General features: G+C 40.1%; 3 protein-coding genes and 1 long non-coding RNA gene across 8 annotated transcripts; 3 read left to right on the forward strand and 1 right to left on the reverse strand.

Moving 5' to 3' along the window:
- Positions 1-4,055: 4,055 nt before the first annotated feature.
- On the forward strand, positions 4,056-64,735 carry flt4 (fms related receptor tyrosine kinase 4). 2 transcript variants are annotated; one of them, XM_081611395.1, is made up of 30 exons: positions 4,056-4,505; positions 25,628-25,724; positions 27,333-27,607; positions 32,528-32,661; positions 32,770-32,932; positions 34,662-34,801; positions 34,883-35,054; positions 36,752-36,869; positions 37,034-37,218; positions 38,566-38,731; positions 49,083-49,218; positions 49,809-49,917; positions 50,473-50,832; positions 51,367-51,513; positions 52,357-52,488; positions 52,963-53,069; positions 54,916-55,051; positions 55,486-55,590; positions 56,277-56,390; positions 57,823-57,911; positions 58,173-58,332; positions 58,421-58,515; positions 59,969-60,091; positions 60,236-60,347; positions 60,492-60,591; positions 60,811-60,916; positions 61,010-61,134; positions 62,637-62,745; positions 62,907-62,992; positions 63,150-63,470. In XM_081611395.1, exons 1-30 carry the CDS (start codon positions 4,448-4,450, stop codon positions 63,328-63,330), a joined length of 4,140 nt encoding a protein of 1,379 aa, XP_081467521.1. In that variant the 5' UTR covers positions 4,056-4,447; the 3' UTR covers positions 63,331-63,470. The 2 variants fall into 2 exon arrangements, with proteins under 2 accessions (XP_081467521.1, XP_008418141.2); XM_008419919.3 differs by lacking the exon at positions 63,150-63,470 and adding an exon at positions 64,232-64,735 and having other exon boundaries at positions 4,057-4,505.
- Positions 64,736-66,412: 1,677 nt separating this feature from the next.
- ergic1 (endoplasmic reticulum-golgi intermediate compartment 1) lies at positions 66,413-90,309 on the reverse strand. 4 transcript variants are annotated; one of them, XM_008419917.3, is made up of 11 exons: positions 90,152-90,309; positions 82,571-82,632; positions 76,652-76,724; positions 76,209-76,303; positions 72,969-73,093; positions 70,797-70,901; positions 70,641-70,701; positions 70,294-70,394; positions 69,333-69,455; positions 67,308-67,440; positions 66,413-67,234 (listed from the first exon to the last, which is right to left on the reverse strand). In XM_008419917.3, exons 1-10 carry the CDS (start codon positions 90,169-90,171, stop codon positions 67,333-67,335), a joined length of 873 nt encoding a protein of 290 aa, XP_008418139.1. In that variant the 5' UTR covers positions 90,172-90,309; the 3' UTR covers positions 66,413-67,234; positions 67,308-67,332. The 4 variants fall into 4 exon arrangements, with proteins under 4 accessions (XP_008418139.1, XP_008418138.1, XP_008418140.1 ...); XM_008419916.3 differs by having other exon boundaries at positions 66,413-67,440; XM_008419918.3 differs by lacking the exon at positions 82,571-82,632 and having other exon boundaries at positions 66,413-67,440.
- Positions 90,310-99,254: 8,945 nt separating this feature from the next.
- On the forward strand, positions 99,255-101,744 carry dusp1 (dual specificity phosphatase 1). Its single transcript, XM_008419915.3, has 4 exons — positions 99,255-99,921; positions 100,121-100,266; positions 100,377-100,596; positions 101,240-101,744. The coding sequence occupies exons 1-4, from the start codon at positions 99,513-99,515 to the stop codon at positions 101,593-101,595; spliced, it is 1,131 nt and encodes a 376-aa protein (XP_008418137.1). The 5' UTR covers positions 99,255-99,512; the 3' UTR covers positions 101,596-101,744.
- A 26,158-nt stretch (positions 101,745-127,902) lies between these two features.
- LOC145553141 (uncharacterized) lies at positions 127,903-128,388 on the forward strand. The gene is made up of 2 exons (XR_014089378.1): positions 127,903-128,235; positions 128,308-128,388. It is a non-coding gene; the product is annotated as an uncharacterized LOC145553141 (long non-coding RNA).
- Positions 128,389-134,930: the final 6,542 nt, after the last annotated feature.

Here is a 134,930-nt window from a genome sequence, read left to right on the forward strand (position 1 = left end):
AAAATTTGAACTTTTATTCTGTGGATCCTGTGAGGCTGAGATGTTTGTGCATGTACGCTTCTTTTGAACAAAAGTAGCACTCTAGAGTCTTCAAACAGAATTACTGATCAAATACAGATAAAAAAAAATGCATTTAAGATTAGAATTGGTTACAATACAGTATTAAAAATGAAATGACATCACCCGAAACTTGAGTTTTTTTAGGTGCTTGTGGGTGGGTTATTTTCCAACTTTTTATGATATGAGCAAAAACATTTTACATCCTGTTTAGCTTTACCTGTCACTGACATGCATAATTAATCAGATTGCCACTGTTATTAATAAATGGTACAAAATATGAAGTCACTTCAGCAACTCTGACTACTTGGGAGGGGGAAGAGAGATTTTTCAATGAAAAACTACAGATCAAATCATGCCCGGAGTTTACACAGAGACTGCATCAAGAAAAGACCAGGCGCTTTTAATATTGCTTATTCCTTACAAAAATAAGACTAACAAGACAAACCTTTTTTTTCCCTCTACAAAAACTTTAAAAATGTAATGATTTGTTATGCTGTGGGATTAATTTGCTGCTTCTTGTACTGCGTGGATTCTAGTTCAGAATTAAAGTAATCAGTAATCATCTGCATAGTTAAAGCCAAAGTATAACTGAGACCTCTAGCACTACTCTGACAAACTGAAAATGTGACCCATTGTTGATTTAAAAAAAGAAATGTCTATTTTAGAGTTTAACACCTGATTATTACCAATTTATAGCACCTTATAGAAATGATAAAATTTATGCCCACCCAGTTCAAATATTTAGCCTCATTTCCCTTTATCATCTTCTAACATGTGTGTTTTGCTTATTTATGACCCAGATTTTCACATAACAAATTAATTAGTGTGAAACTTAGCAGCAGTCTGAAATTAAAATAGTGAAAGCCATCTGTTCAAATGCGACAACAGACAGTAGATCTTCAAAACCTCCCATTAATAAATAGGCTGTGTGCCTGCTGCTGGAATTGGTATAGTTTGATGCTAATTTGCTGCCTTTTGTACAACTATATAGACTTCAGTTAATATTTGTTCAAATAGTGCAAATATTATATTTGCTTGGTAATATTTTGAATTGGGACACTTTGCATGAAAAAGTTTCGAACCTACTTCTCAAGTCGCGGTTATGTCTTTAAATCTTGTCAGTAGTTGGGAGGGGATTTAAAACATGCAGTGAGGGACTCAAAACATGTTAGGCGACATAAGTCAATTTATGCTATAAATATGCACGATTTACTCTCATGAGTGATTTTATGGCTACTGAGCTTGTGAATGAAAAACTGAGCATTACAAACACGAACTACTATGTGGCTGCCGTGAAATTTTGGCTGACGTTCTCAAAGCAAAACAAAACAAAGCAAAACATTTACTGAGCGCCGTAAATGTACCTCTTCAAAGTAGCTCAGCGAAGTGGAGTTTGGCCCAAACGTCCGTGGATGTGAACTTCGCTGAGCTAGAGAGAGCTCTTGCTCCACATCCTTCCTATGGTGGTTGCTGTGCGGAGCTGTGGTCTGTTTCCTGACCCGAGGATGGGCCGGATGGAGTGCTGGCACTTCAAGGACGGGTCCTTGAGTTCTTGGATGTCTCTCTGGAGCTGGCGAGATTATTTAACTCCAACCTTTTCATCTGACACAGCAGAGACATCCGAGCCGTCCTTCATGAGGGGCTTTGTTGCCGTTGTCTGGATGTAAGCGGTGTCTTATTAATGAGACCGTTCTTACGTGAGCATTATCTGTTTTAAATCCATAATGAGATTTGGCAAGTCCCTGGCCTGAGCTTTGCTCCACTATCAGCACAATTCGGGGTGTTTATTTTCCTCTGAAGCCGACGGCGCTCCGGGGCTGAAACCAGGGAAAACATTTTAATTACAACCATTCAATCACAACATTGTGTTTTATGAACAGAGGTGGATTGCCTTAAGGGGTCTAGAGGGAAACACATGCCCACAATAACATACCGTGATCCTCTGGCTCTGTGTTATTCCACACGCTTCGTGTTCGTCATAACTGAGAATGACAACATATTCACATCTCTGAAAATATTTTGTTCTCTTTTGTCTCATTGTCAGCAGCAGTTTGACAGGGACTCCCTCGGCTCTGAGGGCAGAGTTAGCAAAGAATCTGGGGTCAGTGGTGGTTTTATTTTTGTTGTAACAGTCTCCAGTCTTTAAGTGGAGATAGAGCACCTTGTTGATTTGCAGCATGTACCCCTGGCACTGGACGGTAAAGATGTGTGGGATGGATTACACCGGCCTGAACCTGCATTCTGTTTCTTCTCCACCAGAGGTTTGATCGTCCCTCGAAGCTTATGCAAGATCTGGCTGTTAATGAACAAGCTGCACCTCACCTAACACTCCATCTCCAAAGTGCACAACCCTGCTACCCTGTTTTGTACTCTTGAGCGTACACTGGTTTTCAATTTGCAAAGATCCCTGCCCGTGAAATAAAACAGAGCTGACAGCAGCTCACTGTGGGGCCCCGTCTGCTGCACTCTCGGTTGAAGATATTCCTTTACACTCTGAAGACTCCCCTGAGGTGATGGATGTGTGGGTGGAGTGGGGTTAACGGGATCTGGACGAGCCTGGAAGATCTCCACACAGTTCATTGGAGACGCCTTTGTATCTCACTCTCTGAATGAATAACTGCAGGTTCTTCATAAAATAAGACACTCCCAAAACTCAGGGAGAATTTGTGTTCATCTTGTCTGAACAGATTAAGTAATCGCTGAAATTTGATCTGAACTGATAAGTGCTTTTTTTTTTAGAAATATAACTCACAAAATAGCAGGTAGCTATGGAAGAACAGATTATCATTTTGTACAATACAAGGAAATCTGTGTTTTGCATGTAATTAGTCTCCTCTATAGTGATGCACCTAAATAAAACCCAGTGCAGAAACTGTTTAGTACACAGAGTCTACATATGAGTAGTTTGATGTCTGAATAAAAAGATCTGAACTGTGGAGGTCTCAGGTTGGTTAGCAAACACTTTAGTAACAAAACCAGCATAATTAGAACCAAGGAACACAAAAGACAGGCCAAAGGGGAAGTTATTTAAAGCAGTTTTTAATCCTTAAAAAAAACATCAAAATATTTCGGCATCTGGCAAAGCACTGCTTAATCCACGGCTCTAAACTGGAAAAGTATGACATAGCTACAAACCAAGACATGACTACTAAAGTCACAGGTTAGTCAATGACAGCATTAATCAAAGAAGCTCATGTCAGCTCTGAAAGACTCTTGAAAGGAGACTTGAAACGATCATCGTTTTACTCAAACAAATCTGGTCTTTATGGATGGGAGACTGGCAAGGAGAAGGTTATTGCTTGAATAAAAGCCATAAAACACGTGGAAGAAGGGGATTTATTCAGATGGGACCAAAACATTGTGTGTGAAGGAAACCTAACACCGCACATCACACTGAACACAGCGTCCCAAACTTTGAAACGTGGTAGTGGCAGCATCATGTAGTGAGGATTATGTTGTTTATCAAAGACAGGGGGGCTGGTTGAAGGTGATTAGAAGATAGATGAACCTAAAGACAAAAAAAACATGCTGTTTTGGTTTTTAGCAAAAGCATGCTTTAATTTAGGTCAAACCTGTATAAGAAAGAAGTTTATACTACACTTGCCTATGTGCAGAGTTTACTCTGCCTGACACTTGAAGTGGTGTGTTTTGCTTCCATCTATATTGGGGCATTTGTTGGCACTTCCTGTGGTGACTTTGACTGCAGTTCCCACAGCATCAGGATAACCTACTGAGCTATTCAGGTGCCAGGACTCCTCCACATACCTTAAACCTGAAAATAAAACCAATACCAGCGGTTCAATACAGCTCTCAATGTGCTTTAATGAGACCTTTACTTTCTTCAGTACGTGTAACCGCTGCAGGTCTTTCACACACAGAGGATGAGACGGATGGGATTTTGCAGGAAGGAAATTTGTCATGGATGTTAGTGTGAACTCCCCTCCGTCTCCTACCCCCAGTCTCTCTTTACACACCTCCTCTCTCCCACACTCCTCCAAATCAGCTTGTTTTATGAACTGAGTGGGTGGGTGCGCTCCAGTCACGAGCAAAGGAAAGGGAAATCATTGTAAATCTCATTCAGTACCTTGTGCATCCTTTTGACAAAAGAGGAAAAGGCTTTTTTCTTTCCCTTTTTTAAAAAAAAAAAAGTTTTTTCCATGTCCTTTCTTTCTCTGAGCACTTCGGGTTTTCCGACACAGAAGCAGTCCTCTTCTTACACGCATTAGACTGACCGAGGTTCACCTGAGCGCACCACGCCTCCCTCCTCTCACTATTACGGATTTGTAATTTGTCATCCATTAAAATCACTTCCAAACACTTTCTAGCTGCATTAACAACAACAACAAAATCCTACCAAGCTTTGCAATTCTGGACCGGAGATCTGGAGATGAAGACAGATTTCACGCTTTTCTGCCGGACTTGGATTGGAATAGCATACGCCTCAGGTGAGCGACTCCACCAGAAAGACACAAAGTTTGGGATATTTTGAGCAAGTAGTTTAACTTTTCTTTATTTAGTCAGACTGCACATTAAATAAGAATTTTGGGAGGTATTATTAGTCATTAAAGTTATGTATTTGATTAAAGGGTACTGTTTTGTAAATGTAATGTTCGTGAATTATAAAATTAAATCTTTCCTAAACATAAACTGGAAAAGGTAATCCAGACAACCCTCATGAATATATTTTTGTGCGGACTAGAAAAGTACAGCAAGGCTCACTTATTACTTTTTTCTTTTTTTTCCTAATTGAGAATAATTATCAACCAAGCTGTCAAAAACTGAATTTAGGAAGCTTTTATGTTAGAACAAGAATTCAAGTTTGCACTCAACTTTAACTAGTTTAGCAACAGGGCTAATGCTATACTCGAGCTCTGCTAGCAAGTTTTAGCTAAACCGAGTTTCCAGTAGATAATGTATTTTCTTTTCAGGGAAACAGTTTACAGTTTTCTTAAAGTAAGTTTAAAAAGTTTAATGCTATCTCGGTAAAAATAAGTGACAGTGTTCAAAGTCAAATGGAGTTTGTTCAGCCTACGGCAGTCGTCTCTAAAAAGCAGGACATTTACAATTTACGTCACCTCAGTATTAAGTAAGATTAAAAAATGTTTCTTTGTAATATGGATGGATAAACCAGCTAAGAATAAAAGGGCTTGATAATTAGTTGCATATGAAATTAACTTAGTAGGTATGTTTTAAAGTGTGGCTAAAAGTGAGCTTTCTAACTTATGGAATTTCTGCTCAGAAATATTAACTAGATTTCAAGTTTGATTGTTACAATGATTTGTCATTAATTAAGCTTGTTTTATCAGTGTAAATTTCAAGCTAGTGAAATTATTGAAACAAAATTATTTGCAATAACAATGAACAATAATCTTTTTCGGGAACCACTAACACAGCCTTTATAAATTATGCATGGAGTTCCTCACAGAATGAAACTCAATTATAAGCAAATGTCACAAGTCTGCATGCAGATAGGCACTAGGGGGAGGTATGCTGTTGTTCTGTTTATTAGAAACGAAGCTGATACTGACTGATGTTGCAAAAAAGTCAGGGGGGTAAATTATAGCGGGGTTTGTTGTGGGACTTTTAAGAGATCGTACGTTTCGCATAGGCCCAGTTTTTGGAGGCACATTTAGTGGGAGGGGAGCCCACTGATCTGGACCAGACCCATTTGGGGGAATGGGAGGTGGGTTGAGGGTTCAGATCTGTTCATATCCTCCAGAAGTAGGAGTTTGATTTGCATTCATGTGGGCATTGTTGTGCTCCAGTGGAAAAGGCATGCAAGGCTACATAATGTAAAACACATTCCTTCTCTTTACCCCTTTGACTTGCTCCCCTGCTTTACATTACGGGTGTCTGCAGTTTTGCTGAATGTCTTTGTTGACTTGTACGTGTGTGATTGCTGTTTAGCAGCTGTTCATAAGGAACAGGAGAGGGCTCTGTGAGGGGGGCAGTCAACATATGGCTGTTCAGATCATAACTCCAGCTCCTTTCTAATATCTCGGAGCTGCCATGCTGACAGGGATTTATGCAGTCAGAACATAAATAAATGAGCTGAGGCCTTAGTTACAGTAGACGTTATGACTCTGATCGTTTTATGATGCAGATTGGTTTTTCAGTATGAGAAACAAAATAAAGATTCATAACATATTCTACTAATAATCCCAGCTGACAAGACTATAATTTAGGAATAAAAACATCTAGAAGGAAAGAACATAATGTCAGTTACAGTGTGGCACAAAAGTACTAAAGCATCACTCTGCCACCACCATGCTTCACTGTGGGAATGTGTTCACGGTGAGGTGAAGTGTTAATTTTTCACCACACAGAAGTTTGTATAAAATTCAGAAGTTTCAGTTCTGGTCTCTTTTGACTAGAACATGTCGTACCACATGTTGACTTCATGACCCACAGAGCACAGATACAACTTCTTGTGATTTGTTTCTTATTTTTATTATCCTCGTCACCATTTCATTATTCCCAGATTTTTGCAGGACATGATAAATAGTTGTCCAGTTTCTCCCTCCTCATCTGTGAATCTCTGCAGCTCCTCCCGAGTTACAATCGGCATCTTTGCTGCTTCTCTGATGAATATTCTACCTGCACATCCTGTCATTTTAGGCAGGCAGCCACGTCTTGATGGTTTAGTTGCTGTTAAATACTCCTTCCATTTTTGGATGAAACAAAGCTCTGCGAACCTCTTAAAGCTTGGTTGTTGTTCACTCTTCATGAGCCTGTTTTTGTTTTTTAATCTTCTCTGAAGCCTTCCCAGAACAGCTCTATTTATACTGAGTTTAAATTACACACAGGTGGGCTCTATTTACTACTTAGAAGACATGTGAAAACAATTATTTGCTCTGGTTTTTACTCAGCGCTAACAATGCAAAGAGGACTAACAGCAGATACAAAACACTCTTTTCAGATTATTAAATCCTTCCAGTTCTAGCAGAAATATTACTGCGCTTTGAGTTGGTTTATCAAATGAAATCCCAATGAATTTCATTGAAGTTTGTGGTTTTAATGCAGCAAAATGTGGAAGTGTATCCTGGAGGCAAAGCACTTTATATAAGAGAGGAACATTTTTCTAATATAGCCTCACAGGAAGACACTGAGGGTGATAAATGGCTCACCAGAGGTTAGAGGAGTAGGGCATGTTGTTATCTAAATCAGAGGGAAGACTGAGAGAAAGTGTATCGCAGACCTGCCAGATCAGACGTCATTGTCACGTAAGGTGTAGAGCCGATATCATTTACACGTCAGCTACCAAGTTTTGGGCTTCAAGATGCATCTAGAAACATTTTCTACCATCTTCATATCAAACTTAGTCTTTGCTTTAAATTATGTGGGTTTTTGAACTGTTATAGAAATTAAGTTTTGAGGAAATGACGATGAGTTGGAGCAAGCTGTTGCTGGAAATTGGTTCATTTATCTTCTTAGTTGTTTTACAGCTAAATTGGCCATTTAGAGGATACACAGCAGAAAAAAAACAAGATGTATCAAGAGGATGAAAATTTCTTACTAAGATGAAGGACCAGATGATGTTGGACTCACGCTTTGCTTCCTACTGCTGATTTTTTTCTCTTAAAGCAGAGTGTTTTCTGTACGCATACCATCGCTTGATCGGATCATCCCAGAAACCTGACTCTCATCTCTCGGTGTTATTAGAGCTGTCAAATCGTGGAGGTTGAGTTTTTACTGGCCAACATTACCCCCTCCCGATATTCTCAGCGCTGTTCTCAGAATTCAACCTCAGGACTCGGAGGAGCAAACTCATGATGTCTGACCTTCAATATTTTCTTCTATCAGCTGGAGAGCAGCTCAGACGGGGCCAGGAATGCTGCTGCTGCACCCTGTGGGAAGGTTTCGGCAGGAAAGCCCAAATAAACAAGGTCTCTGGTGCCTCCATTATCACTGCCAGAGTGTTTTGAGGGCCCTTGGGCCTTTGGGTGCTTGGTCATCATGTTAAACCACCAATAACACCAACTATGACTGGAGAAGAGTGATAAGCTCCCTTAGCACTAGGAATTTGCAGGGGAAAGCCAAGAATGTGTCAAAGTAGGTGTTGGACAGTAGATGAAAACCATCTGTGGTGTTTTTAGCTTCATATTTCTGATTCCTCCTCAATTTCAGTTAAAAATATTTTAAGCCATGTAAATCAGGGCACAGCACAATGAGTGAGTCCAGGTGCTTGTGGATGAAAATATGCAATCAGCTGTGTTTCAGCAAATGGAGCAAGCCCCCTTTTTGCTTATAAATGTTAACACTGTAAAAAAAAAAGTTTCAGGGAGTTTGAATGTTATAAATGGTTGTTTTCAGTGTTAAACATGGCTGAGAAAATTGAGGTGACCAAAAGTATGAAAATGAAGATATTGGGAACCGGGTTTCTCTGAGCAGAACAATCTAAAAGTAAAAGGGAAACAATAAACGAGCCATTTAAAGGACATTAACTTGAGACTGGTTGGCTTGACAACTTAAGCAAAAATATTATTGTACGCGAGGAGAAGGATTCAAGATGTAATTGTTTTGACGTTGAGGGAAAGCAGAAATTAAGAACAAAGTAGATCTGAAAGTCAAAATTCACGACGGAAGAATAGTTACAGAATAAAACATGACAGATCTTTTATACCGAACTCACTATGAATATTAATAAAGAAGTGCTTTTGACATTAATTGTGCTAAAGTGAAACATCTGATACTGGATGAGTTAAGAGCAGGAGAATCATTTTTACTGTTTTCATACATATAACTGACTTTATTTGCATTTTTCTATTTACATTTTTGTATTTTTCTTATTATATTTAATTTATTTTTGATTCTATTTTTGCTTCTTTCTTTGTATTGTATTTGCACCATTACATCAGAACAGTTGTCTAGAGAACTTGTTTACTGGCTGTGGCAGTAAAATTATCATACTGTTTAATAATCATAATGTTTTATACAAGTCTAATTGTACAGAACAATTAGACTTGATTCTCTAAACCATCAATCAACAGTAACAATTCCACAGGTGCTTAAAGGATTTTTAACTATGGCTTTCTCAAACATTTCTCGACCTAAATAATGATGAAACCAAACGCATTTAGTTTGATGCTCCCAGTATGTCATGTTTCAGTCTAGGTCTTTTTGCCCCCCGCACACTTCAACCAGGTAGTAAAAAAAATCGGTAACACTTTATTTGAAGGGGGGGTGAATAGGACTGACATGACACTGTCATAAACATGACATAACTCCTGTCATGAACATGAATAAGCCTTTATGAATATTTATGACTGTTGTCATAAAGTGTCATTTGGTAAATTATGACACTTTTAATACAAAGTTGACATTATTGAAAATGTCTTTGTTATGACAACGTGACATTAACCAAGAAATCATTACTGATATAAATTTGTTCTAAAAGTATTACTGATTGCACTTTAAAAATGAGGTAACTTTATGTTATTAAAGGTAAAGTTTAAACAGTAATGATTTCTTGGTTAATGTCAAGTTGTCATAACAAAGACATTTTCAACAATGTCAACTTTGTATTAAAAGTGTCATAATTTACCGAATGACGCTTTATGACAACAGTCATAAATATTCATGAAGGCTTATTGATGTCCATGACAGGAGTTATGTCATGTTTATGACGGTGTCATGTCAGTCCTATTCACCCCCCTTCAAATAAAGTGTTACCAAAAAATATAGGGGTAAAACTTGACAAACCAGTTGTTTTGAAAAGTAATTTTTTTCAATTTTGTCTGTTGTCTAAAGTAAAGCCAGTCTTTAAATGCACCCAGAAAAGGCAGTCCATGGTTTTGTTATCTCTAGGCCTGATGTCGGTATCAGCCAAAACTCTGCTGCTCACTTATTGACTTAACTCACAAAAACATGAACACATCACTCCTTTTATCTCTGCAGTGGCTCTGGGTTCAGGTTAGGTTAGGATACAGTTTATACTGTTGCTGTTTGTTTTATAGCACTGGGTGACCTTGCACCGCCCTGTGTTTATGAAAACCCACCAGCCCGGCAGAAATAGCTGGTCAATATCTGCTGGAGATGTCTGATAGGAGTGGTCTTTTTCTGCGGCTGGCTGAGTTATGTGCCATCTCTGACCTGGTTCTGTTCAGAGCCAAATTTAAGACCCATTTATTTATGCTGTTTGACTTTTAGTATGTTTATATTTTCTTTATTTATTGTATTTTCTAGCTTCTTAATTAGTGCTCTTTCTGTTTTTTTGTGTTCTGTATTTACTTGTTTCCTTTTGTGAAGCACTTTGGTAAGTTCAAGACACAATTAGGCACAATATAAATAAGGTTTGAGTGAATATGTCAAATTGAGATCCAGCATGTAGCATTGTTATTACCAAACAGGGTCTATATCTTAAATAAATAACTATTTTGCGCTCTGTGGTGGTGCTTTCAAGACCACCTCCCTCTGACAAACAGGAATCCTATAGATAAATAAATAAAAAAAAAATATTAAGTTGTTATATTTAGCACATTAGCAAGGTTTGTTTTTTAATTCATCTCTTACTTGTGCAGAGTAATCTATATTTATCTGCTTATGTGAACAAAACAACCCAAAGAAATAGCCCTTTAGTTCAAGATAATTCTGTAAACCAATTGTTGGAGTGCTGCAAGTTCAAAAGTTATGAATACTTTTTAAATGCAATTAATATAAATCATATTTACTCTCAAAGCTCAGAGAGGTAGAGTTACTGATCGGCACATGAATCTTTTCTCAGAATGTGTTTTTTCAGTTCCCAGAAAGGCAAAGAATTGGCCATCTAGTCTCAGTCATTTTAGTTGCATAAAGTTTTTGGTTTGTTCATGTAGATTGGGGCAGCGTGACTGCAGTCAAGCTGTAGATGGCTTTAAGCTGATTATGACCAGCACATTCCAGTGGTTTTTCTACGTATACGGACTGTTTACCTGTATTCAATCAAGCCGCTTTCAACATGATTTGCCATTACAACTTGAATTAGCAACAGACCTCCTGCGCCAGAGAGAAAGCTTCCAGCAGCAGAATAAGCCAAGTTACAGTGTTGCAAACTCGTTAAAGAAATGCGTTTGCTCTTAGCAATGTGAGAGATGACCTCACATCGCTTCCTGCTGAATGAATTCACTCAAATACATCTCCTGGTTACAAAGACAAGCCTTTTCCTATTAGCCGGGTTCTGGATCAATGTAGAAAAACAAAGTTGTAGAAGTTTGTTTCTGTATGATGGTCCAAAGTACTCAGTGCATGAGGAGGTCCAGAGCTGGCAGACGAAAGGCGAAATAACAGTCAGACTTCCCAGAAGTGGCCTGTACATTCTGCTTAGCCTTATCATGCGGGGAATTGAAATTCAGAAAGCAATCTAACACGGCAGAGGCAGGGTGACAGAAACAGACGACTTCTTACACCTGTACTTCTTGTTGTCCATAAAATAATACAAATCAATTGTACCGCTCGTAGCTTTGCTGTTCTCTCAGAATCAAAACACATTTCTTTCTCTCTAATTACATCTGTCAACGTCTGTAACTTACGACTCAGAGAGATTATTTCAAATTCATTCAGAAACATTTCAGTATTGACATTTCCCTCAGTTGCAATCAAAATGCCCTTTATTAGGTCTCAGTTTTGCTTTCTCTTCTTTACCTTCTATAAAGACACCGCTGTTCTCAGAGCAATTATCATGCAGGAATAGTTTAACCTATTGATTTCTTCCCCTCTTGTGACTCCTGCTCTCTTGGTCCTTTTAAATCCTTCTTTAGTTTCATATTGCAGTGTGCATAAACATATTGTTTTCAAAGTGTTTTTTTATTGCTGGGTTTCTAAAACCTCCCATCAAGGGAAACGACAATGCATTTTATACATAAATCTTTTATTTGCTGAGTCTTAATGAGAAGTACACAAGCTGATTGACTGCACAGACGGTAACTTGAAACTACAAATATGTTGTGTGAATTGATTTTTCTTTATTGCATTCTGTTTTTCACCAATATGAGCCAATAACGGGACATTTATTGCAATTAGTGTAGCCAGACTGTTGAGGAACGTTTCATGGAGGACTGATCTCTCCACTCGTGATCTGAAACTGAATACAGTCAAGCCGACACCCTATAGTGACTTTGTTGCTTGGAAACTGGAGTCATTTAGAGTATTTATTAATAGACCCAACCTCAAAAACCCTTTAAAGTCCAGCTCTTTCTCAGCTGCGTACTTGGTGTATATAATCGCTCTCCAAGTGTTGCTGGGCTGTTGAGCTTGGTTCAAATGCATGGGAAAAAGTTTATTGGCAAAGCCTGAGGAAATTGCCAGCTTTCCTCCCTTTAGGCATTCAGTACTATAATAGTTGTCCCTGCACTCCCTAGTTTGCCTTGTTTTCTTCAGCATCTTAAGCTTCCGCAGTGATTTACCTCATCATGAGATCTGGCATGGCAGCAGAGGCTTATTTTATAGCTTCTGAAACACTGGGAGTTGAGCAACAAACACAATGATTCATCCGCCAAGACAGTAGAGTTAGAAGGGAGGGAGTACCAAGTCTATCTTTCATAGGCTGAGATATAAACAGTATGGTTTATTTAAAAAAATCACAAGTACTGAATTTGAAACAGAATATCCTCTTTTCCTGTTTATTATCTTACACAATGGGCTAGCATTAGCTAACTAATGCTGCTCTGCAGCACAGTTTCCTGGTTCAGGAATCAAGGTGTAAGTTGAATAGCTACCCAGAAACAGGGAATGATGTTGTAAACTCTGAACATTTTGAAGTGGATATGGTTGATATGCATCTTCGATGTTGCATGGAGGACTGGAATAACACCTGTGGAGTAGCGGTCAGGGATGCTAGTCTCAGTTTTTATGGAATAGGACCAGACAGTGATTTCCAGCAATCAAGTGATCATATTTGAGAGAGACCCTAGCTGATATGGAGAGCTCTAATTTAGGAGGAGCTATAAGGACTATGTCGAAACCCTTGCTGACTTGCCGACGGGGTGACAGGAGCTTGGTTTTCTGATCCTCATGAACAAGATCTTAGGGTTTAGTCGTTGAGAGGAGGATGTCTGGTTTGATATCCTCAAAGTGTTAGTTTTTGTTTTGGCGGATGATGCGGCTCTGTTGGCATCGTGACCCTTGGTGTCCACTGGAGTGATTCATTGCCTGTTGCAAAGAGACAGGGAAGAGAGTGAGCTGCATCAAGTCTGAGGCCATATTTCTCAACAGAAACAAAGTGGACGGCTTTTTCAGGGATAGAAGCAGGCATCTTGGTGTCTTGTTTACATATCGATAGACAGACTGGGGATTCGTCTGCTGTAATGCAAGTCCTGCTCAGGTCTATCTTGGTAGAGAAAGAGTTTAGTGAAAAAGCCAAGTTTTGCTTTATTGGTCTGTTTATACTCACCAAGGTCAGCATATTTTATCATGATTCATGTCTCCGGACCATAGGTGAGGGCTTTGTCTAAAGTAGACTTCCTCCGTTTTGTGGCTGGACTATGCGGTAGAGATAGAGTCAGGCATTTACACAAATGAGTTTGTATCTCTTAAAGAAAGTTGGAAACCTTTCAATATGAGTTTTGCAGACATTATTGCTCTTATATTGGATATTTATAGTCTCCAATTTAGGAGATTCTGATGTAATTCAAGTCAAATGAGTTTTTGGAAAGCTGCAGCACTTTCAGATTGTCGAGATCTGCCACAACTTTCTGTGTTGAAGAGAACGAGTTGCCTCCATCTACTGTGAAGAATTTGAAGTATGAACTTTGGAAGAGCATAATCAGTCAGTGAAAGCCTGGAAAGGCACTGTTTTTACACATCTTATATATTTTTTCCAAGTGAAATGTCATTGCCAGTTCAGACAGGGCGAATTGTTTACCAGAATGTTCAAGGGAAGCAATTTCTCAGTTATGAAAATGATGACAAGCCAAAATGTTCCGACACAGAGGAAGTGACTGAGCTGTCCTGTGTGCCTGCGAGGAAGATACAGGAAGTTTTGGTCAGGGACAGAGGTTCTAAAACATAGGAAGCTGGCCCAGATGGCTTGTTGCTGCATCCTTAATTTTACACCCCTCCTCTGGCAGGATGTTGGAGATGCCTGTCCCCGTCACTACTAGTGGAGAGGACGGGGACGTGGTGGGTGTCACTCCCCTCTGTTTTAACAATGAAATCAAAGCTTGGGCTGCCAGTCAGGCCGCCACCCGGCTTTGCGTTGGCCTTGTGTCGAGATGACAGAGGAAGCGGACTACTTTGTTTATTCTTTTTTGAGAAAGCGGGTGTGTTTTAGAGCCTGAGGCAAGACGGCTCCATGTGTAGAGCACTGCATCCCATTTCACTGCAGATGCTCAGAGTTTTTTCAGAAAAGTTGCAGCCTTCATCATTTTCAGATATTCTGTTGCTGAAGTAAGCATGTAGGCATGGCTGCACCCTCCAAGTCTGAATAAGTATTACAATTTTATTCAACCTGTTTTATTTTTAAATTTGATGCAGATACACTTTCATATGTTGAGGATTTATGGCAACAACACAAACTTTTTGTGACTGTTTTGTGTCACTGCTTTATTCACTTGTCACATCTACATACATTTCTGTAAGAAACCTGCTGTTTATTCAAGGTTTCTCTTTTCCTGTCACACGATCCGTCAGAAGCACAAGCTACTGAAGAGTGATAAAAACTCTGATGCCAAATCTTTTTTGCTGTACATAAAAACGGGGAGTGTGGGAGAATCACTGTGATAAAGACCGCAGGAAATTTGCTCGCTGATTTTCTTTTCATACAGGATTTAATGTGCCCCTGTGTCGCAGCCGCGAAGAAAGGAGCTCTCCGCTTGCCGCCTTACCTTCTGCACTCGCAGCGCTCGCCCGCTTTCAAAATGCGTGGCTGTTAGAGAAGCTTTACATTTTTAAATGGCTCAAAGGGCTTCGTTGGCGCTGACGTTTGACTCTTTCCCCCTTCTATGTCCCTGATTTATCATATCAGCAGGTGTTCTCCGCAGGTTAGAGAGGCTCCTTTCAAAGCTGCCTGAATGTGACAGAATGATGAGTGTGAGCCGACACAGGAGAATAATCTGAATGCAAATGCATCAAAATTCAAAAAGGTTTAGATTTCTGATGAAGGTTTTATACTAATCCGGTTCAATAGATGTTATTTAATTTAAGTTTATTTGATAGGGGCAAAAACACGTCGATAGACAAACTGAACAGAACAGCAGTCCCATGATTGCATCATAGTGCTTCTTAAATTGTACATCTAAAAACTTCAAGAAACCTCTTCCTTTTTTATTTCGTGGTAAAGAGTTGAATCCATGTTTATGTGAACTATAGCAAGTATTCCAGCATGAAGTACTTTTTCTGAAATACCGTGTTTGTTTTATACCAGATGTAACTGGATTCACACCTTCCAAAGAATTTCTGCTTCATGTGTCCAAACAATATTTTCCAAAAAGTCTCAGTTCATAAAGTCTTTTTTTCCACAAAAGTGAGGAAGACCTTTGTGTTCAGTTTGGTCAGCAGAAGTTGTCACCCCAGAACTGTGTTTTATAGATCACGTTCTCAGTTTTGTTGTTATTGTTAAATCAATAAAAAAAACTCTTGGCCTGTAGATGGGCCAAGAGCTCTGCATATAGATGCTGTTCTGTTTTTTGTGTCCTCCTGGAGGAGTCGTCAATGTACTCTTGGAATAATTTTGGTGGACTCTCATACCTCCTGCGAAAGTTCACTGCTGCTCCACTTTTTCTCTGTTTGTGTTTTACGGTTTCACTGTGGATCACTGAAGTGCCAAAGCCTCAGTAAGGACTTTGTAACCCTGTTTAGTCAAAGAGATGTCTCTGACTTTGCTTCAAATTTGTTCTTAGATGTGTTTAGATCGTTTTATATTTTTCTTATCTTTCATCCTACTTCATGCTGTCAGACATGCTTAACTGATTTATTTAACAGTAATAAAACCTGGATGTGGATGGTTAAATTTAATTCAGCTTTCCAAAAAAAAAAAACTGTCATCAACCACAGATAATTTAACATTTAACCACAAGAAGAATACATTTCTCCCAAAAAATCTGACTGATTTGGATAGATTTTCCTCTAATTTTTTATTTACTCATAAAATTCATTTGATCTGGAAGATTTAAGTGTGACAAAAAAAACACTAAACTCAATGAAACCTGTAAGAGGCCAAAAACTTTTTTAGCAGCATTGTACCCTAAGGACACATCTACATTATTGCATCTCACAAAACAATGCCTTTTAGTTGTTTTGTGGGTATACTTGTGCTACACATCTGTGTAGATGATTTTAAGTATGAATGCTTGGATGAAATTTGAAAAGTCTAAACATTCGTGGAGCATTCTTATCCATTCCACTTTCATCTTTTGAGCTTTTGCAAAAGGAAAAAAACAAAAAAAAAACATCTGGAATTTAAAGGACTCGGTTGAACTTCTTATCAAATAGTTCTGAGTTGGAAAAAGGTTTGACCAAACATTTACATGTCGGTAGATAAACTCCTTGCAACTCTGCAAGCCCCATGACGTGGTGCACGCTTTGCAGCAGCTGTGGATGCAGCAGTGGGAACGAGGGATTGAAACATGGATTTAGGAATTCCTGCTGCTATTTAGCAGCCACGGAGGAAGTAGATTGGCCAGTCTTCTCTTTCGTAACTTTTGAGGAATTTATGTTTTTGATAGGAGACAGCACGAAGCAGGCAGGAGAGGGGAAGACAGAGACGGATAAAATGTCATGCAGCAAAGATTGGGTTTTACAAGGGATGCTGGTATTCAACCAGGAATGTTAACCACTCTGTGGTTGTTATTTGAACCAGGAGGATGATAGGAAACCGACACCATCCTGCATCTAAGCAGCTGATATATGACATGTTTACACTTTTCGTAATCATTCTTGCAAAACACTTGGATATGACTCTGCTTTCATACTTCTTGGTATTCTGACTTATTGAGCAGAAATCATGGAGCCGCTGAATATGTTCCTCTGGAGAACGTTTTATACTGGTCGTGCATTTTTTCCCCCCCCTCCCTGTCAGCCGGGTATGGGAGGTTTGACACATCAAAGTGCCGCCTGACGCACATGCTGAGCGAACAGGCACAATTGTCCTTATAATACAGGCTTCTGGCTCTCAGCTCACATTTGGCCCTTCCATCAGCACAGAGGCATGCAGCCCGGCAAAGTGTGTCTAATTCAACCATCCCTGCGCGATCCCGGCCATGTCCTCTGCATGTTTGAGAAACACCAAGCAAACTCTTTGCACCGTCTCGTCCTCATCTTTGCATCAAATTGTTTTTTTTCAATCAGAGTATTTAATTTCCTCTTTCCTTGCTAACGCTTCAGGCTAATGCTTTTCATTTCTTCATGTTTTTGCTTGGCGCAGCCAGCTGGACGTGGCGCACGGTCCACACATCCCTCCCCACAGCGAAAGAAGCTTTTCACGACGACAAAGAGAAATCACTTTTCCCGAGAGCTGTGTTAGTTTTTTGTTAGATAAAAAAGATGTGTTCAGTGACCTGTCGCTCTGATGTGAGAAAGGCTGTCATTGAAGAAGTTTTTGATAATTGTTCATGTCAGAATTTAATCATCTGTGACCCTTCCTGCTGTTCAGAGTGTCACATCCTGGGAAAGAAGCTTTTATGAAGTCACTGAAAGTCATTTAGAGCTAATAAATGACATTTTGATACCAGTTACTGTTAATGTAGCATTTCTTCCTCTCAAACCTTAAAAAAAATCAAACTTCTGTAAATAATAATAAGAAAAAGACATGGGAGAAATCAGTGTGGAAGTTCATTGTGTTATCTTTGCTGTGCTGATTGTAGTTAGGGGCTAATCTCTCAAAGCTGGGGCTTATCTCTGCACCAACAGCTGGAATGCATGGGAAATGAGGAAAACCAAGCTCAAATACGTTTCTGGCTCACAGCCATGTGTTCATATTTGTAAGCAATCCAATCACTATTCGTTTGGGAAACAGATATGGCAGAAGACTTCATATTTTACATTTAACCATTCTACAACCACAAACTGCAAAGTTGATTGGGATTTTATGTGAGATAACAAAGAGACAGATACATTGCCTTTTCTTTTTTTTCTTTTTCTTTTTATAAAAACCTGAAAAACATGGAGCACATATATAATCATCCCCCTTTTTATCCAGAAAGAAAAATCAGGTCAGTTTCACTAGATGTTCATACTCATATCTGACCAAAACAGACCCAGACGTTTTTCAGCAATGGCCAAACATTTTCATTTATGATGTGGAACAGAAACGTGTTTAACAACCAGCTGCACAGCATCCATCTGTGTCTCATTGCATTTATAACCAGTGGAAACAGGAGCTATAGTACCTCAAATCAAAAGTTTCTGGGCACTATCATCAAATTAAAAAGTAAAGCTTCAGATTCAGTTTATAGAAATTGATAGGGGTGCTTGTAATAAAGGTACCTAAGATTTCTGAAAAAACAAAAACATTTCATACTTTTTTTTTCAGAAAATGCAGCCCTATATTCATCCTTTTATGTATTAAATATACAATTTAATGTGTATGAAACTTCATATTTTAGATTTTACTTCTGTAATTAAAGACACATTTATCTTAAAGCTCTTTAATCGTTTTTACCAAGGGTAATTAGTAATGATAAAAGTGTGGGAGCACTGTAATTAGAATGGGGGGGGGGGAATCTGAGACAGATATAAAATTAAGATTTGCTCACTATATAGACTGAACTTTAAAAACTTAGTAGAGACTCATTAAATTAAGGAGTCTTAAAGCATAAAAATAACAGACATAAAGTACAACACCTGCTCAACTAAAACTGCTGAAAATGTCACTGAACTTGAAGGTCTTGGATAAAACAGCCCAGCAAACAAGAACTGAACATCTTCAGCCTGTTGGATAAAAAGTAACTTGTTCCGAGCTCTGACTTGGCCGTGCAGGGAGCCATGATTGAAACACCTTTTCTCTTTGTTCTGTTTTTTAAAGCTGATGCTATAAAAAGTGTTATCCCTCAAAGTGCTTCAGTCTGCTGTGTATAAATGTAATGTCTTTTAGGGATCAGGTCAGTTTTGCCTCTTCTTTGAACTACTTGGTTCAGTGTGTCCGGCTGAAACTATAATTTTCAGAAACAAAACCTCCACAATAAATTGGACCTGTGAACCTTTCTGAGGTCTTTAGCATAAGTTAACTCAGCGATAGCAGTTCTAACCATCCGCCCTGCCGGAGAAACGTGTTTATTATCCTAATAAGACACGTTATCAGCAGTGAAACTCTGGACATGGATGTGTTTGGTTTTCCTTGGCATTCCTTTCACATTTCTGTACGTTAAACTGCATATTTTAGTGAGTCTGATAGAATGCCAACAATTACTAATGGGATTGCCATTAATTTTTGTTTTCTCAGACCATTTACAGAGCTGACAGATAGGCAGGCTGCAGTGTCTGGTGCTTCACAGTTTGGAAATATAATGTACACACAGTGCGGCACGCTGAGACGTCTGTCCCTGAAGCAGCACAGGGAGAATGAAGAAGAAGAAGAATGTCCTTCTCTTCTTTCATCAATCTCAAGTGTCCAAACAATAAAAAGGTGGCTGGATTTTTTTCACACCACTCAAGAAGCAATGACTTTACAGAGCTCTCTTCCAGCATTTAAGAGGGAAGCCACTTAAGATGACAAGTAATACAAGCGACACAAAGCCTTGACAAGTGCAGTGGCACATATCATCCTCAGACCAACCCTGGTAGCAGGCCACTTCAGAGGTGCTAAGAGTTCAGAGCCACACATGCCAGGAGGTTATCAGTTTGAATGAGCCATGGAAATTTTTCTTCACTTTCTTCAAGCTTTTAGCTCCACTCTGTAAAGCCCCGTGACGGCCACAGATACCAGACGTCGCAGCGCTTCCAGCGATCTCCCGCTTGTCTTTTCCTGCTTCCTTTTCCCTCTAAACCAGTGTTTTCTCAACCCTGGTCCTCAGCGCCCCCCTGTTTTAGGTACTTTCCTGCTGCCACACACCTGAATTGTATCTCTGGGTGATTAGCAGGCTTCTGCACCACTTGATGGTCATGCAATCATTTGAATCAGCTGTTCTGGAATAGAGGCACATCTAAAACATGCAGAGCAGGGGGCGGTGAGGACCAGGGATGAGAAACACTACTCTAAACGCACCATCAGCATCTTGACGGTGGATCTCTCAGGGCTCGCTACTCAGCACTGACATTTGAAAAGATTTACAATTCAGCGCGTGATCTCTCAACAGATTGTGAGGGAGACATCCGTCACCGGGAGCCAGCTACAATAGGTATTTGGCTTGCAGTCCATCGCTCACTCTGCACACCCCAAAGGCAGATATGATGTCGTTGCACATAATTAGGTCCGTCCGTGGGTTATAAACCTGAATTCATTCTGTGAAAATTATGTTATTAAATGTAATTACAATAATTCAAAAGTCATCTGACAGTGTTTGTTGCAAAACCGAATAAAAATGTCAGGGGACATTATGCTGGATCTGGGCAGATGGGGGTGCGTTTAGTGTTTTTGGCATCATCAAGGCGGCCTTTAGAGGGGATTTGAAGGAAATGGTTGTTGCTGCCAACAGTCATGGCTGATAATTTGGAGTTTGACAAAAATGTTACCTAACAAACTTTACAGCGTGATGTTAGTTTTGTTGGTTTTTATGGCATACTGAAATTCAAAGATTAACCTTAAGCTTTAAACGCTTTAATGGAGAAATATTTCAAATATATGCAAAGTTTCAATAGGTTTGGGAAATTTGGGACCATGGATCCCAAATTTCAGTGTTTTGATCCTCTAGACCTTTGGTCTTTAGAGGATGTTTTGATCTCATTCTTTATCTGAGGGACTCAACCAGTGACCTGGTCTAAGGATGCTTCACTGTCAGCTTGTGAACCCCCCCCCCAAAAAAAAAAATCTGCAGAGGGGAGAAATGGCATTGTGAGAAAAATAACTAGATTCCAATTTTCAGCAGACCAATCCTTATACTTCCTGCAAAACAACATTTTGTCTTCTCCTGAGAAAAATGCCTTCTTGCTGTATTTCCTGACAGTACACCACTGTTCAAAAGTCTCAGTCTCACTGAGCACTGCACTGGTGGTGTCTCTGCAAAAAAATAAATAAATAAAAAATCCTCTTAACGAGACCACTCTATTGCTGGACTTTTTTTTTGGCACCCCAGAACTTTCTTCAAAACAGTTAATAGTCTTTCTATAAAGTTTTTGATGATTTGATAAGCGTTTTGGTGCAACATAGGTTATCTTATGGAAATGTAGTTTCCTTGGTGATTACTGTGAGCGGACAAATAATTATAAGATTTTCTCCCTTATTAAATGTTATTTTATGTGCATCAGAGTGATAACATCCCTGTCCTCCATCACACTTGCCCCTGAGCTAACCATTACAACAGTGTAACTATGCTAGCAGGTCACCACACACACCTGTGATTCTTTCAATTTTCCTTAGTTTTGTAGTTTATTGCATGTCTTCTGATCGGTCTTCATAGGAATAAACCCCTTGATGCCAATTCCCTCATCAAAAAGATTTTGTGAGCTACTTACTGTGTGTTTGTATCAGTTTAATATTTAGTACATGTTTGGTACATGAACTGGTAACAGCTTGAACTTTTGAACATCCATTCTGACCTCTTTTCTGACTTTGGTGCAGCAGCGTTGACTAAAGCTCTTCAGGAACTACATGCACTGACTTTCACCTGCCATTTACAAACCAAATGCAGGTTAGATGCATGTTCCATCTGTAAAAGCTTTTATCACTAAGACGGTGCGTTTGCCTTGACTTTAAAATTGTAGATTGTTTATACACAGCACACCTTCATTTTCAGCTTCTCAGTCCCTGATGCTGAGTCTGGATGCACATTCTGCAGCAAACTCCAGCTATGCAGATTTGTCTCCTAGTCTAGCAAATTGGCAGACTCGCAATGTAAAGCTTCTCATTTTTATTACGTTGTAGTTTGGCATTTTCATTAAATAATGAATTGATTCTTCACTAAGAAAAAAACACCTCTGGTTCAGGCAGACGTGTGCTTTCATATGTGCTTTTATAAATATGAACGCAGGCTGAAATATTTGCAGCAGTTTTCCTTCTGCAACAGATTTCTTCTTCTTAAATTCGCCATAATCACGATGTTGCATCTCAAACCAGTAAACTGCAGTCACCTGCCGAGAGCCTTCAGCTGAGTTTAATGGCCCATTTCGAACACTAATGATCTCATGTTTAGATCTGACTATTCTATGATTGTGGAAAATTATCGGTACAAGAGTCAGAGCAATCCTCCAAATCCACCGAGTTAGGAGGGAGAACTGGCTTTAAGCAGGTATATAACTCAGAATAAAATCAGCATGTTACCTATAGAAAACCACACGAGTTAATAAAGTTGAAAATCTCCAAGAAGCTTAAAGGCCCTGCAAAGTTATATGATTAGTCTCTACTTGAAGCAGGACTAAACATTTATTTTGTGTGGTCTTTTATAATATTAGCTTTTTATCAGCCTTTTTGGCCTGCTGCGTCTCTCTGTGGGTAGCCAAACTAATTTATCCTCCAACTGTGCTTCTAAAGTTCCTTTTATCGATCAGATCGTTGAAAGTTACACAACCACAGACTGAGATATTCACTTTGAATCAAAGTTTGTTGTACCTTGTACGGAAAGAAAGAAAACCACGCAATCTTTAGAAGTGAAGGTGTAGGAGGTCTAGAGCTCACTGGTTTGCTGAAGGACATTTGTTTTTCTGAAAATAGTGAAAAGAAAAAAATGTCTGGATCCTTTTGTGTTTTTGAGATGACTCTGTTTAGGCTTTCTGAGGTGTGAAGGAGGAGGGAGTTGAATGCGGGTGGAGATGGGACTGAGGGTGGCGGCAGGTTCACATCAGATGTGAGACGATGTGTTGGGGAAACTAATTTGTATTCAAACCCAAGTTAAGAATGTTTGAGGCTGCGGGGGAAGGAATTTCCTGCTGGGCACCAAGCAGGGAGCAATCCATGCACTGGCAGCATTTCCTACTTTTACCTTCAAAATGTTTATTTTAGTGAGGAATATGTTCTACCTTGGTGTCTGGTTTTGGTGTGCATAAACACTCAGACTGTGAAATAGCTTTGACTTCAATTGGAGTTATACTTCCTGATGTTTTTGCTCTTAAAACTCAACTGCAAATATATGCATTTCTTATGAAAAGAGAATCAAGGATGATCATGACCACAAAGACATGAATAAATATAAGCTGAAAGGATTCCAGTTTGCTTTCTGGACAAGAAAATAACAATTTTACTTTGTCGTATCCCAACCTTGGCTCATGTACAAGTTAATCAATTATCTGTCAAAGCATCTGACAGGGAAGTTAAACTCATTAAAGAGTGAGAAAGTACTTGATCAATCCTGTTTTGGCTTTTTTTTTCATGCTTAAATGTCTCAGGTTGTTAAAGCAAATTTTAGTATAACAGATGTAGGATTTTCTGTCAGTTTTTAACCCTTTCTTGCATTGCGGTCACTACGGTGGACAGCTGTCTAAAAGCTATTTTTTTGTGCTTCTTGTGGATTTTTATGTTATAAATGCACACAGACCACTGAAGTGGACACTAATGCATCATAAAATACACTATCAGCTACTGGCCATCAGCTGCTAAGGCAAGAAATTATTTTTGTTAAATCCAATATGGCCGACAGACAGAAAAGCATGCCTACCAACCAGGTCCCTCCTACTGTAGACGACTCTGGCAGGTAAAAAACATATTGTGACATCAGATAACCCCTAAAGAACAATACTACTGATGTATTTTTAAAATAACAACTTTGTATTTGGAGCAAAATACAAATGATCACCTAAACAAAATAAAATAATTTTATTTTTATTTTTTTACAAAAGATTTTTTCCCCGACCTTTTTTATGGCTTAAGAAAATAAAAATAAAAAATTGGGGAAAAAAATCCTGACACAAAGGATTATAATTCATGCATAAAAGGGTTAATGGAAAGAAAAAAAAATCTGAACCAATCTTCCACAAAATGTGATTTTTAGACAATTTCTTTCTTACTGTTGAATCATGAACTTCAACCTGAGGTAAGTGAGGCCTGCAGAGCTTTAGATTAAATTCTTTTAGCTTGATTTGTTTCTTCAGATTGCCTGAAAACATTTAAGTGTGACAGAAAGCTAAAAGAGTAGAAATTTGTGATTGGAGGAAAAATTATTTTTTATTGCACTGTAATTAAGAAGACACACCAAAACTAAAACAATTGTCATCTTAGTTCTCTATATAATAAAGACTATATAGTCCAGATACAAATGTGTCTTATTTAGAATAGTTTGACAGTGGCTAAGGATAATGTTATTATAGTTTAGTCACTTATTTAGCTTGGAACAATTCATCTCTGTTTTTAAATGGTGTTGGGAATTGACAGCCAATGCGTGTAATTTCTATTTCATTCACATGTAAGACACATTTTTGCCTAAATTTGCATTGTTGCTGAAGACTTTGTACTCCATTCGGCGGTGACCTCTCCAAGCCGAGGGGTATTTTTGAGATTTTGTTGACTTGGAAGGACCTCAGGCTGATCAGTCTTCTTCCAGTGGGATCAGTCGTCACTGTAAACATGTTTGGGAAAATATTTGCACAAGAATAACTTTGCTCCATTGTGCTCCCTGGCCAGCAGGATGTGTTGGAGGATTTGGGTCTGTGTACAAGATAAGCAGCTATCCAGGTTTTGATTGGCAGCGTGTGATTGCAGAGTGTTGAGAAACCGTCCGTACCTCTTCCTGCTGCCGGTGCCTTGTCCGTCGTCTGTGTTGCAGATTTTTCAAGATGAATAACTAAATTGTGTAAAAATGTGCTGATTCTAGTATTTGACCTACACTTAATACCCCAGGTATTGAGAATTCATTAGATGTTGGCTTTGAGATAATGAGGATTCTGCTTCTAGTGTCCCTTTCTGAAAGTTAAATAAAGCTGGGAAAAGAGCCAATGTGCAGTACATCAGTGTCTGCAACCATTTTCAAATAAACATAGATTCCTTTGTGAGGAGAAATGCCATTACTGTAAAGAAAATCTCCCTGTGCACAACCACAGGGCCTCTCAATCTCTGTTATTGCTCTGTGTTTGTTTTCATCTCTAATGATATCCAGGTGGGGCATAAGTCATGGTGACACATTTATACATAATATGCTGTAGGTGTAGAGTCTTGCTAAATGCTAATACGGCCCTGCAGGGGCTCTGGGATGGCAATGACATTATTGAAAGCCCACATTAACCAAGCACAAGCCAGAGAAGTAGATGCAACAATAATGAATCAAGGCCAGATAGACTTTTGCGGCTGTTTTAGAGGCTATCCACAGAGCTGAGAGCAGCATTGTTTCATCATGAGTGAGTAGGTCATGATTTCTCTGTGAAGCTGAGTGTTATTCAGCACGAGGAGGGACTGAATGGCTTGCTGCAAAATCCTTCGCAGCTTGTAAATGTTGAGAACAGCGTGTCTGATTTCAGATTCCCGATACGTCTCGGAGACTCGGTGGCCCAGCAGCAGCAGCTCTCCGTCAAAAACCTTTCAGTCCGGACCGACCCGTGTAACGTGAATCTAACGCAGCTGCTTTGTTTGTTCCCACAGGTCTGGTGATTGGTTTATCTATGACTCCGCCCACGATTGACAGCTCCAAAGGCGATCGTGTAATTTCTGTCAACGAAACACTTTCTCTTACATGCAGGTACTTTTTGTGAAGGTACACTCTAAACATAGTATGCATAACTTATAAATCTACATTGCTGAGTAGCAATAAAAGTTTATAAACTCATGAATAATTATGGATTTCTTTCAAATTATACCCTACTTTCTCACATATGACAAATGAACTGAACTTGCATAACAGTTTTTCCAATAATTTTAACCACTCAAAGCCCTTTACACTACAGTCACATTCACCCTGTGACACACACATTTACACACCAATATGCAGCCTTGTCCACATCGACATGTGGCAGGAGGAAGTGGGAATCAAACCGACAACCTTCTAATCACAGGACGACTACTCTGCCCACAGAGCCACAGTTGCCCCATGCTGAGATAAAATTTGGTAAAATGCCCTATAGCAGGGTAATTCTGGCTGCATATCTGACCTGCCTAAAATAAATTATTGAACTTATTTAAATTGTTTGGTTTCCTGGACATAAAATTGGCTCTTAAGCATAAACCAGAAATTTTCTTTTGGATTTAGTCGTGAGCCTTTCCAGAAACTCAGTGCTACTCTGATTGATATATTGCATGTTCTCGGGTTTGAAAACCTCACGTAACTCCAAATATTCATCTACAAAGATCTCAGAAGAAAATCTGCATTATGCAAATGACATGTGACACTGCCAGACCATTTAGTCATCATTTAATACTGGTATTAATGTAAGCTGAAGTATTTCTACAATCTTTTCTAAAACACAATTTTGAATAAACAAATAAAAAGTAATGGCTTAAAAGCTCATTTAGTTACTAAATGTTCCTTGAAAGCATCTTGACTTGGTAGTGATTACTGAGGGTGCTCAGTGTTTTTCCAAGCTTGTTTTTGTGAAGCTGATTATATCCTTCTGATGCATGGATTTAAATTGCGTCATGTAAATTTGCTTGTAACAACAATCATTTATCCTCATGAAATCTCGGATTTGCTCTCTGCAGCCAAGCTGTCACTCCATTAACCATTTTATTCGAATGAAGAAGAAAAAAAAACCTGCTGTCTTTGGAAAGCTGGTGATACTTTTGGGCCTTTCCCAAAGCATGCCTTAAATACTTGTTTATATGTAAACCTCTAATGGCACTACCACTGAGAGTCCTCCAAGGCAGGGTATCGATTTCAATTTTGACCATTTATCCTCCGCGGTGTGCAGTTTTCTTGGCTTTAGATAGATGGGCGTTATTCGCACGGGTCTAGAAAATTACCCTGTGGGTATTTTCACAGAGCTCCATCATTTTCAGTGTTTTATCCAGTCATCACATTTTGGCCCTACCCACAGATTTTGGCCATTTGCGTTTGATGTGGGCAGGTGATGAAAGCAGAGCTATCAGTTTTCAGGGAGCCATTATGATCCCATGCAGCCCGGCTCACAATGCCTTCAGGTTAAGATAACAAAATCTATGTGACAGAGAGCAAAGCGAATGGTGGTGTGCAGATGTATGTGAGGATTTATTTTGGAAAAACAAAACAACATGCACTTCACTCACTGTGACTGTTGCAAAAGTTTAATTCTAACCAGTTTGTTCTGATATTAAAGCAATGATTTGTAAATAGCTATATCCTAAAAGTTATGTTTTTGGATGCTCTTTTTCTCAGGGGACAGCGCACTCTGGCCTGGACTTGGCCGGACGAAACGCTGATTGGGCAGGAGCTCACAGATCGCCAGCAACAATTTCAGACCACCGGGTCACTCAGTCAGAGGACGATCTTCATCAGCGAATGTCCCGGGCAGAATGGGCAGCAGTACTGCAAGAGGCTGGTCCTGCACGGCACGCAGGGCAAAGACACTGGCTACTACCGCTGCCATTACAAGGACATTAAAGAGGTCATTGATGGCACCACTGCTGTCAGGATTTACGCTTTTGTTAGAGGTGAGCCACACTAACTCAGCACAGGTACACACCCCAGAGGGACTCCAGAAAGTTGCTAAATGCGTCTCCACCAGGGGTGTAATGAGTCCTGACATGAGGTCTTGCAATATCAAAATGTCCAAATATTTCTCATGAAAGTGAAATCTACCGGTATCTAGTGGTAATTTCAGTATGGCAGGAAGTAATCAAAGAGTCAGAGTAAATATGGCGCTGGCTGTTAACGCTTGAATTATTAAAGACATTCCCAACACCTTTACATCTCTTTGTCAGTCAGGATTGTAGAAAAACTGTTGACAGATGCAAGATACATTTTCTTTATGATCTATATCATCTTTGCACAGAGTTTATGTTTTGGTTTAAAAAAAAATCAGCCAACTTTTTGCAATCTCTTAAGTTTATCTTCCTAAAACCTATGCATATGTGAAAGGGCCAGTAAATTTATAGCGATGGATAAACAACACACATGCTCCAAGCTCCCTCTTTGGTAAAACCTAATGCTGATTCCTGCTAGATGATAATAAAAACAAGAATGTGATTTTTGGGTTCAGTGTTTAATACTCGTGTTTCTTTCTCATGTAATTCAAAGGTAATTGAGCAAAATGCAAGATAATTATGACAATTACATTTTCTGTTTTGACATCTTACGTCAAGCCATTTTTCTTTTCAACTCAGAAACAATAATCCTTTTTTTTTTTCCGAAGGATGTAGTTTTCCCTCCATGACTGAGCAGAACCTCCAGCTATTTGCTCCGGTTATCTTTGGGTGGTCCGCAGGAAAACTGGAGCTTCATTGAAACAGAATATCTGTTTGAATATTACTTATATATTACAATATCAAAGCCACTGCTGTATTATTAAAACTGGAAGTTGTTGAGTTAGGCTCTGTAACATCCTGGATGCTGGCAGTATTAAAGTTTCGGAAATTAGAGATTTGAAGCCTTTGATAAAAACAATAATAATCCGTCTATTCAGTTTTTTTTTTCCCCCCACAATGATTCGTCGTGTCTTATGAATTTCAAAGTAATCAAACTGATAACTGCTCCACATTTTTCTGCCAACAGCTTTTTTTTGTTTTTTTCCTGCTGCTTTCACATCGTGTCACACAGATGATTCACAGCCAAGATTTTAGACTTGAAACCCGGCTTTCGGGGCTTATCTCTTTATTTTGCTTTGCTCTGCGCGCTGTGGCAGAGATGTGCGAGGTCCGTCAGGAAAAAACAAAACAATACAAAAAATAACAGATGATTGTCATGTAGGGATGCCCCGCTGTCCAGACCGCTCATGTGAAGCGCCTGTTTATCCCCACCGACAAGGTGCCAAAACAGCTGCCGCAGATCTAACGAGCGCGTTGATCAGAAACAGATGTAATGGCAGCAATAAATTAAACCCAGCGGGTGGTGGGATGAGAGGCAGCGCACATGGATTCAATTAGACTGGCAGATGTCCACCATACAAGCTGTCTGCACCGTCTGATGTCCACCAAACTCTCACACTCTCAGCTTCTTTCTGAGCAAACTCAGAAAGAAGCTGATTCCTACCTAACACAATCGCTTTTATGCTTTATAACATTAAACTAACATTATAATAAATGATATTTAATAAATAAGCTTGTAAGTCCTACTGTTCAATCTGAACAAACTAACTAAATTCAGTCTTTTGCTTTGAATCGACATGTATGAGTTGATTCAGCAGTAAACCTATCGGGTTTCACCGAGGTGACGTTCTTGGTCAGACCAAAGTTTTAAATTACTCTCCTTGTGAAACTTGTATGTGATTTCAGCTGTGTGCCGTCAAACATTTCTGTGCTGAAATATTCATTGTCTGCCAAGCTCTGGGTCTGGGAGCGATCTTGTTTAGTGGGTGTTTTAGTATTATCTGCAGGCATTTATGGTGCCATCAATAAAACGTAATCTCCCAGTGTGCTTTAACTCATGCGGCTTGCGGAGATGATGGAGTCAGCTTTGACCCGGCCCTCCAGCGCAGGTGCCAAACAAGAGTTTGCTCATAAACAGTGTCTTGTTAGAGTTTTCAGACTCCCTGGACATTTTTTATTTCTCACAAACTTTGATGTATTTTACTGAGATTTGATGTGATAGAGCAAAACATCAGAAAACTATTCCATCCATTTGTAGTCCATAGCCACCAGTCCATCACAGAGATTTGTGTTCACTACTCATTTAATTTAATGCAACTTTACCTAATGAGTAAACAGAGTTCACTGGTGTGCGATTCATTTATTAAGAAGTTTTGGTGCATGGTCACAGTTTGGAAATGTGAAGAGCAAGAAGTGGGACGACAAGCAGCTAAGATCCTGAGGTCAGAAGTTGAAACCCAAAGCTGCACCCAGGACCAAATAGACTCTGTTTATGGGGCTGGTACTCCACACTCTTCCCCAGCTGGTGTATAAGAAGATAATCCGTGAGAATAATAATATGAAATTAATGCTCAAAGATGCTCTCTGTTCAGTTTGACTTCACTGTAATAACAGCAAAAAGGTGGTTCAATGAAGTGTTAACACTTAGGGGTTAAATGAAAATTCTCACCACACTTTCCAGATTATTTGTAAAAATTTCACCTGCAATTTTACTTTCTAATGTGTTTAAAATCCCAATTTTTTTAAATTCAATACAAGTACATCTCTGTGTCTATAACAATAATCGTATCTTAGTTGCTCCCTTCTTTTAGAGAAAATATACAATGTTAATTGATGCCTTTAGGCTTAGGGACTTGTTACTCAGAGAGCCAATACTTTGATGCTTTAACTTTGTGATTTTAAATTATTTTCTGTATGAAAACAAGGAATAATCTCGCCTAATTTTACACTGTCTAACAGCTATGAGTTGTACTATTTATCTTCAATTTGATGTCACCGATCACAGTCATTCAGGGTTTTTTTTTGTTTCTTTTGGACCACATTTCTTCTTCTAAAGATGATTGCTCCCACTATCCAGCTTTAAGTAATGTGTTGGACATCTCTACTAGTAGTTTCTGCAACCTCCTTAGATGTTTTCTCTGCTTGACGTCAATGGTTAGACTAACATGACCTCAGAATGTGTCTCTTCACATAGTTGTTTAATAAGTTAGAGCCACTCATTGCATCAGACAGGGTTAAAAAAAAACTTGCTACCAGATGGAAGAAAGTTGTCCATGCAGTAAGTATCCAACAGGAAGCTCATATATTTTTTCCTCAGTTAAATTCTGGTGACAATTTTTTTTTTGCCCAGGCAGTGTATGAAGTGCTTCTATTGAGAAATAGGTCATTGTAAGGTTCTGATTAATTTTAGGATCACTTGTAGCATACATCCTGATTACATCACCAACTGTGCTGATTGGAGCCTAATTCTGGCTGTTCACTTATCGTCAAGTAGCTTTCTTCTGCTACTGAGAAATCTCACATTTTTCCACTTACGACAGTAATTTTTTTTCCCCCAGCCATTACACAGATGTGATAAGATTATTCAAAGAGATTAAAAAATTAGCCTCTTCTTGGTGTTTCAACTGTTCTCAGATCGTTTCATAAAAGAGGGTGAATAAGGAAACCGCAGGTGTGCTCAGAAATCACTGGCTCTCCAACTCATTTGTTCATAATTTTTTAGAGTTTAGCCTTCGATGTGACAGAAGAAGACACTTGTGGCGCTGACTTCGGTAATCCAAAGAATTACTCAGAGGAAGTGCAAAATCTGATGCCCAGTTTTGTAAAGCTCTGACTTGTACATACAGATTATCTTTCCAGTCTTTGTTTGAAAGCAAATAATATTTTTTGAACTACCACAATGGCATAACATTTACAGCATAATACAATGACGATGTCTTACATCTAGTCCAAATCAATCATATTCCCTCAGCAATATCTGCAAAACTAAACCCTTCTTTGATTTACCAAACAGATTGAAAAACATAACTCTTAACAGCTGAAAAAGAAGATGTGCTGCATGTCACCAGATTTTCCTTTCATCAGGATCATTTCAAATTAAATAACAGCTGCGTCTGACTTCCTGTTTGTGATGAAAAAGCTCTGATTTGCTTTTGTGTCAGATTGTTAAATAATATACTCATTTATTATACTAAAGTGGGAGAAATTACATCATTATGTGTGAAAAATTTCCCCAACATCTCAAAACAAAGACAACCTGATTACAAAGTTTATGTTTTAAATTGACAAAATTTGTGAAGCACTTGCCTGCTGACCTTTCAAAGCACTTTGAACTAGAGTCGTATTTATCAAGATGCACCAATTCATACACCAGCTTTTCTGTCAGTAGGCAATTTAGAGTTACATCAACATATGTGCGGCAGAAAGCTGAAATTGAACCCAAAGTTCACATATTACAAGAGAACCACTGTAACGTTGCATCCAGTATGATGTTTTTTCTCTGTGAATTAATGTTAAAATCTCAAGCCCCATGTATTATGTTTCTGCTTAGAGCTTCCTGTCATTTCAAGTAGATTTTGATTATGTGGTTGGATTTTTTGTTGTTGTTATTTTTGGCCAATCTTCTCTCAGCAGTATGAGTTTTTGTGTGATGTAAGCTGGTAATACGATGCCTGAGATCTCCTCAAACACTTTCAGCTACATTGAGTGAGGTGGTAAAACAAAACAAAAAAGAGCCAAATGGCAGAGCTATTTTCCTGCAATAGACAACTTGGGGTGAAACTGTAGCAGGAGGGATTAAACCCTTTGGCTGCCTGTCTCTCAGCTGGCTTATAATAGCGGTTTTTAGTGCTATGTGCTGGATGGAGACAGACTGAGCTTCTGGTAATCGTAATGACCTCCATATACCGCCAGTCCACCGGGTGGGACATTATCAGGCCCAGGGAGATCTGTGTGTTCGTTCACAAAGTTACCCCAGTAATAGCTGCCATTACCCCGGCTGGTGTCAAGATTACCTCTCAACAGCTCTATGTTTCTGTTTTCCACCAGACCCTGCGCAGCCCTTCCTCATGAGAGGCGGATCCGGCAGCGAACTGGAGACCATTTACGTCACTCGCTCCGCCACGCACGTCATAGTGCCATGTCTGGTCACAATTCCTGATCTGAACGTCACCCTGCAGTCGGTATGCTTCCACCTTTTGTGTCACCCATTAAATCTGTCAAGTGTTTATAACAACAAAAATGTCAAATCTCTCTCTTCTTTTTTTTTTTTTGGATGTTTTCATTCACAGTATCCTCCAGGTCTGGAAACCAGGGGAATGAAGTGGGACAACAAGCTAGGCTGGTCCATTCCCAGATACTTCATTGACAGCACACCACTGATCATTGTAACATGCACCGCCGCACTGGAAGGCAAACTCTACTCTTCTGACAACTACTACATTCATACTACTGGTAAAAATGCACTACAAATTACGCACGGGCTAATATAAAATTCTCCTAATGGCAATTATAGTATAAAAAATTACCATGGTTTCACTGTATCATCGAATATTTATAACTTTATCTATACCACTAATATTCGATGAAGCAAAATAGTTTATTCTATTGAGATTAAGCATTTTTAGTGGTAATTATATGTTTTTCTTCTGAAACAAATCCCTATTTTCCATTGATCGGTCAGGCTATTTGCTCCAGCAGGACCAGCAATCAGCTGCTAAGCACAGTATTAGTTTTAGAACCTTAAAACGTACATTTTATTCAACTCAATAAATCAATTTTAAAATGACTTTCTTTTTTGTAGCATTGTCTCTCCTAAAAAACAGAAAGTGATTGATTGCCATTTATGGATAATCACTTTTCTGAAAACAACTTGGAGACAAAAATAGTTGCTTCAAAGCTATAACCTTTTAAAAACTGAGGAAAAATTAAGACTGGTAACCTGTTCATATGTGACCACTATATATATATATATATATATATATATAATATATAATATATAATATAATATATATATATATAATATATATATATATATATAATACATATAATATAATAGTTAATATGACACTATATATATATAGTGGTCATATAACATTTGCATTGTTGTCTTACAGTTTAGACAACAAATGCAAATTTGTCTAAACTGTAAGACTCTTTTACACTGTTGCCTTTCTTTGCAGTGGTGATGAAATATGTGAATTAAGCTTTGAACAGTTACATCCATATGAACTGGTAACCTGTTCATATGTGACCATATATATATATATATATATATTATATATTTTTTTTTATATATATATATTTATATTATATATATATATACAATGACTCATGTTCAGTCTCAACTTTAAGCTGAGATTTCATTGTCTGTTTTTGCTGAAAGGGAAATTAGAGGGGAAATCAGAGGTGGTGCTAAACTTACTGCTTAGTTGCAGAATAATTGTGTGCCAATGAGTCACTCAATTATGTCATAATTCAGAAAATGTCAAGACTTTTATTGAATCATGCCATTTCCTCAAAAACTACTCCCTTCTCTAAGTGGGACATAAGCAATTACGCCAGCAGAATGTGACAGGAAAAAATAAAGAAGGGAAGTCATGGTCACATTTTAGACATCTGACTTGATGAACTTTTTGCTGAAGTTCCCTCTCAATGTGAGTGGACTTTGAGGACCTTGGCCTGAGGCACTTTTCTCTGCAGTGGGAGATTATTCACCTCTTTCTTCAGAGGAGGAGAGGAAAGTCATACCCCGCTGCTGCCAGCCAAACATAATAGCTGCATCAGTCAGAGGAGAAACCGAGTCTTCACTCTGTGCACTAATGGGGTGTTTCAAACAATCAAGCAATCACAGTGTATTGCACAGACATCAGCGTCATTTCCACCGACTGCCAAAAGAGATGGGTTCTATATCAGCTTCCCTGGCCAGTGTCCAAAGCTTTCTCAGCTTCCCCCCACTAGACTTTACTCTATTCTACTTTGATTTGTCCCAGAAGCAGCTTGTCACATGAATGGAAACAGTGCAAAGTTGTAACGGACCGGCCTTTTATAGTAGCACGGCTTCTTTGGTCCAGAAGAAAGTAATTTCCTCCGGGCCCGTGAGGAGGACAGAAAAAAGCCGCTGACGATGTCACAGTGACCTTTCCCGCTGCCTCGTTCCCAATTTTTCCTTTTTCCCGGACAGGAAGTAAGATTTACGAAGTCAAGCTGTTTCCTGAGGAACCGGTAGAGTTGATGGTGGGGGAGGCTCTCACCCTGAACTGCACGGCGACAGTGGAGTTCGACACCGGGGTGGACATCCAGTGGTCTTATCCCGGTAAACAGGTACCTGGCAGACGCTGCGGTCAGAAGCTGAATATTTCAGCTGGTGCCTAATAATACCCACAATGTGCTTCTCCTCGACAGACAAACAGCTGGGCGGAGACCAAGCCCCAGCGAGAAGCTCTGTCTCATGCCACAGAGGCGGTTCAGGTCCTGACCATCCACTACGTCAACGTCACAGACACCGGACCGTACGTCTGCACTGTTACTAGCATGGAAAGAACAGAAATTCTCCAGACTCAAGTCATTGTTCATGGTGAGCAATGCAGAACACATCACTACAACAAACCGGTTTGTTTTGAAGGCTTCGAGATTCCAAGACGTTTGGCAATCTTTGAAAAATACCTAAAATTAAAACTCGACAAACATGCTAGCAACTCAGTGAAAGAGTTTTAGAAAGATGCTTTATCTACAAATGCAAAATGTTGTCTAAACTGTAAGACTCTTATTACACTGTTGCCTTTCTTTGCAGTGGTGGATGAAAATATGTGAAATTAAGCTTTGACATTGACTTTAGCATGCAAAATTTGAATTTTGCTTGAAGCTGTCATATATGTTTTTGTATATACCCCAAAAATTACTTAATCGTTTCTGAAATGCCATACCAATGATCCAACCATTTTGCTACATTATGCAGATGCTCCATCTGCACTGATTCACTCACCTTGCCATGCTGAGTGCTCGAGGTGACAGCAGCACAACCTGACATGTCTTGAGATTAATTTGGTTAATAATTATCTGTTTATATAAAACTTTTAACATTCATCCTAAGGTGGCCATGGGATACATAAATATAAATGTCACAGTAAGTGTTGCTTACATCTTCTTTGCAAAGCAGCAAATTGTAAATTTTTACAGGCTTTTTTAGAATATACATAAAATTTACAAAGAGGGAATATAAAAAGAGGGATGCATCTTAAGCAACACACATACCCCAAAGACACGGCAGGTCTCAATTCTGGTAAAAACAAACTTCGTTTCATCACATCTGAATCCATGTGAAAGATTTTTTTTTTATCATTATATGCTGTAAGAATATAGTCTGTAAAATTACAAACTTGGCCTGCACAAAATGAGGGGATCATGCAATTCCAATGTTATTTTTGAATGGCATGAGCCGCAATTAGTCCATGTTATTCTCATTCATCAACTCTCCACATGTGTGTATCTTACTGCTGGCCTCTGGAGCAGCATACAGGATAGTGTTTAGTTTTGATATGCCACTTGTATTATAATAAGCTACCAAATGTTACGGTCCAAGAAGTCAATGCAGTATTGAAAGTGGATATTGGCAATGCAACAATAATTTTGATTAATTATACTGTGGATCCCTCTTCCTTTCATCGCCTGAGCTTTCTACACATCTACGGATCACTGCGTTGCTTTTCCATGCATTCTCGTCCTGTTACTTAAAAAACAGAATCATAAATAAGAAAGCAAATATCAATTCTTAAGTTTACTCTTTTATTTAAATTCGTTACTTTTTTATGTAATTGAGGTGAAGCTTCATGCCTAACTCTTACATTTGATTTCATCATAGTATCCCACATATTTACAGTAAATACCATAAAGGGAATAGCAAATGTAAATGTTTTGCATAATTCCACAATTTCTTGTCCACATTACAAACTTGCAATGAAAAATGAGTTTAGTCGAAACTCGTCTTTTGTTGTTTTTGTTGCAAAAACAACAAAAGCAGAGGTCAGTCGTTGATCTCTGGAAATCAAACTGATATCTTTCACACAGATCTTCAGATTTATTCACAAATGCTGATGAAAGACTTTGCTTTCAAACCAAAGACGCGTTGAAGTGTGAAACCACAGCACGATGTGAAAAGACATCAATAAAAAACATTTGAAAATCCGGTCCACCGGGGTGAATGCCAGCCATTCACACGTAAAGTTTTTAAGGCCAGAAGTGCTTTATGTAAAAACTGAATGTCCTCAATTCCAGAAGGGCCATTTATCAACCTGGACTATACAGACGGGCCTGTGGTGGAGGTAACCGCTGGCCAGAAGTCCTTTAAATTGCAACTAAACGTGTCTGCCTTTCCCACACCTGAAACGCAATGGTAAGATAAGCCACTTTGGTGTGTTCACAGTAAAGCAATGGGATATTTTCAGAAGCATAATTAGCCCTGACATGGCTGCAATTTAGAGATTAACTGAGGGGGCAGAGCACCTGAGGAGCAGTGTGTTTTGTGCTGAGGCAGGTGTGTGTGTGTGACTTTTTCAGGTACAAAGATGGCATGCTGATAAACCAACGGGCGGAGTTCAAGAAGAAAAGGATAAGAATGCACTCTAACCACGCTTTGGAGATTAAAGATGTTTGTCAGGAGGATTCTGGTCTGTACACGGCGGTGCTGAAAAACAGTGTCGCTTTGCTAGAGAAGAGGCTAAACATCACTCTTGTTGTCAACGGTATGCACCTGCTGTTTCACTTTCTTCAAACGGATGTGTATCAGAGGCCGATGCTCCTGGCATTAAACTTTGAGTTCAATTTGGTTTGAAGTTTATTAGATACTGCAAGGTCACTGAACGATGAGGAGACTGAAAACGTTACAAAAATAGAAGTTAGGAATTTATAAGACCAGAATCATTGAACATCAATTCATCCCAATGAAATTTTAATAATAATAAAAAAAAAGTATATATATATATATATATATATATATATATATATATATATATATATATATATATATATATATATATATATATATATATTTTTATTTTTTTTTATTTTTTTTTTTTAAGGCCACAGCAACCCGTGTTTTAAATTAAGCTTTAAGATAATGTATGAAACTTCATGCGCAAAATAAAATATACTAGAGAAATATGAAAGCATTAAATCCACCGTTGGGTTTGCGTTCGCCTCCATGGTCGCTGGCCTCAGTGATGCTAGTATTTCTTCAATACAGTATGACGCTCGCATCATGTAATTGGCTGGGAGTTGAAATCTGACAACGATTGCTAATGTCTGTGACCTGAAGTAACCTTGCCATTTTTGTACAGCAAATTTTTAGACGCTGAATTTGAGACAGCAAATTTGAGCAAGTTGAATTTTTAGGACACTGAAAATATTGCATTTGAATTTTTAAAAGTTCAATTTTTTTATTGCTGATTCTTTTGACACTGAATATCTATATATATTGAAAATTTCATCACTTTGAAATAGGAATGTGAATTTTTTTAACAAATGAAAATTGCAAACATGTACAAATAATGACACTGATTTTTTATTTTAATTGAAAAAAAAATCAGTGAATGATACAACATTCAAGTTTCAGATGCATTTTTTATTCAAATTCTGATTGCTCATATTTACTTCCAACATTCTTTTTATTATTATTAGGCCAACTATTCAAAGTAACCTTACTGTAAATAAGCATCAAATGCAAAAGTGATGGTGGTGGAACATGCATAGACAAATCTAGTCCATTAAAATCCAGACAGTCTGTAGTTATACAATTGATTCTTTATTATTTGACTGTTAATTAGACTAAACTTTTCTTGGTTTACATTAAGTTATTTTGTATTTTTATGCACTCATTTTATTTGTTATAGGTCTATAAGAAAAAAAATATTCTAAAAATCAGTCACAGCTGAAATCAACAGGTCCGACCTCAAAGAAAACCGAAAATTGGTATCAGACATGTAGGAAAAGCCTTGGAGAAATTCAGGCTCCCGTTTTCTTGTTTCCTTCCACTGTGATTTTTTCCTGTCGCTGGCCTGTTGGGTTTACAGATCTGCTCTCCTGTTCTTCAGTTCCCCCAGAGATTTATGAGAAAAAAGCAGCTGCTCCATCCAGTCCTTATCGCATTGGCAGCAGCCAGACTCTGAAATGTACTGCCTACGGACTCCCTGCACCCAACATCAGCTGGCAGTGGAGAGCCTGGGGGCCCTGTGTCGTCAACAGCACTGAAAAAAGCCCGTAAGAAACACTTTTGTCTTCATCAAAAGTATATATATATATATAAAGATATATACGCTCTTTAAGCAGTTTGGGAGAAGGGGATGTTGGAATTGTATAAAATAAAATTTTACGGGGCACGGATGCAGATAAAACAGATTAATTTGCGTGTTAGAACAGCACATGAACTACTCTGGTGTGCTTTAGTTTGTCATGGTGATATATAAAACACATATATTCTTAGAGGGAAAAAACCCATAAACACCCCCAGACTTATCACAAAGCATTGCTCCGGGGTTTGTTTTTTTTTTTTTCCTGCCTCTATCTCCACTGAAGGGCACACACAGCATGATATAATAGATTTTCCAGACAGACCATATTTACTTTTGTTCCTATTTCTGTAAGCCGCCGTGTTATGCCTGCTTCCATTTGAAAGTCCTTCAGATAGCTATACACCTCCACCATCTTCCCCTCTAGGCTTAATTTCTGAAGCTTTCGCAGCTCTGACCTTTCTGAGCCACCCAGCGATGATGGCAGTATAGATACAGACGTATGGAAACACACAAGAGTAAGATGTTTTGTTAAAATTAAGTTTAAAATGCCCAGTTCATGTTCTTTGTCATGCATGGTGCATTTAAAGAAACATTCCATTGACAGTGACAGATGTATTTACATTTTGACCTTTTGTAGTGTATCCAAATTGAATTTTATTTTAAGTTGTAATGTAAAAAACGCTAGAGCTTTTGACTACCGCACTACGAACACTACAATGATTTTGAAATTAGCGGCTTCTTCTTTATGTACGAACATAAATCAAAAAGTTTAGACTTTTTAATTAATGTTTTTGGATGCATTAATAGTTTGACCTTTAGTTTCTGAGTAAGACAGAAGACCTTCATCTCTGCGAATGATGAAATTCAAGCTGTGCATTATGCAGATGAATTGCTGAGCGTAGCATCAATATTGGATTTGCCCAGTAGGAATTGATTTGCGACCACAAGCTATGAATAAAAGGTGCCAAGCTATTTCCATGTCATTAAATGTTGCAATTTCAGCTTATTCTACTGCTAAGTTATTGAACTTTTCTGGTATAAAAAAATCAATCAAACAATTAATCTTTTCTATTGACACTGCTAATTATTGCGTAAAAAGGGTTCAGTGTCAATATTGGATTGCTATTATTACAAATATTCCACATTTAATCAAAATAAGATTTTATCTCATGATTGGCATTCGCTGTAGGAAACATTATCACCTCCCACTGTTTTGGAAGTGGGAGGTCTTATCTGGGATTATTGGTACATTTGGCAAAATTGCAGGTCAGAAAACCATTGAAGTTTTCAAATTGTTTTCAGAATAACACACCTGTTACCATTTCATGCCGTTAAACACAAACATGTTCACACATGGAAGCCATACAGGTGACTAAGTGTCACTTTAGTTTAACAGGCAGAACCTGTCAGAATCACAGTATTTTGTTGTACATTACAGCAACGGTGGTTACTGAACTCTGGGCTGGTCAGCGACCTCTGACCTTTGCAGTCAAAATTCCGACTTCAAGGATCTTGTTGTAATTCCATCTGGGAAGTAGAAAAATCCAACTTTAAATTAGAAAGAGCAACCCACAGGTGTCTGTGTAATGATAAAATGTAGGGGTAAATAATTTAACATCTTCAATGAAAGAAAAATAAGGATTTATAAAAATAATTTTAGTTTGATGTAACCATCGTGTTTTTTTTATCAGGAGATGGTGAAACTTGTAAGAAGTTTCACCTCCTTGACTGCATGTTGTATTGCTATTATTGCAAATACTTTATACCCAGGGGTGAAAGTAGTTTTAAATTGTTGGGGGTTCTATGACAAAAAAAAAAAAAAAAAAATATATATATATATATATATATATATATATATATATATATATATATATATATATATATATATATATATATATATATATATATATAAAAATCCCTTCTCACCCTCAGCAAGTGGTTTCTTACATCCTCTGAGCTCGGGTCCTCTACCAGAGGCCTGGGAGCTTGAGGGTTCTGCGCAGTGCATGTGCCTAGAACTGCACATTTCTGGACTGAGATGTCTGATGTTGTTCCTGGGATCTGTTTGAGCCACTGCTCCAGTTTGGGGGTGACTGCCCCGAGGGCCCCGATGACCACAGGCACCACTGTGGTCTTCACCTTCCAGGTCTTTTCCAGTTCCTCCCTGAGGCCCTGGTATTTCTCCAGTTTCTCGTGCTCCTTTTTCCTGATGTTGTAATCACTTGGTATTGCTACATCCACCACAACGGCTTTCCTCTGTTCTTTATCCACCATCACAATGTCCGGTTGGTTCGCTATTACCATCCTGTCTGTCTGGATCTGGAAGTCCCACAGGATCTTAGCTCGGTCATTTTCCACCACCTTTGGGGGTGTTTTCCACTTCGATCTCGGGGCTTCCAGTCCATATTCTGCACAGATGTTCCTGTACACTATGCCCGCCACTTGGTTATGTCGTTCCATGTATGCTTTCCCTGCCAGCATCTTGCACCCTGCTGTTATGTACTGGACTGTCTCAGGGGCCTCCTTGCACAACCTACACCTTGGGTCTTGTCTGGTGTGGTAGATCTGAGCCTCTATTGCTCTGGTGTTTAGGGCCTGTTCCTGGGCGGCCAGGATGAGAGCCTCTGTGCTGTCCTTGAGTCCAGCTTTTTCCAGCCATTGGTAGGATTTTCTGATATCAGCCACTTCAGTTATTTGTCGGTGGTACATCCCATGTAGGGGCTTGTCCTCCCATGACGGTACCTCCAGCACCTCGTCCTCTGTTCCCCATTGCCTGAGACATTCGCTGAGCACATCATACTTTGAGGCTTTGTCCTTGATGTATTTATGAATCTTGGATGTTTCATCGTGGACAGTGGCTCTCAGACTCACTAGTCCTCTGCCTCCTTCCTTACGGCTTGTATACAGTCTCAGGGTGCTGGATTTGAGGTGGAGCCCTCCATGCATGGTTAGTAGCTTCCTAGTCTTAACATCCGTGGCCTTTATCTCTTCCATTGGCCAGCTAATTATTCCGGCAGGGTATCTGATTACTGGTAAGGCATAGCTGTTTATTGCACGGATCTTGTTCTTGCCATTGAGCTGGCTTCTCAGGACTTGCCTTATTCGTTGGAGGTATTTGGCTGTGGCTCCTTTCCTTGTGACCTCATCGAGGTTGCCATTTGCTTGTGGTATTCCCAGGTACTTGTAGCTGTGCTCTATGTCTGCTATTGTTCCTCCTGGGACTGAGACCCCTTCTGTGTGGACGACCTTCCCTCTCTTTGTGACCATCCAACCACACTTGTCTAGTCCGAATGACATCCCAATGTCAGTGCTGTAGATCCTGGTGGTGTGGATCAGTGAGTCGATGTCTCGCTCGCTCTTGGCGTACAGCTTGATGTCATCCATGTAGAGGAGGTGACTGATTGTGGCCCCATTCTTGAGTCGGTATCCGTAGCCAGTCTTGTTGATGATTTGGCTGAGGGGGTTCAGGCATATGCAGAACAGCAGTGGGGACAGAGCATCTCAAATGTGGCATTTGTCCATCAAATGCCACATTTGATGGACACTTGTGCAAGTGGCTTGCAGTTGGCTTCAAGGGTGGTTTTCCACAGCCCCATCGAGTTTGCAATGAAGGTTCTTAGAGTCCTATTGATGTTGTACATCTCTAAGCATTCAATGATCCATGTGTGTGGCATTGAGTCATAGGCTTTCTTGTAATCTATATATATATATATATATATATATATATATATATATATATATATATATATATATATATATATATATATATATATATATATATATATATATATATATATATATATATATATATGTGTGTGTGTGTGTGTGTGTGTATAATTGCTTCTTTGTTTGCTTTGGAGTTTCTGTGCTGATGAAATTTTTGCGAAGCGATAAAGGCTGTGTAGCTCTTGAATTGCTACAGAATAGAGCTGTAGTTCCCTCAGCCCACTGGCTGCAGTGTTGGCACCGCAAGGTGCTGTGAGATCTAAATTCTTCCACATCGGGTTGATGGGGAAACAGGTCCAGAAGGGAACCACAGACATCTCTCCCAGGCCAGACTAGACACATAGACCATCTTCATCAGTTCATTTTAAATCCTGCATCGTATTCAAAAACAATCTAATTATTATTAATAATAATGTCCCCAAAAGCTGCTAATGCTGCTCATCTGATGGAGACATGACAGAGAAGCTAATATTCTTTTAAAAACAGATATAAACATTTGTTTACCAGTTGGTTTAATAGTTAAAATACAAGAGAAGTTAAAGACCAACAGACTCACAACCAGTTTACTGGATAGCATAGAAATTGACTCATTTATCTCCATCCCGACTATCAGCAATGTGGGCTGCTGACGTTGTGCTGCTGTTGGTGTCAAACTCTCAGCTACACAGAAAAATCTGGAAGACATTATGTTCTGTCTATTGTTTACTTTTCCACACAATACAGAACAAATGTGTTCAAGTGGGTTGTTTACAACCCATCAAATATGGAGCGGCAGCACCATTTCTTTGGTATCATTCTTTATTCTATTTTCATGCCAACGTGTAAAATTGTTACATCAAAAAACTTTTTTTGTAGCTCTTCTCCAAGCAGGCATAAATTTCTTGTCGCAATTTACAACAGCAGCAGCAAATGTTTGTAAGTTACATTTAATTTTACTTTTAAGAAATGTTTAAGTCAAGTATGATTCAAAATTTTAAGCCCGATAGAATGATGAAAAATCCTACTTAAATTAATGGTTTTAATATTAGATTGTCAATCTAAACTTCATATTTAACCACTAAAATCCCTGTTTTAATCCCTACCTTCCTGAAATATACCCTTCTGAAGTCCATCATGGCACCTAGAATAATTAAGTGATGCAGTTGCAAAGGGTTAATAGTTAGAGTCATGCAGAACTGATTTGACCGTTTCCATAGCAACGAGCAGAAGCAAGACATTCCCCCAGAGCTACAGTAACTCAATGTAACTATGACCTCATCTATGACATAGATCAAAGAACATCTGAGGTTATGAATGTTTGGATCACAAAACAGGAGGTTATATACAACCAGCTCTTTAACAGACAGCACCGTATTTAACAAAGATGTTGATAATGCAAGGATTCGCAAACCCCGTCAGGTTTTTTTCCCTGGGTTTTGGAGCAGGACTTTTGGTCACCACAGGAGTGAGAATGCTTGTTAACAAGCTATTTCCTAAGGTCACTTTTGACATTAGCAGTCACCGAGACGAGAATGAGTACGATGAATTTGACATGTATCTCTTCAGACCCTAACCGACTGTGGAGTAAGCTGCCCCGGCTGGGGCAGCTTGCTGTGGACCCATGAAGAAATGTGGACACATTTCTTCATGCTGTGGACTCATCAAGAGAAATCAGTCCAAGTGATTAATTTCTCGAATCTTAAAGAACAAACTTCCCCGGCTGGGGAAGTTTGGATTGACAAGGACATCGGTTGAGTCTAAATGCTCAACCTTTGACAAAAGCGGCATGAGAAAACTGGACTCATAAAGAGAAATCTGTCCAAGTGATTAATTTCTCGAATCTTAAAGAACAAACTTCCCCGGCTGGGGAAGTTTGGATTGACAAGGACATCGGTTGAGTCTAAATGCTCAACCTTTGACAAAAGCGGCATGAGAAAACTGGACTCATAAAGAGAAATCTGTCCAAGTGATTAATTTCTCGAATCTTAAAGAACAAACTTCCCCGGCTGGGGAAGTTTGGATTGACAAGGACATCGGTTGAGTCTAAATGCTCAACCTTTGACGAAAGCGGCATGAGAAAACTGGACTCATAAAGAGAAATCTGTCCAAGTGATTAATTTCTCGAATCTTAAAGAACAAACTTCCCCGGCTGGGGAAGTTTGGATTGACAAGGACATCGGTTGAGTCTAAATGCTCAACCTTTGACGAAAGCGGCATGAGAAAACTGGACTCATAAAGAGAAATCTGTCCAAGTGATTAATTTCTCGAATCTTAAAGAACAAACTTCCCCGGCTGGGGAAGTTTGGATTGACAAGGACACTGTTGAGTCTAAAAGGTTGAGACCTTTGACGAAAGCGCCATGAGAAGACTGGACTCATAAAGAGAAATCTGTCCTAGGGAACGATTTCTCGAATCTTAAAGAACAAACTTCCCCGGCTGGGGAAGTTTGGATTGACAAGGACACCGTTGAGTCTAAAAGCTCAACCTCGGACGAAAGCGGCATGAGAAGACTGGAGTCATCAAGAGAAATCTGTCCTAGGGAACGATTTCTCGAATCTTAAAGAACAAACTTCCCCGGCTGGGGAAGTTTGGATTGACAAGGAGACCGTTGAGTCTAAAAGCTCAACCTCTGCTCTGATGAAAGCGGCACGAGAACAAACATGGATACATCGATATGGATATTGATGGATATGTTAATGAACAGTGAAAACTTGTGTAAAGTGTAAGGGAGTTGAAATTTCCACTGTCCATCCATTCCTCTTGGGTCGGGTCGCGGAGGTAGCAGCTTAAGAAGGGAAGTCCAGACTTCCCTCTCCCCAGCCACTTGTTCCATGTCCTCTGGGGGAATCCTAAGGCGTTCCCAGACCAGCCGAGAGACATAGACCCTCCAGCGTGTCCTGGGTCTTCCCCCGGTGGGACGTGCCCAGAACACTTCACCAGGGAGGCGTCCAGGAGGCATCCTGACCAGATGTCCGAGCCACCTCACCTGGCTCCTCTTGACGTGGAGGAGCAGCAGCTCTACTCTGAGTCCCTCCCAGATGACCGAGCTTCTCACCCTATTTCTAAGGGTGAGCCCAGACCAGACACCCTAGGGAGAAAACCCAGTTATTAATTAATTTAATTAGATAATTAAATTAATTAATAATTAAATTATTATTTAATCATGATAAATATTATTTATTGTAATAATATGTATTATGATAATAATATAATAATATTTATAGTATTATTTATATTATATAAATAATAATATATTTATTATTATAAATAATATTATTAGATAAATTATAATATATATTATTTATAAGACTGACATGACACTGTCATAAACATGACATAACATCTGTCATGAACATGAAGGAGTCTTCATGAATGTCTGACTGTTGTCAAGAAGTGTCGTTCGGCAAATAATGACTCTTTTAATGCAAAGTTGCTCTAAAAGTTGCATTAAAAGTCCATTAAAAGTGGCAACTTTGCATGACTTTGTAAATTTTGATCATTTAATGCAAAGTTGGCATTTTTAATGGACTTTCAATGGACTTATTTTAGAGCATCTTTGCATTAAAAGTGTCCTTATTTACCAAATATGGTAAATATATATTAGATTATATATTAATTATATACGTAATATATGTAATTATATATTAGACCAAACATTATGGTAAATATATATTTACCAGGGGCAGATCTAGAAAAACATTTATGGGGTGGCAAGAGGGTGGCAGCAAATATATATATATATATATATATATATATATATATATATATATATATATATATATATATATATATATATATATATATATATATATATATATATATATATATAATATTTCATATTAAAAACAATACGAAATATTGTTTTTAACTTGCATTGTTTCAAAATGAGCTTCATGTAGCACCGAGGCTTAAATACAATTTCTTAATGTAGTACAGTTAATTATTTTCACATCTTTCGTACTCCTGCTAATTGATATGCATTACTGATATGCATATGAATTGACATGCATTGTGTCCAGAAAACCATTTTATCCCAATACAGGACAAGGAGAAATCTGTCACAAATATAATAGTAGCGCCATCACTTGTTATTGGATCTATTAAATATGACTTAAAATAAAGATTAGAAAACTGGTGTTTGATAAATTCTACATGATACAAATCTATAAACACTTTAGTTTCTGTTAGTTCTGTCAAGATACAAGAAGGGGTGAATATCTACTTATATTGGTCAATCGTTTTATTTTAAATATGCTGTAGGAGCCGTAGTTTGACAACTGTTATAAATATCACCACGTTTTTAGAACACAGGGGATTAGCTCAGTTTTTGTCGCTTGTTTTATTAATTGCAGCGGCTGCAGTGCCCTACAATAAAAGTACAATAAAGCTGATAAACAGGTGAAGAACCAAACAGAACCACTTCTGACTGTTCGCAAAGCCAAACATCCAATAAAAGTTCCACCAAGCCACTACTGAGGCACTGGGGTCATGATTCTAGACACAGGCAAAACAAGGTTCAATGTCCAAACTTATTGATTGTTCTTGGTGATTTATTTTCCTCTTTCACCAAACAATTACAGAGATCAAACTTTCATTTGTTCTCATGCTACCACTCTTAAAAACCATCGACCCCAAACCCAAATGCCTGCTGGTCCTTCTCCAGGCCCCTGCACTTATCTATGTGGACTGACCCACATTACTTCCTGTCTAAATTTAGAAAATAAATAAGAAAATAATAAAACAAAAAAATTAAATCAACAATTATCAACCTACAAATAAACTGTAAATAATACAAAATAGAAATTTAAGAATAAAGTAACAAAATTCAAATGGATAATGAAATTAAAAAAAATAGCTCCAACAACTTTTATTCTGCCTTTTCTTGCTCTGTGTGTCGGCTTTGCCAAGACATTATGTCTTGGCAGTCTTACTCTGCTCAGTCAGAAACAGCCACTCAGAACTAGCAGTAATCAGCTAGCCGCCATGCTATCAGGAAGTTTTCATTCAGTAACTCAGGATTGTTTATTGTAATGGATCTTGTATTTGCCTTTGAATGTTAAGTTTTATACTTGAATTTTTTGGCAATGTTGAGCGGTTTTATTTTGGCTCTTTGCATTATTTAGCCTCTTCAGAGCCTTCATATGTTATCAGTCTGTTAAAGATAGTATTACCAATAGCAGTACAATTTGCACAATGCCTGTTTTGTATAGTTTTCTTCTTGGAAAAAGTTAACAAAAACAAGTTTTTGTCAAAATTTAGGTGAATTCATGGTTCCTTTTTCCACATAATGTAAGCGGTAGTGTTTATGATAAAAAATTATAATAATAATAATTATGTTATCGGTATCGGTGATCAGCCCTCATCGGTGATCGGTATCGGCAGGAAAAAACCTGATCGGCACAGTGGCACAGATAGTAGAGCTGTTGCCTTGTGGCAAGAAGGTTCTGGGCTTCATTCCCGGCCCCGGTCTTTCTCCATGGAGTTTGCATGTTCTCCCTGTGCATGCGTGGGTTTTCTACGGGTACTCTGGTTTCCTCCCACAGTCCAAAAACATGGATTGCCCCTAGGTGTGAGTGTGTGTGTGTGCATGGTTGTGTGTCCTGTCTGTCTCTGTGTTGCCCTGCGACAGACTGGCAACCTGTCCAGGGTGACCCCGCCTCTCGCCCGGAACGTTAGCTGGAGATAGGCACCAGCAACCCTCCCGACCCCATTAAGGGACAAGGGTGTTAAGAAAATGGATGGATGGATGGATGGATGGGATATACTGTATATACAATTTCTTCTTTGTGTGCTTTGGAGTTTCTGTGCTGATGACATTTTTTGCGAAGCAATAAAAGCTGTGTAGCTCATGAATTGCTACAAAATAAAGCTGTATTTCCCTCAGCCCACTGGCTGCAATGTTGACATGTTGAGATGCTATGAGACCTAATTAGCGGTTGCACATGCGCCCATTGAATCTTTACAGCAGACAGCCGCTCCTCTCTCTTCTCTTGCAGGTATTGCATACCCCCGCTAAATCTTTTAGTAGACCGTACTGCCTACTTTCACCTCTGCTTATACCTTGAAGTACCTTGAACTGAGTACTATTCAAGGTACTTCAAGGTATGTAGGAAAGTATGATGGTCTAATTACAGTACTTTTATGTTGAGGGTGCCCATATATTGACGATAAGGGCAGTTCATATTATAACGTCCTAATGATAGCACTGATTTCTTAAGTCATTAGAAATGTTTAGGTGGCCTTTGAATTTTTGATGATTATTTAGACAGTAATGTGAAACTTAATCCCATTACCTTCTTATAATACATTAACGTTGCCTTTGGGCAAGAAAGCTAAAATATTCCATTTCATGTTTCATTAGCTCTGCTACGATGTTCACACTGTGGATCGCCACGATACAAATGGTTTTTTCCATTAGTTGCTAGGAGACCTGCGATAATTGACTTGTAGGATAATTTGAAAGTCCAACTTGGGCAAGAAGGGGCGGAACAAAAAGTCCTATTTTAAAGTCCATGATGTAGTTTGATGTTTCTGAATTCTTGCCAACTGGTTTCTCTCTGCTGCACATGTCAATAAGAGGAGATGTCACGAGGTGTGTCTGTGCTTCTCTCCAGAGTGCAGCGAGACAGGAAGAGCGGGAGCGACAGGACGGCAGACTGTCAGAACTGGCAGGACATTTACTCAGAAAATACCGTGAATGATGTTGAACCTGCTGAAACATCTATTGAAGTGGTGGATAATCAAGAGAAGGTTCATCACAACTTTTTATATTTGCATTTTATTCAAATTCCTTAGGGATGCAAGACTGCTATGTTTCTGTACTTAAGAAAAAATACATTGCATGTTGAGATTTGATTAAAAACCTATAAATAACACTATTAGTTTTGCTATTTTACTCAAGTGTCCAGATTCTGAGCTCCAAAACAGAATAGCTTACCAAGTCAAGAGCCATTTCCACTGTAGAAATATTTAGAACAGACTTCCTTTGCAGACTTCCTTTAGGAGTTGGATATAAACACACATCCAGACATGTGTGTGTGTGTGCATGTGTGTGTGTGTGTGTGGGGTGGGTGCGTGTGTATGTGTGTGTCGCACATACACACACCTGCAAGTTTACACACCACTGCTATTAAAGGAAATAGCCACAATAATGCATACTCATGCTCAGACATATAAACATCCTATTTCTTTCAATCACACCAGATTTGGTTTGCAAGTTTTCTGGCCAGTCAGCGATAAACCTGGTCTAAATCCAGATCACATCACATCACTTCCTTTTTAAATTTGCGCTCTTCCTCAGCATAAATCCAACTCTTCACTATGTTTTTCTCTCCTAATAGATCGTGAGCAGGATTCAGATACGCAACGCCAGCGTCTCCGCCATCTATAAGTGCTCTGCTGAAAACAAAGTGGGCAAAGATGAGTTCCCCATCTACTTTTATGTGACCAGTGAGTATTCCACTGCACCATTTGGTGTCTCTCACACATAAGCACACAAAACCCAAGAAAACCCAAACTATTATTATCATTTCATAACCTTTCATAAACCTTTAAGCCAATTTTCTCCAATCCATTTTGAAAACCATGTATTTTAATTCTTTGCATCTTTTAGCTTCACAAATTATGCAGTACCTCGTGTTAGGGCACTGATGTTTGTCATTGCGAAATATGAAAAGTTCAAAAAGAATGAGTACTTTTGGAGGGCTTTGTGCACGTTATAACCTGTAATACTTTAATGCCAAAGAAATCGTCATGAAAAAACTTCCCAGAACAAGGTGAACTTCCTCTGTGAGCATCCCAAATTACATTCCACTGCACCATTTTATTGAGATACTCCAAACAAAGACCATTTCATCTGTGTTCTGTGGCTACAGGCCACTGGAAAACCTTTTGCAAGCCCTTTTTATCTTGTTGCAATTCAGATGGCTTGGCTTTACAGGCAACTCGTTCCATAAATGTATATTGCAAACCTCTCACTGCCCCCCGTGTCTCTCTACCTTGAAGCCATTCCTGAAGGTTTCAGCGTGGATGTTCGTCCTTCTGAGAATCCCCTGGAGCAGGACAAAGTGTCTCTGTCCTGCAGCGCCGACAACTACACCTACGACCAGCTGCAGTGGTTCCGCCTTAACCCCCAGGCTCTGCAGGACCAGCAAGGCAAGCCCCAAGGGCTGGACTGTGGCAGCGTGCACCACTACGCCGAGTCCCTGCCAGCCGAGCCGTCCTTCCAGCCGCACTCCAACAGCTGGGTCCTGGACTTCACCATGGAGTCCGTGCGGCTGCAGGACGAGGGACACTACGTGTGCAAAGCTCAGGGAAGACGCGGCGAGGAAAAACAGTGCCTGTTTCGATACATCTCCGTCAAAGGTGAGCAAGAAAAGCGACAAAACACAGAGATGCGCACACCAGCAGGAATGATTCAGCCTAACTGGAGCCGTTTCAGGTTCAGCTCTCAGCATTGGGACATACACAAGGGTCGTAGCAGTGAGAGGCTGGTACTTAAATGCCGGAGGCACGCAATTACACCTACTCACTAATGCCCACGCACCTAGGTACCCACATCCACGCTTGACACAGGGAGTACCTGGCGCTTTCATGGAACAGATATGTGCTGACAGAAAACATAGTAGAAAAACTGAAGGCCAGCTACTCCTCTATTCATGCAATTACAAGGAGATTAACACAACTAGACATTGTGCATTCTTCTTTGGTTTTCTCTGCCCTGTATGTTTTGTACACTTATCTAACGTGCCTCAGAAGCTTGACCCTGACCGGAACCGACCGTCAAGCAAATAATTCTGGCCCGTTCCTGCCCAAATGTCAGGTTATGGACTTGTTGGGCTTGGACCATAAATCTAACCTCTAAGTTGCGATCGTGCATCTCTCTGTTTACCTTCACAGCCCTGGAGGCGCCTCGGTACAAGCGCAGCCTCAGCAACCTGACGGTGAACGTAACCGGGTCTCTGCGGATGGAGTGCGACGTGGAGGGCAGACCACTGCCCCGCCTGTCCTGGTTCAAAGACAACCAGCCCCTCCACCAAATGTCAGGTGAGCAAATTTACCCCCATCCAGCAGAGCCACCCAGCTCACCTGGCAAGTCACACCCAAACAAGAAAACAAGACGACGGTCCGGTCAGATGAGATTAAACTTACTCTACATTCAAAATACTGTGTGGTGGAAAGGTAAACAATCAAACCATCTCAATGACAGCACAAGGTGGGTGCAGGAAATTTTGATGGGGAAGAAGGATGGAGTTAAATACAGGGTAAGAAAAGGAGTTGCAGTAACAACCCTAAACAATGAACCAGAGGTACGACTGAAGAGTTTGTTTGCAAAGATTTTGTTTTTGGTAAAAGGGTTCAATCAAAGTATTGACCCCGGGAGAGCCGAGTTAGCATTCAAGCCGCACTTTTCACATTTTTATTTGGAAAAACAAATAAAAAACAAAAAAAAAGAACTTGGAAAAATATTTTTCTTCCACTTGAAGAATACGCATTTCTCTATCTTGATTTCACATCTACCATCCCAATAAGGTGCATTTACATTTGCAGTAGCAATATGACAAAACAGCAACAGTGCATGTAAGAATACAATTTCAAGGAACAGGATTAGACAGAATTTTAATTTCATATTTACTTTCACTCTAAGAATCTCTCCAAGAAAGTTGAGTGGGTCAGCACAGGTTTGAGTGACAGCTAATTTTCCGAGTTTGCTCTGACAGGCTCCTAAGACGTGTAGGTTGATGGAATAATAAATGAGAGCTTCTGCTTGGAAGTCCAGACCTCTGACAAGAATCTTTATAAATCAAGCACCAAACCCAATTGCAGCGAAGCCGTTTTCCGCAGAATGTGCAAGCGAGGGCCAAGAATCGTTCTCCATTTCCCCCACAGGGATCCAGCTGCATGACTCGAACCGCACGCTGAGTATCCAGCGGGTCACAGAGGAGGATGCTGGACTTTACACCTGCACCGCCTGCAACCAGCGAGGCTGCGTCCACTCCTCAGCCGCCGTGAGGGTCATCGGTGAGACAGCTACACACACACACACACGCACGCACGCACGCACGCACGCACGCACGCACACACACACACACACACACAGATAACTCTCGGGTGCACTCAGGCCTGAAATCACCGCTGCGCCTGACCTCCTGCCTCACACACGGAGCGTGCCTAGTTTTCCAACTCTCACACCTTTCACTGCTGAAGTTTTGTGCTTACTCCGACGCACGGCTCTCCGCAAGCAAATTAAAGTCATTGACTTCTGGGGCATTTTGTATGCAGGGTGAATAATCTAATGGGATTGCTGGAAGTGCTTCCAACACAAATACCTGAAAGGAGTCTGCTCAGCACACTGATTTCAGCACAAGATTTAATGTCGGAGAGATGGGGGCAGATGCTTTGTACTACAGCACCCCCTGTAGGTGGCACAGAGGAAGGACGGAGGCAGAATGGTTATTGTAAATATTTTTTTTCTCCCCCTCCCCTTTTGAAAAGGTTCAAGCGACAAGGCCAACGTGGAGATAGTCATCCTGATCGGGACAGGAGTCATCGCTGTGTTCTTCTGGGCTTTGCTCATCCTCATCTTCTGCAATGTGAAACGGGTCAGGCACCGCCATTTTTCACCCTCTGTGTTTCGTTCAAAAATTCTTCTTTTTTGTTGTGTCTTTTTTTTTGTCATTTTTTAAATTGTTGCTGTTCATAAGCAGTTTTTCATGACACACGATTCATGAAGAAAAGGCCTGGGTGAAAAAGTAGACTCAAATTAGTTTTCATCAATTTTATTGGGCGCTGGGTTTTATTGTTTCTGGATGAAAAAAATGTCCTGGCCTTTCGCAAGTGCCATCAGGCCGGGGCTGTAATGTGATTTACAAACCGTTTAAAGTCCATCATTGAAACAGTAAAGATTACTCACAAAGGACCTCCATATTAGATTCTACAAATTTAGTATTTTAAATGTCCATGACTGTATTGCTAGAAAGAACTTTTCTCCAGTTTTTTTGTCTAATTTTAATAGAAGACAAAAATAACCTGAGTAAATAAAAAGAAAAGGTTTAAGGTAAAACAGCTACTCAAGCAAACAAAGCCTTATTGGAGCGATTATGAGCATGAAACAAAATCTGTTTCTTCTAATAGCCCAATTTAGTTCATTAAAATGCTAAGCTGGAACATTGGCAGAGCTGCGTGAAAGCTGGTATCTGCAGGACTGGAGATTTGGATGGTGGACGAGATGATGTGGGAGTGTAAGAGGAATGACCGGCATGCTTACTGGCATACTGGTTTTTGATGGACGAGAAAGTGGGCTGAGCCCATGGATTGCATCATTTCTTTTTGACCGTGTCTTGACTTCCCATTCAGAGCATTTTGTGAAATGTTTGGACCTGGTCAGTCTGTTTGCAGTTTTATGTTCAGTTCTCCTTCAATTTTGGACTGGAGTTTGTTTGGAACATGTGTTCGACTCACAGTATCTCTGAGTTCAACCCAAAGTGGCTCTCACATTCACCACTAGTGAATAATTTTCACGTGTTTTATTTTTTTATTTTTTGCTTTTTTGTTTGGTGTCGTATTTTGTTAATAAGTAATGGCAATGAGGAGTCTCTTGTTTCAATTCGTTTGATCTCAGATTATGTTAATTGTAGGATATGGTAAATACCAGATCATTATTATTTGGTCACAAAATTCAATAACTGAAAAAAGGGTTTAGATTTAGGACCTTGATTGACCTTGATCTTTGGCCTTTTTTGACCTTGATCTCTGGCAAGATGTAAACTATCCTAGATCTCACCAGCAGATAATCTGCTCTAAATGAAGCTGCTGTTGTAATCCGTAAATCACAAATGATTGAATCATCATCTGATATTTTCTTGTCACCTCAAAAAAGGTTAAAAAGAATGAAATTATGTAAATGAAATAGCACAGCGCTGGTTACACAAACAGGTATTCCCTCGGTGGACTTAAACCATAATTACATAAATCATCAGTGATGCTCTATAAACAGTCGCAGTGACTAACGGCTTGACGTCATGTGTGAGCTTTTTGTGAGCAACAGCCCACATTGTCTCTCTGAGGTTTTCTTGTATAACAAAAAACATGTTTTCTTTCATGTTATGACATTAAGCTTAGAAAAAGTTTTTACCTTCCTTCTGCATTACACTTTACCATACCTGCTATAAGATATTGTTACAAACATTTCCAGGTATAGTCATGAAGATTTTCAAGTCATTTTAAACACTGAAACAATCTTGTTTTTGAAACCACAGCATTCTGGCTGTAAGTCGACACTTTCTGTCTTTTCTTGCTCTGCTAAATGTTGGTCTACTTGACACTGTCAAACAAAAACAAACCTAAATGCAAAGTGACATCTTTTAGCTTGTATTCTTCCCGTCCAACGTTTATCCTGACCTCTAACCTCCTTGCCTTACAAGAATCGTCTCCCTCTGTGAACTGCAGGTTAACCCAGCAGACATAAAGACAGGCTATCTGTCAATCATAATGGACCCTGGGGAGGTGCCGCTGGACGAGCAGTCGGAGTACCTGCCCTACGACTCGTCGCAGTGGGAGATCTCCAAAGACAGACTCCGACTGGGTGAGCAGCTTGGGAAAAGAAAAGTCGGGACAGAGGAATGGATAGATGGTTAACAAGGCATGTAGGAGGGAAGGGTGTGTGTGATGATGTACCCAGGGATGGTTGAGCGTTAATAGATGGGAGAAGCTGAATTATTTTTCCATTTCCAGAATCCATAACAGCATGCATTTAAATCACAGCCAGCTGTGCTGAGAGCTGCCAAGTGGAGTGCTAATGTTCAAAATGTGCTCATTTCCACAAGAGCTTTTTAAAAACGCCCCAAGGAGAAGCATCTGTTTCACAACTCAATCTTATGGCAACACGTTGTATTTTTTATTTTTCCAAACGCTGCAATCGATATCATAATTTCTCCTCCTTGTCTGTTCTGCAAAAATGTCCTACCACAACTATTTCCTTAACTAGCATCATTTTTTCTCTCTGCTTCAATGACACAGGAAAGGTTTTGGGCCACGGCGCCTTTGGAAAAGTGATGGAGGCGTCGATCTACGGCATCAGCAAGAGCAACAGCTTAAACACGGTGGCCGTCAAGATGCTAAAAGGTGAAGCTCTGGGTTCAGTGTGAACCAAATGCACATGCTTTTAATTGTGAATCGTGCACTGTAGTAAGTCATTGATACACAAATAATGGAAACACATTTAAGCTGTTGAACTGAAGTACAATGTGTGTGTGCGTGTGTGTGCTAATTAGGTTTGGTGAAACTTTTAGACCTACAAATGCGATAATGTTTCTCTTTGTGGAAAGCCTTTGGTTCCAGCTCAGATGTAACTGTTGTGGTTCACTAGATAAACCCTCACCTAATCCACTTTTGTCTTCCAACGACTTCACCTACAGCTGCAAGGACTCGGGGGTTTCAGACAAAAACAGGAAGCATGGCTTGAGAGCGGAGCCACTCCGTGGGAATTATGGCTGATTGCTCATAAACTTTACTCGTCCCCAGAAATATTGGCTGTTCTGTACCGTGCCTGGATCGCGGCTTTTACAGGGGCCCCCAGAGAAGCAGTAGAAAGACGTGTGAAGCCGTAAACAGCTTCAAAAAGGAGGTTTCAGAGCCGAGTGTTAATCAGCCACACCTGCAGAAAATCTCCGTGAGCTTGTTAAAATAATTGTTCAGGCTTCCACTGCGAGCGCGCTCGGAAACATCGGGGGAAAGTGTAAATGGAGGTGCAGCGCAAAGAGAAAAAAAAGCACAGCCGTCTGAAATGAGTAAATGTGCGCGTGTTGCAGACGGAGCCACGGCCAGTGAGCACAAGGCTTTGATGTCGGAGCTAAAGATCCTGATTCACATCGGTAACCATCTGAACGTGGTTAACCTGTTAGGAGCCTGCACCAAACCCAATGGTGAGTCCTGACATCACACGATTTACTTTTTATGTTTGTATAAAAACCACATCTCATCAGTAGTTTTGAAGTGCCTTGCAAAGTTATTCATATTTTATCTCACTACAGCCACAGATTGCAGCATATTTTACTGGGATTCATGAAATGGGCCGAAAAAGAGTAGTTCACAACTTGACCATGAAGTTAAAAAGTTACACGTTAAAAACCTGAAACTGAATTTGCCTACGACCAAACGTGTGTCGTAAAATAATGTAAGTGAAATAATTTCGCTGCTTTAATTTCAGGAATATCTTTTTGATGTTTTTAGCATTAATTCCACTTTTTATACCAAAAACAAGAAACAAAACTAAAACCCTTTCCTAAACCCGTACATCAGTAAGACATGTGCAGCACATTATTATTATTATTGGTGTACATCTGAAAATGTTTATCCTAAACAAAAGCAGCCCATTAAATAATTTCAAGATGGGGGGGGGGAAACTCAAGCTGCAGAATGTCTGAATATGCTAAAGGAAAAAAAATCCAGCTTTTTTTCTACACATAATTATTTGACAAGTTGTATTTCTGAAGTTTAATATTATGACTGAGCACAAACAGTGTGCTCTGTCAATCTGAAATGTTAAACCTTTCTCCGGGGAATATGTGAGTGCGTGTGCACGGTTATTATGCAACTATTAGTGTGAATAATTATTATCCAGCTAAATGAATATAAGATGCTCCCATCCTGCCTTTTTATATGGTTAAGAGAGAGTAATAAACAATTTAACATTTTTACACATTTCTGACATTATAAAAAGCAATGTGGCTGCTCTTCTTTCCAATAACAATCACAAGATTTCACGATGGATCGATCCAGGAACTGATCCATCGGTTCCTGGATCTGTTGATCAGTTATTTTGTGCAGCAGCAGCCAGATCCTCCCAGATGCTGTTCAGAGAGGTGGACTGTGTTTCTAAGAAGAGTCCATAAGTCCTCAACATGGTTTAGGTCGGGGGGTATTTTCATACCGTTTCCTCTTTAAGAAAGATCTTAAATCTTTTCTGCACCATAATGTTGCCCTGTGGACTTCTCCAAAGGCGCCGGCTTGTTCCTGCGCCTCTGTTTAGAGAAAGTGTCTTTTAAAACCTGCCAGTGGGTTTAAGGTTGGATTTTAAATTAATCTTCATTGATTTTGATTATTTTGTTTCCCTGTCACGCCTAATAATTACGCACACTGTGATCTACAGTAAGTTGTTGGTCTACTGAATTATTCATTTACATAAATATACATCCCCTCGTATGCTGCAATCCACTAAACATTCTAGTAAATGAAATATGCATCAAATTTATGCATAGCCAAAACGCTCACTCGTCTCATTATTATGCGCACAGAAGTTGTAGATCAAATCTGAGTTAATTCTGTATGTAATGTTTCCAACGTCTCCATCAACAGGTCCGCTGATGGTGATAGTGGAGTACTGCAAATATGGGAATCTCTCCAACTTCCTACGAGCCAAGAGGGAGTTCTTCCTTCCCTACAGGGTATCGGAGCGCAGCAGCCACTGAAGCATTCTCAGCATTTCTAAAATCGTTTCTGCTCTGATTGTGGCTTAACCGCTTTTTATGCTATATTTACTCCGTGTAATATTTCCATCTACGCTTTGTTTTTCCTTATGTAATTCCTTTTTTTTTCTTTTTTTTTTTAACAGTTTCAATCTGCTCCAACATATGTAACTCTTTCAGAATTTATTTATTTATTTATTTTTTTTTGGGAGATGAATCAACAATCTGTGTCCTATTTAGGACCGCTCACCAAAAACCCAGAGCCAGATGAGGAGGATGATCGAAGCCGGTCAGACGGATCAAAGAGCTCGGCGGACTCCTCCGGTTTCCTCCTCGCTGCTCGGCAGCCCTCGGGTTACATCATCCAACGCGTCCAATCAGAACCAGGCGGCGGAGAAAAGTGAGTCAGCTTCGCCTCGTCAGAGTTCTGAATCGCACCACTCATAGTTTCCAAATAAAGGCAGCTCCACGATCTTTTCTCTCTCCAGTGGAGGACCTGTGGAAAACCCCGCTGACCATAGAGGACTTGATATGCTACAGCTTCCAGGTGGCCCGTGGGATGGAGTTCCTGGCCTCCAGAAAGGTTAATGTCACCGTTACGTTGTGGGAAAAGGAGCAAACGAGGCTGTGTGGAGTAGATGGATCAGGTTGAAACCATCTGTGGCTCGTCCAGTTCTCTCACTCAAAGAAAGAAAGAATTTACCATTCTGCTTATTTCTTCTGCTCAATAACCAATTATGTGGTTATTGATTTAACTTTTTAAATAAAGATTGTAGTAACGATGACAATATCAAAGAAAATTCACATAAAATCAAAGATGGTAGTCATGGTTCCAATAACAAAGTACATTTGACACAGAGCTTAACTTGTGATAAATAAGACACCAATTTATTAACCAATGACTGAGAGGTCACATACTGAAAAATCTGATTTTTTCTTTTCCCATTAAATGCATCAGAATTCAAAGTTCCCTCCACTTTTGTTCCCAAAAGACAAATTCTTTACAAAACCTCAGGAGTTTAGTGATGAATATAGAAATAATAATCCTAATTAAAACTAATTTGCACAAATTAGATCATGTGTATGTTGTAGCCCAAAAACGAAGCTGAATTAACAAGAGCAGGGAAAAACGGCATCTATTTACAAGTTATATCTCAAAGCATCAACTTATTCCATATAGTTGCTAGTTAAATTACAGATTTTGCACATTAGACCTTTGAAGAAATATTGATAAATAAGTTTAGGGTGTCGTTAAAGTGCCAGTAATTGATTCAGTTTATTTGTGTAGCACCCATAAACGCCCACAAATGGATCCAGACCAGAAATTCAAACTCTAATCATAAAATCATATACAGTCAGGAAGCATCATGCAATCTAATTCGTTCCAACTTTACCAATGCAGGAAAGTTCAGGTTATAATCTGTAAAATGTTTTCTATCTAAAGAAATCCAACTAATAAATATTAAGTACTAATGAGAGGTTCAGTTTCCAAAAATTCAGTCACTTAATCGTGAAGTTACAGGATCAGTTGTTGTTTTTTTATTAGAAAATTTTAAACTTTGAGGAAAAAAAAGCTATGGTTAAAGTTAAGATTAAACGATGCATCTACAATTACAATTCATGAATAACACAGTATTATTATTTCTTCTATAAATAATAACTATAGCAAGTAATTACTAACAGCAAATTAAATAATAAAAAAATGGGCTGACATTTTTGAGCTAATTTTAAATCAAATAATTTTCACAATAACAATCACAGGGTTTGAATTAAATTGGGACGTAATTTATATAATTGAATAGCTGGAACCAAACACTGCACACACTCCTACATCCGCTTTTAAAAACAACAAAACAAGAACATTTCTCTTTGCCTACTTCAGATAAAAATAAAAAAAAAAATAAAAAAATTCCCACACTTCAGTGAAGAAACAAGGTGGGAGACAATGCACTGAAACGTTTCCATGCAGAAACACCTGTCTGCAGAATACTGATGACCTCGTGTGTGCGTGCGCTTGTGTATGTGCGTGTCTGCAGTGCATCCACAGGGATCTGGCGGCCCGGAACATTCTCCTGTCAGAGAACAACGTGGTGAAGATCTGCGACTTCGGCTTGGCCAGAGACATTTACAAAGACCCCGATTACGTCAGGAAAGGCAACGTATGTCTGTCCCGCCGAGCGCCGTTATCTCCTGCAGCTGGACGAGAAAATACTTTGTGTTGTTGCGATAAACCATCCACACGATGATTACATTTGATTGTTTTTGCTCCCGTCGCTGCTCCATCTGCCTCGGCGGCCTCTCAGGCTCGCCTGCCTCTGAAGTGGATGGCCCCGGAGAGCATCTTCGACAAAGTGTACACCAGCCAGAGCGACGTGTGGTCCTTTGGAGTCCTCCTCTGGGAAATCTTTTCACTCGGTAATCTCAGAATCGGACCACACTCGAGAACCGTCGTTTATTCATTCATATAATTTTTTTTTTTTTAAAAGCGCAAACTCTTGCAGAAATGTGCTTGTCTCTTGACATGTTAATTAATGGGCTTCCCCCTTTGTGTGCACGCAGGTGCTTCTCCGTACCCGGGGGTGCAGATTGATGAAGACTTCTGCAAACGGTTGAAGGATGGCGTCAGAATGAGAGCACCGGAGACAGCCTCTCCTGAAATGTAAATATTTCTTCCTCGTGCAGAGGAGAAATGGGCTTTCTTTCCCTGTCAAGTAGGATTTATGAATTGAAATCCCTCTAATTTATCAAGCCAATTTCTGGAGCAAGGTGTCATCCAGCTGACGGCACGCCGTGGAAATCAATCAGGATTTAAGTTTGTGTTGCCAAGTTATAGGAGGTGATGTGCTGTTGTTGTGACTGTACTGCCCTCTGCTGGCAGATACGGCATCATGCTGGCCTGCTGGCAGGGCGAGCCCAAAGAGAGGCCGACGTTCCCTGCTCTGGTTCAGATCCTGGGAGACCTGCTGCAGGACAACAGTCTACCTGTAAGCTCTCCTGGATCTGCAGCAACAAACCAGAGCCTTTTGCCCGCTGGTTATTACGAAACGCGGTGTTGAAGTTCCTCTCCTTCCCCTCAGGACGGGAAGGATTACGTCCCCCTGAACCACTCGCAGAACTCGGAAGATGACGGTTTCTCGCAGACTTCATCTCGTCCTGCGTCAGAGGAGGAACTGAGAATGGCCTGCAACACTCTGCCCACAAGGTACCGATGCATCCTGCAGACACGACCAGCTGGGTCACGCAACAAAACGCCAAATGATGGCACGTTTCAGCTTTCTTGCAGTTTCGTAGATCATCCACCTTACTTAACGGTGGGGGAGAGGAACTTTTCTAAATGTTTCCTGTATTTAACACCAAACCCATATAAAGTGTTGGTCTGTCCAGATGAAAACACACAATTCCAGTTATATTATCAGTAGAAAATAGCAGATTCCAAACAGTTTTGCTTATGATTGTTGGACAAAAAAAAAAAAATCCAATATTATCCTGATAAACAACCTGTTGGCAGGTAGATTTATCAGGTCGGTATCGTATTTCTCCTTTGTGTTTTAGTTCCACATGGACATTTTTTATTGGAAAGCATCTGTTTTTTTGTGTTTTTATTACTGTGAAGGCTGCTTTATACATACAATTTACTTACTTTACTCACATATCAGTCAGTCACTCGAAGTGTCTCCTTATAAAAAACCTTTTTCCCATTTAACCTAATAACTGAGGTTGGAAGTGAAGTGCATATAGCTGGCTTTGAATTTGTCTACATATCTGGATTGATTTATATACTTCTGTAAATAAACTGGATCTGTTTGTCTTATAAAGTCCCTTGAGACAACATTTGCCGTGAATCAGAGTCGTATAAATAATCTGGAGGGAATTAAATTAAATGTGGTCTATACAATAACATTCTTTTGGGTTTTACTTAGGCTTTTTTTTCCCTTTTCTGGTCATTACTTTTGCTGAACCTAAATCAGTGGCAATGATCATGTATTTTTTTTTTCTGACTCAAATGGTGTCACAAAAGTGAAAGAGAAAATCAGATTTTCTCGGGTGAAAGCCATTTTGTGCGCTGGTGTATTTTTAAAACGGCCGACATTTTGCAGAAATCTGATAACCTATTTTTTGCCTTTTTGCTAAATGAATGAAATCATGGAGAGATGGAAGAAATAGATGTGCGCACCGACTTCCAACTCGTACTGGACTCACCACTTTGTTTTAAAGGAAATGCTGAATCTTCAAATATTTCATGAAATACATTAAATCTTTTTTCTTAATGAACACCATTACCATATAAAAATAACCTAGCATCGATCATAAAAATCCCACAAAATGTTCCCTAATATTGCACATTCATTGTCACTTTAATTCATATTTAAAAAATATAATCTAGTCTAATGTGGCTGACTTACGTTTGGCGTCGATAACTTGATGTGAGATTCTGAGAAGAAAAAGTTGGAAGGAGTGGAAACCTGAATAAATGTAACGTTGGTTTGATCCTTGACTGGTAAACTACAAGAACTAAATGTATTTTACAAAAAGAAAACAGTAGAAAATGTTCTGTATTATCTTATTAGGATTATTAATTGTTTAAATTCATCCGTTTAATCCTGTAACCTTCTGTTAGGCGTCAAGTACAAACTGTTTTTGTCTTGTTTGATCTGCGTATGTCGCGGTTTTAACCTGAGGAGCTTTTCTCCGCTTCCCGTCCAGGTATTATAACTGCGTTCCCTTCGCCGGCTGTGTGTCTAAAACATGCCAGCCCAGAGTCAAGACATTTGACGATATGCCACTGGGGATGAATTCACAGAAACCTCCACAGGTAAGCTCTTTTATTCTCTTCTTACTTACTGAAACCAACTGATGACCTTTTTTTTGTTTGTTTTTTTTGGTCTCTGGGGATTTTTCTCCTCGGATAATTACCGGCAAGGCGCCGCTTTCCAAAACTCTACCTAATTTACATGTCGCCCCTCCCTCCTCCAGGACAACCAGACCGACAGCGGGATGGTTCTGGCCTCCGAGGAATTTGAGAGAATCGAGCACAGCCACAGGGGAGCCGTGTTGAAAAGGTTCGTCACTCAAAAGCTGCGCTCGGCGTCACCGAAAGCGGAAAGCGAGACGGGTTTTGAACGCGGCTGTTTAGCGGCAGCGTTTGACGTTTTGGGGTGATGCGCGCGCTCGTCGCTCGCCCAAATGACACCATTTCACCATTTCCACATGTTTCAGTCAACACGAGAAAACGTTGTTCCTCGGCAGGAAGAGGCGGAGGAGTCACTCGCCGTTTCATGTGCAGCGAAACCAGCTCTGCAGAGAAAATATGCACGAGCAGGCTCTCAATCTACATATGGAAGCAGACGACAGTGTGACTCATTTAGACCTCGGGGGCCCATTTTTAGTCATGTTTTGAGAAGCGCTTTTCAGAGAATATTTGAGAAATGACATCAGCTGCGAACAGAAATGAGGACGTACACCGGACCCAGCAACTTCGCAGAGTGTGAAAGAGGATCTTGAAGGCAGTTCCTAGCTTTCAGAGCTAAAACGGGTTACTGTAAGTCGCACAGGTGATGTGTTCGGTTCTTAATAAAACTCAAAAAGCCACAATCACACCTAAGTTTATTGAGTTTTCTGGCAACTCTTTAAAGCTTTCCTAAATTGAAATGATCAAGCAAGATTTAAAGTACTATTTAAGATTTTAAGTTCTTGTGAAAAATCTTTTAATATTTCAGCAATTTTCTAAAAGTAACTAGTTTCAAAGTATGCCATATATTTTTGTTAATTTTTCACATACATATAAAATGCTCACCTCATTCTGCAAAGTGGTGTTTTTTTCTTTTCTAAAACACATTTACAAATACATTTTAGTTTAAATGTTGTTAGCTTTCATAATGAAACATTTGATGTAGTACAAAACAGTTTTCTGTAGCTCCAGGTGAGTTTCCATTTGTAGCAGAAGAGGCTTTTTGAAAGGAAAACTTTGCTGACCCCTGCAGTAGCTCCAAGTCTCATTGTTCTGCTGGAAGATGAAACTCCACCACAGTCATTGGTCTTTTTGTCGCCTCTAAAACATCTTGTTCCAGGATTGGTCTGAATTTATCTCCCCACAGCATGATTGTGCCACTACCGTGTCTTTACAGTCTTTCTAGTACTTGAGTGATTTTTTTTACCAAATATGTCGCAGCAGTGCTACTCTTTCTCAAAGCTAATTTTGGGTACTCTAGTGCTACTCTGCTAACTGGAGGCTGCGTTGCTCACATACAAACAGAGGTGGGTAAAGTCTGAGCTCTGACCTTTGTTGCCGTCTCCCCCAGTCGGATGAGCAGCACCAGCAGCACGGAGCCGCTGACGGCCTCCCACTGCTCCCTGGGTCCGAACAGCGGCAGCTCCGGACTCCGTCCCAACTTCTTCAGCAAGCTGACGGGACAGACCTTCTACAACAACGAGTACGGTCACCTGTCTGAGGAGGGCTTCTGTGACTTCTACTCGTCTCCAGGGACCGCTTCCTTAGCCTCATCAAATGTGTAATATCATACCACAGAAGAAGACCTTTGAGCAGGTAACATCTCGCCAACATCAACACGAGCGAAGACCTCCTGAGCAGATCCGGCTTTTCATTCCTCAGCAAATGGACTTATAGATATGTGCCTGAAGTTCCTTTAACCAGCCACTGGGTGGCAGTATTATGACAAAAATGATGAATCATTTTCTATACATTTATATTTTTATGTTTTATATGTAGTTTCCTCCCTTTTTTTAATTATTTTTTTTTTACATGTTATGACTCACTTAGTCAGAAATAAAGACAATTTATCCCTTCTTGTCTCATTAATGTGACTTTTAAAGTTGGATCATCTCATTGCGTTTGGTGTGAGGTTTTTTATTTTCAGGCATTCATGCAGACCCCGTGCAGTGGATCAGTGGATGAAACGTGTAATTATGCTCTTTGTGTCATTCGACGGAGGTGGGCCACATTTGGATGGACGCCACCAGTAAGAGGCGAAGTGACGGAGGTAAACGGAGGGATGTAGGGCGACTGAAGGAGTGAGTCACACAGAGCACCTCTTATCAGAGGTGGACGTAAGCGTGATGATGGCGGTGAGAGCTTAAAGCCGCCTCACAGCGTCGCGTCACCCAGCGACGGGCTGCAGGGTGTTGGCTCGGCCTGCCAGCCGAGGGGAAAATGAGTGCCGTGTGCGTTCAAAGTCCACCTCGGGTCATTTTTACACGCTTATGGGAGAAAATATACTAAAAGGTTCCATCTACAGCATCTATGAGTAATTGTTAAACTCTCTGTAAAATCAAGCCAGTGTTTTTTTTTTTGTTTTTTTTTTACTCTACAGCAATCTTCTCAGTGTGTACAGGAGGTATATATCTCGATAAGTTAAAAGTACCGTCCAAAAGTTAATTCATCTCAGTAATTCAAATAAAAAGGATGATTTTGTACTGAATCATAACACGGTAGTTTCGATTGGAGCAAAAAGACTTTTTTTTAATTCAGAACGTTACATAAGAGCAGTAAAACAGGTTGGCCTTCTGTGTCAACGTGGCAGAAAGGTTGCTTTAATAGAGGGCCTCCAGTCTGTTCACGTTCCTGGTTCTTTTGTCTCCGCTAAACTTTAGGTGTTTCTCCTTTTCCCCGGTAACGTGCTACTGAATTCGCCTCTGGTTCAGGAAAGAAAATTCAGGCTCATTTCTGCCTTCTCCTGCATCTAGAGATACACATCTGTCAGAAAGAACTAATCAGAACCAGGAGGAGGGTTTTAGCGCCATCAATCATCCTCATGCATGCGTTTCTCGCACCCTTTCCCCTCGCTCTCTGCTACACTGCAGCTGGTTCACCACCATGGAGTTTGCTAATGAATGCTAGCCGTAGTTAGCGTGGCCTCTGATGACCGTGGATAAGCAGTTTTTCTGTAGCAGTAAGTTGTTCCTCCACTGTTGCCGCATTTAGCAGCACAAACAAGAGCCTGACTGACGGCGCAGAGATGCTCGTTCTGGCTCAGATTAGCTGTAGATCAGAAGCGGTGTATTCTTACAGACAGCAATTGTAGCAATGGGAGGAGGTGGATGAGTTACGTCTTTTCACAGATCATGAGTTAGAATAAGTATGTAAAAAAAAAAAAAAGAAGATGTAAGAGTTATACTGCTGCTTTAGATAGATTTTTTTTCTGGCTACATCTGAACGGCTGGCTTCTTTAGCCAAGACTTTCTTTTGTATTCTTCTTCTGTATCTTACTGTCATGAACAGTGACTGAACTGGAACCATTTTAAACTGTCCAGCTTTAAACAGTCCAATTATTTTGATCAGAACATTGAATTTCAGAAATAAATTAAAAATTTGAAATTCAATGTTCACTTCTTGTGTCGATTCACTTACTTATTGAACTGAATAACTGTTTAATGATAATCTAATGTATTGAGTTGCGCCTGTTCATTCAGACTTTTCAGTTATGGTTCGTTGCTAAGAAGATAAACGAAAGAGAAACGGAATCCAGAGTTAAACCCTGTGGTCCCTTTACTTGGGCAAACAGACACCATGACAGTCATTTGAGATGAAAAAGAAAAGAAGAATGGCTGTGAAAGTAGAAGAGCAGGCTCTGCTGGTCTTATCGTGGCGCTAGATCAGAGATGAGTAACAATTATACAACAGAATACAAAAAAACAAACACATTTTTAACAATAACTCTCAATGTATGATTTACAATCATTTAAATCATCCAGAAAAACTACAAACTACTGTTTAAGCATGACTGCTGTTGAAATAATTGGTATAAAGCAATGCCCTTCTCCCCCCCAAAAAAAGTAGTGTAAGAAAGAAATGTGAAGGACAAGTCTACAGAGATACAGAAACAATGACACTGAAACATACAACAGCTGATGGTTAATCATAAAGGCACAGACTGAAAATATTTGAGACACAAAAACCACATTTTTGACAAAGCAAAATAACACTTCCTTCAATTACTCATTGGTTTTGTAGTGATTGGTTTAAAATGGAAAGTATTTAGTGATTCAATGTATGGAGAGGAGGGTGTTGGCACCAAGTTTAACTAATCTCAGAGCAAATATGAGCCATTTTAACACCATTTAAAAAAACAAAACAATAGGTGAGTTTCTGGCACATCTTTCCCCAACATCAACCCCAATGGTAACAAGAGATTCCCTCTTCTCTCCTGACACCGAAGACATGTGATAGTCAGAAAGCACACGTCAGCAGCAGAAGTAGCATGGGAGAGGATCTTCAGTAACGGAGACGGTCGGGTAGCCTGGTAGTTACATCATCCGGTTGGAGACTCCTCCTCATCAGTCGGTCTCTGGGTTGTTTTCAACCAGAAGCGGATTTAGCTAACAGGCTAGCAACTTTGCACTCATAAATAGAATACGAACTGGGGTCGGAGGCGAGAGGTCGTCCTCATGACATCTTTCCGATCTGGATCTTCTTCCACGCCTCGGAGGCAGTGAATATACACGAGTCGATGATCCCGGCAACAGTGAACGTCCCTCCGACAATGGCACAAATCTGTGGAAAAAATCGCTCTGTCAGGATCGATACAAGTTTCAAAGGCTTTTCTGTCTTTTTCCTGCATAATTTGGCCCAGAGTCAGCCGGTCCTGATCACATTCGGTCAGGATGCATTACGCTCGCACCAAAGAATGAGCAGGGATCTGGCAAAAAGCTCCAGGGCTCACAATCTTTAGCCATGAGTCACGATAACACTGAGCACACTCACGTCTTAAACCTGCCCAGTGAGAAACCAAAACGACACAAAAGGCAAATAAAGATGCAGGTCATCGCATCAATGAAACCGATGAGTAAGAAATCAACTGGCAGGAAATGTTTCTAATGAGTTAAATGTGGGAAAGAAAAGCAGAGGAGGAACAGACGCAGTCGGTTCAGTCAAGTTTGTCGCATTAAGCAGCCAGAGACAATTCCCTCTCCTCTAAAGTATTCACTTTCAGACTATTCAGACTAAAATAGGCCTTTAGAAACTTGATCCAGGAGGAAATATAATAAGACACCAAAGGACATAGGTCAAAGGTCATAATTCCAAAACAAATAGCTCAAATACAGAAAACTGCAGCACTGAGCGTAGATAAGAGAGCTGGCAAGAAAAACTTGTGTATTTCCATTTGACTTCCTGGTTTAAACCCAGAAATGAGTAGAGGGTGTACTTTCTTCTTTTAGCTTCACTTTACGTAACAACAAGGTTATTACAAATAACCCTAACTGGTTCAACTAGAACCAGTTAATCCAACAACTGGTTGTAGTTGTTGGATTAAGAAGAGTTTACAATTTTCTACAGATATCTCCTCAAAAGTTCATTTTAGTGGCTGTAGTGGATCAAAGTTTTGGGAACCCCCCTCCCCAGTGAGAAACTTTAGGCAAAACACCCAGAGTTACACTCGTCACGTTTTACTGGTCTTTAGTGAGATAGCTGCAGAAAAAAAAAACTTTCAGTTTATGGTCTTACAAAAAGCGTGCCTCGTTTTCCTGGAGGACGAGGATTTTTAAACAATCGAACAATTTTATGCCTCATTTCCACCAAGTGTTACGGCACGGCCAGTTGCAGGTCGTTACATTATTATGCCTTTTTCCATTGTAAAAGTAAAATAAAAAAAAGAAAAATGTCACTGCTTCGGACAGGCACAAGACATACCAGGGCATCCAATTGTCCCAGAAATACTATGATTCACTGGGCAGGCATGGTAAAACCAAAATACTTAACTTTACGAGTCAAACTGGTGGTGGAAATATTGTCATGAACACAGCAGACCATAAATTGCCCACCAAACTGCAGCGACTCGTACCGCATCGCTCAGCGGAGACGAGGCATTAGGCTTTATGTCTTCCAAAAATGAACTGATTGGAGTCAATGGTAAGATTCTTCAAAAACGGATGCATTCTGAAAAATGTTTAGCATTAGCATAAACAAAAGAAATCACCTGATAAAATTAAAAAGTTTGAACATTCATTTCCTTTGGAAGCTTTGCTGCGTTACTGGTACCAGTGAATACCAAGTTACATAGTTTTAAAACCAATAAAATGATCCATCATTCTGCTCCTACTGAACACAGTCTTTCAATGAAAGCGACCCGAGTTTAGAATAATGCAGCGCTGCCCCTCCCCAACCTGTTGCTTCTTGCACGTTTTGAGACATATATTCCCAGCTCACTAAATCTTCGCATCACTTATTTACTTTTTCAAATTAACTTCCTACATACCGACATGTTAAAACAGAGCTGGAGATGCAAACAATCAAATTAAACGACACCAGAGAAAGAAAGTATTGATCATCGTTTCAAATATGAAATAGAAGTAAATACACATCAGGTCTTCAACCGTTTAAAACACAGGTAGAAAAATAATTTTAAAAAAATTTTCTGCCCAGCAAACGAAGGCAAATTCACTGACCGTGGTGATGAAGCGATAAAAAGGCTGCCTCCTCTCTGTGTACTTGACCGTGATTGGACTGAGGTCGTATCTGAACCAGATCGCAGGGATTATTCTGCCTGTGTGGCTGTAAGCAACATACTCCTGTGGGAAAGAAGAAAAAAAAATCATGAAATTAGATCAGAAATTGTTTTTAATAATAATACAAAAAAAATGGTGCATCAGTGTAGAACTTTTAATGACTCAGGACTGAGTCATTACATCAGAACCTGGACAAATCCAACTCAGAGGAGGTAAACCAGAGGAGGCCGCGACGTGTTCAGAGTGACCGATGACGGAGTGTTAACGAGCTTAGATAAAAGTTAATCTGTTAACTCACCCACTCAATAAATCTGATCACATCAGCGCGTTTGGCCAAAACAAATGTCTGTGTTGACATTTTGTTGTTTATTTATGCTTTAAGATGAGGTAAGGGAATATTTTCCTAAGGCCCTCATTTCCCTGTTTCACAGTTGACCGACACTGTTGTTACTCTATACTCTGAAGCCAGTTTTCAGTCGACACAGTTCTAGGAAGTGTGTTTATGGGTTTGTTGACATCTTAGGGTTTCCATTCACTACAAATTAACCTTTTCTTCCAGGTGAGGTTAACGCGGCAACACATCCTCGAATGAGGCGAGGGGCCGGATGAGTGAGTCATGCTGTGGGGATCCTTTGCTTTAGCGAACTGTAGCGTATTTTAATATGACTTTTATGCAGCAGATTAAGTGTAAAGTGGACAGATATATAATCGGTTTGTCTGCAGATGATCTTTATTCAGTTCTTACCACTCTGGTACACCAAAATCAAATCCGAATACCTAAAAACAGTCGACCCACCTCGGGTCTGATTTAATCGAGTACGACTGAAGCTGTTCTCTGAAGGTCTATAAGACAAACGATTCAAATTGAATTTACCAGAAAACAAAAACAGGGATACAAAACCTTGTTTGCCACGGTGTACTGGTAGGAAAACCTCCGTCTGCCCGATAAGTCTTCGTACACAGTCGGCACAATCTTCAGTATGTAGTCGTGCGACGCCAGCGCTGCAGCAGAAAAACGTTTCGTCAGCAGAAAAAAATAAAACATCCTTTTTTTTTTTTTCCCCCAGAGAGTTTAAATGCTGATGTACTTGGAAGGAACATGAGAGGGTTTTTATGTTCTACATTTTGTGTTCGCTGTGTGATTTGAGTTTTCCCCTGTTAGGTACTTATTTCATTGCCTCACTGGATGCAACATGATTAATTTCACACGCCGGCTGTAATGAGCGCATGGGCTGCTGGAGTACATACGGTTAGACGACAGGCGGTTTGCCCCTCCTAAAGCATTAAAGGCTCCTTGGACTTTTTGCACCTAAGGAGAAGAGAGAGACTGTTTTTAGTCCTGATTCTGTTAATCCCCTTCAACTTGTTGAGTTTCTTCATGTGTGTGTGCGCGTGTGTCCTAACTTGTAGCTTTTCTCCAAAGGCCAGCTTGTGGATGTTGTGAGTCATGTCAGGGCTTTGAGGCTGTGCTGTCGCACCGTGTGTTGACACATGGAAGTTCCCTGGTACCTGCATACACACACACACACACACACACACAGGCCTGGTAAACTGACGTGTGTTCCTACACATGCACCGTTTCTTTAACTGATGATCATGTCTGAATACATGCAGACTCTATAGGAAACTCAAAGCTCTTTGTCACTTTGCTTTCCCCCCCCCCCTAAATAGTTCCAACTATATTTAAGCTGGAGAGCATTAATCATGCAACTGTTGGGTTAATAATTTTAAAGGTAGTGGAAAGACTGACGCAAGGCGATGAGGTGAGGTGGAGCAAACTGGGCTGCACAGGTCTCAGGCTACACTCTACACATGGATGTAACCAAATCCCAGGGATCATTTCTCAATTTAGACTGAGGAGGGAAGGAAGGAAGAAGGAGGGAGGGTAGGAATTCAGTGTTTCACTCAACTCCAACAAAGATATACAAACAAATATACTCCTCTTATTTTTTTTCCTTCTTTTCTACGTCATAGATTACGTTTCCGAAAATGGACACGATCCTTGGCCCTAGTGGGTTTTTCTTGTATATTTTTTCCTGGAGAGAAAAAAATACACCCGGAGGTTTTTCTTCCGTTTGGGACGTTTTGCATTACACTGGCAGCTAGTTGCGGGCTTTTCGACAGTGGAGTGCTAAACGGTGCTGTTTATGTGAACTTAAAATGTTAATTTATCCACCCGTCGTCTTCTGCTTATCTGAGATTGGGTCTCAGGCGAACAGGTCCAGGAAGGAAACCCTAAACATCCCAGAGCTCAGCGACTCCTCCTGGCCTATTTTGGGGGAAAATAAAGGGTTCTCAATCCATTTGCTCAGTTTCTAGTATTTGGGTTCTCATGACCACTGGTAAGGATCATCGGCCAGTAAATAACAGCTTTTCCTTTTTGACTCTGATCTTTTCTGGTGACCTATTATGCAAACAGGTTACGATAGGTCTGTGGGCTATCACATTTTTTCACAAAATCATTGTTGGAAAGTCAGATTTCTTTTCAGTTCTGTCCATCTTCCAAATCTTTTCACTTTAAATCCAAAGAATCTGCTGCTGGCCACGCCTCCCGACTCAATGTTCACACTCACACGTGAAAACAGAGTGCAGTTATATAACTGTACATCTTTGAAAAGCAGAAGTGGAGCCTCTTGCACAACCACCAGGGATGAAGCAAGTGATTTCAAAATGGTAAGTCAACAACAAAAAAAATAAAAACATGTCTTTTCCAGTAGCCACTGTACAGCACAGGCAGCGGTAAAACCAGCTGACCAAATGTGCTGCAGCTTTTCCAGGGTTTCTATGTTACAAGCTGGAATTGGCTGAGGTTGCTAGGTAACGGTGCGGTCTCCATCGATTGTGACTCAACAATTGGGAGGCTTTGGAAACGGCTCATTTCCATGTTTCCAGACACCAAAAAAACTTCACTTATTGCCAAAAGGCGGATGGTTGATTTTTTTTAAGCACTACTGCTTTTAGAAGCGGTTGAACCCCGAATAGAAGTTTAAAAATGTGATAGCCCATAGACCTATCGTAACCTCCCAAATCCCAAAATCAATTTTGCAAAACACGTCCACTTTAACACAACGGTCCAGAGCATTGCCTACATTACAAAAGACACCACAGGCTCTACCACACCATCATTAACAAACAAAACACCAATATACTTCAACCCGTAACCCATAACCCAAAGGGTGCAGTCCATCACCACTTTTTGTTGAGAGCAACACCCTTTGACTCACAGAAGCAGATTCATACTCAGTTATAAACCATCCCAGCACACACGCAATATGCAAACATCAAAGACGAGACTCCCAAAGCTCCCAAACCATCCCGCCTCATCTTCATCGCAACCCCTCAAGATCCTATCCATGAACACCGCAAGCAGGATCTGCTTTCCATACGTGCCGGGGTAGATTTCTGTCCTGTTGCGACTTGGCCCTGGTTCCTACTGGGAACAACATTGGTCAAAGACTTGTCCCAGATTCTTGTTTGGTTCCTGAAAAGATTCCTGCAACAAAACTGCATCTTAAGAGTATAACTGTATTCAGATCATGCGCCAGGGCTGCTGTCCACAGTGCGGCGAAGCTTTACTTTGTTGACGGTGAACTCGCCCTCGAAGCGGCAGCCCTCTCCCTGGTTCAGAGGAATCTTCATGGAGTTGTCTATGTGGCCGACCTCATGGCGTCCCATTTCATCCTGGATGTCCAAACCCACCACTGACAAAAAATAAATAAATAAAAATCACAAACAACAGACATCAGGAGGCAATTAAAATGTCTTTAGGAATATAGTTGCTTCAGTTTAAACTTGTCAATTTGTTCATTTTGCGTTCAATTTTCTTGTTTTGGAAGAGACGAAAAATACATGCGAAAAATAATCAACTTTATTTGCTTTGTGATGACAAGCAGTCATACTTGTTTTTGGTTATGGTGGGGATACTAAAAACGACAAATCATCCCTTTACCCATGTGCTTACACACTCAGTTGTCAAAATAAGCACTTTTAGGTTGTCAACAACTTTATACTTTGGACCCAAAGAGGAAACAGAATATGTCATTTATTTTTTTGGAGGAGGTTTGGGGGGGTTTGGGGGCAGTGAGACTGCTTAAACTGATCCCAGAATAGACTTTATCTGGAGCTATCATCATCAACAGGGAGGAAAAGGGGGGAAAACAACGCAGGTATCACTGCAGACAGTGACCCACAAAGTCAATACGAAAGTCCAAACATCATCGCACACACTCCGCTTTCTGTGATTTTCCATCCAGACTTTCAGTCCCCCTCCTCTCACACTCCCCCCTCTCTGGCTCCTGTGTGTTGGCACACTGGCACTGGCCACATTTTCAAGCCTTCCTGACGGCCAGCAGCGAAGCCGGAGAGACGTGCTTAATCTGGGCTCCACACGCCGCCTGTCTGACCTTTGACATTCAAGACAAGTTACCCTCTTCCACCCCACCACCACCGCCTCCCCTTTAACTTCACTCTGTTTATTCAGATCTCAAAATAATGCGGCAGACAAATATAAGCGAGGGAGATGTGGAGGTTCTCCTTTTAAGACCTGCAGGACTGGAAGGAGGCTGATTTAAAGCGGATCAGGCTTTAAATAGGGAACACAACCCATTTTTCCATGAAGTCACAAACGAAGACGAAGCGGCCCGGAAAGGTCAGTGTCGACCGAAGATGTTTAGCCAAGAAAGATATTTGCTTTAAATAAAAAAAATAAAAAAAGTATTCCATGACGAAATGGGTTCTCTCCGTCGAAGTAAATTAGCAACGGATGACAACCTGTTTGGAGGCCTGGAAAGTGAGCTGATAAAGTATTAACTCGCAGCGAGCCAAGCTCAACAAAGCTCTGCGGCTCTCTTCGCGGCATGGTGAAAGGACAACTTAACACGGTCGCGCCGGTGTTTAAGCCGGACTCTGGCTTTAGGAAAACTGTTTTCAATTCTAAAATACACAAACCCAACGCACAAGCAATCATGGAGGACTTTAATTAGAAACAGCAGGCTTTGTTTGGGCATGTGGGGGAGCGAGACCATCTAAAGTTATGGCCGACAGCTGTGGCTCCGTAAATCCAGAGCCTCGATAACAGAAACCAGGATTCAAGCACTTATTAGCGCTGCCGCCATTTTTGGGGGGGAAAAAAAATCTTGAACCGATTGGGGAGGTTTCTGCGCTGCCTGAGCCTCGCTGATATGTCGGCGTTCGGTGATGGGCATAGTTTCTGAGGGGAGTCATGGTGAGCGAATGTGAAGTGACTCCTCTTTTATGCTGGCACGCTTTCGGCCCCGCTGCCCGCCCACTTCTCTGGCGTCAGAGAGCAGCAGGCTGAGTCGGCTGAGGCAACTTCGAGTCAAACGCAGATCAAAGCGGAGCAGCAACAGATTTTAAACTGAAACCGGCCTCGGATCAAACGAGACCGCCACAACGCATCAGTTAGGCAGCTAAAAATATACACAGCACCGGTTAGAGGCTCACCGGATACATGGATGCCTTGGTTTCAGATGCAACACGACCTCAACGATTTTTCATAAACAGGAATTTGGTTCATGAGTTTGATTTTTATTGTGGATTTTCAAATCTACGCAGGTGACGATAATACATACCACCAGGGCTGAACTTCTTATGCCAGATCAAATTTAAATAGATTTTGTTCTCTCTCGCTTTATTTTCCAAAAGATAAAATATAAATTCCAGGAAATATTTTCAAAAAGTGGATGTTATCTGAATTATCCCTTCTGTGAGTTGTACAGCAGAGTATTTATGGTTTGGCCCTAATAGAATTTTGCTTAATTATGAGAACATAATCATAATATTAGCAGAATTAAAGACACAACTTTACCAGGACATCTTAAAATTATGAGAGTAAAATTGTTACAATGACAAAAAAAAAAGGCTAGATAATTAATTACTTAATTTTTCATGTTGGAGTTCTCAAAAATTACTTCATTCTCCTATTGTAATGACTTTATCATAGCAGTATTAAGGCTTTATTCTCGTATTGTTTCGACTGCATTCTTACAACTTTATTTTCATGAAAAAAAAAACAAAAAAAACTTAATCCTGATATTTCATCACAGGAAATATCGCATGGAAAACACGCTTTTACTGAGCCACCAACAAGCCTCTAGATCAGGCCAGGCTGCATATTCAACAGTTGCTTCAGTAGAAATTATATCCTTAAAATTTACATCATTGCTTTTTTTGGCATAAGACTGACTTGAAAGTATAGGTTGCAAATTTCAATAGGCTTTCAGGCCAGTTCTCTCCAAAAAGCGAAACATCAGCCTAAGCACTCCAAAGCTTGTTTTTATGTGTTTGGGATCATTGTCCGGTGTCCAAGTTTTGATCTCTGCTTCATTAAAGTAAAGTTAAGGAATTTGGAGCTGGTCCTCTTTCAATATTCCACCCACTTAGTGCAACGGATCTCTAGCGGTGAAACAGACCCACAGCATGACGCCACGACCAGCATGTTTCACGGCTGGTAAATTGTTCTTTGGTTTTGAAGGTTTGCCGATGTAGCTCCATCTTTAGAGGCGATTGTGTGTACGTCTGTGTCTGTGTGTTTAATCTTCGCCGTCAGAGACAGCTGCGGAGTAATGCTTGCATCCTAGAGAAAACATCAGCTCAAATGCATCAGAAACTAAGACCATCCATGCCTCTGGTGAGTACAGATAGCTTTTCTGGCAACACAATGTTGTAGTCATTGCTCTGTAAAATGAAAAAAAAAAAAGACCCAAATAAAATGTTTTTAACAACGTGAGAGAGAAAGCATACCAGCAGAGAGGATAATGCAGAGAAATAGAGAGGTGTGAATTTGTAAATACTCACAATCACAGTGTAAGTTTGGCAAACTGATGTTTAAACTCACATCTATCTTCCCACCACTGTCTTTATCAGGGTCATCCACATACAATTCATTTACACTACAAAGGGAGGGAGGGAGGGAGAAAAAAAGAGAGACTTAGTTAGATACACGACAGTGAAAACGGGTTGATTTTCATTAAAAAAAAAATTAAAAAACTGATTTTCACATTGATTTCAACACACATCTCCTGCTGGAGCAGCACACAATTAATCTACATCTAATTTCCTTTCGTGACACCTCAATGTCAGCTCATCATTGCACACTGCTGACGCATGCGAGCCAATTTCCTGTGAGGGATATTGTCTCTGTGCCCTGGCCGCAGCGCCGGTCGGTCAAAGGACAGAATAACGACAGCCAGCCCCTGGCATTCATTATTAACTCGCCTCAGACACAGGATGTTACGTACATTTCAGTGGCTATGAATCCCGTCAGCTCGGACAGGAAGAGGAAGAGTATGAAGACGCAGCAGAGGATGGATACTGTGGGAAAAGAGAGACAAGGAAACACTAATTAACACATGTTGCTTTTTTTCCACGTTAATGTCAAGTTACACCAGCTTGTGAAGGAATGATGCAAACCCCATTGAGCCAGAGTAATAAGGTTGTTTTTAGAAATGGCTGACCTCAGCTATTGACATAAATGAATTCGCAGCAGTCATAAATTTTTTTTCCCCCTTAAACAGCGGATTTACTGCCTGTTTTAGAGCTGTTATTACGCAGGTTTTTAAAGACCATCCTACACTCATTACCCGTTGAATACCAGCACACCAGGCAGCCATTACAGCATCCTCTTTCTCAGAGAGGTGAGCTCACGCTATTCTTTATTGAGAGCTACAAAGAGGCTCATTTTCCATAAACAAACTTAACCCAAATGTGGCCTAAATAAGGGATCTCAACCCTAAATCAACAGCTTGCACACTGAGTCAATAAAAAAAAAGGTTTAAAGGGGGGAAAGCAGCAACTTCATGTGTCAAACTAATGAGCCTAATAAAAATGGTTGTCATGTGTTTCCTGAGATGAATATGGAAGTAATGGATCTGTGTCGGCGCAGCTGTGGTCCGTCCTGTCTGGCGAGATTCTCAGTCGGCAGGTGAGGCACGTTTACGTGGCAACCGTTTCCAAGGATTCCACAAGCACATGACCCTGCGGTTGGCAGGGCGTTGCGGCCAAACCCCGTCACCGACGGAAGAGGCTTTACATAAGGTAATGTTTAACCAACAAACACAAGGGAGTGTCACCATGACACATGGGTTACCAATTCAAGTTCATCAAAACACTTGAAGTAATTCTTGCCCTGGCTTCAAAGGAGAAGCCAGGGCATGTTTTCTGGGATTGTTGCAGGCTACGGTAATGAGCTACCACTGGGGTTTAACCGGGCAGCAGTGGAAACACTGACAAGTCGAAAGATTTACAAAAACCTGCCATGACTGGCTTTCGTTCAAAAGGTCAGATCACACACATTTTCCGAGCCGTGACAGTAAGCCCGACAAATAACCAGGCACTTCTCTAAACACATGCCCCTGTATGAGACACAGACTGAACCATAACACTGATCAAATAGGCTGTACTGTATGCATTTATATAATTATGTTTCACATGATTAAACTTGCTTGTGGGCTGGTTCACGAAGAGACACGATTCAGCACTTTCAAAGTTGATCTAACACAAATATCAAGCTGTAGTTTTCTGGGAAAATTGTATGTCATTAACATCCTCTATTTCTCTAACCACAGCCACCTCTTTTTATTCCCCTCATCTTCATATTTTCAGAATCTGCCCTGAATTGATATCTTCATCTTTCCAACGTAACTCTGATGCCCCTCATATAATATACCAGTGGTTACTATACTTTCTCCAAGATCCATACGGGTGGACAAAACTCTAATTCTGTCATTTTCTCTGGTTTACAAGCACTGTTGTTTTTTTTTTTTGTGACTAGAAATATTTCCAAATAGCTTTATTTTTCTTGTAAAGAAAGTAAGGGTATACCAGTGTTCTTTAAGCCAGCTGTCAATGGGTTTCCAGCAACAGGTGGACGAGGGGCAATACAGCATTACATTATCACCAAAACAACAGGAGAAAATGGCAGTCAGTCCAGGACTTTCACTGGTGTCTCATTAAACTGCAAGAACACTGTAATGGAAGATTTTAGCAGTTTAAAAACATGAACTTTAAAAAAATTTTAAAAAAACAACAACAACTTTGGTATCCATCAGTACCGGTAGCCAACATAAGCTTAATCTCATTTATTCTCATACCACTAGGTTACACTAGCTTATGTTGTCCTTGCAGCACGGACAAGCTGAGACAGAACAAACAATGCACGGAAAAACAAAACGCCACAGTAAACCCTTTGACAATACTTCCAAAAATAAAACTGCTGAGACAAACACAGATCCATTGTTGTAACGTAGCTATACCTTAAAACATAATCCTAACAAAAAGTGAGCCTCGGCTTTAGACAAACAGAGGCTTCAAATATTTGGCCTTAGCTTAAAAGTCAAAGTATGTGCTGCCCTGTCTTGAATGAAACAATAACAGCTCTCTAACATTTGAATGAGTCCGTGGCCCACACCCTCAGACAGTGGATGGAGACAGGAAGGGAGTCCACCGTCCGCAGGAAGGACTTCCATGAACTTCCTCTCTCTCTGGTGGAAATTGATGCATAACCAGTTCATTTCCTCTCTCTTACATCATTTGCTACAATCAGTGCTCGGTTTACAAAGGTAGCTCAGGTTATCCCCGGTCATCTTTTCTTTTTTTTATTGGGGATGATGCATTGTTCAGACTCCTGCTCTCATCAGCTGACCATCAAAACAAGAAAAGGAGAGAGGCGCCAAAAATGTGTCATAGGCTCTATTGTAACCCTACAGAGCGGTGAATAATCAATGTAATCCGTGATGGCATGATGAGTTATTGATGACAAGGAGGGGAAAAAAAACATGACCCAACAAGAAGAAGCACTCAATCTTCCACTGATTACTTCTCATGTGCTTGAGGCAATGAAAGTCCACAATCATTATCATTCCCAGCATACTTAGTTGTCCTAAAACATTCATTATTCCGCATTTACGCAGTTCACAGCGTGGGTAAACCTCTGCGCTGATCAGACAGGTACCAGCTGGCAGGCGCCGCCATTAAACTGTTCATCAAAAGCTCGGCAGTGTGCCGTGTTTCCACTGAGCTTTTATTGTTTCACTAAAAAAATCCAAAGTCCAAAGGTGTCCTGAATACTTCCTGTACAGTGCAGCTAGTATTATAGAGCTACTATCAAATAAAGTCCCTATCTGAAGGCAGGAAGTGACACTAAAAAACTTGAGAAAATACATTAAAACTTTAAATAAACAGAGGTTATATTTAGAGATGGAGGACTAAATATTTTAGAAAACTTGATGATGTTACAGTGCAAGGATTTCCCCCGGGCTTTTGTCTAAGTGCGAGTGTGAGCGTGTGTGTGTGTGTGCTTGTTTGTAATACCTTGTGGGGACCATTGTCCTGACATCATACAACGTTGTGGGGACCAGTTGCTCCTTGTGGGGACCGAAGCTTGGTCCCCACAAGGGGAAATGCTGTTTTGGGGTCAGGGGTTAGATTTAGGACTACGGTGTGAGTTGAGTTTTGGTTAGGATTAGGGTTAGATATGTATGGGTTAGGGTTATGATTAGGACAAGGGTAAGGTTTAGGCTCTTGAAATGAATGGAAGTCAGTGGAAAGCCCCCCACAAAGATAGCCACGCAAACATGTGTGTAGGTGTGTGTGTTTCAGAGCTTTAGGTAAACTGGTGTTAATTGGAAAGTGAGGAAGCTACCTTGTACCTCCACAGAAGATCAACCACTTCATGGCAGCATGTGGTTTTTAGTTGGGAATAATCTTGGTGTAAAAACATAACTTCATTTATGTGTCAAACTGTACCGTCTTTGATGTTTCTCATACATTAAACTAAGTAAACCATTTGGGTTTTTTCAACATTGCTGCTGTTGGTCATGTACTGGGAAAAAAAAATAAAACTTTTGAAAGGTCTTCACCAAGTCTGATAACAGAAAACAATTCTCAAGCTCATTTGCATGAAGGTGTGGCTCGTGTTAGCAAAATAATATAAAGATGATCAAAGGTGATGTGTGTTAGGAAAGTCATTGAAAAATAATGGCAAAATTTAAACATCTGTTTCTTCATACAGAACCCTATTTACCCTAAAACACCAGAGACACTCAAAAACAGCAGCAAAAGGTTTGTCTAAAAAGCTGTGAGTATAAAGTCACTTGGGTTTGAGTCTATAGATTTGTGTAAATAACGAACAATTAAATTTTGTTTTTCCATTTTAAGTCAATTTAAGCAAATCTGCATCTACAATTCCACCCCCCCCCCCTTTTTTCCAACATTTTATTAAGAACACACATTAAGTGTTCAATTGAAAAATGTCCCCCCCTAATGTTGTTCACAAAACATTTTAAGTGTGACCACACCAAAGTACTCTGCATTACAGGTGACTAAGTGTTTGTCTTGGGTTATATATGAATGTGAAAACGAAACAAAATAGTGATGAATTCGTCTCAAAATAATATGTCTTATCTAAGCGAGACGGGATTCACCACAGGGGGGTTTTGTTATATGACGGCGATCACTCATTATTGACTAAGGACTTTCCTGATGAGGATATTAACTGGACACCCTTATTGACTATACATAAAAAAATATATATATATACTGAAAATTTTTTAAAGGTAATATTTGTCCATAACTACTGTGTTTTTGTCACACATAAATTTTAAAATTTACACAAGACTATTGGCTGGCATATGAAAACACAATTCAGAGTCATTTCATTGTAAAACAAGAAATTCAGGTCATACATTTCAAGCATCTAAATTGTAGAGGATAGTCATAAGAGTTGTTTTGCTTTCTTATGTGTAACAATTTAGGTTTAACAGAAAGATTACAGCCAAGTCCACCAAATGACTCATTCAGCCGCCATGTGACAGTAAGCGTCAACAGTTGCCTGAAAGTGACACATTACAGAAAGGAGCGTCCTTCCAGCTGATACAGTCTTACGCTGTGGAATTGACTGAGTTGAAAAGCAAAACAAAGAGGTCAACGTCTTGACCTCTTAAAAACCTGTGATCCACTGAGTTCACTCCAAGCTATCCCAGTTCCATAAACCACTCCGTGCAAATGCACACGATATCTTCCAAAAGCAATATAACATTTTGAACCCTCACACACATTACAGGCAAAAACTTCAAGGAGTTTTATCATGATTTTATCTGATTGGCCAACACAACGTTTCACTTGTGTGATATACATTTTCTTTTTATGTATTAAAACTCTCAAAAGTTTGGAAGGCATTTTTATTTGGACATTTACTCTGAAACAACAATGAACTTGAATGTAATTTGTTTTTTTTTTTGAAAATTAACTTGGATAAATGTAACGCGTCAATTGCTGATTTTTGTGCTTTTATGATGCACTTTTATAAAGCACTTTGAACTGCCTTGTTGCTACAATGTGTGAATTTGCTGTTTGATGAGTATCTGAGAGGTGTGTTAGAGAGCAAAAGTGAACACACAACATGATGAAGACCAAGGGACACAACAGGCAATCGCAACAGGTTAGTTTAAAACAGAGTTTGGTAATAAAATAATATCTCCAAGAACTATTGGTCATGTGCTCCGCATTGCTGCTATTTATAAATCAGTGACAAGAAGAAAGACAAAGAGTGGATACAACAAACATATGGAAGAAAGAGCAGCGTTTGAGGAGAGATTATTTTAACTTTTTTGGCACCATGCAAAATTGTGTGCGTCAGAAAACACCATAACAATAATAAAACATGGTGATGGCAGCATCATACTTTAGGGGTGCTGGTCAACACTGATGTGAAGAAGAGATAAAGGATTATTTTGAAAGAAAAAAATTATGGTTCACGTACTCTATCTGATCTATCTGAGCTTGAGCTATTTTGCAAATAATAAGAGGCATATTTTAAATTTGCAAAGTTCTAAACTTTTAAGGACAATCCTGTTCTAAAAAGCATTAGCTCGGGGTCTGAATACAAAAGCATGACACCGTTTTTAGATTTTTATCTTTGCTTTTACTTTACAATCATGCACTTTGTGTTAGACTCTTGTGTAAAATCCCAATAGAAAACAATAGATGTTGTAATGTGACAAAAACAAACAAACAAAACACAAAAATCAAGGGATTTGAATACTTTCATACCAGGGAGGTTCAGTACAAATGTGGGCAGATGGTTTCATATATATAAAATAAATCAACATATTCTACAAAAAAAATACGCACTTTAGATATCTGCATGGAGGCCTACTCACTGAAAGCTCCTGTGTAGGTTGGCTGGGTGAGATCTTTTGGCACTTTCCTGTAGATATCAAATCTAGGAGAAAAAACATTTAAAAACAGGAAACAAAACAGTGAAAGGGGAGTGAGAAAAAAAAGAACTTTGCCAAAGTAAACAGTACGTGCTGAGAAAAGCAGCACTTTCTGTACCCATTTTTCAGTGCGATATTACAGAGGAGAGGTGGAATGTTAGCTCTGGACCACCGCCATCACACGTAACGGACTCCGACCGCCTGCTAAGACTGGAAAAACGTCAACCTTTTTAAATGGGCCTCCTCTGTAAGGGTGTCCTTATATTACGATCTATGCCACAGAGAGCCGAGCACAAATATGCAAGAAAGTATTTGGTAACTTAAACAGTAGGGTTTTTATCTTCCATAGCTTCAGCTTTACTGTTGCATCTTTTCATGAAAATACAAAGCACATTTTGGTTGAAATCATTTCCACCTGATCCTCTTGTAACATTACTGCTTCCCATTTGGAGAATTAATAAATAAATAAATACATAAATAAAAATCTACAACACAAGCCAGAAACTATTCCCATCCAGGAGTTCCAGCACATGTCCTTTTTGGGCAGTGAAACACGTTCAGACTCGAACTCCATCCCCGGCTGCACACATCCCACCCACGTACCCACCCTCCCTTCTCACGCTCCCTCTTTCCTCTTCTCCCTCTAAAACAGACACATCTGTCCACATTTCTTCCACTGTCAGCAGCCAGAGAAGTGATCCCAGCTGATGCAATGCAGGGCGGAGAGGAAGTGTGAGAGGGAGGGCTTCCTGTCCACCAAGGACTTGGCTGCTACTCTTATTTTTGCCTGTGCTTTCACTTCTTTTTTGATTTTTTTTCTCCCAAGCCACAAGATATGAAATCATAGTTCTGACACCTTATTCTGCCCACTTGCGTGCCAATAAGCAACTGAACAGGATGCAGGAGGCAGACAGAGTAGACAGGAGGTTGCAGGGATCTCAGCGGCTCATCGTTGTCCAAACTAAAACGACTTTGTGGCTGTCGAGCCGTAAGGTGCCGAGAAAATTCTGTTTCACTTCATGAGTTCATGAGACTACTGAAAGGTGGAAAGTAACGATATTACGGCCAGAGGGACATACATTTGAATTCAGTTGATTTTTACTGATCTGGTTTTAGGTCCAGAGTTGCACACCTTCCTCTGGCTTTGTTCACAGGTGGGGAAAAAAATGTAACCTAGGTACCCCTTTAGCAAACTACTTCACATGAAAACATCACAACAACGGGCAAAACATGGGTTTCTCAAAGACAGTGGTTGTACGTGTTGAGTCAAACCTCTAGAGTTGTTAGAATATCATGGACTTTCTTAGAATAGTTGAGTTTTAGCAACATGATAAGGGCCTGCTGCTGCGACTTCAGTTGCAACATTCAGTTGTATGAGTCATATCGGTATCGAGACTAAAAACTTGGGACATCCTACTGGTTTCAAAGTCAAATGAGCAAAGGGATTTGACTTTCTCCGAATAATGGGGGGTAGATGATATTAGAGGTTTCTGGATTTTCCTAACCTCAACAAAACCATGTCGTTTCCTGCTCAGACTCCTAATTACATTATGATGAAATGGTAAGAAGAAAAAAGCGAAGTGTTTTTTTCTTCTTCTCTCATTTTGTCTCCGTCGGGCAAATTACCCATTATGTTGATTACTCAGAACGTCGTAGGGTTTCTAATTTATATTACCTATTTGACACTTGCATATTGTTTGGCGAATATTGCAATTCCCCATATAATTTGCAAATGTGCATTTGAGAGATCACTGAAGCAGATCAGATAAGTCTGCATTTCTGTCTGAAGGTTTTACTTCATTTCTAACTCAGCGTCAATCAAAAATTAAACGAGCTCCTTTCAATGAGATGCCAGAGAAAGTGCCATAGTTAACTCCAATTATACGTAGCAAACAGTAACACAACACCAACCCTCTCACACATGAAAACAGAGCTCCTACACTGTTGCTCTGCAACTGCAATTGGCGAGCAATGTGCAATGCTAGCAAATTTTGTACATTTCCGTTTACAAAATTTGTGGCCTTATCGCGTCGATACTCAAGGTTTTGAGAAATTTCTTTTTTTTTTAAAAAGGCCCAAAAACATGGCTGCAAGTGAGGACAGTTTAAGGGCCTGACCCCGAGCAATGACAGCGCCGCAACAAACCAGACAAATGACTGCTGCCGAGTCGCAGCTGCAAACGCAAAGGCCGTCTTCTTTTGCTGTAACAGCATCTGCATGCAGACGTGGGTATCTTTAGCAAGCGTCTTCCCAGAGCTAAATTAAAACCGGAGCAAGGAAACAAAATCGCACTCATCCGGTCACTGGACACCTGGGGTAGAGTCTCGACGCTCCATGTGAGCTGTAAATAGCCTTGGACCGATGCGTCGTGGACGCGCCGAATATATTTACAAACAAGATACACTTAAAAGGTAACAGTTTTTAGCAGGTACGGCATCATGCGTCTAAAATTAAACACAAACAAAGTTTCAAAATGTTAAAGAAAGTAACTAGATTACTTGCAGTCTGAAAGGATAAAAATTAAAAAAACAGAACCAGAGAATTTTCTATTATTCAGTAGTTCAGGAGTCTACATGAGCTTTAGCATTACTACACAAAAAAATGTAAACGTCACATCAACATTGTTGTGAAATATGCCATTTCACCGTTGCTATGCAAAAATTTCGAAGTGGAAAGTGTCTAAATGCAAATATTGCCAACACAGAGGTCAGACAACGCACCTGTTTATCTCTGAAAGAGGGAACTTGGCTGAGCTAACATGTGACACTCAACGTGCAAACCTTGAAAATCCACCGTTGAAGGCCAGCATGTGTTCTCCAAAAGATAAAGAGAGTTTTGATAGTGTGCTAATATATCTGTTGAATAAAGGACGGATTTGGACTTAAGGCCAAGAGACGAGTGTGAAACCTGTCACCTTAATATTTATTTAAATCAGCCTTTCAACTTTGGTGCTGAGGTGAATTATATAAACCGTTTCATGAAGAATTCAGTCACATCTGTTCAGTTCTGGTGCTGAACTAAGGTTGTTTTTAGACATATGAGTTAGCATGAAGTTGTAGCAGAGTTTTAACAAGTTAGTTTTGCTGAAGCACTAAATTTTCCACTATGCAGTTTTTTTTTTTAAATGAAAGTTATTTTAATAAAATGCCACATGACATACTGTCCAATTGTTTTCCTGTTTGAAGAGTAGAGTAGCATACAATACATTAAATTACTTTGCGACTTTTATTATTATTATTATTTGGCATTAAGAGATAAGAATCAAAGCCATCATGCCTTGTGAATTTCCCAGCTTCCCAGAGTGCGTTTACACTTGTTTCAGTTCACAAGTGTGTGTGTTTTATTTTTCACACGGTTAATGTGAGCAAACCTTCACTGATAATGCGTCAGCCACAAGGTGACATGAATCCGCAGTGACACATCGGTGTGGAACTGTCTCAGCTGTTCAGCCACATCCAGAGGAGAAATTAAAAATCCAACTAATGGTGTTCACTGGGAAATATGTTAAATTTAAAGTTATGTTTGCATTTTTGCCATCGTTCCAGAGTTTCTATCCTGCATCTCTCCGTTCGACATGTATTGAGCCTGTTTTTGGTCAACTGGGCAGTTAGGTGCTTAACTGAAAGACACTTAAACATTAAACAAGGTTCCTCTAAAATATTACACCAACATCGATAGTCAGTAATTTATTAGATCAGACCTTTCCCATCACACGCTGCAATAAAAGTGACTGCTTCACAGACTTCTGACATTACCAGTTAACCACAGACTTTATTTCTCGAAACTCATTCTTCTTCTCCACTCTAAATTAAAACTACCTGCACACCCAAGCACATTTACAGTAAGCTTCGGCTCCACACTGCCAATGCGTCTAAACCGTGATGCAAAAGCTGCGGTGACAGATCCTCAGTGGTTTACATGTGGGTGAAATCTCTGGCTTCGTACTAACCTTTGGCTGACGTTTGTATTTTCCTGAGTTACAGTCAACAGCGTTTCCTTTGTGACATGTCACGGCTGAATCCGTGAGGAGACTGACATGTTTTGTCAAAGGTAAGGACACGGCGTACCAGCATCACTCGGTTAAAGTGCAAAAACAGAAAGCGCGAGGCCGCTTTTCAAGGAAAAGGTCTTACTAAATAAACCTCATCTTGAGTATGAGTCACTCTTAGTCACTAGCTCATCCTCTCCTTTAGTTACACATAAATGGACACTTAAGGTTGTCACATAGTATGATGGCCTCATTGCACGGTGTGACTTCAGCTCTCTGTGTGCTGAAGGTGTACGTCAAAGGATGAGGCAGCCGTCACAGTCAATATAAGAGGATTATTTAAACTTAAAGAAGAAGAAAAACACCTAGCATTCTCACTGATGCTCTAAAGGCACAGTGATCTAATCATCACTTTGACAAACACATAACACCATCATCAGCTGAGCTCAAGCCAAACATCCCTTCTGTCAACAGATGACACAAGTTAACAGTCTATTAAACTTTAAAGGAAAAGCCCTTAGATAATCAACAGGTTGAGTTGCTCCATTATTTGGGATTTAAACATCACAACGAGGCATGAGCTGGTAGGACGTGTCACCGTAAGATCATTTAAAAAAATAAATACTAAACTAAAAATATTGCTATATTTAAAAGAAACAGAAATGTGCAAAACCGAATATATATTAATTTAATTGCAAGACATTTCTACTGCTGCATAAAGATTTTAATTATAGTGTTAAATAAACACCATATGGTTAATATGGTTATTGTTAAGCAAAGGTTTAGAATTAGCAGCAACTAAATTTAATGGAAAGCCTCCTGATTGTAGAAAAATTACAATTTTATTTTGTCCTGTTTTTTTGTTGTTGTTGTTTTTACATATTAACACCTGGAAAAAATGCTTAAAATTAAATAAACCTATTCAAATTTAAGAAATGTACAATGTACATATATTTCATGCTGTGACAGTAGTTAACTGCAAATACAAACATAAATTGTGGGAATATTTTAAGTTAAACAATACAGTGGCTTCAGTGCTACCCAAGATGTTTTTAAATGGGTTTCAAAGTAGAACAAATAAAATCCAGTTACAAGGTTTCCCCGAGAAAACTTACGTGTTCTCATGCATTTTGCATCCCTGTCAGTTGGCCTTAATACGTATGACAAAATGTAAAAACAAATAAAAAAGAAGAAGTTGCAATTTAATAGTCACTTCTTTATTAATTCACTTTTAAGGCCCGTAATGACTTAGTCTGAGATGCATGCAATTGTGCTTTATTTCTTAGAAAAGACATGGTCTTTTGGCGTTACATGGACTTTAAACATTGCAGCTCTTCTCATATAATGCCCACCTTTGCCTGGTAAAAGTGACAAAAATAGAGATTCAGATGGCAGCATATCAGAGCACATTATAAAGCATGCCAGCATTACATTATCAGCCCCCGGAGAACAGCACTGTTGGTGTCGGAGCGTGTTGAACGTGTCCACTGACGCTATACGCTAATTCAGCACCAACTTCCCTTAATTAGCCTCAACAAAAAAGTCTTTCTTGCGATCAAGCTTCAAGTGCCTTGATGATGATTATGAGCTCTTGACACTTTGTACTTCTCAAGCATCCGGTAATGATTTCAGGCATAAAATTAAACTAGAGGACAGCTGCTTCCTGGAAGCCTAATTTTCGGTTTTTGTAAACACTGATGAATGTAATTTGCATCTCTTCTGGGATTCTTATGTTTGACATTCTTGACTACTTGAAAAAATATATTAGTCACGCCTTATGTCTAGTTACCTTGAATATTTTTACGTGTACCTTTATTCCTACACCAGTACAAGCAGATATCAGTCTGTTTATGGTCATCTCTCTATTAAATGTCAAAGATTGCCTTTGACTTTTAAGTTCTTAAACTTCCTCGGGTTTGGCTTTGAAAACCACATATAAAACATATATAGCATTGTAAGGATTAGCAGAATTGTATATTTTATTTTGTAGCTTGGGATACCAGTGGTCAGTCAGAGACAAATCTTGAATAGCATCAGTCATATGTCTCATTGAGTGGTTAAACAAACCACAATATGGACTTTTGGGAATGAAAGTTACCCGCCTGTATGGTGTAAAATACAGTAATGAAACATACATACTCTCTCACACTTATGACTAACACCGCGTATGTGTGGAGCAAGCAACACCTCGAAACAGTTGGTCCGTTAGTCAATCAAGACATTTCCAGTTGTTGTAATACAAGCTCTTGGTCGAAATTACACTCGGACTGAACAGAATATCCCATAAACTCCTCCCACATCAGCCTAATGAGTTCCTTTTCTGAAGCGATGTCCAGTAAATTAATCACAACGAAACTGTGATGTGGCTGAAAATGAGAACAGGTCATCAGTTATGTAAACTGTAGATGATTACCAATTTGTCAAATAGTCATAGAGCTAAAATGAGCCAGAGACTGTCCTCATTTACACTTAATTCACACATCTGTACCAATATGAAAGTATACAAAGGTCTTAAAAGTTACAGTTTCAAAGATTTAAATTTTTTTCTCTCATGGTATCCATTCTTTTTAGAGTTCACTTAATGAGTTACCAGAGTACAGAGTAACAATGATTTTGACTCCCTACAAACATTTATGGTCACAAAAACACACTTGTCGTAGCCTGGAAACTAAAGGAGCACCTCCTATTACTCTTATTTAAAAAAATTTTAGTCCTGAAAAATTTGTAAGCCACAAGATGTATACTTATCTCCCAACTACAACAACCTGACCATGGCCTGACTAACCAATTACCCATTTGTTTAACATATATGTGGCTCAAAAGGGAACACTTTACACAATAATTGTACTTTTGGATAACTACTACTGAATGGGTGTATATATGTACCATTACACCATAAATATAGGGTAGACGGGTGTAAATAAATTGTGATAATGAGTTTTTGGTATTAATACTATGAGTGCGAGCTGCAAAAATAAGATCGGCTGAGAAAGGTGTCTTTTACTGAGTTTTTAAAAGCTGGCAAAAAGCAAATATCCTGGACTGTGTTTTAAATAGGGTGTGGCATTGACAGCTTCCACAGAGTCCACTTTACAATGGGTGTGGCTATTAGCTGTTGCCTAAGTATCACACGATTAGCTGGATGCAGTGTTAATTTGTCCAGTGATGGTTCTCATTGGTGTTATGGAGCAAGTATGACAGAGACATGTCACAACTTTGTTGTTTACTTTGTGTTTACACGGCTATTGAAACCGATTTAATATCTTTCAGCTGGATGAAGAAATCTGCACATGCGCAGGCAACAATCAACAGGAAACCTCTTGCAGCATACCTGAGCATCACTCGTTGGAGTCGAAAATAAAGTATAGGGTCACAATTATTTTACTAGCAAACGCAAAAAGGACAACTGAAATGGCCTTTTCTGTATGTGCGGTGATGCATGCAGCAGTTAATTCATTTTCAAGGATCCTCAGATTGAAAACATCAACACAGTCCTTTCAAAACTAAACCCACGCAAGCAAAAGCTCCCTACTCACCTCCTAACATCGAAAGGCATGATGCTTGGGCGTTTGAAGGGGAAATTAGTGAACAATTAATAAAAAACAGGCGGATTTTTTCAGTTTTCTTCAGCGAAACCGGCTGTTCATCTGAACCGGTGTAACGTCAGCTTAGGACGCTTTGCAAAACCTGATTGGCTGAGAGCTACTTCCTGTTTGCTGTGATTCTGTTTCCTCCGCGCGTGCGTCATCAATGTGTGATCGTTGCTATGGTTGCTTCGACTCGAACTTCACAAACCGCTGATAAGGTTTATGCAGCTGTATTTCAAAGAAGGGTTTCGGCAGATGCTATCGCTTTCAGCGTTTGGAACAGGTATATTTTAAGTGAAAATGACTTTAGCGTCTTCTCAATTATTTTTTTAAAGAAATAAAGCACAATAAATTTCATCCAAAATAATATATAGGCTATTATTCAACCAGCGTAACTCGTTATAGCACTTTCGAAATTCGAAATTTGTGGTGAACAGTGACAAACCTCAAACAGTACTTTAAATGTCTAGTATTCTATAAATAAAATAAAGAAATTTAAAGAAAACCTTGAAATCTTTAAATAAATTTTTAAAAAATCAAATACTGAAACGTAAACAATAGGAAAACCTAACGTTAGTATGCCCACCGAACACTGCGGAGCAAACAGTATATTTGCAGGGAAAATGTCAACAGTACCCAAAAGCACTGTTGAAAATGACCATGTATCTTTAAAAAACAGGAAACAAATAAAAACTTTTTCAACTAACAACACATGCTAGAAAATAAGTCTTTAAACTTTGTGAAAACATTAAACCGTTCTTAAATTTTGTTGTTGGGTCAACAACAATTGTGGGCAGCACATTGTTAGCCCACAATGTGCGGCCCAGTCTGGTAAAGCTGGTTAATTTCAGTTCCTCCTCACACAAGCTGTGGTTTCAGTACGAAATCACTTGTTGTGGCTGGACGTAATGTTTTTTCTCACAGTTTCTATGGCATTCCACTAAAATTTGCACCATTTCAGTTCTGAGTTTTGTGATTGCAGTAAATTTTTAAATGTTAGCAAAGACATTTAAACCCACTGTTTACACACAGGTGTAAAAACTGTAATCAACACTAAAGTAGATTATTTGATGACAGAATTCTTAGTTTCTTCCCACTGATTGCCAAATTTCAAATTTTTTTAATGTGTTGCTGCAGCGTTTGCAAACATTAGCCAGTCAAAATTTGAGGCATCAAACTAAAATTGTAAAATTAGACAAGAGATGCAAATGCTCTTAAATCACTCACAAAGAAAAGGGACAGGGGACTAGTTTCAAGGCTGTAACATAATGTGAATGAGGGACAATTCCAAATACCAGTACTGACCAAATCCAATTAATATCCATTTTATATATCAGACCTTCAGGGATCCCCTGTAAATATTTGAATTTTAACACAGACCGGGGATCCAGAATTTTAATATTTGTTTATTGAAAATGAAAATATCATTAAATTCGATTTAACATTTTCAGCATAGATAAATTAAAGGGTTTTAAATTGCTTAACATTTAAAATGTAAAGGAAATGGCAAATTTAGTTATAGTAGAAGTGCAAATAATTATCTTGATGTTTTGTTTGTTTTGTTACCATAGCTACAATCGGATGATATGTGTTTAAGCATGGTTTGTTTACAAATACATCTTAGCAATAACAATGATCAGTGATTTCTCGTAAGCTTGGTACCATTTATTAGATTCCACCAAATCTTTATTGAAATACTGTTAATAATTGTGATGTTCTCAACAGAAAGAGGGCCCCTAAAGTATATTCTGTTTAAGGCGCCATACAATCTTGAGCAAGCTCTAGCATCCTTCTCACACCATTGCAACGCAATCAGTACAACTGCAATTCATAGGTTATTTTCTAACCTAAATCTATTTTCATACTAACCTAAACCTTCGGCACAAATAAACATTTACTGACACCTTGACTTGTTTTCTGACCACCCGGGGTACAAATGTAGCATTTGAATTTTATGCCTACATGGCCAATTAATTCTGAAATATCCTGTATATATATATATATATATATATATATATATATATATATATATATATATATATATACATCTAGTATTCAAATGCTTAGTGCATATGACAAGACCTGGTGCTTTACAATTTAAGTTTCTCAAGTTGTGATCTGAATAATCTGTATGCCAGTATCGATGATAAGATAGTAAAAAGCATGGCAACCATTTAAATACTGGGATTCACAATGCTTGTGTTTTAGCAATTAGTATCTACATCAGGGAGGAAAACTTGTTCTGAATGGAGAGTCTTTTCTCACTCATGTGGTTCACAGTGACCAGTCTGTCAAAGTTCTCATTTTAACTACAGTTTGTGGAGCACTTTATCTTGATTTTTTTTTTTTTTTTTTGGGAGAAATATAAACTTCTGCCTCCTGTGGACTTCATTCCAGCAAAAACATTTTACTTACACGTCTGTAGTTCAGTCATCAATTTCTGCAACTGAACCACTTGTACTAGCACAATTAAACCATAAAATTCTACCACTTCATGACCCAAGCCAGACATTGTGAGCTGTTGATGGGAATTATGTTACCTGTCCAGTTTTCACTAGCCTGCTCTAGTGCTTTACTTTTTTTATTCTTGGACCGTGCAGAGTGGTGAGCTGGTAAGTAATGCCAAAACTTTTTAGCAGTACCAATCAAGTGGAATGGATTATTTCATGAAGCAAGAGAAACAGTGCAGAGGGAAGTAATATTTTATTGTAAATGTGTTTGGATCCAAACGAATGTTTTTCAAATGTTTTTTTCGGATCATTGTACGACAGCAAGTGACACATCCCCTTCACACATATGTATTGTGACGCCCATGATCAGCTGTGATAACTTGTTTTCTGATGCATTTCCTCAAGTTGCGATCTGCATAATACTTTTTTTTTTTTTTTACGCCAGTACAGATGGCAAGATACGAAACAACCAAAGTTTGTTTTGAACAGTTCTGAGTATCAATTTTATAAACAAATAAATAATTAAATGCATTCCCTATACCTGGCCTGTATCACAGTTTTGGAGGCTCCCTGTTTGTTTTGGGGATACAAGCAACTGCTTTGTTTGCTTTTGACTTGGGCCAGTTCTACCCAAAGCCAGATTCACAGTGTAGCAGAAACAAACACAATCAAAGCTACTAAGAAACTAAGGCTAGAGTTTTAGTAATATTGTATTGTGGACAATGTATATTTCGGTTTCTGGCTTTGGTGACCAATGTTGTTGTCCAGGAAATGACACGGTGTGTTTGAAAATTGCATATGTCATAGCAAAAAAATCCATAAACTCAGCAGAAAGTGTTAGTTTTGCCACAACAAGGAAACAAAGAATTCAGGTGTCCCAAATTTACAAGTCTGTTATTAAAACTTAGCAGACAGTACATGCCCTGTGTTTTCCCAGTGATGTTTCAACTGTTGCCCGTAGCTACAATGACAGTAAACAGGCAGGGGATGACAGCAAGTGACAGCTAGGCTGGACCGCAGGAAATGCCTCTCCGTCATCCGCTTTTTCACTTCCCTTTCTGGTCTCTAGTTGGTTACAAGCCACAGCTAAGAGAACCAAAAGCACAGCGACAACACAGGTTCAGTTTTCAGAGCTTAGTTTCAGTATCCAGACACACAGTGAAAGCTTATGCACTGTTTTGCGTTTCAACATTTACGAAAATAAAAGAATAAGATTAAGACAGGACCAATAATCTGACAGATGTGTATGGTTTAGTAAACTTATTGTATTAAAAAAAAAAAAAAAAAAGCATGTTCTGTACCTCACTGAAAAAACGATGTAATACTGACACAATATATGGTTTTGCATTATATGTTCACTCCAAGTGTGTAATAACTCTCTTAGCTGTACTCTTCCTGATTCTGGGGGGTTTTTGCGTTGGCCGATAGAACAAAATGTTTGGGTACAAACTGTTTTCAGTAGATCTCGGGCCCTCCTCCCTGTATAGCGTGTAACATTCTTGCTTTGTAGCATGTGCCTCATAGTTGACTCATCTCACGAGAGTGTGAGGTTTAACCTGCCGGAGAGTTTTTACACTTGGCTGTGGTTGGTTGGCTTTCTGTTCAGTGGGCCTAAGCTCCCCCTCTTTCTCTGTACCATAACAAATCTATTTTCCTTTTTGCTTGAAAAAACAGAGGGCCAAACCAGCACACGTGTGTATTCCACACTTTCATGTTGTAGTAAAATATGAATGACATTATGGCCTGCTTGGTAACTTTAGACATAGAATTTCGAAGTTGGAAACAACTGTACTATTTAGGTGTTTGCTCGGCAGCATAATCTTTCTTTCCTTTTTCTTTTGCAAACTTTTGTTTGAAGACACAAAGGCAACACGCCCGCCTTGTCAACAGGTCAACAATCATCCTGCTTCTGCATTTTAAGACATGAGCGTTGCCATAGTCTGAGTCAGCAAACCACACCAGCAAATGAAAAGGGTTTCCCACACCGATTGAAATCATGTTTTTTTTTTTTCATTCAAAATATGTTTTCTCTCGTCTCTCTGGGAAAACAAAGAAATACCCCACATATCCGTTTTACAAAGCAAAACTACGAGGTTAAGACATCTCCATCTGTCATCGCCTTCCTGGTATACCAGTGTTTTGTTTCTCGGCACCTGGAAATTTACTGGACTTCAGATTTCTATACCGTGATTAACTTTTATGGTTAGCCTTCGTTCTCGCCGCATTGAACACTATGTACCACAGACTAATAAAAACAAAGAATAAACTTTTATGGCACCCATGCCAGATATTTACTTATTATCTTGTTATTTGTCAACTCTCTACTGAAGAGGCAAAATAGGAATCCAATTAAATACTAAACATCATGGAAAGTTTGGCAAATTCTTTATTTGCTGACAGATCATCAAATTAAATGAACACATAAATTGAGACAGATATTGTAAATGATATGTTGTAAACAAATAATAATCTAGATTATAAATGCACTGAAACAAACAATGATGTTCATTTTCTTTTTTACTCTGATAAAATGTAATTAATTATAAATATTGGCACCTTGATAATATAATATAATATAATATAATATAATATAATATAATATAATATAATATAATATAATATAATATAATACAATATAATATAATATAATATAATATAATATAAATGATATTGTAGTTCAGATTTGTATTTAATTAATTATTAATCCAGAAAAAAACCAATTACATCAGAATTAGACCTACATATGGAGTTTGTAACTGGTTTTCCTATAATGTTAGCATTTAATATACATATGGGAACTTAATTGTATCAAAATAATATATATTTTTAAAGAAACAATATTTTTTTAAAAACCAGGAGTATCTGAAATTAGAAAAAAAATTATCCACAGTCTAACGGTAAAAATAAGAAATTAGCCAAAGTTCGATGCACATTTTATGTAGAAAAATTAACTAAAAAGAGCACATTCTAAGTCTTAAATGATGTACATTTAATGCCATAATGCCTCTGGAATTACAGTGAAATGCCAGTCACTACATAGGCGGTTGAAAACCCAAAGAGATCGATAAAAACATAAACATGCTTGATACATAATCTCAACAGTGGTTAAGATTCACCACTGTTAACTAATGTCAAGGTGGGAAAAATAACAAAAGCAACAACCAGAAAAAATTAAGCAAAAATGACACCATTTACATAATTCAATTGAAATCCAATGTTTCATAAATATATTGCTATTCATTTAATACACGTGTCATTTGTCACAGAGAAGATACACAAAAATCAAAACAAAAACAAAATAGAGAGAGAGAGAGAGAGAGAGAGAGAGAGAGAGAGCGAGAGAAATCTCCGCGTGCCCGCGTACGTGCAGTACGTTCACGTAGAATTATCGCGCATGTGCGCGAGCCCTAGTTCTTGTGACCTGCGTGAAGCTGACACCCCACCCACGTCAAAAAATCCAGCAAATAGTCTGAATGGTTAGTGCTCCGTTTGTGCAGGTTTGTGCCGTTAAAATTTTCGTTTGTGCAGTTTTGGTTTCTGAGATATTAAACATTATTTTTTAGGTCATCTAGAGTTCACCATCCCCCCATATCGCTCCAAAACAAACCAAAGTGGGCTAGTTCGTTAGTGCTCCGTTTGTGCAGGTTTGTGCAGTTAAAATTTTCGTTTGTGCAGTTTTGGTTTCTGAGATATTAAAAGTTATAATTTTGGCCGATGACGTCACCATCCCCCATATCGCTCCAAGACAAACCAAAGTGGGCTAGTTCGTTAGTGCTACGTTTGTGCAGGTTTGTGCAGTTAAAATTTTCGTTTGTGCAGTTTTGGTTTCTGAGATATTAAAAGTTATAATTTTGGCCGATGACGTCATCATCCCCCCATATGCTCCAAAACAAACCAAAGTGGGCTAGTTCGTTAGTGCTCTGTTTGTGCAGGTTTGTGCCGTTAAAATTTTCGTTTGTGCAGTTTTGGTTTCTGAGATATTAAACATTATTTTTAGGTCATCTAGAGTTCACCATCCCCCATATGCTCCAAAACAAACCAAAGTGGGCTAGTTCGTTAGTGCTCCGTTTGTGCAGGTTTGTGCCGTTAAAATTTTCGTTTGTGCAGTTTTTGTCTTTAAGATATTAAAAGTTATAATTTTGGCAGATGACGTCACCATCCCCCATATGCTCCAAAACAAACCAAAGTGGGCTAGTTCGTTAGTGCTCCGTTTGTGCAGGTTTGTGCAGTTAAAATTTTCGTTTGTGCAGTTTTTGTCTTTAAGATATTAAAAGTTATAATTTTGGCAGATGACGTCACCATCCCCCCATATGCTCCAAAACAAACCAAAGTGGGCTAGTTCGTTAGTGCTCCGTTTGTGCAGGTTTGTGCAGTTAAAATTTTCGTTTGTGCAGCTTTTGTCTTTGAGATATTAAAAGTTATAATTTTGGCCGATGACGTCACCATCCCCCCATATCGCTCCAAAACAAACCAAAGTGTGGGCTACTTCTTGTAATTCTTCAGATTCTCAGCTGTTGTACAATGTGTACATTTGTTTTGAACTTCAATAAAGACTTAGAACAAGAAAAAATGTGTCTCATTTCAAGAAATGTTTTAAGATAGCAATGTTTTTTCACGAACGTAGCGCACAATAATTGAATCCTGCTAATAAAGGACATGCAGCCTGACCCTAACGTAATGTGTATAACCTGTTCAACTGTGCTTTGATTTCGGAGGTGGTCTGAAGAATTATATTCACATTGTTGATGTACTGTCTGCTGATTATGCAGCAAACGTGTAAAAAAATTACATGAGCCTATAAAGGCCAATTTGCTAGTTGAGCATTAATTTGATTTTACCTTGTTAAAAAATCAAAATCGGGGTTGAAAAAATTCCAAAAATGACTTATTCAAAACGATTTGAGACCGCTAGAATATTAACGAGAGGTTGAAATTACACTTGCTCTGCAAAACAAGATGGGAGGGGGGGGGGGCAGGAGGCTCACTACAGTGTGGGTGGAGCCAATCCCAGTTGTGTGAGAACTATGTCAAAGTTCGCAAAACATGTCTCCTTGAAGCCCATACACATTTAATTTAAGAAATTGGATGAAATGAAAGTCGTTGCATTGAAACTATATTTACTAAATATTAAGTACATTACTTGGATGAACTTTGAAATAATGACACATTTCCGTTTTACTCGGCAAAATCTTTGCTCAAGCAACTAGCAAATTGGCCTTTATAGGCTCATGTAATTTTTTTACACGTTTGCTGCATAATCAGCAGACAGTACATCAACAATGTGAATATAATTCTTCAGACCACCTCCGAAATCAAAGCACAGTTGAACAGGTTATACACATTACGTTAGGGTCAGGCTGCATGTCCTTTATTAGCAGGATTCAATTATTGTGCGCTACGTTCGTGAAAAAACATTGCTATCTTAAAACATTTCTTGAAATGAGACACATTTTTTCTTGTTCTAAGTCTTTATTGAAGTTCAAAACAAAATGTACACATTGTACAACAGCTGAGAATCTGAAGAATTACAAGAAGTAGCCCACACTTAGGTTTGTTTTGGAGCGATATGGGGGGATGGTGACGTCATCGGCCAAAATTATAACTTTTAATATCTCAAAGACAAAAGCTGCACAAACGAAAATTTTAACGGCACAAACCTGCACAAACAGAGCACTAACGAACTAGCCCACTTTGGTTTGTTTTGGAGCATATGGGGGGATGGTGACGTCATCTGCCAAAATTATAACTTTTAATATCTTAAAGACAAAAACTGCACAAACGAAAATTTTAACGGCACAAACCTGCACAAACGGAGCACTAACGAACTAGCCCACTTTGGTTTGTTTTGGAGCATATGGGGGGATGGTGAACTCTAGATGACCTAAAAAATAATGTTTAATATCTCAGAAACCAAAACTGCACAAACGAAAATTTTAACGGCACAAACCTGCACAAACAGAGCACTAACGAACTAGCCCACTTTGGTTTGTTTTGGAGCATATGGGGGGATGATGACGTCATCGGCCAAAATTATAACTTTTAATATCTCAGAAACCAAAACTGCACAAACGAAAATTTTAACTGCACAAACCTGCACAAACGGAGCACTAACGAACTAGCCCACTTTGGTTTGTTTTGGAGCGATATGGGGGGATGGTGACGTCATCGGCCAAAATTATAACTTTTAATATCTCAGAAACCAAAACTGCACAAACGAAAATTTTAACTGCACAAACCTGCACAAACGGAGCACTAACGAACTAGCCCACTTTGGTTTGTTTTGGAGCGATATGGGGGGATGGTGAACTCTAGATGACCTAAAAAATAATGTTTAATATCTCAGAAACCAAAACTGCACAAACGAAAATTTTAACGGCACAAACCTGCACAAACGGAGCACTAACCATTCAGACTATTTGCTGGATTTTTTGACGTGGGTGGGGTGTCAGCTTCACGCAGGTCTTGTGCCCTCCTGCACTTTAGAACGATCACGATGACGTCCGCGTGGTTGGCGGGACGCCCAGAGAGGCGGCGCTCTGACGTTAGTGGCTTCTCATTCATGGACTCGGCTCATATATAAACAGCTTCACACGGCTCTGAGGCAGAAGTCAGACTTTGAAACGTTAAATATTTAAACTCGGTCAATAAGGAACTAAACTACCCGGAACTACACAAGGAAGAATCGGAACACCAAAGTCAACTTTAAAACTTTTTTTTTTTTTCCCTTTCTTTCTTTCGAGCTTTACCGTCTTTTTTTTCTTTCTCTTTACATAGAAACTAACCGGAACAAAGGACTCACTCCAAAGAACAGAATATTATTTCTGTAACTTTGAGCTTGAATATTTCTGCCGTTGAACCTATATGTATTTGGATTTGACACTCATAGCCCGCTGTACTACTATGGTGATAATGGAAGTTCCCACCATCAACTGCGCGTCCCTCCGGTCTCTAATGGAGGGCGACGTCCCGGGCTGCCTGGTGCTGGACTGCCGCTCCTTCCTCTCCTTCAACGCCTCTCACATCTCCGGCTCCACCAATGTGCGTTTTAGCACCATAGTCCGGAGGAGGGCGAGGGGCGGGCTGGGGCTGGAGCACATCGTGCCCAACGAGGACACCAGGAACCGGCTCCTGTCCGGGGAGTACCAGTCCGTGGTGCTGCTGGACGAACGGAGCACGGACCTGGGCCAGGCTAAGAAGGACGGGACGCTGATGCTGGCTGTTAATGCGCTCTGCCGCAGCCCCTGTGGAATCAGGGTGTTTATTCTCCAAGGTAAGAAAATGTTGCGGGTTAGAAACACACTTCGGGCGCTTTGCTGTTACGAAGTGCAGCTGTCACCGTACCAGCTGCTCCTGGTGTAAACAGAGCTCGAAAATAGCCTGCGTGAACAGTTGTCACTCATAAATAAAAGCATGTGCCTTTTGTGTTAAGCTTCAGATTTTTAATGATGTGTTTTGTTCTTTATTTCCAGGTGGATTTGACTGTTTTTCCTCTGAGTATCCAGAGATGTGCACCAAAGCTTCCCCTCCTCAAGGGCTCAGCTTATCCCTGAGTGCCAGAAATCCAGAGAGTGCAGACCCAAACTGCAGTCCCTGCAACACACCTCTATATGATCAGGTTTGCACTTTTTAAAAAACAAAAATTCTCATCCTCCCTTCTCTCCTACTTCCTGTTTTAGTGTTTTGGAGATGACTTATGGTTTGCTTATTTTCTCTGTTCTAATTCAGGGTGGTCCTGTGGAGATCCTGCCGTTCCTGTATCTTGGCAGTGCTTACCACGCTTCCAGAAAAGACATGCTGGACATGCTCGGCATCACCGCTCTGATCAACGTCTCCTCCAACTGTCCCAACCACTTCGAGGACTCCTTTCTGTACAAAAGCATCCCGGTGGAGGACAACCACAAGGCCGACATCAGCTCCTGGTTCAACGAGGCGATAGAGTTTATTGGTGAGTGCAGGTTTTACTAACTAGTTCCTCAGTTGTTAGCACAGCAGACCCCCAGCCTGCCCCAACCTCTGTTCCCTCCCTTTTCTTTCCCCCTTGATTCGCTTGATTTGAAATCTTCAAAAGTTCCCTCCAAAACCCAACCAGCTGGCTCCCTACTCCAGCACAATGGCGGTTACATCATTGCCACCCCTGAGGTGTAGAAGGAGGGATGTCCTTTTTTTTAAATAATAAATTGAAAAGCGGCAGCCCCAAACTAGTTTTGCAGTTTGGACCTGGCTGTGCTTGAATAGATCCCCGCCTTCATAGCTCTTTTTGTTCTGACTGAACAAAGGGCAATTTCTCTTCGCTCACTGTCAGCCTTCCTGCCACTTCAATACCCCCAGCAGGGGTCTGTTCCCCTCTTTTGTCCATTCATTACGCCTCCTTTGGGAGTAACCCCCACTGGTTCACACCCTGCAAAGCTATTAACTGTGTTCCTGTTTGCTAATGAGCGCATTTAAAAAGAAACTGAAAGTGCTGCAAAGGCGTTTTTGTCCTCGTTTCCTGTTAATAATGTAGCCTTATCCATTTGGTGTGTAATCACTTTTGGCTGTTTTGCGGTGATTCTAATTTTCTTCTATGTTTTTTTCCCCTCTCCAACCAGATTCGGTGAGAAACAACGGGGGCCGCGTGTTCGTGCATTGTCAGGCCGGCATCTCCCGCTCTGCCACCATCTGCCTCGCCTACCTCATGCGCACCAACCGCGTGAAGCTGGACGAGGCCTTTGAGTTCGTCAAGCAGCGCCGCAGCATCATCTCCCCCAACTTCAGCTTCATGGGTCAGCTCCTGCAGTTCGAGTCCCAGGTCCTGGCCTCCTCCACTTGCTCCTCGGAGGCGGGAAGCCCGGCGATCAGCAAGAGCAGCACCGTGTTCAACTTCCCCGTCTCCATCCCCGTTCACGCGTCGTCCGGTCAGCTCGCCTTCCGCCACAGTCCCATCACGACCTCCCCCAGCTGCTGACAGAGGTCCCATCAAAAAAAAAAAAACAGACTTTGTTTGGACTCAAAATACCAAGTGACTCCGCACGGAGCACTTCACATAAAGTGATCCATTTGTCCGCTTATGGTGATGCTGGTGTCACCAGACAGAATGGGTGCTGTAGTTTTGGGCCAGTTAACCTGACTCTGCTGGCCAAACCTTCATAGCTTGACCTCATCATTTCAGAGCGAGCTTTAACGACTACCATCAGGCAGTATTCACGCTTCACGTCCTTAATGTGAAAACCATCCCCAGTTGGGAGACGCTAAAGAAGAAGAAGTCCTGAGTATTCTTTCTTTAAAAGACTGATTTCTTGTTTTGATGAAGGCAACTGCTTTTGATAATCACAATCATTTTAAACAAAACTGAGAGGGCTATCAGTTATCTCAGGAACGCTTTTTTTAAACCTCTCGAATCTCTTCGCTTGTTAAATAAAGAAGCAATGCAAACCCATTGCCCAGGAAGGCATATGATTAGAAATGAATGTAACTCATGCTATTAGTAGGTGTGTCATAGAATCTACCTGTTTGGTTTTGAAACAGGTTTATAATTAGATCATAAAACTTTTTTCCTTTCGTTTTCTTCTTCTTTTTTGTTTGCTTGTTGCCTTCCTCGATATCACTGACGATCACGACGTGTTGGGTCAACCGACTTTGAAATACCTCATGTTTTTGTACTGTGTACTGCAGCGCTGCGACGGAACCCCAAAAACTACTAAAACCGGGGGGACCAATCGGTCTATTTGACCATGTTCTGACATATTTATTAACTAAATTAATATATTTCTTTTTAACAGCTATTTTTACAGATGTTTGTCAAAGAGTTTTTTTATACATGTTCAATAAATCTCATTGAGTTTTTGTACTCAGCTGAAGATGTTCTCTTGTGTCTCTTTTATGGCGGCTTATATACTACGCAGATGTTTTTTTTTTTTATCTCCATTTTAAAAAATATCTTACTTTTTATTGTGAAACAAAAGCTGTCTGTTGATCCTCTAGCTAAAGCATAACTTTCACGCCCCGTCATTAAACAAGAAAACTACAGATACAAAGAGCGCTAAAAAAAGAAATAAAAAGACTTCGCAGAAACAAATGAGATGGGATGTTGTCGTACCCGTTTTTACGAGTAGTTAAGATAATTCTCTTTTGTGTCACGTCGAAAGTCCATGACTTCCAAGAAAACAGCAAGTCATGGGCTGCTAAAAGTTTATCACTTAAACTGGATGTTATCTTGAGTTTATTACTTGAATGGGATGTTATCTTGTGCTTTTCATTTTAAAGGCGGCTAAAAGCGATGGACCTGTATGTCACGTTACATTTAAAGCTTAAGGAAGCAGGACATTAGTGACTGCCAATTAAAGGTTTTTTGCCCTTTGTGTTACACCCAATAAAAACTACAAAGATACTAAATCCCAAAAACGCTTTAAAAATGTTTTAGTTGTGGAACTCCTAATAATTTTTTTCCCCCTTAAGACTAATTTCTTGTTCTTATTTACTAAAATTAAAGGTTAGATTTATTTTTTACACTGTTTTTTTTTCTTTTTTTTTTTTTTACAATTTATACATAAAACCTGTTGCACAACGAAGAGTTTTCTTCATTTCCTACAAAGATCAAAGGCCAAAACTTCCTTTTTGTGCCTCTGTTCCCTGTTGATGCGAAGGAATCCCATCATATATCTGCATGAGGATTTTACCAAAATAAGAGGCATGGTGTCATGGTGTCAGCCATTGTTTGGGCCACACTCCGTCTCTGTGAACCCATCTGAGTCCGGGGCAACAGCAGGAGGCTCAAAAAATCAGCTAAGCACCCCCCCCCCCCGAACCCTCCTCGCCTCCCTCCCTCTGCGGGCCACAATGGAGGCAGCTGCAAGGCGTTTGGGAAAAGTGTGACAACCAAAGAGCATTCAGGGCTCAGTCAAGCACCGGCTTGTGTCCTCTGCCTCCACATGTTACGGAGGAGGCTGGGGCTCAGTGAATGTGAAAGGGAGAGCAGTGTGCTTGGGTTACAAATTAGCTAAAAGATTGACTGTGACCTGCCGTGTGGTGTGACATTTAAAATAAATGAATGTCGCACTCCTCAGAAACGATACGACTTTTACGCAAAACAACTCTTTGCTGTTATGGAGAGTCTAATTTTGATGGAGGAAAAAAAAAAATCAATTTCAACATGAATACATAATCAGATTACCAGAAACATTTGTTGTCAACTGTAACGAGATGCTCCCTGACAAAGGACTTTTTCAGCTCCCCAGACAATCTGTAGCTTTGGTGACATATGTGTCCCCCCTCCATCCCTTGATTCTCCGTCCTCCAACCCCCCCTTCCACTCCTCCAGCTGCCTTTGTGTCTTTAGATTTCCTGCCTTAAGAAGTTGGCAGAAGTTTGTGTGGAAGTCATTAGGGATGCTTTATGATCTGATGTTAGTGTTTCTCGTGTATGTGACAGACTCTGTTGTCAGCGAGACAATTTCAAAGACCGATCCTTTTTATATGTTTGCTTCTACTGGGTTGATTGTTGGGTTGTGGTCCCGTCTGTATCTGTCACACAGAAGAGGAACAGTGGCTCTTTCAAATTCAATGAGGTTTCAGCTGAAATAATCCTTCGTGCAACAATAGTTACCTTATCTGTCAGACACGACACCCATGACTGAAAGAGAAACCCAACCACACGTTTAATGTGCAGCAATGACACTGCGAAAATTCACACAGAGCGCGTCCAGATATTATTCACAGCGCTTCACTTTTTCCACATAGTTATGTTAAAACCTTATTCCAAATTGTAAGAAGATGAGCTCTTCCCTCATCATTCTACGCACAAATACTACATAATAAAACCAATGTGGTTTTTTTTTGAGGGGGGAAATTTATTAAAAATAGTAAAACAAGAAATCACACTTGTGTTACGTATTCACAGCCTTTCAGCCATAACGTTCAAAATGAGCATGTCTCCACTGCTTGTCCTTCAGATGTTTCTACAGACTAAATGGAGTCTGTGGTGTGAATTCAGTAGATTAGACTTGACTTGGGAAGGTTTCCTACTTTTAATAATTTTACAAAACATTCAGAAGCTGTCCCCCCCGACCCCCCTCTTTGTTGTAATGTCATAAAGTTTATGTGTAGAATTATGTGGGAAGAAAATAATTAAATATACAATTTGGAATAAGGTTAACAAAATGTGGAAAAAGTGAAGCGGCCTGAGCATTTTCCCTTTTCACAGCAACTGAATGTCTTACTGCTCCCGTTAACAGAGAAGTTAGTGCTGCATGTTGGGAAAATGTTGTATGTGCAGCATCTTGCTCAAGTATTATCTTTAATCCTTTCAAATATTGTTACATTACAGTCACATACTTAGGGTTTTATTTGGATGTTATATAATAGACTAACATGAGTGGAAAGAAAGACATGTTAACAAAACATACGACAAATAAACACCTGGAAAATGCACATTCAACCACTCGAATCAGTAGTTTGTAGAACTGATTTAATTACAGTGGCTGTACCAGTTTTGCACGTCAAGAGAGTCAAATTTGTGGTCATTCTTGTTCACAAAACAACCAACTCTTCACCGGATAGGCTTGAAGTTAGGTCTGGACTTTTGTTTGGTTATAAGCTTTCATTTAAGACAGTGGTGTACAAAAGTTTTTGTCAAGTCAAGTCAAAAGCCCTCAAACCAAATAAATATAGTAAAAGAATCACCAAAAATTAGATTGTGAACTGTACATTCAATATTTTGATTAAGAAAAATAAATAGATTCTTTTGTAGTTGTTCCAAATTGCCTGTTTGTATTTTTTTTTTAAAGAAAGAAAGAATTTTTTTTGGGCTCAACTGAAACAAAATATCTAAAAAGAAATATCTGCTCTATACAATAATACCAGCATTATATCACTCTTTCAAAAAATGGTTACCATATTTGCCAACTTTAATAAAATAAGTAAAAGCAGATTTGGTTGCACCAACATTGATGCTTTACCCACACATTTCTTTAAGAAAGTCCTGCCTGTTGTTGCTACTGATCTGATCCAAATAGTAAACTCATCGCTCTCTTCAGGTGTTTTCCCCCAGGCTTTGAAAACAGCAGTTATCAAACCACTGATAAAAAAGAACAATCTGGACAAATCCCTACTGCAGAATTACAGGCCGATCTCCCACCTCCCATTCATCAGCAAAATGATTGAAAAAGCTGTTTTTAAACAATTAAATAACTTCCTAACAATAACAAACTGCTTTGACTCCTTCCAGTCTGGTTTTTGTGCTCACCACAGCACGGAGACGGCCCTTGTAAAAGTGTTCAATGACATCCATATAAATACAGACTGTGGGAGAACCACAGTGCTGGTTCTGTTGGACCTCAGTGCAGCTTTCGACACTGTTGACCACGACATTTTACTGAATCGACTGGAGAGTTGGGTTGGACTCTCCGGTCCAGTGCTCAACTGGTTTGAATCTTACATAAAGAACAGGGATTTCTTTGTTTCAATCGAAAACTTCTCATCAGAGAGGTCAAAGGTCACATGTGGGGTACCCCAAGGTTCAATCCTAGGACCCCTTCTTTTCAATATTTATATTCTCCCACTGGCTAAGGTTATAACAGGACATAGGATTAGCTACCACAATTATGTGGATGATGCACAGCTCTACATTACGATGTCACCAGGTGACTCTGAACCCATCCAATCACTGAATAGATGCTTAGAACAGATCAATGTGTGGATGTGCCAAAACTTTCTCCAGCTGAACAGAAACAAAACTGAAGTTATTATCTTTTGACCTAAAGAGGAGCGAACTAGAATCAATGCACAGCTTCAGTTATTACAACTAAAAACCAGCGATCAGCCCGAAACCTGGGAGTAGTGATGGACTCTGACCTGAACCTTCAGAACCACATTAAGACAGTGACAAAGTCGGCCTTCTATCACCTGAAGAACATCTCTAGGATTAGAGGACTTATGTCTCAACGCGATCTAGAGAAACTCATCCATGCGTTTATCTTTAGCCGCATTGATTACTGCAACAGCGTCTTCACAGGTCTGACTAATAAATCAATCAAACAGCTGCAGCTGATCCAGAACGCTGCTGCTCACGTTCTGACTAAAACCAGGAAGATAGAGCACATAACACCAGTTTTAAAGTCCCTACACTGGCTTCCTGTAGCTCAGAGAATAGACTTTAAAATACTGATGTTAGTTTATAAATCACTGAACGTTTTAGCACCACATTACCTTAAAGATCTGTTATTGTTGTACCAACCGTCTAGACCCCTCAGATCTTCTGGTTCTGGTTCTGCTCTGCATCCCCAACCAGAACCAAATGAGGAGAAGCAGCATTCAGCTTCTATGCATTACAGATTTGGAACAAACTTCCAGAAAACTGTAAAACAGCTGAAACACTGGGTGCCTTTAAATCTCAACTTAAAACCCACCTGTTTAGAGTTGCTTTTGGCTAAATTAGGGTTAGAGTGTGGGTTTTGATGTCTTCCATGTTTTTATGTCTTTAATGTTTTTAATTTCTTTTTCTTTTCTACGTTTTAATGATGTAAAGGCCCCCGGAAAACGTCCCAGTTAAACGACGTTTAACTAAAGTTCTACGGGTTTTAGAGTCCCAGTTGACGGAGTTTCAACTAAAAACCTAGAGGTTGGAGTCCTTGTCAAACGGTGTTTTTGACTAAAGTCCCTGAGGGTTAGAATCCCAGTTAAACAGTGTTTAACTGAAGTCCTAAAGGGGTGCGGGTTTTAATGTTTTTTTCTTTTCTTTTTTCTTTTTAATCTCTTTCTCTTTCTCACTGTTTATTTAATGTCACATGCTGTTTTTATTTTAATTATGTAAAGCACTTTGAAATGCCTTGCTGCTGAAATGTGCTATACAAATAAAATTTTATTGATTTTTTGATTGATTTTGAGTAAAAGTTACGGATTAGTATGGATGTGGTCATCTTATTTAAAAACAATAGAAAAAGTAGGAAGATTTTAATTTGTCAGTGAAATAAAAAAATGAAAGATTCTCCACCTGCATCAACCACTTGCACTGCGGGGCCAAGTTGCTTTTAACTGCAGTTGGAGCCACACAAAATCAGCCTGTGCTGCACTTTGAAAAGCCCCGATCTAAACCATTGCATCCTAAGACAAGCACTTTAAAACGGGATTAGGTTGAAGTGTATTCATGGACCACAGTGGTTCAGTCAAAGCCTAGACCTACGTCCCTGTTAATTATCCGTGGCATGACTCACTTCTCATTATATCTGATTCAGTTTGAGCTCATTTGCAGAAGAAAAAGTAGAGAAGACAGACCTGGTTGTATGTGAAGCAAAAATGTGGTTGTACAAAATGTTGACTCCAGTAGATCTGCAAGCAAATGAATGTCAGGCTTTTCACATTTTTATTTGTAGAAATCTTTTTAAAGATAATGTATACATTTCTACAAATAGAGCTATAATGTGACAAAATGTGTAAAAGCTGGAGTTGTGTAGATACTTTTGGAAGCCACCGCATATTAACAGCCAAAATATATTTTTATCACAAGCCTTATGATGGGGTGGATCTAACTTTCGCCATGCTGACCACAACATACACCCACGCCTTAGAATAAACAGCCAGAGCAGCATGTAGAGGCAAGATAATAACGCAGCTCAAGCAAAACAGCTCTGGTTCTCAAACTACAGTGATACTGTGGTTTTTGCACCTAAAAGACACCTCATCATAAGGCCACGAAGAGCGTCATTTACAGTCAGTGCTGTTTATTTCCTTGTTGTGTTTGGTTAATCGGCCATCTTTAGTCTTCCTGCTATTTTCATCTGTCAACACGTCTCAAGTCAGATGAAAAGAAAGATATGGCTGTTTTCCAATGTTCTTCTCTTATGGCCGTGGGAACAGAAACTGTGAGAAACAAGTAATAGTGACACCATTGCTTTTACCAATGCTCAGAATAAAAAAAATAAAAAAGAGCCATTTGACATTTTATGACAAAAAATGTTTGTGTTTAAATTAAAATGAATACCAAGTAATTTCAAAAATATTTGCGTATAAAAATCCGAAGAGCATAGAGGGGGCAGAAGTAGACCCGCCTTTTGCTGGTGGTCGGTCAATTTCCCAGTCTCCACTCTTTCTTAAAAGTTGTTTTTGTGGAGGGCATGATTGATAGCTGTCGTTTAGACAGATCGTCCTACCTGAGCTGAACTCTGCAGCTCCTCTAAACTTACAAATGGCCTTTTGGTTGCTTCTCTGATTAATGCTCTCCATGTACGGCCGGTGAGTTCAGGTGTCTCTGAAGGTTTTGATGTTGTGTCATAAGCAAAATACAGTAAACGTATATTTCCACTGTGATAAAAAGTGAAAAAAAGAGAAAAGGATGTTGATCATTTTGGCCCGGCATGCACATGACTTTCTAAACATTCTTACTGAGATCCTTTTTGGTTGCAATGCTAGAACAACATTCTGACTTTTTCAGTGTGATTCTACTGAGGGACACTGGGTAATTACACCTCTGCGCTACATTATTACCTTCAAACTGGATTAAGCTTAACACACATCTTGAGTGGGAAGATTTAATCCCCAGATTGATGTCATACAGGACTACGCACGGGGAGTAAATCTGTAAGAGGATTGTGCCGGTGACGGGGAGGGAAGGCCTCTGTGACATCCAGAGCCAAAGAAGCCTCTAAAACTCTGCGATGGCCTGTTATCATCTTCAGATCAACACCTAGAACCTGTTGCCCCACATTTCCAAACCATCCTTTGGAACTGCTTCAAAACCCACAAGCTGTCAATTAAAACATACCACAGCTGCAAAATCCCATTCGCAGAGCTTTGGCAGAAAGAGAACTACGGACGTTGTGACTTTAATAAAGAGCTGCTTGAATTGGTAATATTCTGGGCCCTGCTTCAAGAAGTTGGACAGGCCGCAGTTGCGTGACAGGAGCAGCAATAAGGGCAGATCTGTGGGACGATAACCAAAGATTAGTTTCAGGAATGCGGAGAGATTACATGTGGCAGCAGTGAAGTGACCCGTTCCTTTCTAGCTGGGCTCACCTTCCTTTAGCACTCTGGTCTGGAATGTGGGACAATGGTGCCAGAAAAAATATGTCCGCTCTAAGGGTGAGCACGGTTCCTATCAGATCAGCCGTTGTTTGTGATGGTGAGGCCTGATAAGTCGCATTTGTCATGCCTCGTTGTAGAAAGGTATTTTACTTGTACACTTAAAAAAAAAAAAACACTGTTTGAACCTTTGTTAAACTTAACTGCAACAAATCTTCAAATTATGTGATCAAGTAAAGATAACTTTGAGGAAAAATGAAGTTTAAAGGCAGAAACCACTGGTGGCATAAAAAAAAAACCCCACAAAGGCCCGTCTCAAAACTGCCAAAAGCAAACCATCGGGATGATCCTGAAGGATTTGAGGATTGATAAAGAAACCCTAGTGGGACACGTTTTGGAAGGTGCGCGTCCTGTTGCGCTAACGTAAAGAAAACACAACTTTTACAGAAAAACATGATATTCATACAGAAATGTATGGTGGTAGTAGTTTGATGGTCGTTGCTGCTCTAAGAGGACATGCCGCAACTCAGTCCACCAAAAGACCAGAAAGAGGGTATCTGCACATCAGCATAGGAACTTAAGCTCCAGCACACTGGGCTTGGAGCAGCAGAATGATCCAAGCACATTGGCAATCCATCCATGAACGGCACAAAAGAAGGGTTTGCAGTGACCAAGTAAAGCTTTAAGATTAAATGTGACTCAGATGCTACTGTTCTTAAACCATCAAAGGTAGCTACATTAAAACAATCCTGCAGACAAGTGGACTACAACTCCCCAACAGTGCAATAAATAACTCACTGCCAGTTATTGCAAACATTTAATCAGATTGATTTGGGTAGTTTTTTGGAGTTTTTTTTTGTTTTGTTTTGTTTTGTAATAAATTAAACCATCCATCTAAAACTGCTTTTGTATTTACTAAGTAATTTTTTTTCCTGAGGTTAAAAGTTAACAATAACATCACTGTAAATCTAAAAAGGCAATAGTAGGAATCTTAAACATATTTCAATCTTAAAAAATCCCTCATATTTTCAAGCAAGAGCTGGGAGGGAAAAAAAAAAACAACAACATCTGAACCCTTTTAGAGCTTCCTTCACTCCTCACAGTCTGAACAGAGCCTGTAATTTTCCACTCGCTGCAGCCGCGCTGTTGCGTTCACAAGCAGAGGTCAGATCCTGTATGGAGTATTCTAAGAATGTGTGGCATCCTGTCTTCTTATAGCAACCGAACTTTGACTACATGATGTCATCCCAATGGGGTAAACATATGTGGAGACATAAATAACAAAGCTGTTGACAGATGTATTTGATTCCTTCAACAGCTCAGATGCATGCAAGTTTTTTTTTTTTGTTTTCTTTGGCTCACAGACAACTTTTCATGAGCGCCAAGACCGGTTATGCCAGCTTACTCACTGGTCTTGACCTAGAAACTGAAAAGAAAAAAAAAACAAAACAAAAAAAACAAAACGTAGCTTAGAAAGGAACTAAACCACTGCCCTACTTAGTACAGAGGCATTCTATAGATGTGACTAAAATTCAGAGCGATTAATGACAGGAACAAAAATATGTCTTGTGTTCTGGTGAATATGGAGGCACTACAGCATAAATCACGCCTGAGAAAAGCCTTGAGGAGAAGCACGGGACCTCCATCTCTGAAACTCTAACAAAGAATGGTTCATGAGCTGCAGAAATCCTCATGACTTAAATAAGATGATGCCCTTGTTTCTCTCGGAGCATTACTTTAGGTGTTTTTTTTCTCCCTTTAAAAAACTCGTAGCAAGTATTTTTTTTTGGTTTTGTTTTTGCTGGAGCAATGGGAAAAGCTGCATCTCATATACAAATAGTTCATTTGTTTCTACTAGTACAACTTGAAAAGTTAAACTCATGTGTAGATGTATTGCATGCAGAGCATTGTTTCAGTTTATTTGAATAATTATTGCTTACAGCTAATGGAAACCCAAAATGGAGTTTAACACACACAAAAGTGATAGTTTTTTTTGAGACCAGGAATATATTTATATTTTGTATTATGTAAAATTCTTATTTTGTGAAGATATAAAATGTAGATTGTCATTAGCCATTATTGTCATGTAGATTGTCATTAGCCATAAGCCATAATTGTTCTCTCCTACTTTTGAATTTCTGAATTCAACTTTTAACTTATATTCTTCTTTGTTGTATCTGATAAATATCTGACTCCCAGTCAGTAGATGACTTCACGCTGAACGTCACAGGGCTTACAAAAAGAGTTTACTGTTGCACATTTTTGAGACATAGTTGCGCAAAATGTAATTTTTTTTCTCCTTTAAAGGTGATCAGAGTTACAAGCCAAAAAAGCAGAAAACAGTTTTAAAGGAAACACGTGTCATGTTCATGACAGCGTTTCGTCTGGTTTTACAATCGGCTGCCTTTAATCTTGTTCAAAAATGTTCAGGCTATACTCGTGGCGTCATCCATTTTCTCCAGTTTTCTCAGTACGCGTGGCGTTTGCGTGTTTTTAAAAATGACCGTTTTCGTCAGCGCAACTATCATGAAGTCTGATGTGGTGATACCAGTTTTTACTTCATTTTTTGCTCTTATTCACTGGATGAGCCAGCCGTGAATCACTGATGATCACATGTTCAGTATAATGTGAATCATCAAAGCCACCCATTAATCAGGGTGTATCATCCTGAAGCAATTTTAGTGGTAAAATGATTCAAATATTAGCAGAGATTTTCTAACCTCTTTTTGGGACGTACGTGGCATTTTACGCACTCCTTCATCTTCCATGCATCTGTTCTCGATTGATTTATTAAAATCTTATGACAGAAATAAAAGTAAATCTTTTGGTCATCTGACTCTCTCTCAGTAGAGATGTTAAACCTTTTTCTAGTACGTTCCAGAGGGGCCCCTTCCTTCCCACTTTCTCTCTGCCTGTGAGGATTTACAGCATTGAAGTCTGCTCACCTTCTTTTTTCCACGTACATTATATGTGAGCGCCATCTCCTGGAGAACACTCTGTATGTTGTGTGGTCTGCATTAAGAAAGAAAGCCTAAAAATAATCTTTAAAAAAAAACCTGTTGCTGGCTTAAAAAAGAAAAGAAAAAAAAAACCGTCGACACAAGTGAAAATGCTTACTCTGCGTTTATTTATTTGATTCTTGGCTTCGAGTGATCTCAAAGACTTGATCCACGTTTCAAAGCCAGATCCTGGCACTAAAGAGGTTTTGAAACGATCGGCTGCCAAAAACAAATCAACAGACACCAATCACTAACAGACATGAATTGAAGCAGGAGATTTGCAAATTAACCTATATCCAATGGTACAAGCCATTTTTTCCTACATTAATTTTATTTTACATTTAAGCTTAAATTCAATAATGAAAACCCAGCAATTTCAGCCAAAAAACCCCAAAAACAAAACAAAACAGCTGAAGTAAGCTCAAACGTTGCGCTTTGTGTTAATAAGTAACAGTGCTGATAGAGGACCTCCAATGAACATGCTGCTTCAGGGAAACGTCATCACTTGATTCAATCCATATTTACTAAAGACAATGATTAGCTTGCCTAGCTTACAATAAGGCCACATCTCTCTTCAAAGACTGTTTGTGATGTGAGATGCATAAAATGACATCTATTTGGGAACTGATATCAACAGGGGTGAGGAGAAATAAGGGTGTCTCGTTTCATATTCACTTCTTTGCTAAGAAGCACTTACATACTGATGTCAAATCTTGCTTTATGTATGTCTGGAAAACAAAGTTGTTTACAGTAAGTTTAACATTTTAAAAAGGGTTTCTGTTTTGCATGCACATCGTGTTTTAGATCACCTCGCATAATCTCAGTAAGGTTAAGATTTGAGATTTTACTTGAACCAGAAAATTTACTGCTATGTTTTGGGTTGTTGTCACGTTGAAGGGTCCGGTTCTGGTTCTGATTCAGGTTCATCCAGGTTCTGATGCATCTGATGCTAGATGATACTTTTATCTCTCTGTCTGTCTGTCTGTCTGTCTGTCTGTCTGTCTGTCTGTCTGTCTGTCTGTCTGTCTGTCTGTCTGTCTGTCTGTCTGTCTGTCTGTCTGTCCCATGCAGGTAATTTTCCTCTCCAAACATCACAGTTTCTAAATCCCACTCAATTCTCAAGGACAGGGTTGTTATTATTCACGCCCACTCATGTTTCTTCTTAGAAGCTGTATTGTGGGCCTGCTACACAGGTCAGCAGACTGTGACCATGTGAAAGCTTAACGGTCCTCAAATACACACACACGCACACACACACACACGCACGCACGCACGCACGCACGCACACACACATGTGTCAACGTCTGTCCCCTCTCAGGTGGGATTTCATTGGACAAACGGTAGATAGCCGTGGGCACATGCCTTTGTTTACGCACCTTCGAATTTCAGGCGGGATTATTGTTAGAAACAAAAAGAAAACCAAACTGTGTTTTAGAAGACCAGGCGTCAGAAGACAGAAAAACGCTGACTGTAGGAGCTAAACATTTTTCCAGAGGACACACGATGGGAAGCTGTGAGTCTTCGAGTTATAAGTTTCCATCTGTCTCCTGCAAACTCCCTTTTTCCAACAAACAAAAGAAACCTGTCAACATCGCAGATGGTAATGTGCATTATTTACCTTTCTTCCTCTGTTTTAAAAAAATAGCAATGTCATTTTACTGCAAGCCTTTAAATAGTCAAATTTAGAAGCTGAAATCAACTTATGTATTTAAGTATAATCTTTATTGATGCACTATATAAGAATATGAGTCAACTTAGAAAATTAATTATACATCTTGATTTTAATTAATTTAAATTAATTTAATTTAAATTTAAATTAATAAACTTTGGTCAATTTTGTTGGGATGTTTTTTGATCAACATCTGCAGACCGAGAAGCTGCTGCTTCTTTGTAAGATAATTTAAGCTCAGTCAGACTGGACCAGGAACACCATTGAACACAATTTTGTCACATATAGAACTTCACTCTGTGCATTACTGAGGCATTGTAATACATTAAGATGCTTTCATTTTAAAAGGGGGGTATCATGTATTGCCATTTTTTAAAATATTTGCATGTTATAATGTTTTTCTCTCATCTAAAACATGGAGTGTTGCTTTGATTCTTCCATTCATGTTTGACAAATCCTTTAATAATCTCCATGGCAACCATTCGGGGATGCCTACACGGTTGCTCTCACTAACCGCCTTTTTCTTCAAAACTCCTGCTTGAAGCTGCAGTTTCCAATCCAAACTCGCAGAGCAACCCTCCCCCACAGCTTCCCCAATCAGCTCCTCCAGACTAGTGGTAGCAGCACTTAGCATGAGTTTGCTGAGCATATACATAATACAGTATATGATGCATGAAAGGCCTTGTTGTGATGACACTCTGGAGGTGGCGTAACAGCTCCTTGGCCTCTGTCTTCTTAAAGAGACAGAGGCAATTTCAAGGCTTCAAATTATGAAGTCAAGTTTCTTTTAAATCATGTTTTACATATACAGCCTTTTTATAGCAACTTATGTTCCGTAATTATGCTATAAGATGACACTATGTGCCTCATGCTGCATGTTTACCCAGTTCGCTGTAGATCTGCTTGTATGGGTCCTGAACCTCTACAGTTCAGTGCTGTTGTTTTCAACCTAAAACTGCTAAGATCCACAACACAGTTTGAATATTTAATCTTGACAGCGTCAAAGCTGAGCTACCTCATCTATTCTTTTTTTGACTTTGTTATTTTGGCCTTAAGGCAGAGAGGAAATGCCTGTCGCTCATTCACTGCTGAACCGAGCAGCCGTTGTGTGGCTGTGAGTGGGTTGCAGAGGCCATGTCAAAACTTTCCCAGACCCCTGTAGACCGATGAGAAAAAGTCCAAATGCGTATGAGAATAGACAAGGAAGTCACTGGTCAAGAACCAAAATAATCTACCAGAAAATAAAACAAACAAGTGGCATATTTTTTCCAAGACTTTGGGAGTTTCCTTTATTATTTGTTTCTCCCCCTTTCCTGTATTTTTTGGGGCTCTAGTGTTGTTGGTGCCCTTTATATCTTAAAGCTACAATGTAAGAGCTTTTTTTTGGTGTGGTTTTATATCAGTGCTTTGTGCTTTTCACTGACTTATGACAACGAAATAACATAATATCTTAGAATAAATTCATGCTTATCCTCTGTAGTTTTCTTTAGCTCAAAGTAAGCGATGTGATCTGTTTAAGTTTTGTCCAGAAATAAACATTGCTTTGAGTCCTCCTGGGACTGACAGATGACTCAAATAAATGTTTTATGGTGTTCCATAGATGTCCCATAGATGGCGCCCCTGAAACACAAAATAAGAGTTGGCCACAAGAGGGCTCTTTACTTCAGGAGCTGACTGGGCAAGCACAGTAAATAAATGAGTTCACTGGATATTGTTGCCAAGATGAGCAGCTTCTTCTTCTGCATGAGGTTATGAAGCGTCGTCTTCATTTAAACACCCGTTGTCCAAATGTAAACCTTCAGATGTGCAGAATGCTGCATTACGAGGACGTGTTTACTCTGAGGCTTCACCTCTCTCGTGATTGCGTCATCTTTACTCGTCCAACATTTGAGGGCTGGCCAGTGCATTCAAAGTTCTCGGAGGAGATGTTCGTCCACCGTATGTTTGGCTCTGTGTTAGCAAAGTTTGGCCCTTGTTTCTGAGCTGTGAGGTCACACACACACAGGATGGGGCGAGGGAAGTGCCGCTTGCAGAAATTCATCTGGAGTCTTCTGATTACCGTTCAGATGGTTTTATAGGTGTAACCTGTTATGAAAAGGAAAATGCTGTGCATGTCCGAGGATAATTTGTCTCTCTGACTTAAAGGAAGGAAATCGAATATTTACCTCCGTCATATTTTTTTATGTCCATTTCAGGGTTTAAATACTTGTTTTAGAGAGGGCCTAAACAAGACACGTCAATATTGATCAAAATGAACTTAATCCTAAAAGTGCTGAGAGAGACAGATTCAATATTTCATGACCCATGTTCATAACACAGCCATTCAGGTGCTGGTAAATTTGCCCAGATTAAAAAAAAAATCTACCTGTATTGGCCAAACAGCAGTTTGTGTTTAAATATCTCTATTTAAACAGTTTGTGTTTAAATATCTCTATTCTTGCAAGATATTCGCCTTAGTATCTGAATTATTTCATAGGGTGAAATAAGACATGGTTTGACTGTAAATTTGTGCCGTAATGCCAGGTAATATTTCACACAGTACATAAAAGATGCATTAGGTGTGGGGCAGCTTATTGTAACCTTGAGTAAAAAGCCCACAGTGTCGTTGTAACACAGTGTTAATACATGAAACTGAGACAAAACTGAAAATCAATAACTGTTTCCACTGCTACTGCTGCTGCAAAAATAATATTTATAGCAATGATAATTATCCGAAGGTGTATTCATTTTTATTTTGACGTTATGCCTTAAAAAGTTTTTTAACACATGCAAAATTTCATAGTTTTCAGATGAAAATGTAGAACGTTACCTCTTTTTGACATTTGGCTCGTCAGAGAGGTTATGCTTTATCTCTTTCCATTCTTTTCAGTTCTTTTATTTTTGTAAGTTTAACCAATCTCTGTGCTGGGTCAAACCCATAACATAACCCAGTTCTGCTAAATCAACAAAGGTCCAGTTTCGGTCCAGAACTGCTTCCCATATTGGGTGAGAAAAGGAAGCTGTAACAAAATTGATAGCACGCTTTTGTTTTTGCTACCACACATTGCTCCTTGCTGCTGATAATCCTCTTGGGGATCAGACATACGATAGGAAAGGAAGTGCTCATATTTACAAGTTCCCAAAATAGGTCCGTCACCCAGCACTCTCAGTATATCAGTCGCCTCTCTGAAAGCAGGGGCCCCAGAAGTTTCCCACAAATCGCAGGCCAAAGTCGCCACAAGAGAGCTGATGAGGAGAGAAGAGGGTCAGGGAACTGGAAGGAGCGGCAGAGATTAGCTTTAAAGAGGAGCGAAAACAAATAAGGAAGCCCTCGTGTTGCACAGATGTCGGGAGTTGTGGCAAAAAAAAAACTCGATCGCGACCGGTTTGATTGGCAGTGGTGGGAAATGTAGAGCAGGAAAAGAGACACAGATGGACGGAAGCACTCAGCAGAGTAAAGGCGATAAAACGTGAACAGAGTGTCTGTGAAACTGACCCTGAGGTCTCGTTGGTTCAAGTCAGACAACAGGGTCCTGCAGTACCCATATGCTTGTCTATCATCTCCCGTGTCCTACCTGCTTCAGGGTTTAGCTGTTTACCTGTTTGAAGCCGCATGCTGTACATTTTAACTCGTCAGAGAGTCATGAGCTCGGCTTTCAGAGCCGGCTTACACAGGCTATCCGAGGCACTCGGCTTTGATGTCTGATATGGAGTCTGTTTCTGCTGAGAGCTTGCATATATGGCATCTATGTCCCACATTTGCTAGACTTTCAATTTAACTTCGTACGCTGGCACTGCTCCTCCTAGATGGCGTGAGATTTATGGAAAGAACAGATACACCATATTTAAAAATCCGTAATTTTGTTATGAAATCTTCTAAGCCACACATTAGGAGTACTTATTGGGTTGTACATATCAAGATTTCATCTTTTTTTCTCCAAATATTTTTATTAGAAAGCCCAAGTTTACTCCGAAAGAATTACATCTGCGCTGAGTGATTTTGGCCGCCTCGTTTGTAAACCTCATAAATCATCTGTCTCCGTTTGCAATCAGAGGAGGAACAAAGAATGAAAACGATTATAATTCTGTAAAGAGGACTTTTTTTTTTACCCTAAAGATAATGTATAGAGTTTTGTTTATTTTAGCACCGGTCCCGAGACGGTTCAACCAAAAACAAAACGGGTCTGAATCATAAGAAAACAAAGGCAGCTTGGTGCCTTGGTGCAGTCAGGCTGCTTGCAAATCAGTCATGACAGAAAGCTTGTCCGACATGGATTTTGATCAGATAGAAAGCTGTTAATGTTTTCTGTTTAAAAGCTATGCTTACAGTGATAACGACCAATATGGAAGGAGGTAAAGAGTTAATATAAAAATGTTATGGACCAGTTGCTGTTATCAAGGTTTGCCAACAACTCGTAGATTTTCAAGCCATGGGAGTTTGCTGGCCAACAAGAACTCCATGTTCAGTGAACCAGTTTTTGGGACCTTTAACAGTGTGGACACCTGATGGAAAATAAAAGTAGAGTCTCCATGCAGCTCATCAGCAGAGGGTAGCATGAAGTGCTGGTAGACGACAGCTCTATCGACTGTGGATTTGAGAAAACACAGTGAACCGACACCAGCAGATGACACAGCACCCCAAACCATCACTGAATGTGGAAGCTTCACTCTGGACTTCAGGCAACATGGATTCTGTGTCTCTCCAGACCCTGGGACCTCGATTTTTCAAATGAAATGCAGAATTCGCTTTTTCCTGAAAACAGGACATTGGATCTTGCACAGCAGTCCAGCAGCTTTTTCGCTCAGCCCTCTGATGTTGTCTCTGGTTCAAGAGTGGCTTTACACTGGGGACGAGACATTTGCAGCCAGTGTCTATTAATCCTCTGACTATGGTTGTTCTTCTGGAATGAATTTGAGAGAATTTTTTTTGCAACATACAAATTTTGTGACATGTACCATTAATGCGGTAGTTATACGAGGAGGCCGGTTTATGTTGCTCTAACTGGGAATGGATGGCGATGGTTTCCCTGGAGACGTAGACTGAAACTAACGTGCCTCACTCTCTAATTACCAGGCGGGGAGTACACCTCAGCTGAGACCCTTTGCTGCATTGTTCTGAAATACTGTAGCTGGCTGAAGACAGATGCATATAAAGGGTTCCTGTGGTGGGGGGGGGGGGGGGGGGCATCGCGCCGAACAGTACTGTGCATCTTTTGGACTGAAATGACAGGTAGATTGTTGCAACAGAATTGCCATTTTGCTGAAAATAACTTATTCAGTGACAGATGCCAGCATGCAGTGACCGTGCTGGTGACATTACCTCCGCTCAGTAAGCCTAACCAAGGTTTCGCCATTCAAACAGTGAGCTGACCTGTTCCCCTTCATTAAAATGTAAGCTCAAAGAGCTGCAGGCCTTCAAATCGCCCTTGACACACACACAAAAAAAACTCAGTAGGTTATTACTGGACCGACTAATGCAGCTCTGCCACAGGCCTGAATGTCTTTTTAATTCGAGTGACTCATGCACTCGGCGCTTTGGAAAAACAGACTTGACTTATATCTCTCCAAAGCGATAGTTTGGACATCCTTCTTGATGGACGCTCTAGTAGAGGATGAAGTGCTACGAGTCGCTGAGTTCACTTTAGTGCAATCCTACATTTTTATGTTGGTTATCTACGTTGGGAAATGGTCTGTGGTGTTTTCAAAAAGAAATAAAAATATAGATTCATTTATTTAAATTCAGAACCCTGCAAAAGTGTGCTCAGCCCTTTGGATTATTATTATTAGTTTTTATTATTTAAACAGCCCCAGAATTTTGACAAACATTCCTGATGAAAATGTTGAGAGGAAAATCATAGCCAGCTTGTAAGATAAAGGTTAAAATGCAAAGAAAAAAAAAGAAGAAACAAGTGCAAGTTGAAAAACAGTCTAGTTGTCATATTTTTAGTTCATCAGCTGATTGTAATTTTAGGTGCATTTGTCGAAAAACCCAAAACAGAATTGAAAGTGTCAAAAAAATAGATTCACAAGTGACTAATCCCAGCACTCTTGCTGACCCTGTCATAAAGTTGCATAAATGTGCTTGATGTCTCCTTTAGGACCACCCTGTATCTTAAATTTGGATGCAAAATAGCCAATAAGCAGAATGAGTTTATAATTTTAAACTGATCAGACGTAATGACAGACAAAACTTTCTTAAGGAAAGTTGTGGGCCAGAAATAGAAAGCCAGTGCAACACACCAAAGCAGCCTCGCTGTCATAGCAAAACCACGCTCCCCATCTAGTTGTCAGCCACACACCACTGACAACTAGACACACACCTCCAGTTGACCAAACTTCCAGAACTCAAAGCCCCAAAGGGGCTTGTTAATGAAACAAGGAGCCAAAATCCTAAAAATCCAAATGACCCCTCAAAACCCAGAAAAACATCTCCTCCAAACGTCCCCAAAGCCCATTCCAAGCCCAGAACAGATAATCCACTCATCCTCCTGGCCCCAAACCCCGAATTTCAAATCAATAACTCCACCAACTATGTGGCATTGATACGTGTTGTTAAATAGTGCATTTAAAATGCAAGATGGGGCGGTGGCCGGCACATCAACCGCTTCACCAGCCACTAGGCAAAACCAGTTCACCCCATCAGCCCTCCCCCAAAATCCTAAATGTCTACACGCAATATTCGGGAATGGGCACAAGGACCAGAGGTGAGGACGATCAAACATCTCAAAGGTGACCCTGCATGTTCTTGTCTTGAGCAAGTGTCTAAGTTGTACATTAAAACCTGGACCCAGGCCTCCTTGACACGGTGACACACCTGCATGCCAACATGTCCTAACACACCTGGATCAACCTATTCCTGGATAAAAATGGCTTTTGTTCTTTACCTTCCAGCATCACAGAAAATTTCAGTGAAACACACTGACTTAAAAAAAAAAAAGAAAAGAGAAACATCTGGTCAGACTGCAACCAATGACCAACACATATCCAGTTTACACTCTGTGGGAAATCTGGAGCCAATCAGCATGTGTTTTCTCCCAAACTGCCAAAAGATAAGCAAAGACAGCACAGCAAATTAGTTTGACAAGTTAGCAATAATTACAGACAGAATACTACGGCCTGTCTAGCTTTCCCCTCAGCTGTCTCTGAGTGGAAAGAAAACAAATCCTGGAAGGACGTATTCTCTTATGCAATGTGGTACCTGGACTCTTCCCCTATATGGTCTTTCCTTTAGAGATGTGGTACAAGCCGAGCACATACAGCATAGAGCAGGATAGCTGGCGAATGCTGCTCTTGATCATCTTTCACTTTGTGGAAACTGCTGAATCTCACACAGACGCTTTGTCCAAGCATGAAAGGGTGCTCAGATGTCTTTTTTAGCTTACAGTGATAGCACAGCGTAATAATAGCTCAGGCATTTTGTGTTATAAACCTCTGTGACCTCAGTGGGTCACGAAAGCGTTTGAAGTCAGGCTCTCTATCGCCACACAACCTTGCGGTCTGTAAACATTTTGTTACCACTAGCAACATGTACGTAATATTTAGCTTTGGAAAGGATCCAAACAAGGTTCTGCTGTATGGATACCAGCCGTGGGATTTGATAAAAGTCTAAAATAAAAAGCACAGTAAAAGTAGAGTGTACTCTACTTTTACTGTGCTTTGTCTTCTACTGTAGTACAGTAGAAGACAAATATCTGCCACTTTTCAGGAACATTAACCTTGATAAATTGCTTCTTTAACTTTAGTGCAAAGTTATTTTGTGTAATAGACACATTAAAAAGACACAACACACACACACACACACACACACACAAAAACAGAATAAAATGTGAAAGCCCGTAACCAGATTTATTGTTAAGCGCTTCCCCCCAAACCCAGTCGCATTTCTCTAATGAGTTTTTGGATGCTTTTCTGCTGAATATTTGAGAGTGAAGCAATTTGGAGGTTGCAAACTTTGAGAGCCCCTAAGGCAAATTCTGACAAGCCTTAAATTGCTTGGGAAGTAACTTCCTTTTGAACAGTATCATAAATTCTAATGATGTTAACGGGCTTAATTGGGTTTTTCTTAACTATAGGTTTGTTGTTTAATACAGACCACAAAAATTCACTGCCTTCCTGCTGTACAGCCAGCGGGATTATTGTGAATATGGCACAGGAGGCCTTTACAGCCCCAGCAAAGGACTGTGGCTGAGTAACATTTATCTTTTTTCTTTAAAAAAAAAAATATTATGAAAACATAATTACATCTATTAGTCTCTTTCCGTATTCACATATACTCATTACTTAGGACAATACCCTTTTATAATTACAAGCTCTACTTCTCTTTATCGATCGATTAAGTGTATAAAACTTAACTTCACACATTTTAAAGCCAGGCCTGTTTTCTTGGGCCAATGTTTCTTTTCGCTGTGTTCCTGACAGCTGTTCTGGGGTCAGTCTGGAGCTGCGTGTTTTGGTGGGACGTGACAAAGAGCTTGACTTGAGTTTCAAAATGGCTTCCCGTTCCGCTTCACCCAAAGGCTGAAGACCAGCAGGAGATTCAATTTGTCCTTTAACATTTATCTGGTGCCAGCTGTTATAAACAGACTGGAGATTCTTCAAATGCTTTTTTCTTTAAATTTCAGAGGAGCTGGGCACATTTTCGGTAGTGGAGAGACTGAGGTATTAGGTTGTGAAAAAGGCATTGGTTCTGCTTTTTGCCATGACTGGGACATTGAAAATGCCTTAATATCACAGATGACAAGAATAAATTCAGTTTAAAAGACTTATTTCATTTAAGAATATATTGAATATCCAAACCATCTAAGTTAAAACATGAATTAGCTGCAATTACCCCCCATTCTTATTTTCTTTTAGAAAGCTGAGTCACGTTTAATTGCATTACCCGTAGAATCACTTATGAGGTTATTTTGAAAAAAATGATGTAATCTTGTAATGTAATTTCCTCACCAGAATAATAGCTGGTTGTGTTGCTTTGATTCTTTTGTGGATGTTTGAGAAATCCTTGAATCTCTTATGCATAACCAAAACATATAAAAACAGAAGAAAGAGGAAGGTGAGTGAAGAAATGCTGTTTCGTACACTCGAGTCTTAGGACAGTAAAGAAAAGGATAAAAGTTGTGCGTGTTGTTCTGGGCCAAGACTACTTCCTGCATCTCCTTCGGCGGCGCATCCGCTCCTCATCCCCCAGAACGCCGAGACAATAGAACAGATGGAGGAAGAGTACCGTCCGTGCATCTGGTTGGCTGCGTTGAACGGACATTTTTAGCTTGTCTCCTACTGACAGAGAGGCCTAAAACAACACACCGAGCGGAGCCGTGAAATTTTCCACGTTTCTCCGTCAGATAGTGAGGATTTCACTCTGCACGGCCGGGCCATAAAATAGTTTACTGACAGTCTTGCGTCTGCTCTCCCCCCAGAGTCCCTCCTCTGTTTGGGTAGCAGGGACCATTTATATGAGGATTTGACATGTTACATAATCTCACGCCTGAGGCTCTTTTGTTGGAAAAGCCTTCAAGGAATTTCTCCTCTGACAGCCAACGTCTCTGTCTGTGAAAATGATTACCTTTTAAGACACAGTATGGTTTCTTTTCTTTTTTTTTTTTTTTATTCAAAAAATTGCAACAGTTGCTCGTTCTTTATTGGTGTGTTGCTGGCAGAATACATTTAAGGACCGTGCTGAGCTGAAGCACCGAGGTTAAATTGCTTCCTGGTGGGAGTAGGGGTGAGATAAAAATATGTACTAAAGAAATTGTTGCTTCTAAGAGGTATTAATTGTTTTTAAAATTTTATACAATTTTCGTCAGTTAGCCCATCAACAGCCTTTGGCAATATATAATGTTATATTTGCTTATGAGGCCCATGTGGATAAAAAATGGATTGACTGATGAACCCTAGGTGTGATGATTACTTTTGGGTTTTGTAACAGCTCCATGTTATCCGCCTATATAGGTTTCATGCAGGTCAAACCAATTGATATACAGGGCCAAATTGGGATCTGATTGACTCAATGCCAAATCAAGATCAATTGCTAAAAACTAAATTGTGTACCACATTGGTTTTGCCAGTATGGGCTGTTTTTGGTCAACCCAAGTTGGTCCCATAAAGGGGCTCTGTTGTGAGCAAAGGCCCAGATAATACTACTGCAGCCAAAACAAAACCGAAGTGGGTGCAGCAAACATGTATTAGCTGGGAAACTCCACATGCATTACTGCAATACAATGTTTATACAGATCAGCGGCAAAACACAGATGTTGAGATTAAATGCTTCAGCCTGAAGTCCAGACAGTAACCCAAAGCAATCAGTTAAAGAGGTAAGAGTCCCAGCACCTCCTATAATCTCTGGGTAAATACTCCCAGGATCCTTACACTTTTTGTGCAAGGAGTCTTGCAGCATTGAATAAAAAGACATGTTATTTCAATGACAAAGCTTTAGATTCCAAATATAAAAAACTGTCAGACTGACAGCTGAAAACAACGCTTAAATTGTCATGTTTTTACAGTTGCAGGAGGAAATGTCTTAGACAAGCACCATTTGTTTGATTTCTGTTTGGTCATTTATTAAAGAAATGAGAAAATGATGAACAGAAAACTGAAGCAGTGAACATGTCTCATGCCTCTTTATTGGATAAGTTGGCAAATGAGAGGCAAGCTGAAGCACATCGTCTTCGGCAGGCCTGTTTCTATTAAGCTAAATTGGATGATTCTGTTTTGCGCTACTTAGTATTTCATTGTCAAAGCAAGAAGCCATAAGTTAGGCAATTTGAGAGTTACTGCCGGTAAGAGAGTAGTTATGCTCCGTGGGATTTTTGCATCGTGTAACACTTGCAAACAGGGAATTCGGTTATTAATTGGGTTTTTCTTAACTATAGGTTTGTTGTTTAATACAGACCACAAAAATTCACTGCCTCCTGCTGTACAGCCAGCGGGATTATTGTGAATATGGCACAGGAGGCCTTTACAGCCCCAGCAAGGACTGTGGCTGAGTAACATTTATCTTTTTTCTTTAAAAAAAAAAATATTATGAAAACATAATTACATCTATTAGTCTCTTTCCGTATTCACATATACTCATTACTTAGGACAATACCCTTTTATAATTACAAGCTCTACTTCTCTTTATCGATCGATTAAGTGTATAAAACTTAACTTCACACATTTTAAAGCCAGGCCTGTTTTCTTGGGCCAATGTTTCTTTCGCTGTGTTCTGACAGCTGTTCTGGGTCAGTCTGGAGCTGCGTGTTTTGGTGGGACGTGACAAAGAGCTTGACTTGAGTTCAAAATGGCTTCCCGTTCCGCTTCACCCAAAGGCTGAGACCAGCAGGAGATTCAATTTGTCCTTTAACATTTATCTGGTGCCAGCTGTTATAACAGACTGGAGATTCTTCAAATGCTTTTTCTTTAAATTTCAGAGGAGCTGGGCACATTTTCGGTAGTGGAGAGACTGAGGTATTAGGTTGTGAAAAAGGCATTGGTTCTGCTTTTTGCCATGACTGGGACATTGAAAATGCCTTAATATCACAGATGACAAGAATAAATTCAGTTTAAAAGACTTATTTCATTTAAGAATATATTGAATATCCAAACCATCTAAGTTAAAACATGAATTAGCTGCAATTACCCCCATTCTTATTTCTTTTAGAAAGCTGAGTCACGTTTAATTGCATTACCCGTAGAATCACTTATGAGGTTATTTTGAAAAAATGATGTAATCTTGTAATGTAATTTCCTCACCAGAATAATAGCTGGTTGTGTTGCTTTGATTCTTTTGTGGATGTTTGAGAAATCCTTGAATCTCTTATGCATAACCAAAACATATAAAACAGAAGAAAGAGGAAGGTGAGTGAAGAAATGCTGTTTCGTACACTCGATCTTAGGACAGTAAAGAAAAGGATAAAAGTTGTGCGTGTTGTTCTGGGCCAAGACTACTTCCTGCATCTCCTTCGGCGGCGCATCCGCTCCTCATCCCCCAGAACGCCGAGACAATAGAACAGATGGAGGAAGAGTACCGTCCGTGCATCTGGTTGGCTGCGTTGAACGGACATTTTTAGCTTGTCTCCTACTGACAGAGAGGCCTAAAACAACACCGAGCGGAGCCGTGAAATTTTCCACGTTTCTCCGTCAGATAGTGAGGATTTCACTCTGCACGGCGGGCCATAAATAGTTTACTGACAGTCTTGCGTCTGCTCTCCCCCAGAGTCCCTCCTCTGTTTGGGTAGCAGGGACCATTATATGAGGATTTGACATGTACATAATCTCACGCCTGAGGCTCTTTTGTTGGAAAAGCCTTCAAGGAATTTCTCCTCTGACAGCCAACGTCTCTGTCTGTGAAAATGATTACCTTTTAAGACACAGTATGGTTTCTTTTCTTTTTTTTTTTTTATTCAAAAAATTGCAACAGTTGCTCGTTCTTTATTGGTGTGTTGCTGGCAGAATACATTTAAGGACCGTGCTGAGCTGAAGCACCGAGGTTAAATTGCTTCCTGGTGGGAGTAGGGGTGAGATAAAAATATGTACTAAGAAATTGTTGCTTCTAAGAGGTATTAATTGTTTTTAAAATTTTATACAATTTCGTCAGTTAGCCCATCACAGCCTTTGGCAATATATAATGTTATATTTGCTTATGAGGCCCATGTGGATAAAAAATGGATTGACTGATGAACCCTAGGTGTGATGATTACTTTTGGGTTTTGTAACAGCTCCATGTTATCCGCCTATATAGGTTTCATGCAGGTCAAACCAATTGATATACAGGGCCAAATTGGGATCTGATTGACTCAATGCCAAATCAAGATCAATTGCTAAAAACTAAATTGTGTACCACATTGGTTTTGCCAGTATGGGCTGTTTTTGGTCAACCCAAGTTGGTCCCATAAAGGGGCTCTGTTGTGAGCAAAGGCCCAGATAATACTACTGCAGCCAAACAAACCGAAGTGGGTGCAGCAAACATGTATTAGCTGGGAAACTCCACATGCATTACTGCAATACAATGTTTATACAGATCAGCGGCAAAACACAGATGTTGAGATTAAATGCTTCAGCCTGAAGTCCAGACAGTAACCCAAAGCAATCAGTTAAAGAGGTAAGAGTCCCAGCACCTCCTATAATCTCTGGGTAAATACTCCCAGGATCCTTACACTTTTTGTGCAAGGAGTCTTGCAGCATTGAATAAAAGACATGTTATTTCAATGACAAAGCTTTAGATTCCAAATATAAAAAACTGTCAGACTGACAGCTGAAAACAACGCTTAAATTGTCATGTTTTACAGTTGCAGGAGGAAATGTCTTAGACAAGCACCATTTGTTTGATTTCTGTTTGGTCATTTATTAAAGAAATGAGAAATGATGAACAGAAACTGAAGCAGTGAACATGTCTCATGCCTCTTTATTGGATAAGTTGGCAAATGAGAGGCAAGCTGAAGCACATCGTCTTCGGCAGGCCTGTTTCTATTAAGCTAAATTGGATGATTCTGTTTTGCGCTACTTAGTATTTCATTGTCAAAGCAAGAAGCCATAAGTTAGGCAATTTGAGAGTTACTGCCGGTAAGAGAGTAGTTATGCTCCGTGGGATTTTTGCATCGTGTAACACTTGCAAACAGGGAATTCGGTTATTATTTTGTGTTGGGATCGGGAAGTTTGTCAGTTTTCTTTTCCACTAGAGGGAGCCTGTGACCTTCCTCCTGAGGGCGTGGGCCGGCGCCTGCACACCGGTTCCCCATCAAACCATTTGGAGGCGTATAAGTGGAGGAGGATACTGACACTTCTCCGCCAGAGTGTTAGCCAGTAATGCTGCCCTGGTCCTGAATTATCAGGCCAACATCCAGTCCTTGAGACGGAACCTCCGACCTGTTCGTCCTCTGCTGCCGCCGCTGACCTCAGCCTTCAACCCGAAACCCCTGACCAGCCTCCGACTCTCTAGGTCCTCCCCCGGTCCCAAAACTCTCCCCAAGCAGGTACAGTCACCAACCTCCGCCCAAACAGCAAGATTTCCTGGATCCAGACTAACCATCTCTGTCCCCCCCTAGTTGCCTCGAGACCTGCCAGACGAACCTAGGATCAGATTTCACATTTGTTCACATTCACTGTAAATAAATCACATCATTGTATTTCCTGTCTTTGGAGTGATTTCTGCATGTGGGTTAGAAAACTCGACACCACCATGACAGAACACTCTGGCCAACAGTCTAGCCCCGCAGATTCACTCCGGAGAGCCTTGGAGCAGCAGCATGTCCTCATTCAAAACCATGACGCCGCCTTACAAGAGCTAAGTAAACGTCAAGCCGAGACGAACCGCACTCTGCAAGAGATTGCAGGGTTTTTGCAGAGATCTAGTTCACAGGCTTCTGCTGCCGCACCAGCTCCGGCTCCCGTGGGTTGTTGGAAATCAAGCAAGGGAACCGGACGGTGGCTGATTTCGCTATTGAGTTCCGAATTAAAGCGGCAGCTTCAGGCTGGGGACAAACGGCGCTTAAGAGCGCTTATTTTCACTCGCTAAACGAATCTATAAAGGACGAATTGGCAACTTTGGATGAGCCCAACACCTTGGAGGATCTGATACGACTGACCATCCGTTTAGATAATCGGATGCGTGCCAGATCCAATGCTAAATCCAAGAGCCGTATTTTTCCGGTCACCATGCTACCTGACAGATCTAATAATGCTGTTTCCTCATCTACAGTTCTCGCTGAAGCCGAGCCAATGCAGATCGGTCACACCCGACTCTCGCCAGAGGAGAAGCAGAGGAGGTTCAGAGAAAACCTCTGCTTGTACTGTGGTGAACCCGGACATTTTGTGCCCACATGTCCCGCTAAGGTAAAAGCAGGGGTCCGCCAGAGGAAATGAGGAGACTGGCGGACCATCTTCAAACGGAAAATCCTCCTCGCCTTCTGCTACCAGCAACTCTGTTTAATAAAAATCAGTCCCTCACTCTGTCAGCCATGATAGACTCAGGCTGTGAGAGAAACCTAATCGACTCCAATTTGGTCAAACAACTAGATATCGAAACTACTCCGTTGACTAGCCCCCTGAGAGTTTCGGCGTTGGATGGTAAACAACTACCCCACATAACGCACCAGACCCGACCCCTAGACTTTTTAATTTCTGGGAATCATAGGGAAACGATAACATTTTTTGTTTTTCCTGCTGCAAGCTCACCTGTAGTTCTGGGTTTTGATTGGCTCCAACTCCACAATCCACACATTAACTGGGCTAAGAAACATGTGGAGTCCTGGTCCATTTCCTGCCATAGTTCCTGCCTCCGTTCAGCCGCCCCTCCGACTCAGTTGCCGGTTAATTGTCAGGAGGCTGACCCGCCCGATCTCTCTGCCATTCCACCAGATTATCATGATTTGGCTCCGGTGTTCAGTAAATCTAGCGCGCTTTCTCTCCCTCCGCACCGCCCTTATGACTGCGCCATTGATCTTCTCCCCGGAGCGCCACTGCCTAACAGTCGGCTTTATAATGTCTCCAAACCAGAAAGAGAGACCATGGAGAATTATATCAACGAGTCACTGGCGGCAGGAATCATCCGACCCTCTTCTTCTCCACTCGGATCAGGGTTTTTCTTTGTAAGTAAGAAAGACGGTTCTCTGCGACCCTGTATTGATTACCGGGGGTTAAATCAAATAACAATCAAAAACAAATACCCATTGCCCCTGTTGGCTTCGGCTTTCGAACCAGTTCAGGATGCCACAGTTTTCACCAAGTTAGACTTGAGAAACGCTTATCACCTCCTTAGAATCCGTGAAGGAGACGAGTGGAAAACTGCTTTCAAGACACCCCTGGGACATTTTGAGTATCTAGTCATGCCCTTCGGCCTGTCTAATGCACCCGCTTGTTTCCAGGCGCTAGTTAATGACGTGTTGAGGGATTTTCTAAACGTCTTTGTATTTGTCTATCTCGACGACATCCTGATCTATTCCAGGACCATCTCTGAACATCGGAGACATGTTCGCTTAGTTCTTCAGCGACTTTTGGAAAATAAACTGTTTGTCAAAACTGAGAAATGTGAGTTTCATCGCCCATCTGTTACCTTTCTGGGATTTGTGCTCGAGAGCGGGCAGGTGAGGCCATCAGAGGAGAAAGTCAAAGCGGTTTTGGACTGGCCCACTCCTGAAAACAGGAAACAACTTCAAAGGTTTCTGGGGTTTGCCAATTTCTATCGAAGGTTCATCAGAAACTACAGTCAAACGGCCCTACCTCTGACCGCGTTAACTTCTGTTAAGAAACCATTCCTCTGGACACCTGAGGCGGAAGCGGCATTCATGAAACTCAAGACCCGGTTCTCTAACGCACCTATCCTCATTCAACCTGACTCCTCCAAACAATTCATCCTGGAGGTGGATGCATCTGACTCAGGGGTGGGAGCTGTACTATCCCAAAACTCAGAATCTGACCAGAAAACTCATCCTTGTGCATTTTTCTCCCGCAGACTCACCCCAGCTGAACGGAACTACGACGTGGGTGATAGGGAGCTCCTCGCCATTAAGTTGGCGTTGGAGGAATGGAGGCATTGGCTGGAGGGTGCTGAGCATCCCATTTTGGTGTGGACCGATCACAAAACCCTCTCATACATTCAATCAGCCAAGAGATCGAACCCCCGCCAGTCCCGCTGGTCTTTATTCTTTTCCCGATTCAATCTGACCATTTCATACCGCCCTGGGTCTAAGAACATAAAACCAGATGCCCTGTCCCGTCTTTACGCCTCTGACGAACCGGAGACGCCAGCCACCATTTTACCCGCGAGCTGTACTGTAGCCGCAGTCACCTGGGAGGTTTCAGACCTAATAAAGCAAGCACAGACCTCCGAACCAGATCCTGGCACAGGCCCGCCTAATAGAACATATGTTCCTTCTTCTGTGAGGGCTAGATTAATTCATTGGATGCATACCTCAAAGTTCTCTGCTCACCCTGGAGTCAGTAGAACCGTGGCCCTGATTTCCCGTCGGTTCTGGTGGCCGTCACTTCATAAGGACATAAAGGAGTTTGTCCTAGCCTGTCCTGTTTGTGCCCGGAATAAACCATCTCATCAGCCTCCCTCTGGTCTGCTTCATCCATTGCCTATTCCAAAACGCCCATGGTCACACATCGCTATAGATTTTGTGACAGGGTTACCTGCGTCCAAGGGCATGACCACCATACTCACCGTCATTGATCGATTCTCTAAAGCCTGTCATCTCATTCCTCTTAGGAAACTTCCCTCAGCTCTTCAGACCGCTCAGCTCCTGGTTAAGCACGTTTTCAAACTGCACGGCATTCCACAGGAGATTCTTTCTGACAGAGGACCGCAGTTCACCGCCCAGGTCTGGAAACATTTTTGTGCTGCCCTAGAAGCCAAGGTTTGTCTAACCTCTGGTTACCACCCCCAGTCAAACGGTCAAACTGAGCGAATGAATCAAGAGCTGGAGTCCACACTCGGATGCATCACTTCCACCAACCCCTCTGACTGGAGTCAGTTTCTGCATTGGGTGGAGTATGCACATAATGCCCACGTTTCATCTGCTACAGGTCTGTCCCCCTTTGAAGTCTCCTTAGGGTACCAGCCTCCTCTGTTTCCAGCCGATGAGAAGGAAAATTCAGTCACTTCAGTCCAGCACCACATCCGCCGGTGCCGCTCTATCTGGAACAACACGGTAGCTGCTCTGAATCGGTCGTCTGACTCAAACCGCCGATTTGCAGACCGGAGAAGGCGCCCTGCCCCCGCCTACTCGCCAGGACAACAGGTTTGGCTGTCCACCAGGGACATTCCATTGAAATCTATGTCACGAAAACTGTCTCCTCGCTTCATAGGCCCGTACAACATTGAGTCAGTTATCAGTCCCTCGGCTGTCCGTTTACACCTGCCTCCCTCTCTCCGTATTCATCCCACATTCCATGTCTCCCAGATTAAACCCGTCCTGACCAGCCCACTGTGCCCTCCTTCCGACCCCCCTCCTCCCCCCCGTGAGATAGATGGGCATCCTGCCTACACTGTCCGTCGGGTCGTGAACTCCCGTCGTCGGGGCCGAGGCTGGCAGTACCTGGTCGACTGGGAGGGCTACGGACCGGAACACCGGATGTGGGTTCCGGGTTCTTTTATTTTGGACCCTTCCTTAATTTCTGACTATCGTTCTTCTCTGCCCTCATGTTCGTTTGGACCGCCAGGTGGCGGTCGTTGAGGGGGGGGTACTGTTGGGATCGGGAAGTTTGTCAGTTTTCTTTTCCACTAGAGGGAGCCTGTGACCTTCCTCCTGAGGGCGTGGGCCGGCGCCTGCACACCGGTTCCCCATCAAACCATTTGGAGGCGTATAAGTGGAGGAGGATGCTGACACTTCTCCGCCAGAGTGTTAGCCAGTAATGGTACAGGCTTACCTCGAGCTACGTCTGCCTCGATCTGATCTCTGATTCTGACCCATCTTGTCTCTGCCTTCACAGCTGCCCTGGTCCTGAATTATCAGGTCAACAACCAGTCCTTGAGACGGAACCTCCGACCTGTTCGTCCTCTGCTGCCGCCGCTGACCTCAGCCTTCAACCCGAAACCCCTGACCAGCCTCCGACTCTCTAGGTCCTCCCCCGGTCCCAAAACTCTCCCCAAGCAGGTACAGTCACCAACCTCCGCCCAAACAGCAAGATTTCCTGGATCCAGACTAACCATCTCTGTCCCCCCCTAGTTGCCTCGAGACCTGCCAGACGAACCTAGGATCAGATTTCACATTTGTTCACATTCACTGTAAATAAATCACATCATTGTATTTCCTGTCTTTGGAGTGATTTCTGCATGTGGGTTAGAAAACTCGACACCACCATGACATTTTGGAGAAAATTTGTGGAATTAACCTTGATTTTAGACTTTTTAGATTTTCTACAAGTTATGCATACATATTATGTTTTAAAAGAAGTTTTGATTGATGGATCCAGGACTCAGAATGGATTAAAAGAACATTAAACCAGATTTTCCCCTTTACAAAACTGCTAAAGGGGTCACGGAAGTCTGATTGTTCGGTAGAAAACTTGCAACCGAGTCCCGAAAAATATTTTGTGTATGCAAGTTCTTGTTCAACCAATAACAGAACTTTATCTATATTCTTGAAACCAGATTAAGTTGTTATTGTTTTTTTCTACAACAGGTTTGATCATACCAGAGCTTCCTCTTGTATGTTTGTGGTCTTCACTGACATTAGTTCAAGGTGTTATAATGGAAAAGGGGAGATCTGGGTGGGGAGAGAAGGTCTTCCATTAGGGAAGACCTCTGTGCAAATCTGTTCCTGTTATTATGAAAACATAACACAGTAACAAAAGGGGTCAGTTGAGGCGCTCCGCATTACGGCCTCTGAAAAGACTCAAAAGATGAACAGAGAGAGCTAGACAACTATTTGCCTCGCACTTTCATCTCATCTTTTTCTACTTATTGCATGACCTCAAACATACGCTAAATAAAAGTTATAACAGTGGAGTACTGGAGCATAAACAACAAGCTGAAACAGATTACCTACTACAGGCTTGTTTTGATTAAACATCAACCAGCTATGAGGCCTAAGGTTGGGTCAAGTAGGAGTCACGATACCGGTAAATGGAAGGTCGAATTTCCTTATTTTCTGACAAGAAACTGTTGATTTATGCTGTCTTTCATATGACTTTCTACTTCTCTCTTTTACAAAGAAAAAAGCAGCACAAATAACTAAGTTCATGCACAAAAACGGAGAAGTAAACTGATGATTTACAGTTTTACACACATGACTGGAGTTAGAGTTGAGGAAAGAAAAATCTTTTTTTTTCTTTCTTTTTTTTTTACCATAAAAACATAAAAACAGCCTTTAATAAAATCAACTTACTCACTTGTTTTGGGAATATTTAGAGAGAACCTCCATGGCTGGTGGTTAGGTTGTTAAATAAAATGACTTCGTGATAACTGAGGGACCTAACTCACTGGGGCGGTCTGTGACACAGAGTTGTAAGTTTTAAAAGGTTGTTTTTATTCCATGTGATCTATTTTTAATTTTTTTTTTTCCTGAGGCAAGAATTATTTCTATACGTCTTGATTACCAAGAAAAATTATTCCAATCTGGGTTTTTTTTTTTTTTTTTTTTTTTTAGCACAGCACAAACCCCCTATTGATACTTAACCATACAGCAAACACTGTAAAAAGCTTGCAGATTTGAGACGGACTACATTAGTGTGCACAGCTTATACTCTTGTCTGGGCTTTGTTTTTCCAATTTACACCCCTTGCCAGCGATTCACTACCTAGTGGTGTTTTTAATTTACTGGAATCTGAAATTGCACATGTGAAACCAAGCATGCATGCATTTTGTCTGCTCCAGACTACCACAGCCTTCGCTCTTATGATCTGAGGATTTTGTAAATTAGAACAATCTGTGAGGGCAATGAGCACATGCACATGGCAAGAACCCTACCTCCCAAAAAGAGTCCAATTAAGCTCAAATACTGCAGACGCTTTGAAAAAAAAAGTTTTTTAATATCACATTGCTTCGTCATCCACATAAGAGACGCTTTTTTTTCTATTTCTTTTCTTGTTTTTTTTTTTTTACTGATACAATGGCTTTGGCAGGGTTTGCGCTCTTACTGTGTTTTTTTGAAAAGCAGGTGCTTGACTCCAAATGGGCTGTTAAGAGTCGACCTAATGAAAAGACAGGAGCCCATATTGAGAGCAG

This window comes from Poecilia reticulata, chromosome 10, assembly GCF_904066995.2.
Source record: "Poecilia reticulata chromosome 10, P_reticulata-male-v2, whole genome shotgun sequence".
NCBI lineage: Eukaryota > Metazoa > Chordata > Actinopteri > Cyprinodontiformes > Poeciliidae > Poecilia > Poecilia reticulata.

Bases quoted from the DNA above. Each gene is read 5' to 3' on its own strand.
- dusp1 (XM_008419915.3), top strand. From the start codon at position 99,513: ATGTATTTGGATTTGACACTCATAGCCCGCTGTACTACTATGGTGATA. The intron at 99,922-100,120 runs GTAAGAAAATGT...CTTTATTTCCAG, and splicing joins CAGGGTGTTTATTCTCCAAG to GTGGATTTGACTGTTTTTCC. The intron at 100,267-100,376 runs GTTTGCACTTTT...GTTCTAATTCAG, and splicing joins ACACACCTCTATATGATCAG to GGTGGTCCTGTGGAGATCCT.
- ergic1 (XM_008419917.3), bottom strand. From the start codon at position 90,171: ATGCCTTTCGATGTTAGGAG. The intron at 82,633-90,151 runs GTGAGTAGGGAG...TTTTTCTCCTAG, and splicing joins ATGCCTTTCGATGTTAGGAG to ATTTGATATCTACAGGAAAG. The intron at 76,304-76,651 runs GTACGTAACATC...CTCCCTTTGTAG, and splicing joins GGATTCATAGCCACTGAAAT to TGTAAATGAATTGTATGTGG.
- flt4 (XM_008419919.3), top strand. From the start codon at position 4,448: ATGAAGACAGATTTCACGCTTTTCTGCCGGACTTGGATTGGAATAGCA. The intron at 56,391-57,822 runs GTGAGTCCTGAC...CTCCATCAACAG, and splicing joins AGCCTGCACCAAACCCAATG to GTCCGCTGATGGTGATAGTG. The intron at 60,348-60,491 runs GTAATCTCAGAA...GTGTGCACGCAG, and splicing joins CTGGGAAATCTTTTCACTCG to GTGCTTCTCCGTACCCGGGG.